The 144179-nt window shown below is 36.3% G+C and overlaps 7 protein-coding genes across 7 annotated transcripts; 1 reads left to right on the top strand and 6 right to left on the bottom strand.

Moving 5' to 3' along the window:
• Positions 1-22244: 22244 nt before the first annotated feature.
• LOC306637768 (olfactory receptor 5H17-like) lies at positions 22245-23174 on the top strand (the record flags this gene model as incomplete). Its single annotated transcript, XM_079100559.1, has 1 exon — positions 22245-23174. The coding sequence occupies one exon, from the start codon at positions 22245-22247 to the stop codon at positions 23172-23174; it is 930 nt and encodes a 309-aa protein (XP_078956685.1).
• A 32897-nt stretch (positions 23175-56071) lies between these two features.
• Positions 56072-57001, bottom strand: LOC306637764 (olfactory receptor 5H17-like; the record flags this gene model as incomplete). Its single annotated transcript, XM_079100555.1, has 1 exon — positions 56072-57001. The coding sequence occupies one exon, from the start codon at positions 56999-57001 to the stop codon at positions 56072-56074; it is 930 nt and encodes a 309-aa protein (XP_078956681.1).
• An 11334-nt stretch (positions 57002-68335) lies between these two features.
• Positions 68336-69265, bottom strand: LOC306637765 (olfactory receptor 5H8-like; the record flags this gene model as incomplete). Its single annotated transcript, XM_079100556.1, has 1 exon — positions 68336-69265. The coding sequence occupies one exon, from the start codon at positions 69263-69265 to the stop codon at positions 68336-68338; it is 930 nt and encodes a 309-aa protein (XP_078956682.1).
• Positions 69266-99134: 29869 nt separating this feature from the next.
• Positions 99135-100067, bottom strand: LOC306637614 (olfactory receptor 5H8-like; the record flags this gene model as incomplete). The annotated part of the gene is made up of 1 exon (XM_079100416.1): positions 99135-100067. One exon carries the CDS (start codon positions 100065-100067, stop codon positions 99135-99137), a length of 933 nt encoding a protein of 310 aa, XP_078956542.1.
• A 7657-nt stretch (positions 100068-107724) lies between these two features.
• On the bottom strand, positions 107725-108654 carry LOC306637766 (olfactory receptor 5H17-like; the record flags this gene model as incomplete). Its single annotated transcript, XM_079100557.1, has 1 exon — positions 107725-108654. The coding sequence occupies one exon, from the start codon at positions 108652-108654 to the stop codon at positions 107725-107727; it is 930 nt and encodes a 309-aa protein (XP_078956683.1).
• An 8031-nt stretch (positions 108655-116685) lies between these two features.
• Positions 116686-117612, bottom strand: LOC306637774 (olfactory receptor 5H18; the record flags this gene model as incomplete). Its single annotated transcript, XM_079100565.1, has 1 exon — positions 116686-117612. The coding sequence occupies one exon, from the start codon at positions 117610-117612 to the stop codon at positions 116686-116688; it is 927 nt and encodes a 308-aa protein (XP_078956691.1).
• A 12832-nt stretch (positions 117613-130444) lies between these two features.
• On the bottom strand, positions 130445-131374 carry LOC306637767 (olfactory receptor 5H19; the record flags this gene model as incomplete). Its single annotated transcript, XM_079100558.1, has 1 exon — positions 130445-131374. The coding sequence occupies one exon, from the start codon at positions 131372-131374 to the stop codon at positions 130445-130447; it is 930 nt and encodes a 309-aa protein (XP_078956684.1).
• Between the last annotated feature and the right edge of the window lie 12805 nt (positions 131375-144179).

Here is a 144179-nt window from a genome sequence, read left to right as displayed (position 1 = left end):
GAGAGAGAGAGAGAGAGAGAGAGATTTCACTCCCCAGATACAAAATGAATACCCCAAAGCCATGCCCCAATTCCAATCTCCTCTAGCCATACCCTACCACTTCAATTAATCCCATGAGGGATTAATTCACTGATTGGGTTAAGACTCTTACAACCCAATCACTTTTCCTTTGAAACTTCCTGCATTGTGTCTCACATGTGAGATCTGGGGGACATCTCATATCCAAATCGTAACAGACATGTTTCTTTGTTTTCCTCTCTCCCTGCTCCTCCCTGCCCCTAATCTCAGGGGAAATAGGATTACCTTTCTTCCCCATTGTAGGTAGATTTATCTGTCCTTGAGTCCATATTCACCATAGGAACAAATAATCCAGACTTTGGGGATGATACCAGAAGATCTCAGAAATGACTATTTCCAAAATTAACAAGTGAATTACAACTCCAACAGAGAACAGGTAGAATGTAGCCTTTGAATCGACTCTATTAAAGCCCCTGTTCTTGCAGGAAAACACTGGGTAGGACCAAAGACCACATCGATGCAGACTGTGTATTACCGAGGTAAACTCAGTGTCCATGGCTACTGCAACCAATGTCAGGTGATGTTAGCCAGAATAAATCTGATATTCTAGAGCTGCATATATTCTCTGGCACCAGGGCTATTCTCAGGATTCTATCTTCCTGATGGAGGTCTGGAGGTAGGTCATTAGGATTCACCCAGTGTTATTCACTGTTTTCTAAGGCCACACATGATGACTACTAAACTGTCCTACCCCCAGCAAATGTATTCTTGCACTATGTACTGCTCAAGTCTTGCACAATGTAAGCCCAAGAAGTAGGAAGGATTGAAGGATGAAAGAATTTCCTAATGCTACTTAAATGCTAAGCTGGGTCAAAACTGAATCTCAAAGCCACAAACACCTGCACAGACTTAGGGGTATACTACATCCCATACGGCAATTATCAGTGATGTAGGTCAAGATCGGTCAGTCACAGGGGTCCCACTCATTGCATGGTGCTATGGAAGTACTAAAGTCCCATCTGTGAACACTGGTGATAAATGTGCTGCCTAGATTGGAGAATATGCACTAGGAATAGTTCCTTGGTCACCAAGGCTGATGCTAAGTCACAAGTAAATCTTTCAATTGCAGGAAACTGTACAGTCTAAGGGTGTGCGTGAGTATGCGCCAGGCCAACTCCAAGGCTGTTGATGATGCAGACAAAACTCAAGTTTGTTCCCCCAGTGTATAGGTCTCTGCCTGATGCTGGGAACAGTTCTAAAATCTTCATTTATCATCTCTATCCTGAATATGCGTTCTTTGACTTCTCTCTGGTTCTGGGTCTCATCTCATTGGACCTGACAATGAGTTCCTAAATAGAGTCTTGTGCTATATTTAATGGTCTGCTATCTTTTGAGTGGAATCTTTCTCTTTCCTCTGGTGCCAATTTTGTGGCTGGGGAAATGGAGACACTCCTTTTTGCCTCCTGTCTAGAGCAGTTTCAGCAGCTCTGTCTGTGGATATTGGTCTAGAAGTTAGGGTCATCAGGCCCTGCCTATCACAGGACAGTGGACTGCTGAAGCTCTAAACCTCAGTTCCAAAATCTCAATGAAAGAAAATCCAAAATCAGACCTGAGAAGTAAAGCAGGATAATTTTATTATGAGTGAAAGTAAAGTAAGGCTCAAGCAAACAACATCCTTAAGAGAGAGTGTGAGTCATCTCTAAGCAGAGAATGACAAATGAAATAAAATTTCTTCCAAATTTATTACTGTTTGATATTAGCCATGATAATTGGGTTACATCTTCTGCAGTCTTTGCCAGTCAGATATTTAACTCCTCCTTCATATCAAGAAAGGTAATTTTTACCTTAGTTAGTCCTCTCTGGAATTGTGACAATCATCCTATCCAGGGGGCTTCATCTGCAATGTTAATGCAGGTGCTGGGGTCAATGACCAGCTTTATCTTAGTGTACCTGTGCAATAAAGTTTCCCTTCTGAAATACATAAGAAACCTATGGCCATAAGTCATAACTTTAAAATGACCTTAGTAGACCTTTTTAGGATTTAGCCCTATTGATCTTTCCTTTTTGACATATTTTTAATTGATTGCCTCATTTGATTCCATGTGTTTATTCTCAGGGTTAGTATGCCTGTTGTTAGAGAAGTTACTTGATTGTTTATCAAAGGAAACTTGAAGAAACCCTGTGACCCTGCTATGTTTTTTTGGTTCACATTTCACTGATCATTTCTAACCACTACCTATCAGTGACCAGTACCAGGTTTCATGAGAGAAGGGTTTTGAGTTTTGAGTCTAATTTATGAACTTATTTCCCTTTCTTTTTTTTCAGGCAGGATGCATTTCTTTCCAGAAAGCACTTCTGGATTTGGTAGATGGTTAATGTAGGTAACTCTTTCTTTCTTCTCTCCTTCAGTGCATTCTTTTCTCTTAACTATATTAAAAGAAGGGACTATAATCTCTTGCCTGGTTTTCTCAGCTTCTGTGAAGGTAGTTTGGTACATGAATAGCAGTTCAACTTGTTTTATTTGTGGGTAGAATATTTTCTGAGGATCTTCCTTAGTTGCCACCTTGCTCTATCTCAGAAATCAGAAATAATGGTATAATGTCAAAACTATAATGTTTATTGTTAAAGTTAATCTGAATAAAAATCTTTCATGAATTAAGGTATAAAGATCACCCACAGATAGCAACACTAATAGGCGTGTGGTCTATCTGTCATAATCACAAGAAGTAATAGTTTGCTTATGGCTATATGTCAGGGTCTTAAGCCCCCCTGCTCTTCTCCACCAGTGACAAGGGAAGGGAGCACTCCCCAACAAGGCCAGACCAGGATAGGTAGGGCCGACTGACCATCCGCACCCAGTCCTCTGGACGGATGGAGGACAATCAGGCGCGTCAGGGAGACCAGTCACAGCGGGAACTCATTTATTGAGGAATCACACAGCTTTTATGTAGAGTGGAGGGTGGAGGCTAGGTGGGAACCAATCAGCTTAAAGGTCAGCAAAGGGGGGGGGGCAGGTAAGAGTCCCATAGGACTATATAGCAAGCACGAGCTGATCACGTTTGTGGAACTGTTGTTAACCAATTCCTGACCGTGGTCTGATTTATTGTCATTAACCTTTGAAACTGCCTTTGAGGCCTTGATCTTGCTCACCCACCAGGGAGTAAGGAATCAGCCTGAGTTAGTTAATGTGTCATTAGTCCCCACAGCTATATACTCATCATACATCATTGTTACTGAGAAAATGTTCTTGGATTACACCAATTGCAAAGGAAAACCTTATAAAATGTTTTCAAGGAGAGATAACTTATTCTTGGATCCAAAATTGACCTACATGTTTGGGAAGATTTTATGGTTTGTATATGAGCTGTCCTATAAAAGCTCATGTGTGAAACAATGCAAGAAGGTTTGGAGGAGAAATGATTGGGTTACAGTCTTAACCTAATCAGTGAATTAATCCCTAATGGGATTAACTGAATGGTAACTGGAGGCAGGTGGGGTGTGGTTGGAGGAAGTGCCTCATTGTGTGCATGGCTATGGGGTATATATTTTGTACCTGGAGAGTGAAGTCTCTCTCTCTTGCTTCCCAATCATCATGTGAGCTGTTTCCCTCTGTCACACTCTTCCACCATGATGTTCTGCTTCACGACAAGGCCCAAGGAATACAGCCTGCTGTTTGTGGACTAAGACCTCTGAAACCATGAGCCCTAAAATAAACTTTTCCTCCTCTGCAATTGTTCTGGTTGGGTCTTTTTAGTTAAAGCAGTGAGAAAATTGACAAAAACAGGGCCCTGTGTATGATAACATCCACAAAAGACAAACTCCCAAGGAGAAAGAAATTGGAGATGTGAAGGTGAGGGACATTATAGATAATAGTAATCAGAAGAACTTTTCCATGATGATGATAATTTATATCATCAAAAACAACAGAAAATGGGCTATTTGACACCCTGGCTAATTTATAAATCGTATGAGACCAGAAATTTTCAGAAATGTGGCGTTTTCCTTTTTTAATTCCTAAGTTGGTGTTTTCTGAGATAAAATGAGGTAAATGTAAACATGGCGTAAATGTAAAGAGGACACCCACACAAAATTTATAAAGTGAACATTATGGGAGATAGTTTAATATAACTGTTCATTTCAGGTTAATCACTTGATTTTATGTTACTTTTACAGTAGATAGTACATATTTTGAAAAATTGAATAGAAAAAAGGAATTATTTCAGTCCAAAAAATTAAATAATTAATAGATTTGTGTCAAAGGTGAAGCATTGTAAGCCTGTGCCAAATTTGTAGGTTCACTATTGAGTGTAGGGAATTTCTCTGTATAAAATAGGATTTAGTATGAAGGAAAAATATGTTTTACTGGCCAGAATTATAAAAGTAATTGAATGTTATGACAGTACACTTGAACTTTACTCCTCTGAAAAACATTTTCAATGAAAATGAAAGACAAAGGTGGCATTATATTTTAAAATTCCATATTTTGAGGTGTAAAAAATAACCTGCTATTGGAAGAAACTGAGGTCAGGGATAGTAATTGAGAAGTTTTTACTACTGCTAAATCAGTTTATATATCTAATTGTATAAAAAAAATTTTTTGAAAGTGTGGATTGTGAGGACTGACTGTGGCATGATTCAGTAGTTTAAATCTATTGTTTTAGATTTAAGATTCTCTCCAGTTGATTTAAATGCATGTGAAAGGCCTTGTTCCTATGAAATATAACACTGGGGAACAGAAGAAAACAAAGAAATTCAGAAGAATTCATATCACAGAATCACTAAAACTTCATGATATATTAAATGCAAATTAAGTGGTCATTGAAGGAGAAAGGAGTGACTTGATGATATTGTAAATGGACATCTAAAATTGAGATTGAATGTACAGGTACCTGGATATGTTTGTTGAGTGAACACACTCTGAGTATCCAGGAGAGGTACACCTTGTTAAACTAAGTTCTACTAGAGCTAATAAAAACAATGACTTGTAGGCATAAAGGTAGTAGAAGTCATAGTTATGGATGACTTACCCTTTGGAGAGAATTCTCAAAGTAATGAGAGGAAAAGGAAAGAGTTTTGAAGAAGTTACAGTAAGGAGGTCAAAAGATGACAAACTTTATTTATTAGAGAGCGAACATCTGACTATATTTTCTATAACAGTAGTCTTTGTAGAGTGTATTGTTTACTACCCATTCTATTAGCCAAAAAAAAAAAAAAAAAGGAAGAAATTCACTTTCCCACTTTCCCATCTTCCCATCTACCTTGTTTGTACAAATAGTAATTGGAAATGATAGAGTTTGGCCAATGGAACCTACCCACACTGGATTTGGAATATGGGAAAGTAGAGAAAATTATATGAAAAAAAGAATTTTGTTTACAAGGCAGACAAAGCAGCAATATCAAGACTCCAGAAAATCTATTCAACATTAAACAAAACAAAACAATGGCCTTTGAGAGTGACAGCTGTGACACTCAGTGTTCACCAACAGTAAAAGCAGTCTTAACTGTATAATTTTGGTATGTACATTTAACTATTGAATGGCTACCATGAGTGCTTCTGCTATAGCACACTGTTTATTCCTGCAGTCTACCTAGCTTTATATTTTATAACCTATATCCTTTCAATAAATTTTTTTTTCTGTTGCAACCAAGAGTTCTGGCTCTAACAAAAGAGAGACAAGAAAGATATCATAAAAAGATGCTGAGCAGAGTGATCAGCTTAACTGCTGTTTCTGGGAAATTGTTTGTGATTACCTTTTGTGGAAAATAAAGGTGTATGAGGTAATGTAAAATTATGACTTTGTTGTTTTTTGTATTAGTAAATTAGCAATGGATTAATACAATTGTATAGGTACCATCTTGACAAATTTTCATAGATATTAGAAGGATATTTTTATGTGACTGCTTGACAGGTCACAGGATGCCTAGCATCTGACTGAACAATATTTCTGAATGTATCTGCAATGGAGATTCCAAACATACTACCATTTGCAATGGTGTACTTTGTAAAGTATATGGCTTTCTGCAATTTTTTGGGTATTATGCTATCCATCGAAAGACTGAATTGAACCCCCATTCCCCAGTCTCCCAACACTTTCCTAGCCTGGTCTCTTTGACATGTGGATGCTAACACACAAGAATAGAAGTCCAATGGATTGACAAAGGGGAATAAATGGAAGGGATGGGGGTTAGGGGCACAGGTAGGAAAGACAGTGGAATAAATCTGACTTAACTTTCCTACATACATATTTGAATAAATCACAGTGTGTTGGGGTCTTAAGCCCCCTTGCTCTTCTCGACCAGCAGCAAGGGAAGGGAACACTCCCCAACAAGGTCAGACAGGGATAGGTAAGGCTGACTGACCGCCTGCTCCCAGCCCTCCAGGCGGAGGACAATCAGACGCGTCAGGGAGACCCGTCACAGCAGAACTCATTTATTGAGGAAATCACACAGCTTTTATGTAGGGTGGGGGCTAGGCGGGAAACAATCAGCTTAAGGGTCAGCAAGGCATGGGCTGTTCACGCAGGCAAGAGTCCCATAAGACTATATGGCAAGCACGAGCTGATCACGTTCGTGGAACTATTGTTAACCAATCCCTGATGGTGGTCCGATTCATCGTCATTAACTATTGAAACCACCTTTGAGGCCTTGATCTTGCTCACTCGCCAGGGAGTAAGGAGTCAGCCTGAGTTAGTTAACGTGTCATGAGTCCCAACAACAGTGAATCTCAACATTCTGTATATCCACAAGATAGGGATTCTAAATGGAAAAGGATATACTCCATGTTTGTGTAAATATGTCAAAAGAGACTCAACTGTCATCTATAACTAAAAAGAACAGCAAAAAAGAAGTTTTCCAAGTCTATTAAACAAACAGAGAATGTGGATAAATCAGGTTCTGACACAGCATGCACTCTGAAAACAGTAAAAATCACCAAAGAAGTAACAGGGAAATTGTACTATGAAATCCACTTGGAAATATAGTCACCATTTCACAATTACCCAATAAAGCAGAACACATTATCAACACAAGGGTGTGTCCTATGTAGGCCTTTAAATAAAAGTAGAGGAGAAGCACAGATTTCAACACAGAATGCCAACAAATATGATAAACCAAGGCAACTTGATACCTTCTGAGGTTTATAATTTGTTAGCAATGTACTTCAAATAAGTTGCAGAGCATAAAATATTGGAGGAGGCATTAAAGGAATAATTATAAAAATATTCATGAATTCCAAGAGAACAAACAGAAAACAACTGAACAAATTAAGGAAGACAATACATGGTGTGAATGAGAATACTATAATGGAGAGATTTTGAAAAGAAACCAAAAGGAAGCCTGGGAAATAAAAACCTCTTTAAGTTAAATAAAAACCTAAGTGGAAAACTTAAGAAACAGGTTGAATTAAACAGAAGACAGAACTTCAGGGCTTGAAGACAACATGGATGTGCTAGAATATTTAGACAATAATAAAGAAAAAAAACCATAAGAATACAATATACAAGATCACTCAGACTGTTGAGGGCCGTCTTGGACAAGATGGCGCCTGGCAGTGAGCCAAAGGGAACTGGCTGCAAAATAAGGAAGTACCTAAAAAGGCTATATGCTGGTACTGGTTCCTTGGATACTTATGACATGTTAACGCCAGGCTCAAGAATTGGCTATCTAATATCATGCCGCGTGTGGACAACTCGTGATTTAGATAGTTTTATGCTGGCATTCCTCTGCATGCTCTCCTGCATGAGAGAAAGCTTTGCTATAATTGGCTGATAAGCTAGGAGCCTGGGGAAGGAGAGAGGGAGAGAAAAGAAGAAGGAAGATGATAAGAAGGCAGGAGACAGAGAAACAGGGAGGACACAATAAATCTCGTCAAACTAAAGATTAGTGGTGTCTCCTTTCTCCAGGCTGGTTCCGCTGGATGGAACAAGTGGTGGCCCATATGGGAAACTTCTTTCTCCTTCTGCATCCTCCCAGGTAAGTTACTTAAGGTAAGCTATAGGAAAACTAAGTAACTTAAGGTAAGCTACAGGAAAACTGTAGGCTAGCCTCCCAGAAATCGCTGGCCAGAGTGTATAAAGGGGAGGCCACATAGCTCCAGTAAAGGAGGCCACATAGCCCCAGTGAAGGAGGCCACATAACTCCAGAATGGGATCACAAGTGTCAAAAAATCAAATGATAAGAATCATACAAGATGTGCTTAAGACTAATGGGACTGCTGTAAAACAATCTACTGTAACAGCATATGTAACCACACTGGCCAAGGTTAGTCCTTGGTTTTTGGAAGAGGGAGTCCTAAATATTCCACAATGGGAACATCATAAAGAGGATCTTATCAAAGCAGAAAAACAATCCCCGTTACCTAGAGGTACTTTTCCCATGTGGCAGCTCATTAAGGGATGTCTAACATCTGAGAAAGGCAGAATAAAAACTTTAGCAGAAGAAGGAAATATGTGTCTGGAAGAGATAAAGGAACAACTAAGTGTAACTTCTCATAAACAGGAAGAAGAGGAGGAGGGGCTTATCGGGGAGGAATTAGAAAGAGCATCAGGGACACGGTCACCCCCATCAGTTATGTCAGGAAGGAACACTAATCCCTTCCTGGAGGCAGCAGCTCCCCCCCAAGCAGCCTGCCCCCTACATCCCCCAAAGTACCCTTGGGAGGAGTTAGCTCATGCTATAAATCAGATGGGTTTTTCACCGTGGGGAAAAGAAACCCCCATTAAGGAAACCTCAGCAGTCCCACAATTTTTCCCTGTGCTAGAGGACCAAAGTAGACAAAGATTCCACCAACCTCTAGATTCCAAAACAGTAAAAAATTATAAGAAAGCAGTGGCTACATACGGTCCACAGGCCCCATTTACAATTAGTATGTTGAAATCAGTAGCGGGGCTAAATCTAGTGCCAGAAGATTGGAAAAGGACTAGGCAAAAATTTACAAGGTGTTACCTGCCCCATTCAAGCTGAAGGACAAACAGGGACTAAGGGGCTGGGTTTTTCAGAGGGGCCACAGTATCATTAAAGATAACATGGAAATCCAATAATCCTATCTAGGTCCCCCAGTGGCCCCTTTCAAAAGAAAAAATAGAGGCTACCCAGGAAATAGTTAGTCAACAATTAAAGGAAAACCATGTCATTCCTTCCACTTCCCCTTGGAATACACCCATTTTTGTCATAAAAAAGAAGTCTGGGAAATGGCAACTCTTACAAGATCTGAGAGCCATAAATTCCAGTATGCAGATTATGGGCCCGGTGAAACTGGGTCTCCCCTCATTAGCCACTATTCCAAAACATTATCATATCATCTCTATAGTCATAAAAGATTGTTTCTTTTCCATTCCTGTGCATCCTGAGGATAGCCCTCAATTTGCCTTTTCCATTCCTTCTTTGAATAATGAAGGGCCTAATACTAGATACCAATGGGTGGTCCTTCCCCAGGGAATGGCAAATAGTCCCACTGTGCGTCAAATATATGTTGGCCAGGCTATATCACAGATTAGACAGAATTATAAAGAACTTTATTGTCTCCATTATATGGATGATATTCTTTTGGCTCATAGGGAACAGGAGACTTTATTAAGGGTATTTGACAATATTATTGAAACCCTAGAAAAATGGGGATTACGTGTGGCCCCAGAAAAGGTGCAAACCTGCAGTCCTATTACCTTTCTAGGACATCAAATATTACATACCTGTGTTAGGCCACAAAAAAATTCAATTAGCCACGGAAAAGCTTAAGACTCTAAATGATTTCCAAAAATTATTAGGTGATATAAATTGGATGAGGCCAAATTTAGGAATCACCACTGGTCAACTTAAGCCTTTGTTTGACATTCTCCAAGGAGATTCAGACCCTACTTCCCCCAGAAATTTAACTCCTGAAGGTAGAAAAGCCTTAAAGTTAGTAGAACAAGCTTTAGAAAATGCTCATAGTGATAGAGTTGATCTATCCTTGCCTTTTAATCTTATAGCATTAGATTTTCAATATACTCCTACAGGTCTATTATGGCAGACTGGACCCCTGATATGGATCCATTTGCCAGTGTCCCCCAAAAATGTTGTTTCCCCGTATCCTGTAATGGTGGCAAATCTAGTTACATTAGGACTTAAGACAGCCCTTTGAGTTTTTGGAGTTCATCCTCAGAAAGTTATTGTCCCATACATGGCAAAACAGATTGAAATACTAGTTAACAATAATGAAGATTGGGCAATTGTCTATTGTTCCACCATGGCCACATTTGATAATCACTTGCCAAGTTCACCTATTATCAGCTTCCTCAAAAGACATCCTGTTATTTTCCCTCAGGTTGTTAAGGCTCAACCTATCCCAGCAGCAAAAACAATCTTTACAGATGGCTCCTCCTCTGGTACAGCTACAGTAGTTTCTGATAAAGTACAGACTATTATTACTTCTCAGAAGTCTGCTCAAAAAACTGAACTAGAAGCAATAATAACTGCCTTACAAACATTTCCTGAGGAACCTTTAAATATTTATACTGACGTCTCCATATTGCCCAGCTTGTGCCACGGCTTGAGACAGCTGGACCCATTAGTCCTCAATCTACCTTACAACAATGCTTTTATCAAGTACAAACTCTTCTGTGGGCTCTCAAAGAACCTTTATATATAGGCCATATCAGAGCACATTCAGGCTTACCTGGGCCTTTAGCTCAAGGAAATTCTACTGCAGACTCAGCTACTCGAGATCCTCATGTATTTAATATTGTAGAAGAAGCAATTAATTTCCATAAATATTTTCATGTCAATGCTACTACTCTCAAAATAAAATATAACATTACAAAAGAACAAGCCAGAAATATGGTAAAACAGTGTCCTGCCTGTGCGCCTCATTTATCTGTTCCTCATTTTGGAGTCAATCCTAGAGGACTCCTTCCAAATCATATTTGGCAGATGGATGTCACCCATATCCCTGAATTTGGTACTTTAAGATTTGTACATGTAACAGTAGATACCTACTCAGGATATATATTTGCTACTGCCCATACAGGCAAAAAGACAAAAGATGTAATCAGTCATTGCCTTCAAACCTTTGCTACTATGGGAAGGCCAAAATCATTTAAACAGATAATGGGCCTGTGTATACTTCTTCTTCATTTCAACAGTATTGCTCAAAGTTTAATATCTGTCATTCTATAGGATTGCCCTACAATCCACAAGGACAAGCTATCGTGGAAAGGGCTAATAAAACATTAAAAGTCTGCTTAACTAAACAAAAAGGGGGAATAGGGGCATTAGCCCCTCCCAAGAAGACTTAACCTTGCTTTATTCACCCTCAATTTTTTAAATTTTGATGCTATGGGCTGTACTGTGGCTGATAGACATTTTAGTGGAAAGTCTGGTGGCCATCCACAAGCAATGTGGAAAGACATCTTGACTGGGTCCTGGAAAGGACCCGACCCAGTATTAATTTGGGGGAGAGGATCTGTTTGTGTTTTTCCTCAGGACCAACAACAACCTATCTGGGTCCCAGAGTGCTCAGTAAGAACTATCCATAAGAAAGAAAATGGCACCAAAACACAAAATGATGGTGGTGGTGGTAAGCCTGCTGTTGTTAACCCTTCCTAAAACTTTTGGGGATATATTCTGGGGACTGCTATCCATATGGCCTATTCCCTTGCCTATCACTCATGACGCACAAGTTTTCCCTCAATTATTTCCTAGTACAGAACTTCTAGGTATCCCTTACCTACCAGCTGATTCCACTGTAAAGTCACTTAATACTAGTCTAAACTTCAAGTTAAGGGGTAGTCTTTGCTTCCTCTGGTTAGCCACCTTAAAAACCACCAATGGTATCTTGCCCTGTGTGCAGCTTGCTTACAATTGGAATCTTTCTTATGGGTATTATCAAGGAAAGGAATACTATGGCCTTGCTTTAAATATAACCAAGGCCATTGGTAGTGTAAATTATACACAACAACCTAGATGGGGTCCCACTCGTACACCAATTTCTTATGGCAATGTTGGATCTGTTAAATGGGATAGGTGTCAAGGAGATGTTACGACTTATAAGGTGACTCCTTACTTTTCCTTTGGGCCATTTGCCATAGATTGGGAAACTGTTAATGAAATATTGGAAAATGCAAATGCATCATATAGATATGCCACTATAGATACTGATTTTGCTACCAATGACTATTTTCCTCTTTCCATGTGGTCTCTTTGTAGTGCGTCTGCTTGTATGGACATTAGCCCAATTAGTATGATACAGGGAGGCAGCCTTTCTATCTCTTCACAAAGGTGCAGAATAATGCAAGCCTATATAAAGGGAGTTGATACCCCTGCTTATAGTTATACAGGGTGCATGGCCAATTACTCTTCCCTTTATCAATCTTCCCCCCCCCCACTCCCATATGTGTCACGTCTCCATTTCTGTTCATTCTAACAGTTCTAAGTTTAATATTAACATTACTAATAACAATGATAATGATACTAAGGTCCTTAACTGCGCTAACCAAGAGTGTTATGTATCTAGTTGTTGGGATGCTTCATTATTTCCTCTGGCTGTGATTGCCAGGATTCCTAAATTTATTCCAGTCCCAGTGACCTTAAATCATAGTGAGTGGAATTTCCTACCCGTGACAGCCAAAAGAGATTTTGGTATCTCAGCTATTATAGCCATTGCTGTTGCTGCGGCGGCTGCTGCGGCTGCTGCCACTGCTGCTGGACTTGCCTAGGAACTGCTATTCCTACTGCTCACGCACTCAACAATCTGTCAGGAGCCACTGCCGAAGCATTGACAGCCCAGGAAAACATCAATACACATCTCACCATGGGAATCCTGGTTCTAAACTAAAGAGTGGACTTACTACAAGAACAAGTGGACATGTTGACTGTTACCGCACAGACGGGCAGTCTAGTACATGCCCAGGCATTATGTGTTACCCCTATATTTTATTCTAATATTACTGCTGCTTCAAATCTGTCCAAACAGCTTAGAACATGGACTAAAGAGTTTACTAACTTGAATACCTTATTAAGAATTTCTATATTTGTAATAAGTAGTACTCAGGTCAAGTTCCCGGGTATGCCAGAAGCCATTAGTTTCTTACAGTCAGCATTACAATTTGGTAAAAAATGGATGGGAAGTTTTGCTATGATGGGATTGTTGTTCTTGCTTTTATTATTGCTACTCAGATATATGTTGTCTCTAAGGAGCCATCAAAGACAGCAAGCCTTAGTGATACAGCAAGCCCTTATGGCCATGGATCGGGGCTCTGATCCACAGATTTGGCTCTCCCAATTACAGGGCTGGTAGTCAAAGATGGGTAAACACAGGGTGGACTTTATACCAACCTAAGACAGGGATCAAAGCATGCCAACAGCTCTTTGACTCCCAATGACCGGTAAGGATAAAGTCTGACTCTGGTACCTAAGACAGGCACAATCGCTGTCCTTTTCTTTTAATAAAATAAAGGGGGAGCTGTTGAGGGCCGTCTTGGACAAGATGGCGCCTGGCAGTGAGCCAAGGGGCACTGGCTGCAAAATAAGGAAGTACCTAAAAAGGCTGTATGCTGGTACTGGTTCCTTTGATACTTATGACATGTTAACGCCAGGCTCAAGAATTGGCTATCTAATATCATGCCGCGTTGGACAACTCGTGATTTAGATAGTTTTATGCTGGCATTCCTCTGCATGCTCTCCTGCATGAGAGAAAGCTTTGCTATAATTGGCTGATAAACTAGGAGCCTGAGGGAGGAGAGAGGGAGAGAGAAGAAGGAAGATGATAAGAAGAAGGCAGGGGACAGAGAAACAGGGAGGATGCAATAAATCTCGTCAAACTAAAGATTAGTGGTGTTTCCTTTTTCCGCGCTGGTTCCACTGGACAGAACATCAGACAACATTGAAAGACCATACTTAAGACTCCTAAGTCTTGAACAAGGAGTAGAGATAAAGGCAAATGTCATAAAACAAATCTATTGACTGAAAGAAAAGCAGAAAATTTCCCAAATCTGCAAATAGAACCAGAAAAGAACCCCTAAATGGCATAATATAATCAAAATGTCAACATTCAGAACAAAGAAAGGATACTAAAAGCAGCAAGAGAGAAACGTGAAGTTATTTAAAATGATAATCTCAACAAAATGACAACATATTTTTTTAGCAGAAACCCTAAAGCTCAGGAGGACATGGAATGCTCTGAAAGAAAATACCTGCCAATCTAGTTTACTATGTACAGCAAAGCTGTCCTTCAGGATTGAAGGATAAATAGAGTTCTCCAAGATAAACATAAATTAAGGGAAATCATGAGAACTAAGCTAGCATTGCAGAAGGTAAATGAATACTACACACAAAAAGAAAGATAAACACAATCACAAGAACCTGGGGAAAAAATAAATCTCCTTGTAAGGGTAGATAAGCCAATGAGAAATAAGAAAGTTTCAAACATCAGAAAAACCAACAGAAAGACAGAAATTAGTATATGATTTCCAATATTAACCAGAGATCATGGCCTTATGTTTTCAATTATAAAACATAGATGGAGAAATTTTATCAATACATAAGATCTGATCATTTGTTGAGTACAAGAAACATATCTCACCGACAAAGGTTTACACAGAAAGAGAGAGGATGAAAAATATGATCTTCTATGCAAATGAAATTCAAAAGCAAGAAGATTAGCTACACATATATATGAAAAAGCAGCCTTCTAAAAATAGTCACAAAAGACAAAGAAGATCATTGCACATTGGTAAATAGAATAATTCACAAAGTAAGTATAAAGATTTTAAATGTGTAGTCAGCAAATGTCAGTGCATTCACCTTCATAAAGCAAACACTACTAGGCAGAAATGGACAGGCCCCAATACAATAATACTGGAAGATTTCAATATGCCATTTTCACATAAAAGTCATTCAGACCACAAACAAAAGCAATAATAATCCCAAGAATCCCCCAAGTTAAATTGCACTATAAATTAAATGGATTTAATACACACTTACCAAATATTCTATATAACAATGGTAGAATACAATACACTCTACTTAAGAGCCAATGCAATCTGTTTCAAAATTGATTATATTTTACAACATAAACAAGTCTTAAGAAATACAACAAATTTAAATGATTTGAGAACACTAAAAGATACAAGACACAAATTAATAACATTTGAGGTAAAAAAAAGGGAAACTATGGCAAATATCACCGAGAGTATCATTAAGAGAATTGCTAGATATCATTTTGAAAACTGATATAGCAATCAATTGGAAAATCTGGAAATAAATAGAAAACTTGTAGAAACATATGATCTACCAACTTGAATCAAGAATTTATAAAATCCCCAAACAGGTCAATCATAGGAAATAAGACTGAGGAGTCATAAAAACTCTCCCAACAAAGAAAAACTCAGGACTGGATGCAACCATTGCTGAGTTTCCAAAACCTTTAAAGAAGAACAGCAGTGCTTCTCAAACTATCCCATAGGTAGAAAGGGAACAATTGCTTTCCAACTCATTCTATGAATCAGAGCTAACTCTGACACTATCATCAGATAAGAATACCTCACAGTAACAAAATTATAGACCAATACCTCAATGAATGTAGATGTAAGTGTCCTCAATAAGATATTTTCAAACTGAATTCAACTGGAAATTAAAAAGATCATACATCACGATCAAATTCATTTCATTCCTGAGATGCAAGGACAATTTACCAAATTCATACAATCAACATAATATACCACATAGAGTCACGGATAAAAATCACATGATCATCTCAGCCAATGACGAAAAAGGGTTCAACAGAATTCAACATCCATTGTTGAAAAAAATCCCTGAAGAAACTAGGCATAGAGGAATTTCAACTCAAATAATGAATGCTATATATGACTAGTTCATAGCTAACATATTGAATGAAAGAAAAAAAAAAAAAACAAAAATCATTTCCTGTAGCATTGGGAGTAAGGAAATAATGCCCATTCTCACTTAAAAGTGGGCAAACTTATTCGGGGAGTGGTGTGTGTCAAAAACTTCTACAATGAAAATTACTTAATATGCAAGAAAGAAATTGAAAAAGACACAAAGATGGGAGATGCTCCCATATTCATGCATCTACAGAATTATTATTTTAAATGTATATCCAAAAGTGAGCAGATTCTGTCCGGAGCTGGCAGGTCACGCGCCTTGGCTCATGGTCACGCGCCTTGGCTCATGGTCAGGCGCTTTGACTCATGGTCACGCCCCCTGCCTCGCCTCATGCTGAGCTAAGATGGCCCCTGCCAAATGCTGGCGGGGCGTGCCATTACCTGTTTACACACCTGTCAGACTATACCAGGTGCATCACACTAGATTGCGTGGTGCTTCATGATTGGACAATTACACTTCCTTATTGGAGTTCTGGCGCAAGACTAGTCTTGCCTTCGCGCGCTTTACTCTGATTGGTTTCTGTACTTTATATTAACTGTGTTAATTCCTCTAATAAACAAGACTTGATCAGGCTTTTGTCTTGTCTCCACTTCTCGTGTCTCTTGTCTCTTTCAATCCCAGCACCCCCCTCCAGGTATCCGTTGATATCCTGCAGGCCGGGGCAAGATTCAATTCAATTTCCATCAAATACCTATTATATCCTTCAGAGAACTAGAAAGAAACAAGCCTAAATTTCATGTGGAAGTCAAAGGATCCTGAGTATCCAGACCAATGCTCAGGTAAAAGAACAAAACTAGAGGCATCATAATACCTAATTTAAAATTCACTACAGAGCTGTCATAAATAAAATAGCCTGGTAATAATATAGTAACAGACATGTAGACAAATGGAATAGAATAGGTGACCCAGAGACAAACCCTCACAGCAATAGACTTTTGATTTTTGACAAAGGTACCAAAAACCTACAAAGGAGATAAGACAGCCTCTTTAAAAGGTGGTGTTTGGAAAACTACATACACATAGGTAGAAGACTGAAACTAGTTCACTGTCAATCTATACAAAAATAAAACAAGAATGAGTCAAATGCCTACATATGAGAGACCTGAAACTTTGAAACTACTAGAAAAAATACCGAAGAAATACTTCAAAATACAGTCACAGGCAATAACTTCTTGAATAGAATTCCTAAAGCTCAGGAATAATATAAAAAATTCAACAAATGCAACTTCATCAAACTAAAAATTTTCAGCACAGCAATGAAATAATAAAAAGAATAAAGAGACAACTTATAGAATCCTGCAAGTTACTCTTCTAGCAGAAGTTTAATACACAGAATATATAAAGAACTCAAAAATCTGGGCAAGAAAAGAAGGGAAGGAAGGAAGGAAGGAAGGAAGGAAGGAAGGAAGGAAGGAAGGAAGGGAGGGAGGGAGGGAGGGAGGGAGGGAGGGAGGGAGGGAGGGAGGGAGGGAGGGAGGGAGGGAGGGAGGGACAACCCAACCAATAGGTAAATGAACTGACTTTTCAAAAGAAGAATACAAGTTCAATGATTGTATAAAACGTGCTCCTCTGTAGCCATCAGGTAGATGAAAATGAGAGCTACATTAGGATTCCATCTCCTCTCAGTCAGAACAGTGATCATGAAGAATACAGAAACAATGCTTTTAAGGATGCAAGGAAAGGAAATTGCTGTTGGTAGATCTTAAATTAATACAGTCACTATAGAAATCAGTGCAGAGTTTCCTCAAAACCTAAAAATAGAACTACCATATGACCTAGGATTACCATTCCATAATATATACCTGAAGGAATTAAAGTCAGAAAACTATAGAGTTACCTGCTCACCCATGTTTATTATAGCACAATTCACAATAGTCAAGATATGGAATCTGCCTAAGGGTCCATCAACAAATGAGGGATAGAGAAAATATGGTATATGTTCAAAAGGGAGTATTATTCAACCACAAAGAATGAAAAAGTATATAATTTTCAGGTAAATGGATGAAACTGTGGCATACTGTGTTATGAAAAATAATCTAGACTCAAGTACACACTTTCGTCCTCATATGTGAAATATTTGGGAAAAACATGGCACTTGAAAACAGACTATTAGAGAAGAAGAAGAAAAGGGGAGGGAGCAGGGAAGATGAGGGACAATAATGGTGGGATGCATATGATGCAAATATGTTTTAACGTATATGGATATGCCAGAATATTACCCATTGCACTCTTGAGCTACAATAAACTAATAATAATAAAACTTTGTTACTAGATCAGACAAATTGAAGCACTCAGATCAACACATTTTATTTATAAATGAATGTCTGCTCAATCATGTCAGAAATGTCACCTGTGGTACAAAAGAGTGGCATATATTATAACTTTAACTGCCAAAGTAAATTGATATTTATGAGTCCAAAGTTTGTAACATCCAGTGGGACACCTTCAGCTTCTCTGTAGTGTCCAAATAGGAAATGCCCAGTAGAACATTCTCATTTTGTCCTAAAGGGAATCTACTGGCTTGCTTGAGGGACTTAGTTCACCACTCCTCCTTTTGGCAAAAGCACATAGTCCTACAATTGGCTGATTCTATTTGAAGGCAATTTTATATACCTGTTACTCCTCAGTTTTGGAAATTAAACCTCTAAAATGAATCTGCGTGAGCAATTTCTCCCTCTATTTTTTGGTCATTCCTGTGTTATAATTGCAGGTTTGTTATCTTATAAAGCTTAAAATGTTTAAGTGATCTCTACAACGTCTTTCAAGTCATGGGTAAGAGAGAAATGATTTCTATACTACTCATTGTTTTTTATGTGGAAAGTTAAAAATTTTGTTCAATTTATAATAATTTAAGATTGGACTTTCAAGATGCTCAAATAGACAAGAGAAACTAGAAAAATGTAAGTGAATTATCTGTATATGACATTTTGTCCACTAAAGCCTGGATAGGCAAAATAGCTAGCTTATACCTTAATACCCTTACTATAGTGACTTTATAAGATACATAAACCAGGACTTTAATTTACAACTGGGCTTAAAGATACAATCACAATATCTCTTATATAAAATACCTCTCTAGATACTTATCAAAAGAACCACTCTATAATTAAATATATATTCTCATTCAAACATTGAGTTATCAAGTATTAGCTTCTCTATTCTTTCACTGATTTTCAAAATAATTTTATTTAATATGCATCTACATACACATATACATATATTTCATCATTATGTGCATTGTATATATATGTATCTAATACACACACATACAGGAAAAAATACAAAAAATATCCCTCAGTGCTCTTCCCAGCATGTATTACTTCAACAATATGCACACCCAAACAAAACTTGAGAATTTTCAGCTGTTTTGTGTTTTGAGATTATATTAAAGCCAACATCAGATTAAAATACATTTGGCCAAATATTGGTGTTGGTTACTTATACAGCTTACTTCTGCTTAATTTCTTGGCCCAATATTATTTGCTAAAAGAAAACTAATTCATTTATTGGGAAGGAAAACATATTCAAGTAAAGCCGCTAACCAAAAACATTAAAAAGAAGGCTTAAGTGGAAGTAGAGACCATTTAATTTAGTACAGATTACCAAATCAGGAGTTGCAGGATAGTCAAAAAACCAAGCCAGTGTTCCACTTGGAGGCAAAGTAGCAAGATTTTTAAAAACTTTATAATGGGATAGGGTATACATGCAGCTGCAACACTATTTGCAGGTAAGCAAGATGAAATGAGTACAGCTGTTTGGAAACTGGTATAGGTTAGGGTGGTTATAAATTTTGCAAATCCTTTGACATGTCCGTGTCAAGGACAAACTGACGACTGTGATACCTCTTAAGCTCGGCAGGTTATTGGAAAATTGTTCCACCTGGCCACTTCAGTTGACAGTGTGATGTCTGTGAGGCAGCCCACCCTTTCCACAAATCTCCACAACTTGAGAACAATGTTTTTCTCCTTTGACTACTCTACACCCGTTTTGACATTGTGTTCACAAAACCAACATTTCCAGCTAAGTCAGTTCTAATCACTAGAACAACAAAGGCAAAACAAATTTAAATGCAGAAAGAACTTTTAGACAGTATTACTATATTTATGTATAAGAGAAATTTTTATATATAATATTTAAAGTTGAATCTCTCTGTCATACACAAATTCCAAAGGAAATTAAGCTTTGAATTTTGATTAGCAGTAAAGAATTCACATCTTCGAAGTGCAAGGCTAAGACACATACAGAGTCTAAACGCTCTGAGCCTCTGAGCCTTTCCTCTTCATTCTGTGCCTTATCTTCTTGACCCTTGTCTACGTAGGTTCTCTGAATTCTCTTCCTGATTTTTTTCCTTCTTGTTTTTCTTTTCAAAACTCAGGTTTTTCTTCTACTGTTCATGTTCCTTCTCTCCTCTCGCTGCCTTCCTCTTTGCTCCTTACTCTGGAATACTTTCATTAATTTTTTACAAAAATACTTTACAGTTGATCATGGCAGTAGACAAATGCATCCAGGTGTGAGTGCTCGCAAAGTGCTACCTGCTTCCCAAACACTTCTGGCTATTCTCTGACTTGAATCTAAACCTAAATGGAAAATCATCTCATGGAAGCCACCACAGGTCTCTCATTTTCAATCAGCAGTCTCTCTTCCCTCCGTGTCCCACTAGAACTTTTGTTTTGACACTTGCTCCACACTAAGCATCTTCTTTCTCTTTACATCCAGGTCAGATCACTCACCTTTTCAGTTTTGCTACTGCTTCTCTGATCTCTCTGCTCAGTACTTTTTACATGTATCTCCCTAGTCTCTTTCTTGTTTGAGCTAGGACTTGTGGGTACAACACAAAATGAGTTTATTGAATAGATATTGACTCTAACAGAGAAACACTAGGTAGATTGGAGGAATGAGCTGTAAAAGTGGGTAGAAAAAGAATGGAGGAATGCAGCCAGACAATAGCCCAAATCAGTGCCCTACACAAGCTCACTGAAACCTTCTGTTGCTGCTGTTGATCATGAACATCATGGCTCATGTTTGTAATTTCATTGTTGAGTGTGGAACACGTTTGTTGGAGTCTTAATCTCTTTTCCTGCAGTTCCAGAGTGTTCTTTGGTCCCTGTTCCTTTGTTTCTCATGCTCCAAACTCCAAATGAATGGTGGGTTGATTTGACAGGCCAAACCTACAAAAAGTCCTTCATCCTAAGAGCAACAGGGCTGGGAATGTAAATTACTTCATTTAGAGGAGCAGTAGTACCGTCCCTCATCAAGATTTATGGGACAGAAAAGTGTATCATCCCTGGTCAATCTCATAAATGACACATGCCTATTTCACCACCCAATTAATTTGACTTTTTCAAGTTTCTTTCCTCTCTATTCCACTTTCACATTTGGCATAACCCTCAAGGCATAAGACGCCTTTAAGTACACCTTCAATTATACCAATTACACCTATAACTATTTGTTAACAATTGCAGTACTAGTAGTTACATGTCACCTGGATTTTCAGAAACTGTTTCTTCCAAAGAATCTGAAACCTCAAACCCTCACTTCTTCATATCTAATATGTCTTGGAGTCCTACTGACTGCATATGTAGGATTCTTGTGAATTAATTCACCTTGCCTTTCATCCCCAAGTGTTACCACACGGGGATGAAGCATTCCTCATGCAAAATTAACTACTTGAATAGTACTTGACACACATGATTTAGTAGACCTCAGTTTGAGCTAAATTTTCCAAATCTGCAGTAATTGCTCATAGTCCATGTTTTCATATTTAATCTCACCAGATAATTCTAAGAATTAATCTGGTTGGCATCTCTGAAAAATAGAAACAACTTCCTGATCAATATCTCATACTCCAATTTTTTTCTCTCTGTAGCCTATTTTCTTTCAAAACAATTATTTTAAATACAACTTATCTGACACTCAGTAATTTAAAAATTTGTAGTGCATGAGTATAGCCTGGTGAAAAATTGAATGTTTTCCTCATGGTTTTGAAGGCATTTTACAGCCCTAAACTTTCAATGATCATCTTTACTAGACCCTGCATACATGTGTGAGACTCATAATTTTTCCAGCATGCTCCATAGTGTATACCTAAATTTAGCACACACTTAGAATAAGATTCCTTTTCCCTAAATCTCTTTATTTCTGAATAGTAAGTGAACTGAGATCATTTTTTCCCCTTTCCTTCAATTCTACGTAGTTTCTGTAAATTATTGTATAATGAACAAATCAAAGGGCAGGCTTATAAATGTAAGGCACTATTTCAAGTCACATCAAGTATTTTCACTTTATAAATATTTCAAGTATGTTGGTTTTACATCTACTGCTTTTCATTTCAGGTGACACCCAGTGAGGACATGGGAATGGAAAATGCAACAGAGCTGACAGCATTTGTTCTCACAGGATTCCCACATCCTCAAGAGTGGCAAATCCCGCTGCTCCTTCTGTTCCTGGTGATCTACCTCATCACCACAGTGGGGAATCTTGGTCTGATTGTCCTCATCTGGAATGACCCTCACCTTCACATCCCCATGTACTTTTTCCTGGGTAATTTAGCCTTTGTGGATGCTTGGATATCATCCACAGTGACCCCGAATATGCTGGTCAATATGGTAGTCAAGAACAAAGTGATATCTCTCCTTGAATGTAAGATTCAACTTTTTTCCTTTGCATTCAGTGTAACCACAGAATGTTTTATCCTAGCAGCAATGGCTTATGATCGCTATGCAGCCATATGCCACCCCTTACTGTATCCAATGATTATGACCAATAGACTATGCGTCCGGCTACTAGTTTTGTCATATATAGGTGGCTTTCTTCATTCCACACTTCATGAGAGCTTTTTACTCAGATTATCTTTCTGTAATTCCAAGATAATACGCCACTTTTACTGTGACATTGTAGCTATATTAAAGATTTCCTGTACTGACACATCCATTAATTTTCTAATGCTTTTTATTTTCTCTGGTTCAATTCAGGTTTTCAGCATTTCGACTATTCTTGTCTCTTATACATTTGTTCTTTTTACAATTTTAAGAAAGAAGTCTGAAAAGGGTCTAAGAAAAGCCTTCTCCACCTGTGGAGCCCATCTCTTTTCTGTGTGTTTATACTACATCCCCCTTCTCATCATGTACGTGCATCCTGCATCTTCCCAAGAAAGTAATCAAGATATGATCTTCTCTCTAATTTACATGGTTGTCATCCCTCTTTTAAATCCCATTATCTACAGCCTCAGAAACAAGCAAGTCATCAATTCATTGACAAAAATTTTAAAGGGAAATTCTTAGATCTCATATTAGAATACATTTTTCTTTTCATGGAAACAGTGAAAAATTCATGTATGTTGGATTGAGGTATTTTTTTATGTCTATTGAAAGTTTTGTGATTGTTATTTACCTCTGTCTATAATAGTCTTTACAAAACTCCTTGAAATATTCGTATATTTTATTCACAACGTGTAAGGAATTTTAGTTAAGTGATCAGGGCATAATATGACAATTAAAGAAAAAAAATGAAAATATTTTCCAGACTTGTATGTTTTTAGTGTTGCTTGATGAATGGAAAAGATCATGTGGATCCTCTGATGAGGACTCAATTAGTTTGATACTAATTCAGGTGTATGAAGCAGAGACTCATCATATTTCCTCAGGAGTCTTTTAGCAGGCTTGTGTTTGGTTGAAAAGAGACACGTTTCGTGAATTCAGATATTGCATGTGCCTGAGGTTTAACCTTTTATTACCATATAAATTTTCCATTTTTCTTGGGTTTTCCTTGCAATTTTATGGAGTTTTGCTGATTTTTTTTTTTTTTTCATTCTTCTGACCAAAGATGATATTGGCATTTTAAAGGACTGTTTCCCTAACTGGACTTTTCCTTCATGATAAGGTAGACATCAAAATATGAATACACAGGCATGGTAGGAAACATGTCCACTTTTAGTTTTGTTTGGATGAGAATGTAACAGGAATTTGGAGGTCCCAGTAACTCTGACTTCTTCTGCAGCCTTGTCTTATACCTTCCTGGTCTATGGTATTCCCATGTAGTTCATTCTTCAAAATAGTCCCAGTACTGTCTTTTGGAAACTTTTTTCCGGGAGTTTACTCACAAAATAATCCCTGGACTTAAGGTGATATAATTAGGGGGTAGGCAGAAACAAGGAATCATCAGAAATACCAGAACAAGATCTCTTAAAGTTTGGTTTGTGGGTTAGGAAGGGTAGAATTTTTTCTAACATGTGTACTAGACAGATCAAAACCTCTCTGGTTCAGGCGTCTTTTGAAAAATATGTTTCTCAATTTATTTTCCTCAGAGTCACCTGGAGAGCTGGTCAAAATGCAGAATATTTTGATTCAAAGTTAGTCTGAGTCAGAGTTAGTAATGCTTTGGTATGAGAGCAGATTCATACCAACAGAAGGTTGCTGTTTACAAATAATAAAACAAAAATTTTATAATTCAGCATATTTAGAAACCAGTATGAATGGAGTTGTTACATATCATATGCTCCTAATTCAAACAGCATGCTGCAGATATTCTGAAGGTTTTCATATTTCCTTGTGGATTCACCTCCCTGTCTCAGGAAGGTGGAATTCAGTGACATATCTGTTTTTCAAACTTTACCTAGAAGCCCTTAATGACTATTATGACGGCAAAAAGAACTCATTTTTTTTTTTTATTTCAGTAACATAACTGAAACAACCTATACTTATTTGGAAGAATTTTATTTCAAGTTTGATATTCTAACATTTCAAATATTATTTTTAAGAAATTCAGTGAGTTACTTGATGTGATATTAAGTTCACCTCTTATGAGAAGATAGCTTCTAAGTGAGATGTATTTAGAGAAATAGATAAGCATGACATCATATCTCTCCATATTTTTCATGTGAAAGCAATCAGTGTACTAAATGTACAGTGAGTGTTTGCATTGGTGAATATTTTCAGTGAATATAAATGATAGACCATAACTATAGACATATGTACTCCCTACCTATCTTTCCATTCCTCAATCCTTCCTTCTATCCATCAATCCATTCATTCATCCAACTACCTCCCTACACATCTATCTACTTTCAGTAGACCTGTTGATCTAGAATGAGATCATTATTATATGTTGGCTTACATGATTATGAAAACAGAAGTTTTACCATCCACCCTCTATATTCTGCTGACCTGGGTTAACTTTTCTGTATTTCAGTGTGTAACACCTGCAGAGTTAATAGTATAGTTTGCAGTCTGAATTTGAAGGCTACTCAAGCAAATGCGCTTAGTGAAACACATATTTTTGGTTCAGCTCAACAAACAGAGAAAATTCAACCTGCTTTCACCTTTTTTATCTTCTTCTGGCTCTCAATAGATGGAATTCCTACTGGCACTGGGAATATCCCACTTCTTTTTCTACTTCACCAATTTCAATGCTGCTATGGCCTACTGAATCTGGTACCTAAAATCAGCCACCATTGTCTACCCTTTTTCAAGTTGGCACCCATACACATAACCTTGTATCAAACTTAATCTCCACATAAAGTTAATGACAAGGAGTCTTAGTCTCTTCAGGTTGTTATAACAAAAATACCACAAAAGAAGCCATGCTACACCTGTAAGCTGATGTCTTAGACACAACAACCATTTACTTCTCATAGTTCTGGGTTGTGGAGAGTTCAAGATCAAATCTCTATCAGATTCAGTTTGTGATAAATGTCTCCATCATAGATGGGCTTCTTGGATAATGGGTAAAAAGCAAAAGATGTTAAAAAATGCTGATGGGGCCCAAAACTAAAAAGTCCCTTGACCTATTATATAAGACCAGTAATCACAATAAAGATGGTTCTTCTTTTACGATCTAATCATCTCTCACAAGCCTTACTTCTTATCTCATCTTCTATGGTGTTAGGATTTCAACATATAAAGTTTGATTGGATGCACCTTCTGACCACAGACATCTTCTCATGGTTCACTAAAATTTGTACACTTTTCCCAAGCAAAGTGTATTAGTTTCATTCATATCCCACTGAAGTCTTGATTCCTTCCAGGCTCATTTTGTAAGTCTAACTCCAAAGTCTTATTTAAATGTGGTCCAAGTCAGATATGGGTGAGAATCAAACAGATATATGTTCGCAGATAAAATGCTTTCCAACCATGAACGTGTGAAATCTACCATGTCTTCAAAAATAGAATGTTGGAATATATATAAGATAGACATCCTCATAAATGGAAGACATAAGAAATGAGGTTAGAGTAACCTATCCCATGTAAGTCTGAGACTCAAGAGGGCAAACAAAATTAAATAAAAATAGTCATCCTCGGGGCTGGGGAGATAGCTCAGTCGGTAGAGTGCTTGCCTTGCAAGCACAAAGCCCTGGGTTCGATCCCCAGCACCGCAAAAAAAAAAAAAAAAAAAAATATATATATATATATATATAGTCTTCTTTGACTCCATATTCTACCTTCAAGACACACTCATAAAGAGGGTGGGCAACCCAGAATGGTGGTACTGCTTCCATAGCTCTGCTTATGAGAGCTCTTTGTGCTTGTATGCTAGTGCCCTTTGTTCTCCTAGGCTGGGGTCCCATGTGAGTGGCTCCACTAGGTCAGGGTGGCAATAATGACTCCCCACTATGACTCCTCATAGGGCTGCTCTCTAGTGACCTTCTCCTATGTTGGCTTTCTGTCTTAGCACCATGTATATTGGAGGGGTTAGGATTGTCTGCACTTAATCTCACCCCACCATGTTAGAGTTTCAGCCAGGAAACTATGTGTCTGGGTGCTTACCTTGAAATCTAGGAAGAGGTAGTCAACTCTCCTGGTCTCCCCAGTGTTCACATACTGTGTGCTGAAAATGGGGATAAACTTGAAACTGTTCTGCCCTCAGTGCCATTACACCTTGGGTTTATAAAGGGAAATACATCCTTGACAAGTTCCAAAGTGCCTTTGTCCTGTAAAATAAGTTCTGTGTTCTGTTTAAATGACTACGTAATCACTCTATCAGATTGTCTTTTGGCCACATCTTTGATGTTCTCTCCTGAACACATTTTCTCATGCTTTTCAATAGTGAGAATGAAAGTTCGTCAAATTAAGTTCTGCTTTCCCTTTGATAAAAAATACTTCCTTAAAATTATTTATTTCTTCTTGTGTTTACTATGCACATTCATAAGAAACTGTGTTGAATTTTCAAAACTTGGTTGGAAATACATTACACCAGATCTGTCAATTAAAAGCTCACAATATATATTTTAAAACAAAAGGAAGACATGAGGGTAGAGAAGATAGATGAGTGGGACTAGGCAGCAAATCTTGACTTCTCTGTAGTCTGGATTTAAGTTAATGAGAGAATAGTCGATCAAATTTGTGGGAAAGATTTACTAATTCACTAAGATACAGGAAAAGACAGTAGAGACTTGGAGGGACTTGGAAATTCTGGTTATTGGATTAGAAAACAAAGAACTGATTAATTCCAAACCAGTAAAATCACCAGCCATGGGATAGTTGTAACAATGGGAGGAATAAGAAGAGGCAAATATGATAAGCTTACCTCAGAAACAATAGTAGCAAAGAATGTCAGAGTGAGTTAAGACTGGATAGGTGCTGCAAAGTCACATAGAGAGTAGGAAACAAGAACACAGTTCATCTCAAATTTCTGATGAGAACTGTAGAGGGCAGTCATTTCGTAGAGACCATGACTAAGACCCTTTCAAGAGAAGGAATTAAAACCCATATCGCTTCATCACACTTACAGATAACAGTAATAATATGGAAGGCAATTCCTCTGAAATGATGTGCTCAAGAATATAAAGTGAGTTCCCAGGAAAAATAAAACTATTAGCTTTAAATATTTGTTCTTGACATAGAAACATTCAGATTTATAGTTCCTGCTTCCCAAATATTATTAAAATTTCTCGGCAGTGTGTAGTTTTTCAACAAATTTTAGGTTCCTTAATTTCAGAAAGGTGTTGGCACATCAATTTAGAATTATTATTTTCAGATCTATGTAACTTTGAGTCAAAATTCAGTTTCATTAAGTCACCTCATAATTACATAAATTATGAATTTTTACAAGGAATACAATTAATGTGTTGCTCAACCTCATTTTATGTTCACAGTGATGGGGCTTTTTATTCATCTTCTGGCCATTAATGAGCCTTGAATATTTATGAGTTCTAAGTTGGCTATTTCCTGTTCATAGTAACCTGAAATTAACAGGCACTCAATCAAACTCTGCTCCCATTATCTAAACCTAAGAAACAAAGTTTACATAAGAGCGTATCAATAACCTGAATATTTTGCTCTACCCTAAGAATAAAGTGGTTAGCAAAACTAGGAATGAAGGGGAGAAGAAAGATGGCATAATTGTGTGAGGCAGCATTTCTCTTAGCTCGGGTACCCAGAACTCAATTGGAGGGAATACTATGCCTCCCTGAGGCTTAGAATAAAAAATCCTGAGACTGGAGGGCAGTCTGCCTTAGCTGAACCATAGACTGTTGACTCATTAATCAGATATGAAAAAAATAAAAATTAAAATCTCTGCACAAGAGTGCATCACTTGTCTGTGGTTCAGGAGCCATCTTGTGATTGCAGTGTGTAGAGCCTTTGGAAGAAGTTAAAACCCAGATCCGTAGTTTGCAGTTAGGCTTGTCTGAGCCTTTCTGAGCCTACCAATGCTGTGAAAAGTCAGAAAATGGGAGCATTTTGCCTGGAACACACATAGAGAGGCTGGAAAGAGCTGGGTTCTCCCCAGCTCTGTGAGTCTTAAAGGATGTGGGAACAGATGTGGCAGGCTACAGAAGGTCAGAAAGTTGGAAGAGGGTGTGAGGACATCTTGCTCTCATCTTGCCCAACTAGCTGGTCCAACACCCACTAGGTTTCCAGGGTGCATTGAGGCCAATACTGGCTGGGTCTCAGCACCTGCCTAGTTCCCGAATACTTTCCCAGCCTGGCATCCATTGGGCCCCTGGTCCTGCCAAGTCTGGCACCCAACAGTGCCCTCTGGCTCCCCAATGCCCAGTCTAACCCCCTACCTGGCTCATCACTGGCAGCTATACAGAGAACCTGCAGTTCTAAGTGCCTGGTATTGATCCACCAAATACAGAACAGTTCTCCATGACAGGCACACAGGTCCCAGTGCCCATCCCTGAAGAGAAAAGTGCCTTACTAGGAATTTGATATGGTGGGGACAGGAGAGATCAAGTTTGGAGACTAAATCAGAGACTGGGAATTGTGGTGTTCTTGGGTGATGTAAGGGGCTACAAACAGACTCCTGTATCACGGGAGTAGAACCCAAAATAGATTCCTGGGATGCAGTCTTCCAATGTGGACCTGCTGGGTCCACGTGGGTGTGTTGAAGTAAAATCTCCAGACTTACTGGCACATGGTGAAGAGATTGGTGCATCTCTATCCCACAACCCACCTCCAGGAGTTTGACTTTCAGAACTAACCTGTCCACCCTAGCAACCCTAACCAAAGTGAGGGTGGGGCTACCATCAAACTCCAGACAACCCCACCTATCAGCTAAGAAGGGAAGCTGAGAATTTTTTTTTTTTTTTTTTTAGCAATGGACCTTTATTTTATTTATTTATATGTGGTGCTGAGAATCAAACCCAGTGCCTCGCACCTGCTAGGCAAGCACTCTGCCACTGAGCCACAACCCCGGCCCCAAACTGAGAAAATTTTGAACTCCAAAGGAAACAATGGTTCAATTTTCCATCAAAAGCACTTATTTTCTCTCTCTCTCACATGTCTACCAATTTTGAAATCAAGCTTTTTATGCATGAGTTTATTGAGAAACAGGATAACTGAATAGCATATTATATTTTTGTTGTGTATTCTTTTATTTTTACTTTTTCCATTTTCTTTTAATTTTTTATGTTTTACATTATACATATATTTTCTCTCACTTGTCTATGTCTAAGGATTCTCTTTCTCTCTTTTCTCATTTTAACAGCCAAGCTCTAATAATTCATCTTTCATTCTTCCTGTGATTTTTTTACATCTTCTGTCCTCCTTCCTTATAAACATCACATTCTACACCACATATGTTGTCTTTGTCCACCGTTTGAAATTGTAAACCCCTTTGCAAAGTTACTGTTGATATTGTAGACAATAATTGAACACATCATTTCTGTTTATCATGACAAAACAGATGTCTTTTTAAAATTGTTTTTATTTTTACAGACTGCATTTTGATTCTTTGTACACAAATAGGGTACATCTTTTTGTTTCTATGGTTGTGCACAATGTAGATTCATACCATTAATGTAATTATACATGTACATAGAGTATGATGTCTGTCTCATTCCACCATTTTAATGGGAGCTATTTGGTTTAAGTCTGCATATTGTTTGCATTGGGTGTTATTAATAACTGTCTCCCCTTTAAAGGTAAGGTACTGGAAAACTTCAGACATAGTATAAGTCTACAGGATAGAAACTGTACTGCCTCAGATTCATACTGCTAGATGAGAAGACACACAAACAATATAAAAAGAGGGGGGGGAGCACTCCAAACAAGCCAAGATGCTCCAATAATAGACCATTGACAACACACTAGAGGAATGTCAGAGAAAGTGTTTAGAATGTACATAGTAAAACTGTGACATAAAGGACAATGTATGGAGTAAAATCAGAAATAAAATTCAGGAGATTAAAAGTCATTTTAATAAAGAGATAGAGATTCTGAAAAGAAATCAAGAAAAAAATCCTTGAAATGAAGGAATCAATAAATCAAATTAAAAATTCAATGGAAAGTATCACCAGTAGACTAGACCACGAAGAAGACAGAACATCAGGCAGTAAAAACACAATATATATTCTTGAAAATAAAGTTGACAATGTAGAGATAATGGTAAGTAACCATGAAAAGAACTTCCAATAATTATGGGATAACATGAAATGACCAAATTTAAGATTCATTGGGATAGATGAAGGTGCAGAGATATAATACACAATCTCTTCAATGAAACAATACCAGAAAACTTTCCAAACCTAAGAATGACATGGAAAATCAAATATAAGAGGCTTACAGGACCCCAAATGTAAGAAATGACAACAGACCCATGACGCTGTCCAGCGGGGTCAATTTGGCGTGGGGGACAAAAGAATAGCAAGGCTCTTGAATTCGGAATGGTTTATTGATGAATCAGGAAACCTGGGAACTGGAACCTCGAACCTGGGGCCTAGAACCTCCAACCCCGGTGCTCGAGGAGAGCCGGCTTATATCCCCTCCAGGAGGTAAAGGGTAGGGCTGGCACCAATTATGCAAAGATTAGGTGAGGAGCTAGCTGCCCAATCATGGTAAAGGTCAAAATGAGCAGGCACCATCAGGAGCACTCGGGAACACCTGTGTACGTGTTGTGTGCGTGGACTTAATTGGATATGGCCTATGACAAATCACCTGGGTGTGCTTATGTTAGTCAACCTCCTCACCACCAATGTGATCAAAGCAACCTCTGGCTGGCTGCCAGGCGCCATCCCACAGTACGCACGTCATAGCCCCCAACATCTCCCCTTTCCTTATATGAAATGAAAAGGAAGCTGGCAGGGATTGTGTCTGTCTTAGGTCCCAGGAATCAACATCCTGTCCTTACCCATCATCAAAGGATACCAAAGTGGGGTTGGCCCTTCTGTCTTAGGTTGGTACAGCGTTTTCCCATGGTTACCCGTCTTTGACTACCAATCCGCATACTAAGCCATATACTGGGAGATTGTCCCGCTTCAAGGGCGGCCATGGCCTATTTTATGATCACATTATGAGCCTGTTGACTGGCTTTGAGGTGTTTGTAGATGTAGAATAGAATTAACACAAGCATACCCAAGCTTATTAGTGTGGGACTTAAGAGTCCCCCAAATTTGGTGCCAAATTGTGTTAGTTTATCTAATGCTCCCGTGATAAGCCCTCCCGGTTTGACCTCCACCTTCCTGGCGTTCATGGCGAGGATCTGCTGTGGAAGCCTTGTCACCAGCTGGTCGAATCCATTCATCCATTGTTGTGCGATCTGCGAAAATAACTGTCTAGAGAAGTTCTCATTAGAAGTCACAAAAAGGAAAGGGAGAGCTAGGCACACAGGAGTATATGAAAAAGTAATTGTTTCACTCTCTCTACATATTTCAGTATTAACTCCATTAACCTTTTGATCAGTGCACTTTCCTTATAGACCCTCCTTTTACAAAAGCCAGGGAGCTTATATCCATACATGCCTTAGGCCCGCATAAGGACCAAATGGATATTATTAATAGCTTTGGGCATGTAACCGGTGACATTTGTATTGGAGTTGTTTTCTTTATTTAAGGTAATATCTGCCAAAGTACGATTGATCAACTGCACACAAGGTGTGCCACTGCCAAAGCCGAGGCCTAATGCATTCTCTAGTGATAAATTCAGGGTAAATTTGGAGTCCAATGGTGGTGTGTACCTAAGGGTAACTTGCCCAGTAGATTCATTAGTGGAAAAGATCTGAGGAAAGACTGCACCACCTTGAGAGACTGGAACCAGTCAAGGCAATACCCTGACTATTGTCCAGAACTGTTCACCCTGGATGAAACTCACCACCATCATCAGTAGCGGCAGGATACCCAGAGGGCTCGGCTGCATCTTGACGAACCGTCTTAACTGCTCGGACTAGCCTTTCTGGAATCCAAATTGGCGTCTTTTCTTCCTGTGGAAATACACACACCATGCCCTCTTCCCCAAATCAAGACCGAGGAAGGTCCTTTCCATTCTCCTGTTACAACATCTTTCCATAAAGCTTGTGGCTTTACGTCAGTGTCAACTGCAGCATGTTGATCCACTGCTGATTTTCCTGATTTATCAAAATTCAAAAAATTGAAGGTAAAAAGGGCTATTGATAATCTGTTCTTAGGTGAATATGACTCCCCTATTCCCCCTTTTTGTTTTATTAATAAGATCTTAATAGTTAGATGAGCTCTTTCTATAATTCCTTGTCCCTGGGGGTTATAAGGAATACCTGTGACATGATATATACCAAATGTAGAACAAAACTGTTTAAAGGTTAAGGATGTATAGCCTGGACCATTGTCTGTATTTATTGTTTGTGGAACGCCCAGAATAGAAAAGGTATATAGGCAGTGATTTATAATATCTTTTGTTTTTTCACCTGACTATAAGGAGGCCATAATAAATCCTGAATAAGTATCTATGGACACATGCATGTATCTAATCTTTTCAAATTCTGGGATATGAGTAACATCCATTTGCCATATATGGTTGGCTTGTAATCCTCTAGGGTTAACACCATTCTGAGGTACTGAGAGATAAGTGACACAATGTTGACAATTTTTGACAATAGTTCTAGCTTGTTCCTTAGTTAATCTAAAACATTTTTGAAGAGTGTTAGCGTTAACATGGAAGTTTTTATGAAAATTTTCTGCTTCTAAGAACGTGGAAAAAATATGTACGTCTCTAGTAGCTAAGTCTGCTAAAGTGTTACCCATACTAAGACGTCCTGGTAACCTGGTATAAGCCCTAATACATCCAACAAAAAATGGTTCCTTACGGTCCCAAATTAACTTTTGAATTGTAGATAGTGAGGAATGAATGGTAGATGCTGAGGATATTTTTGGTACAATTTCTATGATATTTAGAGCATTGACTATATATTTGCTGTCAGAGAATAGATTAAATGGCTGATTTGGGAACATTTGGAAAATTTGACAAATGGCTGGAAGCTCTATCTTCTGGGCAGACTGTGAAGGATAAAGAAAAGTAAATGTCTGTGTTGGTGTGACTACAGCAGCTGTTCCATTACTGGACCCATCAGAAAAGCAAGTTATAACATTTGGTATGGGATCTTTTCTGGTGACCTTAGGAAATATGAATGGGTGTCTGACGAACATTTGAATCATCAGGTCCCTGGGTAGTGGTTATTAAAATTTGGATTATAATTACATATAATGGTAGCCCATACTTCTGATTCTTGTGCGAACTCAATTATAGTTTCTGGTTTATAAGGAGTGATAATGTTTTTTGGAACAATGCCAAGAATTCCTATAGCATTAGTTATTGCCTTTTTATTAACTTTCCCTCTAATTCTGGATAACTCGCTAGAGTTATCTTTTGGCTATAGTGAAGATGGACCCAGTAAATAGGTCCTTGTTGCCAGAACACTCCTGTAGGACTTCCTATGGTGGCTATGATTATCAGTAATATAGGCTTAGTTATATCTACCCAATCTAAATGTGCCTTAGTAATGGCATCTTCTACCTTACACAATGCTTTTCTAGCTTCTGTGGTAATTTCCCGGGTTGAGGCAGGATCACCACTTCTCTTAAGAATATCAAATAATGGTCCAAGGCCTTCAGTTGTTAATTTTAAATATGGTCTTACCCAGTTTATATCTCCCAAAAGTTTCTGGAAATCGTTTATAGTTTTTAATCTATCCATCCTAAAGTTAACCTTTTGAGGTCGTATTAAGATTTTGTCAATAATGGCACCAAGATAGGTAATGGGGCAAGAACTCTATAATTTATCCTCTGCTATGTCTAGTCCGAATCAAAGAAGATTTTTGATCATATACTCTAAAAAGTTTGTCTTGATCAGGATAAGCTAATAAGACATCATCCATATAATGATAGATCATTAGGTCTTTATCAGATTTTCTAATAGGTTGTAAAGCTTTGTCTACATAGACCTGACACATAGTGGGGCTATTGGCCAAACCTTGTGGCAATACTGTCCATTCATATCTTTGATCAGGTCCTTCGTGGTTAGTAGCTGGTACAGTAAAAGCAAATCTGCAGGTATCTTCCTTATGAAGTGGTATAGAAAAGAAGCAATCTTTTATGTCTAAAACTATAATTCTCCAATCCTTTGGAATAGCAGACAATTGAGGGAGGCCGGATTGAGCTGCTCCCATTATTACCATTTGATTATTAATTGCTCTAAGATCTTGGAGGAGTTGCCACTTTCCTGATTTCTTTTTAATTATAAAGATAGGTGTATTGAATGGAGACATAGAAGGTTGTAGATGGCCTAAGGCCAGTTGTTGTTTACTAACTCCCTGGCTGCTTATAACTTTTGAACATTGAGGGGCCACTGAGGTATCCAAACAGTCTTTTGTGATTTTCATGTAATTTTTATTGGCTCAGTGGCCCCCTCTGAAAACCCAGTCCCTCTTTATTACTCCTCCTCATGGCTTGGATGAGTCCAGTTATTCCCTATGAATGTGCTCCCAGTCCTTTTCCAGGTATAGATCCCTGGTTCACCAAGATATTACAAGCTATCAGGTTAATATGCGTATGTTCATTAGTCAACTTGATCTGTAATTGTCTTAATATGTCTCTCCCCCATAAATTAATGTGTAAATCTCTTAAGACATAGGGTTCTATGTCTTAATTTCCTTCTGTATCTGTCCATTTCAATAACTGTGCACTCCAGGGTGGGTTTGAGGCAACCCCCAAACCTCATAAGGTCTGGTCAGCCTTTTGAAGAGGCCAATCTTTTGGCCATTGGGTCAATGTTATGATACTAAGATAAGCTCCAGTGTCTAATAACCCACTTAATTCCTTGTCATTTATTCTTATAGTATACATGGGGCGAGTGTTTAGATCTAAGGCAAGCATGGTCATAGGTTCCCCCGTGGATTCAAACCCTGATTTATTTCTTTTATTCTTTTTTGCTAAATATTTGTCATGTTCACTGGGTATCACCAGTATTTGTGCTATTTTATCCCCCTGATTTATAAGAGAAATACCTTTTGGGGAACTGACCATTATTTTTATCTCTCCCTCATAATCTGGATCAATTACTCCCAGTGTTATATGGAGTCCTCTTAGGGCAGCAGAACTGCACCCTAATAGTAAACCTTCTGTCCCCGATTTAAGAGGTCCATAGATACCTGTAGGTATTAATTGAACCCCATTTCTGGAGTTAATACTATTCTGGCGGCAGCACAGAGGTCCAATCCTGCGCTTCCTGTTGTATGTCTGATGAGGGAATTAATGGATAATGGGTTCAAGGGATCATTCTGATGGGATCCGCTGCTGGCTATCTTTCCTTCAGGGCTCCAAATATTTGTGGGGCCCAAGCCTGAGGCCCCCTCATCTCATTTTTTGGAAGTGGTTTTCCTTTAATGTCAACTACAAATTTATACTCATTTGCCCAATGTTTTCCTTTTTTACATTTTGGACATACTCCGGGTATTTTTTTGTATAATACTATGACTTGGGTTTGGACAATCCCTTTTAAAATGCCCTGGTTGTTCACATGAAAAACAGCTTTTGGGTTTGGCCCTCATAGCTTGAGCTACTCCTTGACTGACAGCAGCTGCTAGTACTTGACCCTGTATAGCTGACTCATAAATATCTCTGCATATTTTTAAATAGGTATTGAGATCCTTATTTTTCCATACCCTAATTGCTTCCCTGCACCATTTATTAGCTTGTTCACATGCTAACTGTTTTATTAAAGGCATTGCTTGCTCTGAATCCCCAAACACTCTGCCTGCTGTTTGTAACAGACAGTCTACAAAGTCTGCATATGGTTCATTTGAGCCCCGTATGACCTTGGATAATTGCCCTTGCAAGTCCCCACAACCTTGTAATGTTTCCACGCTTTAACAGCGGCGGTAGCTACCTGAAGAGTGACCACTGGATCATATGTAATTTGTTGCTGTTGTTCAGCCTATGGTCCTTGTCCCAGCAACATATCTAGGTTTCGTTGATGGAAACCTGCAGCTGCACTTCTACGAGCCATCTCTGCACAGAGCTCTTGATTGGTTACTTTCCACATTAAATATTGTCCACCATGCAAAACTGCTCAACACATACTCGCCCAATCACTAGGAGTCAGATTAAGTGTTGCAATGGATTCCACCATACTCACAGTAAACGGAGCTTGGGGCCCATAGGTAGCAACTGCCTCTTTAAGATTTTTTACTGTTTTAAATTCTAGGGCCTGATGAAGTCACTGCCCCTAACCATCCGCCAAGACCGGGCAGGACAGTCTTAATGGGCCTTCCACAGGGTCCCAGCGATCCCTGGTATCACTTGGGACTCCACCACAACAAGGCTGACAAGAGTGCCCACAAAATGTTGGGTCCTCCCACCTTTTATCATAAGGGGGAACTGAGGGGGTAATTATCTCATGATCTTTCCTGCCTTTTAGCAACTCTGCAGTGTTAACTTGCCTATTTTCTAGTTCCTCCCCAGTATCTCCTTCCTCCTCAGAGCCTCCCTCTTGTAATATATTTTTTATGCCTCCTTTTTGAATCATCTCTTCAGACTGATTTCATGATATTTCCAAACCCATCTTTTACTACTAAATAAGTTTGATACAGGACAAACAAAAACCACACTAACAGTAGTACAAATACACAAACAACACTAAATACATGCACTCTGGAGCTCCTTTATCATCCTCTTTGTATTTCATCACTTGGCCAGCTATCCTGAGTGCCTAACTGCCTTAGAGAGAGACAGGGCCTCAGCTTACCTCCCTGCTTAGAGCAAGACTCTTGAATTTGACAAACACACAAACAACACAAAATACATGCACTTTCACACTTCACTACCTGGCCAGCTATCTTGAGCATCTAACTGCCTTAGAGATAGGGGCTGCAGCTTACCTCGCTACTCACCGTTTGAGTTCTCGGGGGGGGGGTGGGGGGGGGGAGACGAACTCAAAATTCCCGTATGGGCCACCATTTGATGCCATCCAGCGGAGTCAATTTGGCGCGGGCAACCAAAGAGTAGCGAGGCTCTTGAATTTGGAATGGTTTATTGATGAATCAGGAAACCCGGGAACTGGAACCTCCAACCTCGAACCTGGGGCCTAGAACCTCCAACCCCGGTGCTCGAGGAGAGCCGGCTTATATCCCCTCCAGGAGGTGAAGGGTAGGGTTGACACCAATTATGCAAAGATTAGGCGAGGCGCTAGCTGCCCAATCATGGTAAAGGTCAAAATGAGCAGGCACCATCAGGAGCACTCGGGAACACCTGTGCACGTGCTGTGTGTGTGGATTTAATTGGATATGGCCAATGACAAATCACCTGGGTGTGCTTATATTAGTCAACCTCCTCACCGCCAATGTGATCAAAGCAACCTCTGGCTGGCTGCCAGGCACCATCCCGGCACAGTCCGCATGGCATAGCCCCAAAAAGACCCACACCAACACACATTATAATGAGGATGACTCACATACTGAATAAGGATATAATTTTAAAGACTGTGAGAGAAAAATATCAAATTGCATATAGGGGGAAACGGATTCAGATCTCAGCAGATTTCTCAACCCAGACCCTGAAAGCTAGGATGTCCTGGAACAGCATATACCAAGCTCTGAAAGAAAATGGATGCCAACCAAGAATTATATATCCAGAAAAATTAAGATTCAGATAAGAAGATGAAATAAAATCCTTCCAGGATAAACAAAAACTAAAAAATTCATAACTAGAAAACCTGAACTACAGAACAATGTCAACTAAATACTCCATTAAGATATAATGGGAAAAAAAGTAAAAACCAGAAAAAGGAGGAACTACACTAAAGCAATAGTCAATCAAAGGAGAAACTATGTCAAATTAAAAACCAGAAATAAACCAAAAAGACTGGAAATACAAATTATATCTCAATAATGATGTTAATGGCCTAAACTCATCAGTCAAAAAAGACAGACAAGTAGACTGGATTAAAAAACAAGACACAAAAATATGGTGTTTCCAAGACACTCACCTCAAAAACAAAGACATCCATAGACCTGAAAGTGAAAGGATACAAAAAATATATCACTTATATGGATTGCATATACAAGCAGGGGTGTCCACTATCATATCAGATAAAGTAGTCTTCAAGCCAAAGCAATCAGAAGGGACAAAGAAGTTTACTTCATACTGCTTAAGGGAATGACACATCATCCAGACATAAGAATCATAAATATTTATGATTCAAACAATGGAGCATTATGTATATCAAAGAAACCATTTTCAATTTTAAGAATCATACAGACCACAATGCTATAATACTAGGTGACTTTACCACACCTTCTCACTACTGGATGGATCTTCCAAACAAAAATAAACAAAGAAACTATAGAACTAAATAATATAATTAATGTAGACTTAATAAACATATATAGAATATTTCAACCATCAATAAGTGAATATACTTTCTTCTCAGCACATTAATATGTTCTAAAATAGATCATATCTTATGCCACAGAGCAACTCTTCACTAATACAAAAAAATAGAAATAATACCCTTCGTTCATTGGATCATAATGAAATGAAATTAAAAATTAATGATGAAATAAAAATAGAACCTACTCTAACACATGGAGATTAAATTATATGTTTTGAGTAATGAATGGATAGTAGAAGAAATCACTGATGAAATAAAAAATTACTTAGATGTAAATAAGAATAGTGACACCACATATCAAAAATCTCTGGGATGATATGAAGGCAGTGCTAAGAGGAAAGTTCATTGCACTGACCTCATTCATTAAAAGAATAGAAAGTCAATGAATAAACAACCTAACATTACATCTCAAAGTCCTAGAAAAAGAAAAACATATTAATACCAAAAGAAGGCTGAAAATAATTAAATTCAGAGCTGAAATCAATGAAATTGAAATGAAAGAAACATTTCAAAAATAGACAAAACCAAAAGTTTGTTCTTTGAAAAAATAAATAAAATTGATAAACCCTGAGCCATGCTAACAAAAGGGAAAAGAGAAAACTCAGATTACTAAAATTTGTGTCAAAAAAGGAAATATTGGGATCCAAGATGGTGGACTAGAGGGAGGCTGTGTTCCTTGTCGCTCCATAACTCTGGTATCAAGCAGAGGATATCTATTTCTTGGTAAGGCAGTTTTTGCTGCTTATCGATCCCCAGGTGTTTACCCCCATTTGTCTGCTGTGATCACCTGCAGGTCTGCCAGCATATTGAAGCCTTTTTTGAGTGCAGATTGCTCACCGTCAGGCACCTATCATCCACGATTTGCCTGCCTCTCGCCTGTCCATCGCCTGCCTTACACCTATCCATCACCCAAAGCACAAGGTTCAGCTCCTGATCATCCGACAACAGTCAGCAAACTGATTGCCGACCACCAGTGGAGCACCAGCTGCCTGTTATTGCCTGGAAGTTTACTGTTACAGTACCTGCAGGTTTGATTACATGTGGCTGTCACCATTTTGAGACAAAAGCCAGGCCCTGTAGGATCCCTGGCTGGACTGACTGAGTCCCGTCTCCAGGATCCCTCAACCCGAACGATCACTCCCTGCCTCTGGGGCCCTCACATCAACTGACTGCTCCCTGCCGCTGCCAGGACCCCCAGACCAACTGACTGCGCCCTATCACCGGGACCCCAGACCAACTGATTGCACCCGGCCTCCAGGATTCCACAACCACACCAAACACACTTGACCTCTAGGACCCGTGCCTGACCAACCACATCCCGCCTCCAGGAACTCCTGCTGACCACGGACACATCCTGAGCTGCAGCTCCCCATTTGCCAACACATTTCAAAGCCAGAGCAGCCATATTGGATATCCTGGAAGCCATCGCTCCAATCTTCAGGTGGGGAAAAACCCATCCTGAGATGCCTGCTAGAGGCTTGAAGCTCATTGTCAGGTACTTCTCATGCATCAGGCTTACTGAACTCTGGGAGGTTTCATTACTATATGACTGTTATGCTGTAGATTTTCTTTTATCTCCTTATTGAAAAAATTTAAGTTTTTATTTCTTTACTTTTCTTGCTCTCTTTTCCTTTTGTTTATCTGTTCCCAAGCAGTCTCTTTCTCCCTTTTTTGCATGCTAACATCCAATTTCTTTTAATTACACTCTCACCTTTTCTATTATCTAGAACTTCTGTATATTCTTGTCTTATCCTATTAGCCACATTCTACATCCCTCTGCATCCTCTTTGTCCTCCATTTGAAACTGCAGACCTTATTGCAAATCTGTTTGTTTTACTGAAGATAATATTTGAACTCATTCTGTTTGTTATGACAATTTTATTATTGTCGTCATAGGGGCTATTTGGTCTAGGATTGCATAGTGTCTGAATTGGGGACTGCTAATATTGATCTCCCCTTAAAGAAAGGGTTTTGGAAAACTATACGGCCACTATAAGCCTATAGGGGGAAATCTGCAATACCCCAGATTTGCACTGCTAGAGGGTAAGATACATGAATAACATGGAAAAACAAGGGAAGAAAATGATCCAAACAAATCTAGATACTATATTAATATTATCCAATGACAGTATGTTAGAAGAAATGTCAGAAAAGAACTTCAGATTATACATGATTAAGATGATTCACGAAGCAAAGGATGAGATAAGAGAACAAATGCAGGCAATGAATGATAATACCAATAAGCTGAAAGAGCAAGTGCAGAAAGTAAAAGATCATTTCAACAAAGAGATAGAGATTCTCAAAAAAAAAAAAAAAATGGAAATCCTTGAAATGAAGGAAACAATAAACCAAATAAAAAACTCAATGGAAAGCATCACCAAAAGATTAGACCACTTGAAAGACAGAACCTCAGACAATGAAGACAAAATATTTAATCTTGATAATAAAGTTTCCCAGAGAAGATGGTAAGAAATCATGAACAGAATCTCCAAGAACTATGGGACATCATAAAAAGACCAAATTTAAGAATTATTGGGATTGGGGAAGGCACAGAGATCCAAACCAAAGGAATGAACAACCTATTCAATGAAATAATATCAGAAAATTTCCCAAACCTGAAGAGTGAAATGGAAAATCAAATACAAGACGCTGACAGAACACCAAATGCACAAAATCACAACAGATCCACACCAAGGCACATTATAATGAAAATGCCTAACATTCAAAATAAAGATAGGATTTTGAAGGCCGTGAGAGAAAAGCATCAGATTACATATAGGGGGAGACCAATAAGGATAGCAGCAGACTTCTCAACCCAGACTCTAAAAGCTAGAAAGTCCTGGACCAACATATTTCAAGCTCTGAAAGAACATGGTTGCCAACCAAGAATCCTATACCCAGCTAAACTAACCTTCAGATTTGAAGATGAAATAAAATCCTTCCATGATAAACAAAAGTTAAAAGAATTTACAAATAGAAAGCCTGCGCTACCGAATGTTCTCAACAAAATATTCCATGAGGAGGAAATGAAAAACAACAATGGAGGTCAGCAAAGGGAGGAACTACCTTAGAGAAAAACCACTCAAAGGGGAAACAAAGCCAACTTAAAAACCAAAAATAAGCCAAATGACTGGGAATACAAATCATATCTCAATATAACCCTGAATGTTAATGGCCCAAACTCATCAATCAAAAGACATAGATTGGCATAATGGATTAAAAAGAAAGACCCAACAATATGCTGCCTGCAAGAGTCTCATCTCATAGAAAAAGACATCCACAGACTAAATGTGAAAGGATGGGAAAAAACCTACCACACACATGGACTCAGTAAAAAAGTGGGTATTTCCATCTTTATATCAGATAAAGTGGACTTCAAGCCAAAGTTAGTCAGAAGGAATAAAGAAGGACATTTCATATTGCTTAAGGGAACCATAAATCAGGAAGACATAATGATAGTAAATATTTATGCCCCAAACAATGGTGCATCCCTGTACATCAAACAAATCCTTCTCAATTTCAAGAATCACATAGACAACAACTCAATAATTCTGGGTGATTCTAATGCACTGCTGTCACCACTAGATAGATCTTCCAAACAAAAACCAAACAAAGAAACCATAGAACTCAATAACACGATCAATAATGAAGACTTAATAGACATATATTGAACATTCCATCCATCAATGAGCGGATTACTTTCTTCTCAGCAGCACATGGAACCTTCTCAAAAATAGACCATATGTTATGCCACAAAGCAGCCCTTAGGAAAGGCAAAAAATAGAGATACTGCCTCGTGTTCTATCAGATCATAATAGACTGAAAATAGAAATCAATGAAAAAATATAAAACAGAAATTACTCCAACACCTGGAGACTAAATAATATGCTATTGAATGAAACATGGATAACAAGAAAACATGGGGGAGGAGATAAAAAATTTCTTAGAGGTCAATGAGAATGACGGTACAACATATCAAAATCTCTGGGACACTATGAAAGCGGTACTAAGAGGAAAATTCATTGCATGGAGTGCATTCCTGAAAAGAATGAAAAGTCAACAACTAAATGAACTAACATTACAGGTCAAAGGCCTAGAAAAAGAAGAACAGAATAACAGCAAAAGTAGTTGAAGACAGGAAATAATTAAAATCAGAGCTGAAATCAATGAAATTGAAACAAAAGAAACTATTCAAAAAATTGACAAAACAAAAAGTTGGTTCTTTGAGAAAGTAAACAAAATAGACAAACCCTTAGTCACACTAACAAAGAGAAGGAGAGAGAAGACTCAAATTACTAAAATTCGTGATGAAAAAGGAAATATCATGACAGACACTACTGAGATACAGAACATAATGAGAAGCTACTTTGAAAATCTGTATTCCAAGAAAACAGAATCTACCGAAGACATTGACAAATTTCTGGAGACATATGCTTCTCTGAAACTGAACCAGGAGGACATACACAATTGAAACAGATCAATATCAAGCAATGAAATAGAAAAAGCCACTAAAAATCTACCATCCAAGAAAAGCCCAGGACCAGACAGATTCTCAGCCAAGTTCTACAAGAACGTCAAGGAACAACTCATGCCAATAGTTCTCAAAGGTTTCCAGGAAATAGAAAAGGAGGGTACCCTACCAAACTCATTCTATGAAGTTAATATCACCCTCATAACCAAACCAGGAAAAGACACATCAAGGAAAGAAAATTTTAGACCAATATCTTTGATGAATATAGATGCAAAGATCCTTAACAAAATATTGGCAATCCATATCCAAAAACATATTAAGAAAATTGTGTACCACAATCAAGTGGGGTTCATACCTGGAATGCAAGGATGGTTTAACATTTGTAAATCAATAAACATAATCCATCATGTCAATAGACTTAAGGATAAGAATCATATGGTTATTTCAACTGACGCAGAAAAAGCGTTCGACAAAATAAAACACCCCTTCATGCTCAAAACACTAGAAAAATAGGGATAGCAGGAACATACCTGAACATTGTAAAGGCTATTTATGCTAAGCCCATGGCCAACATCATTCTTAATGGAGAAAAACTGAAACCATTCCCTTTAAAAATGGGAACAAGACAGGGATGTCCTCTTTCACCACTTCTATTCAACATTGTCCTCGAAACTCTAGCCAGAGCAATTAGGCAGATCAAAGAAATTAAAGGGATATGAATAGAAAAAGAGGAACTTAAGCTGTCACTGTCACTATTTGCTGATGACATAATTCTATATGTAGAGGATCCAAAAACCTCCTCCAGAAAACTTTTAGACCTCATCAATGAATTCAGCAGAATAGCAGGCTATAAAATCACGCATAAATCTAAAGCATTTTTATATGCAAGCAAGGGAACATCTGAAAGGGAAATGAGGGAAACAACTCCATTTGCAATAGCCTCAAAAAAATATAATACTTGGGACTCAATCTAACCAAAGAGGTAAAAGATCTCTATAATGAAAACTACAAAACATTGAAGAAAGAAATTGAAGAAGACCTTCGATGATGGAAAGATCTACCATGTTCTTGGATAGGCAGAATTAATATTGTCAAAATGGCCATAGTACCTAAAGTGCTATACAAATTCAATGCAATTCCAATTAAAATCCCAATGATGTACCTTACAGAAATAGAGCAAGCAATCGTGAAATTCATCTGAAAGAATAAGAAACCCAGAATAGCTAAAGCAATCCTTAGCAGGAAAAATGAAACAGGGGATATCGCAATACCAGATCTTCAACTCTACTACAAAGCAATAGTAACAAAAACAGCATGGTATTGGCACCAAAATAGACAGGTAGATCAATGGTACAGAATAGAGGATACAGACACAAACCCAAACAAATACAATTTTCTCATTCTAGACAAAGGTGCCAAAAATATGCAATGGAGAAAAGATAGCCTCTTCAACAAACGGTGCTGGGAGAACTGGAAATCCATATGCAACAGAATGAAACTAAATCCCTATCTCTCACCCTGCACAAAACTCAACTCAAAATGGATCAAGGACCTTGAAATCAGGCCAGAGACCCTGCATCTTATAGAAGAAAAAGTAGGTCCAAATCTTCACCTTGTTGGCTTAGTTTCAGACTTCCTTACAGGACTCCCATAGCACAAGAAATAAAAGCAAGAATCAAAAACTGGGATAGATTCAAACTAAATTGCTTCCTCTCAGCAAAGAAAACTATCAGTAATGTGAAGAGAGAGCCTACAGAGTGGGAGAAAATCTTTGCCACTCATACTTCAGATAGAGCACTACTTTCCAGAATATGTAATGAACTCAAAAAACTCTACACGAAGAATACAAGTAACCCAATCAACAAATGGGCTAAGGATATGAACAGATGCTTCACAGAAGATCTACAAGCAATCAACAAACATATGAAAAAATGTTCACCATATTTAGTAATAAGAGAAATGCAAATCAAAATTACACTAAGATTCCATCTAACCCCAATTAGAATGGCAATTATCAAGAATACAAGCAACAATAGTTATTGGAGAGGATGTGGGGAAAAAGGTACACTCATACATTGCTCTTGGGGTTGCAAATTAGTGCAGCCACTCTGGAAAGCAATTTGGGGATTCCTTAGAAAACTTGGAATGGACCCACCATTTGACCCAGCTATCCCACTCCTCAGTCTATACTCAAAGGACTTAAAATCAGCATACTACAGAGATACAGCCACATCAATGTTCATAGCTGCCCAATTCACAATAGCCAAACTGTTGAACCAACCTAGATATCCTTCAATTGATGAATGGATAAAGAAACTGTGGTATATATATACAATGGAATATTACTCAGCTATAAAGAATAATAAAATTATGGCATTTGCAGGCAAATGGATGAAATTGGAGAATATCATGCTAAGTGAGATAAGCCAATCTCAAAAATCCAAAGGATGAATGATCTCACTGATAAGCGGATGATGACACATAAGGGGGGGTGGGAGGGGGACAGGAATGGAGGAAGGAGGGACTGTATAGAGGAAAAAGAGGGGTGGGAGGGATGGGGAGGAAGGAAAAAATAACAGAATGCATCAAACATCATTACCCTATGTAAATGTATGATTATACAAATGGTATGCTGTTACTCCATGTACAAACAGAGAAACAACATGTATCCCATTTGTTTACAATAAAAATGTTTACAAAAAAAAAGGAAATATTATGATGGACACTACTGAAATTTAGATAATCAGAAACTATTTTGAAAATTTATAACCCAATAAAATAGGAATTCTTGACGATATGAACAAATATCTAGAGACATATGACCTGCCCTGACTAAATCAGGAGGACATATGTGATTTAAACAGATTAATTTCAAGCAATGAAACAGAAGATGCCATCAAAAAACTACCAATAAGAAAAGTATAGAACCAGACAGATTCTCAGCCAATTTCTACAAGACCTTAAAAAAATTAGCAGCAATACTCTTCATTTTATTCCAATATCTCTGATAAACATAGATGCAACATTTCTCAATAAAATTCTGGCAAATCACATACAAAACATATTAAAGAGATACTGCACCATGATCAAGTGGGTTTTATCCCAGTGATGCAAGTTTGAGTCAATATACAGAAATCAGTAAATGTAATTTATCACATTAAAGACAAGAATCATATCACAATCTCAGTAGATGCAGAAAAAGCATTTGACAAAATACAGTACCCCTTCATGTTCCAAACACCAGAAAAAATAGGGTTAGTAGGAACATACCTCATCATTGGAAAAGCTATATATGTTAAGCCCAAGACCAACATGATTCTAAATGGAGAAAAATTAAAGCATATCCTTTAAAAACTGGAATAAAACAAGGATGCTCCCTTTCCCCATTTCTATTCAACATCATCCTTGAAAATTTAGCAGAGCAATTAGAAGAAATAAACTAAAGGGATATAAATAGGGAAAGAAGAACTGAAACTCTCACTATTTGCTATTGACATGATTATGTAGGAGACTGAAAACACTTCACCAGAAAACTTCTAGAACTAATAAAAGAATTCAGCAAAGTAGCAGGATATAAAATCAACACCTATAAATCAAATGCATTCCTATACGTCAATGATGAATCCACTGAAAGAGAAATTAGGAAAACTAGCCCATTCGCAATAGTCTCAAAAAAATATTTGGGAATCATTCTAACAAAAGAGGTGAAGACTTGCACAATGGAAACCACATAACACTGAAGAAAGGAAATGAAGAAGACCTCAAGATGGAACGGTCTCCTATGCTCTTGTATATACAGAGTTAATATTGTCAAATGATCATACTACCAAAAGCAGAATGGATTTAATGCAATTCCTATTAAAATCCCTATGATATTCTTTATAGAACTATAAAAAGCAGTTATAAAATACATTTGTAAAAATGAGAGACACAAAATATCCAAAGCAAGCAGGAGATATCACAAAGCCAGACCTCAAACTATACTACGGAGTCATATTAACAAAAACAGCATGGTATTGGCACAAAAACAGACACATAGACCAATGTTACAGAAGAGAAGACAAAGAGACTAACCCACATAAATACAATTATTTCATACTAGATAAAGGCATCAAAAATATTCATTGGAGAAAAGATAGCCTCTGGAACAAATGGTGCTGGGAAAACTGGAAATCCATATGTAGCAAAATGAAATTAAATCCCTATCTCTTACCCTGCACAAAATCCAACCCAAAGTGGATCAAAGTCTTAGACAGTAGAACAGAGATCCTGTGCCTAATAGAAGGAAAAGTAGTCCCAAATCTTCACCATATTGATTTAGGAACTGACTTCCTTAACAAGACTCTTAAAATACAAGAAGTAAAATGAAGAATCAATAAATAGGATGGATTCAAACCAAAAGGCTTCTTCTCAGTAAAGGAAACAATCAGTAACATGAAGAGAGAGCCTACAGAGTGGGAGAAAATCTTTACCACAGGTACCTCAGATATAGCATTAATCTCCAGGATATATAAAGAGTTCAAAAGATTGACACACATACACACACACACACACACACACATGCACACAAACACGCACAAAAAGCCTACAAATAACTCAATCAATTAAATGGGCTAAATAACTGAACAGACACTTCACAGAAGAAGAAATACAATTGATCAACAGATATATGGAAAAATGATCAATATCTCTAACAATTAGAGAAATGCAAATCAAAATTTACTCTAAGAATTCATCTCACTCCAGTCAGAATGACAATTATCAAGAATACAAGCAATAATAAATGTTGGAGAGGATGTGGGGAAAAGGTACACTCATATATTGCTGGTGGGACTGCAAATTGGTACAACCACTATGGAAAGCAATACAAGCAGTACAGAGATTCCTCAGAAAATTTGGAATGGAATTATGGTTTAACCCAGCTATCCCACTCTTTGGATACCCGAAGGACTTAAAATAGCATACTACAGTGATGCAGCCACATCAATGTTTATAGCAGCTCTACTTACAATAGCTATACTATGGATGAAACCTTTTTGCCCTTCAAAAGGTAAATGAATAAGGAAAATTTGGTATGTACACATGATGGAATATTACTCAGCCTATAAGAAGAATTAAATTATGGCATTTGTTGGGAAATGGATGGAGTCAGAGAATACCATGCTAAGTGAAATAAGCCAATCCCCCAAACCAAATACCAAATGTTTCCTCTGATATGCAGATGCTAATTCACAATAAGGTGCGGGGACTACGGAAGAAAAGAGGTAATTTGGATTAGGCAGAAGGGAATGGAGGGAGTGGTGGGTGTATGGGGGTAGGAAGGATTGTAGAATGAATTGAGCGTTAATGCCCTATGTGCATATGTGATTACAGGACTGGTGTAATCCCACCTCATGTACAACCAGAAGAATGAGAAGCTATACTCCATTCATGTATGATGTGTCAAAATGCCTTATACTGTTATGTATAATTAATTAGAAAAAATTTAAAAAAGAAACAAAACCCAGGAATCTTCGGTGTGGTTAAACTGAAGTCAAAAAGAAAAGAAAAAGTCTCTTATGTAATTTTCATGAGATGAGTTTAATGTAACATGCACAGTTTTACAAACGATTGGGTGAAGTTAACTAAATTATATCATCCTCTAAATCTAAACATTCATTAAAATATGTAAACATATTCACAATTTATTAAAAAGGAAAAAGCCAAACATTGAATATCTTGTTAAAAATAATGGCTTGGCAAAAGTTTTGATTTTACCTGATTTCAGCCTCCCTCTATGATAAGAGGAATGATGTACTTGAAGGAATAAATTTATAATGGAATTGAGAATGGTATGACATCAACATGCTACTGTGGTGAATTTCTTGAACAATGAAGTAGTGGAATTGTACTAAAGAGGAGAGGAAATGTAAACCTGTCAAGAGCATGAGAAATCTGCAGAGGAAATCTGATTTTATCAAGACAGTCTTGATATCAATTAATTGTCGGTAGAGGTAGTATGAGTCCTGAAGGTAGGATATAGTCATGAAAATGAGAGAACTAAAAGTTTAAACACATTGATTTTTTTGTAGACTTTTCTGATTGCTTTCATTTCTCTTAGTGAAACAACATTTTCTAGGGTCAACATGGCTGATATTTTATGTCATGATTTGTTATGGATTCTTGTAGTTCATATGCAAAAATGTGGTCTGGACACCTTTATTTTCATCATTATCATTTATTGTGTTCTCTTTCCTATGTTGCTATGATAGTCTTAAAAATGTATTTTAAACCAGTTAAAATCCTTCAAGATGTTTTGTCTCCCTTTCTCCTGCTATTTTCCCTTCTAATGAATAAAACCATAGCATTTCTCCAAAGAGAAGTACAGTGATATTAAACACCGACAATTCATTTTTTAAAGGGCATTCAATTTTCGGAATAAATGAGTTGTTCAGAAGATGAGAGTACAGTTCAAGTTATGTGGTAAATATAACTGGGGAAAGCAAAAAAAAAAACACTCATGGGAGAGAATAAACAAAAAGAAAAAAGTGAAACATGAATAACTTGTGCTCTGTACACAATACAACAGAGAATAAATACTAATCGCATTTCTGGTGATTTTCTGTTTCAAGGAACATCAACACAAATACAGTTTGCGTTGTCCCTCATACCACACTCTTGGAAGGGATGTATTTCTAAGAAGATATTGGTAATTAGACAAATATTAGAATTCAATAAATAGTACTCGGTTTGTATTAATGACAAAGCTTTACACCGGAATTGAAGCTTGGTAGTAGATGATACACTAGTATTATATCTGAATGCTAACTTTAAAAAGTCTTCATTAAATTTGTTGTCAGTCTGCAATAATTAAAAAAAAGTTGAATCAAGAAAAAAAAATCTGATTTTCTGAGAGGCTCCCAATTGCTTATTCCATACTTACCAAAGCTAAAGATTCCACAGGTTGCATAACTTGCCCATGTATTCACACCTTAATTTCACATTCTCATCCAAGGAAAAGCAAATTATTACAATACAGATTCATGAGAGCAGAAGAAATATCTGCTTATGTTTATCAGTTTTGTTTTTATGTTATACTAATGAATAAACAACCAAATATCTAGGTGACAACTTGAATGTGGTTCTTTTTTTTCTATTTTCTGGGGTTTGGTGATATCCCTCAAGGAAACAAAAACTGTTAAAATGATATCTTTTAATCTTGTGATAGGGACCTCTGGAAATAAAAGTAAGACACTTGGTTAAAATATCTATTGTTTGTGTCCTTTAACACAAGCATATAGCTAAATATTTTCTTCCTGGAATTTTGTCACACTCTATCCCAGGACTCAATCCTAGCAAAAAAAAATAAAAATAAAAGAACAAAAAATACAGAGTACTTTTTGTTAAAGAAACTTAAGGTAGAGCTACATGCAACAGTTATTCTCAGGCTAGAAATTTACCTAGAATTATTTCAAAATTGGAAAAAGTGGTACATCCTTCCCGAATTCATGCATTCGTGCATTAGGTTCATTTTTATTTAAAAACTATTTCAAAAAAACTTATGTAGTGCTTCATGTGTGTAAACCACTGTGTTATGCATGCAATAATGTAAAGAGTAGTCAGAATTATTAATTTTAATCTATGAAAAAATTTAGAGCCCAAATAATTATTATCCAGGGATGATTCTACTTAAGAAGAATAAATAAACTGCTATATGTTTCAAGTGTGTAAATAATCTTATCCTCTTTTCAATTATTTGAAAATACATCATGAAAATTTCTCATGGCAAATAGTCCTTGAGGAAGGCATATCATCACCATTGTAAATTAGAAATGGGAGCTGGTGGAGGAGGGGCTCTGTGCTGACAGTCCCGTAGGAACAAGGCATTACTTCAGACAGAAGTGTGCACAGAAAGTTTTCAGTAACTCATTTCAGCTATAATACAGGTTTCATTTGGAGAATTGTGCAGGAAGACATTGCAGAAGTAAACCAAAGTTATAGTGACAAGAAACCTAAATAGTGCTAGTTACCATAAACAAAACTAGGATAAGGAGTAAATTTATGTATATTTGTACTTATATATGCATATCTACATGCCTATCATATAATCTGTACATACTCATGAAGAAACTCATGCAGATCTAAGTACTGATAACATACATGCATACAATCTGGTAGCAATGACAATCCACTAAAAGTTATTAAAGAGGGATATGATTTAATCTGAGACTCATGTATAAGAATCATCTGGCAGCAATGTTGGGGAGGGAAGAGAGTAACAGCAGGATGAAAGAGATGAGTAGCTATAATTTGTGGAAACACAGGGGGGGATTTTGAAGGAAGAGGGACTCAGTGGTATCAACAGAAATATGCAAGGAATTTCAGTATGGGGAGGTAAATGACAAGGATAAACCTGTAAATGAACCACCCCTTATATTTAAATAATATGCAGAGTGAGGACAGACAATATCCGAGGACTTTTTATTTCCCAGCCACAAACTGGGTACTATTCGTGACGTGTAACTTTACCGTTACTTGAACTTTTGCAAAATGCATTTAAAGTTCCTTAATGTGAATAACACATTTCAAAAACACTACAGCTCAAAGCCCTAGAAAAAGAAGAACAGACCAGCACCAAAAGTAGTAGAAGACAGGAAATAGTTAAACTCAGAGCTGAAATCAATGAAATTGAAACAAAAGAAACAATACAAAAATTGACAAAATAAATAGTTGGTTCTTCGAAAAAATAAACAAAATTGATAAACCTTTAGCCACACTAACAAAGAGAAGACGAGAGAAAACCCAAATCACTAAAATTCGGAATGAACAAGGAAATATCACAACAGACAGGATTGAAATACAAAACATAATTAGAAGCTATTTTGAAAATCTATACTCCAACAAAATAGAAAATTTCAAAGACATCAACAGGTTTCTAGAGACATATGAATTACCTAAACAGAACGAGGAGGACATACACAATTTAAATAAACCAATTTCAAGTACTGAAATAGAAGAAGTCATCGAAAGCCTACCAACAAAAAAAAGTCTGGGACCAAATGGGTTCTCAGTCGAGTTCTACAAAACCTTTAAAGAAGAGCTCATTCCAATACTTCTCAAAGTATTCCATAAAATAGAAGAGGAGGGAACCCTCCCAAACTCATTCTATGAAGCCAATATCACACTGATACCTAAACCAGACAGAGAATCATCAAGGAAAGAAAATTTCAGACCAATATCATTAATGAACATCAACACAAAAATTCTCAACAAAATTTTAGCAAATCGCATACAAAAACATATTAAAAAGATAGTGCACCATGATCAAGTGGGTTTCATCCCAGGGATGCAAGGTTGGTTCAACATCAGGAAATCAATAAACGTAATTCACCATATCAACAGACTTAAAGTCAAGAATCACATAATTATTTCAATAGATGCAGAAAAAGCATTTGATAAAATACAGCACCCCTTCATGCTCAAAACACTAGAAAAAAATAGGGATAGTGGGAACATTCCTTAACATTGTAAAGGCCATTTATGCTAAGCCCATGGCCAACATCATTCTAAATGGTGAAAAACTGAAAGCATTCCCCCTAAAAACTGGAACAAGACAGGGATGCCCTCTTTCACCACTTCTATTCAACATCATTCTTGAGACTCTAGCCAGAGCAATTAGACAAATCAAAGAAATTAAAGGGATACGAATTGGAAAAGAAGAACTCAAACTATCCCTGTTCGCTGATGACATGATTATATATTTAGAGGAACCTGGAAATTCCACCAGAAAACTCTTAGAACTCATAAGTGAATTCAGTAAAGTAGCAGCTTACAAGATCAATGCCCATAAATCCAACGCATTTTTATACATAAGTGATGAATCTTCAGAAAGAGAAATTAGGAAAACTACCCCATTCACAATAGCCTCAAAAAAAATAAAATACTTGGGAATCAATCTCACAAAAGAGGTGAAAGACCTCTGCAATGAGAACTATACAACACTAAAGAAAGAAATTAAAGAACACCTTAGAAGATGGAAAGATCTTCCATGTTCTTGGATAGGAAGAATTAATATTGTCAAAATGGCCATAGTACCTAAAGTGCTATACAAATTCAATACAATTCCAATTAAAATCCCAATGACGTACCTTATAGAAATAGAGCAAGCAATTATGAAATTCATCTGGAAGAATAAGAAACCCAGAATAGCTAAAGAAATCCTTAACAGGAAGAGTGAAACAGGGGGTATCGCAATACCAGATCTTCAACTCTACTACAAAGCAATAGTAACAAAAACGGCATGGTATTGGTACCAAAATAGAAAGGTAGATCAATGGTACAGAATAGAGGACACGGACACAAACCCAAATAAATACAATTTTCTCATACTAGACAAAGGTGCCAAAAATATGCAATGGAGAAAAGATAGCTTCTTCAACAAATGGTGCTGGGAGAATTGGAAATCCATATGCAACAGAATGAAACTAAACCCATATCTCTCACCATGCACGAAACTAAACTCAAAATGGATTAAGGACCTCGGAATCAGACCAGAGACCCTGCAGATTATAGAAGAAAAAGTAGGTCCAGATCTTCAACATGTCGGCTTAGGACCAGACTTCCTTAACAGGACTCCCATAGCACAAGAAATAAAAGCAAGAATCAATAACTGGGATAGATTCAAACTAAAAAGCTTTCTCTCAGCAAAGGAAACTATCAGCAATGCGAAGAAAGAGCCTACAGAGTGGGAGAATATCTTTGCCAATCATACTTCAGATAGAGCACTAATCTCCAGAATCTATAAAGAACTCAAAAAACTCTACTCCAAGAATTCAAATAATCCAGTCGACAAATGGGCTAAGGAAATGAATAGACACTTCACAGAAGAAGATCTACAAGCAATCAACAAACATATGGAAAAATGTTCAACATCTCTAGTAATAAGAGAAATGCAAATCAAAACCACCCTAAGATTCCATCTCACCCCAATTAGAATGGCGATTATCAAGAATACTAGCAACTATAGGTGTTGGAGAGGATGTGGGGAAAAAGCTACACTCATACATTGCTGGTGGGACTGCAAATTAGTGCAGCCACTCTGGAAAGCAGTGTGGAGATTCCTTAGAAAACTTTGAATGGACCCTCCATTTGACCCAGCTATCCCACTCCTTGGCCTATACCCAAAGGACTTAAAATCAGCATACTACAGAGATACAGCCACATCAATGTTCATAGCTGCTCAATTCACAATAACCAGACTATGGAACCAACCTAGATGCCCTTCAGTTGATGAGTGGATAAAGAAACTGTGGTATATATATATACAATGGAATATTACTCAGCCATAAAGAATGATAAAATTATGGCATTTGCAGGAAATGGATGAAATTGGAGTATATCATGCTAAGTGAGATAAGTCAGTCTCAAAAAGCCAAAGGACGAATGATATCACTAATAAGTGGATGATGACGCATAATGGGGGGGAGGGAAGGGTTAGTGTTAGGGTTAGAGTTAGGGTTAGGGAGGGGGGCAAGTATGGAGGAAGGAAGCACTGTATAGAGGGAAAAGAGGGGTGGGAGGAGTGGGGGGAAGGGAAAAAATAACAGAATGAATCAAACAACATTACCCTATGTAAATTTATGATTACACAAATGGTATGTCTTTACGCCATGTACAGAGAAACAACATGTATCCCATTTGTTTACAATAAAATTAAAAAAAAGATGCAAATTTAAAAAAAGAATGGAAAAAAATAATAATAATCTTTAAATGCTGTTATTTTTCTTTTATTCCTCTTTTGACTTTTTTTCTTTAGGAAGTTTGAAAACTTTTCCCTTCTTTTCTGTCATTTTTTTTTTCCTATGGCCACCCATACTTAGTTATTTAAATTACAAACTTTCTGTATTGCTAAGGCTCTTTAGATTGTCCAAAAGAAACAAACACAGTTGTAAAGGTACTTGGAAAGAAGAAAGATAAAAAGAGGCAACCCACCTCTTCTTTTTACTCAGAGAAGCACGTTGAGATAAGAACATTATTTTACGTTTATCGCTACACTTACTACTTTAATTTCTTTCTGATTATATTCCAATATTTGTTTATTTCTCTGTGTGATTTGTGAGTTCATTTGCTCCAAGAAATCTAGGTCATTAGTACTCAAAAATAAGGAAGCCCTTTTCATGATTGGTAGATTTCCTGGGATTTTTCTTCTGCTCACTCAAACACAAACCTGCAGTGTCTATAGAGTAAATGTAGTGTGGGTCCCTACCTATGCAGCCCTATTATCTTTAAAAAATCATACTAGGGTTCTTTTGAGAGGACCTATACTATATTAATATAATTGTAAATATAAGTATATGAATCTAAATAAATAATAATAATATAAGTATCAGTATATTATAAAAGAACATAAAACTAAGATCTTTTCACTTTTTTTTGCTTTAGTTACTCTAGTATGAATACTTCATTGATCTATATTGCTTGTTTTTGAATGATATATACAAACGTTTAAGATGTTAATAATGTCCCCAAAATTAACTCATTAGTATTTTGGAAAAATAATAATTGCAAAACTATTCAATACTATTGAAAACATCTACAATTTGACTCCAAAATTTGGTGACTTTTAATAAAAGGAGAATAAGTATTAATAAAACATCTAAGTATTTCTTTTCAGCATTTTTTTCAGTGAATCTATGACCTGCTTATTTCTCAGACTATATATCATGGGGTTTAACACAGGAATTATGACAGTATAAAATAGAGAAAAAATCATATCTTGATCGTCTGCTTGCGAAGATGCAGGATGCACATACATGAAGAGAAGGGGGACATAGTATAAAGTCACAGAAAAGAGATGGGCTCCACAGGTGGAGAAGGCTTTTCTCATGCCCTTTTCAGACTTCTTTCTTAAAATTGTAAAGAGAACTAGTGAATAAGAAACAAGAATAGTCACAATGCTGAATACTTGTATTGAACCAGAGAAAATAAAAATTATTAGATAATTAAGAGAAGGATCAGTACAAGAAATCTTTAACAATGGTATAACATCACAGTAAAAGTGATGTACTATGTTGGAATTGCAGAAGGTTAATCTGAATAAAAAGCTTTCATGAATTATAGCATGAAGTAATCCACCTACAAATGATAAAACCAGAAGCCGGGTGCATAGTCTATTGGTCATAATCACAGGATACAGTAAAGGTTGACATATGGCTACATAGCGATCATAAGCCATCGCTGCCAGGAGAAAACATTCTGTGGTTACGCTAATTGCAAAGGAAAAAAATTGTATCATGCATTCGGCGAGAGATATCATCCTGCTCTTGCCTAAGAAATTGATCAGCATCTTTGGGGTCACTGTGGATGACAACCAAGCATCCACAAATGCTAAATTCCCAAGGAAAAAGTACATAGGGATGTGAAGCTGAAGGTCATTCCCGATAAGAGAAATCAGACCAAGGTTTCCCACAAGGGTCATCAGGTATATTGCCAAGAAGAGCAGGAAGAGGGGGAGTTTCCACTGCGGTTGTTGTGTAAGTCCTGTGAGAACAAACTCCGTCAGCAATGTTGCATTGTCCTTTTCCATGTCCTCACTGAATGTTGCCTGAAATGAAATGAAGTGAATGTACAAAGGTACATGGGAAAAAGAGAATTTGAATTGCAAAAGCAACCCATGGCAACAATATCAGCTTTCCAGCAAATGCATCCTACATCTGCCACAATGGCATAATCAGTGGAAATTTTGGGTCTACGGTACCAAAAGTAGCATATTATTATCTTTGCTGCTAACTGGATGCTTTGCATTTGTCTGTCCCTATTCAGCTTATTCCTCCAACTTCTCTAGCATTTCTAGCTTTGAGCCAATTTTGATTTAGTTAAAAATTATTTCTTATCACAAACTTAGAGCCCCAAATAGAAGAGATAAAAAAGAGACCAGAAAGAAAAGAATACTGATCAGAGTGATCCCAAAGGAATGGTGAAAATGGAAAGTGAAGTTTGTGGACATAAACAGAAAAAAAAAAAAGGAAAGTGAAGAATGGTGTTAAATACAATAATGGATAATCCAACTGGGCAAGAATTAACAGAGATAATTGAGAGCAGAAATTAAGAAAGTTTCAGTAGGTTTAGACAGAGCAGTTTCTGTTAGGTGATCGTTCAGAGAATTATTGGAAGTGCATGGGAAACAAGCATCACAGTGGTGAAGAGAATGTCAGAGTTCAGCCTCGGCTGTGTGGAGAACAGAAGGGGTTTTCACGTGGCGTGTCATCGAAGATAAGATTTATTTACTATATAGCATTTCCATAAAGTTCTCAAATGAGAGAAGCACAGAAGAAGTAAAGCAGAGGAGAATTATAACAAGTGGAAAAACTATTTGGGGTGGGTGAAAAGAAAACAAGGAGGAGGAAGAAAAAGAAGATAACGGGGACACGCGTGGATGAGCAGAGTGTGAGATAAAGAGAAAGGTTCAGATATTTATCTGGATACAGATATTTGTCTTAAACCTGAATTATTCACTAAGAGTTGTCAACCAAGGGAAACTTATCCTTTCTTTCTATTCAAACTTCAATTTTTTCTTTTAAGGAATTTGAGTACAAAGGAGAGAGAAATGATTTAAAATTTTACTTTAAAATTGTTTTTCTATTTTTTGCTAGTATTACCAAATTTAAAAGTTGCTTTATACTGAAGTATAAGCATAATTTTAAAAATTAATATTTTAATATATATACTGATAATATGACCAGAGAGTAGGATTTAGGTACTCCCACCACCAATAGCAACAAAAAAAGTAATTCTATGACTTGATGGGATGTCCATCGGCTTGACTATAGCAATCACTTCCCTAAGTACAGGAATATAAAAACGTCATGTGGTAAACTATACACAATAAAACTTTCTAAGTTTCCTTATCTTTGTTAGTATAGAAACTTAAATGAACTTCCTTTAGAGAGCATTTTCCTCACCAAACAGCCCTTTTAGCAGAATAACATGTAGCCAGCTAATGGAATTTGAGAAAATCAATATAAATAAACAGTGGTGATGATGATGTGTACTTTTATTTGGAGTGGGATATGTTCCATGCAATTCCTAATCATTAGATAACTGAAAATAATCACCTTCAATTTGTTTGTGAGTACTTCATAAATCATAAATGCTGTAAAGAACAGTGCAAGAACATTTTTATGCTTTTCCTACGATATACATATAAATTATCCAAAATATACTTCAGAAGGTGTGACTGTAGAAAACTAATATTTGTGTGACATCTTAAAAGTTTAATCAGAAAGCCAAAGGAAGAATGTTTTCTCTGATATGTGGAAGTTAACGCACCATAAGGAGGGGAAGATGAGAGGAAGAATAGAAGTTCAGTAGACTAGGTAAAGGGGATTGAAGGGAAGGAAGGGGGGTAGGAAAAGGACAGACAGTGGAATGAATTTGACATGATTTTCCCATGTATATCTATATATATGAAAATAACACAGTGACTCCCATTATCATGTATATCCATAAGAATGGGATCCTAAATGGAATAAGATATATCCCATGCTTGTACGATTAAATCAAAATGCATTCTGCTATTGTGTATAACCAAAAAGAACCAATAAACAAAAAAATTAACCAGAATGTATGGCTCACTAAGCACAATGGGTCTTCTTATCAGAATCATCAGAAATATTTCTCATGTAAAAATAAGTGCAAATTGAATATTTGAGCCTATTTTAAATTGTTTAACATCCTAGATCACCAAATAAAGTTATTATAGTTAGATTAACAAGATAACAGGCACATCCCTAAAGGGAACAAATCTGTCTTACAGCATTTTTGCTTATCCAAATTTTAGCACAAAATTAAATATGAAGATAGTGCACTGTTTTCTATTTTTCCACCTGGCTCTTCCAAACCCAACCTAAATTGTTACAAGTTAAATGACATATTCTTTCTCATAAAGAATTTAAAAAGCCGAAGTCATTTCTCTCTTACCAATAAATTGAAAGAGATTGTGGAGATCCTTTAAAATTATTAGGCTTTATAAAAGAGAAAGAAAAGACAATAGTACAGGATTGAAAATAACGAAGGTAACAGTTCTTTGCAAACTCATTCATTTCAGATGTTTAATTTACCAGTCTCAAGAAAATGTTTATATAAGGTTTACTTTGTACAAAAGTCAACTAGTTGTATAACTGTGTGCCTTCTCAGAGGTGGTAGGAATAAAGTTCCTCAATTCCCCTGAGAGTGCCCATGGATTCCCTGTAGGACAAGTAAAGTTGTTCTACTGTGCACTGTGGATTTGGACACTATGAAAACTCTAGTTTGTCCCACAAGCATCACCAACTCTGGAATCATAAACATCAATTCACTGTCAACAGTTCTAGTTTTAACAACAAAAACTGATGGCCTGGCATGTGCAGGAACCTTGGTTTGACCCCCAGAACAGCGAAAGAAAAATATTATACTTTATTTCAGTGTTGCTATTCCTCACAAAGGACACTAGTGACATGTTTATGACAACTTCAGTTTACATACAAAATGTACTGTTCTGAGTGTGTTGATTAGTATGCTTCTCAGCTCATCCAAACATGAGTTTAAGTGGGTTATTACCTTTTATTAATTCAGGATTCAATCCCAAATAATTTGTCCTCAGGCAAAATGCAACTTAAATTCCAAACATGGTCCTAGCCACCCTACGTTATGCTGAAACTTGAGGAGAAATCTTACTGGGCAGTTGTTAGCAGTAGCAGCTAAAGAAGACTTTATTCAGATATATAATTTGCAGATATTTTCTCAGAGATATTAATCACCTTTTCATTCCACCAAGACATCAAACTGGTCCTTTCCACTGGTAATATTGTGCTGACTAACCTAGTGGGAAAGAAACAAACAATCCTAAACTTACTGCTAAGACATTATTATGACAAATAATGGGAAATAAATCGGATAAAAATCCAGAGTCCTTCTACCTCAATTAAATTTCTAATGATTTAGTGATGTGAGATATATCAATATATCCCTACTCAGGTAAAGCATAAGTTACTGGATCTGGCCCCTAAAACAACCAAGAAAGATTCAAAAATTCTAAAGAGCAATTTGGATTTGGAGTTCTAATTCCTTTTGGGTGTATTACTCTGATCCTCTTACCAAGTAACCTGAAGAGCTGCTACCTTTAAGAGGAACTCAAATGGGAGAAGGCTGTGTTCTATCACTTGGGCCATATGATTTGGGGTTTCAATTGACAATGGCATTTAAGAAAGCTTGTTGGAGACTGTGACAGGCCTATGTAGGTGAATTACAGAGTAGACCCTTAGGATTTTGAGGCAAAACCGTTTTAGCAAATATTCACTCTCCTTATGAGAAACAGCCCTCAGCATGTGATTGGGCATTGGTAGAGGAAATGTTTAATCACGAGCCATCAAGTTACCTGTGATCTGAGCTTTTCATCATGAAATGGATGTTATGCTACCCACCAAGTCATATGGTGAGACTCCATTATCAAATAGAAGTGGCACATATATGTTTGGGACTAAGTAGAAACTGAAGGGACAATGAAGCTACTTGGGGATCCTTAATTCCCCCAACGCCACTCTTATAATATCGCCTTCTCTCTGCCAGCTTGCATGTATGGATGAAAGTTTGTATGATCAGTTGACAGAAAGAGAAGACTAAGACCTGGATGACAGAAGTTTCTGTCTGATATACACACACCACCTCAAAATGGAAAGCTATAGCACTGTCACCCTTTTATGGCACATTCATGAAAGACACTATTGAAAGGAAATCCTTTTCACAAGCATAACCTCAAGCAGTGTTCTTAATTGTTCACTTGGTTTATGAGGACATATGACCACCACTCAATAGTCCATGTCCAAACTCAGATGACACTCAAGGTAAATTCCTGTCAGCTGTGAGCCCCTGTAAAAATCAACCTCAAGTTGTATACTAATATGATATAATGGAAACACTGAGTTAAAGCAAACACTCCTTTTCAAAAAGAGAGAAATAAGCAAGTTAAAATGAAGAATCATCTAAGCCACACTGAAAACCAACAGAACAAACATTATATTGTCAAGCTCCAAATATGGTACCTTATGAACATTGCAGTAAGTGATGAAGAGTCTATCTCTATGGCTTTGCTGGTCTTGTGATGGTCTTGTGACTCATGAATGTTCTGTACCTGATCCTTTCAACAGACTAGTATAACACAATCCCAAGGGTGCTACCTTTCTGAATTCCTACTGTAGTTCCTATTCCATGGTTCCACTGGACATGAACCCATCTGAAGCCTTCTGTTCATGCTTCAACTCTATAGAAAGTTGATGCATAATTTTCCTATACTTTCATCTGAAATCTTGGAATAATTCACCATGTCCCAGTATCTCTGATATTCGGCACACCTGATGAATGTGTTCCACATGGATGTGACCAAGACCTGCCACTAATACGAGCAATGCCTTGGTCTGCTTGAACCATATTTGTTATGGTTGTGGAGTATTTCATTGGAAAACCAGAATCCCAAAGTTGTCCTGGGAAGTAGGATCACTCAGAGTATCCAGGACCCTTTCCGCAAAGCATTCTGCTTTGGAAGACTTATGGACCTGTGATTGGAGAGGAGCCCCTTAGACTTCTGAACTGTCCTCAAGGCATCTTTCCAATTGACCCAATGAAAATCAAATGGGCACTTATCCATTTTGCTCAGAAATTTCCTCCACCAGACAAGAAGTCAGCATTTTTAAGTTTGGCCTTCCACAAAATCTTAAGGCATAGACATCATTCTGCCAAGTTCTTTGCAATTGGATACATGTTCTCAGGGGTAATTTTTTTGTTCTCCAGTGTTAACAGTAGTGGTTGTGAAGAGAAGGCTGTACCCTGTTCTGAGTTATTTCATGACATATGGAACAATAGTTTTCACACTTTTCCTAACTCACAGTTACCAGTTACTCTATTTTATAAAGCAGTTGTTTGCCATAAGTGACTTCATTTTGAGTATAAGTATTAAGGTAGAATGACTTTATGTTTTTTTTTATTGTAAATTTATTAATATTTATTTTTTATATATATGCCAATTTTGGCACCATATACATAATATATAGAAAAAAGCATATATGTAGATACAACATAGAATAAACAGGTATGCACACATATGCATAAAACTGATATAAAGAATTTATACTGATAGATTGTCACTTATGAAACAAAATATCTTTAGATGTTTATTGCAAAAAAAGTCATATTTAACCACTGAGAAATTAAAATAAAACCTGTCACAAATTTTTATAAAACATACATAAGACCTGTGCAGTTGGAGACTTAAGGTGTATACTCTACACCAGTAATGGGGAAGACTAAAATCAAAGGTTCATGTGGGCTACTCATTCTCCAAGGTGAAAGATTTACTCTCATTTTCACCCTCGTATATTCTCCATCTGTAGGTCTTTTCAAAAGGAATCTCTTTCTTTCCAATGTATTTATCAGTTAATTTTTGAATAATTGAACTCTGAGTAAAGGCAGTAGAAGAAAACATTAGGCAAGAAACTCAAGGAACACAAAACAAGACCGACAGATGCAGGACAAAAGCTGAATTCAGAAAAATACCCTGGAGCTCAGAAGAAGACAGAGACTTTGAAACATGACATAGTATGAAATATTACACAACTGGATCAGATTAGAGTCAGCTCAGCTATAAAAAAATAATGAGAGAACATGAAGTCCTCATGAGACATTTGAAAGGACAATATGCACATATGTGATCCTTTTAATTTTTCCTTACTGTGAATATCTGGAAAGAATAAAAAATGCATGGAAATTAGTGAATTCCATGACATTCTCAGGCCTGGTGCACCTGGCCAATCCAGATTCATTCTTTCTTTCTTTCTTTCTTTCTTTCTTTCTTTCTTTCTTTCTTTCTTTCTTTCTTTCTTTCTTTCTTCCTTCCTTCCTTCCTTCCTTCCATCCTTCCTTCCTTCATTTCTCCTTTCTTTATCATTCTTTTCTTTAGCCCTTAATGTGGGAGTAACTCAAAGAACAGAATTGTAGAGTATATAAAAAGAGAAATCAATCTTTTAAGACCTACTGCAACTTAGGTTTAAAGGTGACATAATATTTTATCTGCTTTTGAATAAGTTTTGGCATTAGTTAATGGAAATTTCTTTGCATATGCTTATCAGACAGGCAGCAAAAAATAAGGAGATATACCATTTTGAACATGATAGAAGACTTATACATAACACAGTTTGTCCCTATTCTTCTATTTTTTTAAAAATAATTTTTTCTATAAGAAAGGGTAATAATTTATGTGTTTCTTCAGAGACCATTTTTTTTCCATTACCTGGCTGGTAATCAAGCCAGGTTCAGGTGCAGAATAAACCTAGGATTTGTTCCTCAAAGTTTGGTGAGGTATTTCCAGAGAAGTTTAACCTTGCATCCAATCTATGAGGCAGAGGGAAGACTAGGGGTGTCTCCTGATATTCCCTGTCTCCTGTGAACCAGAGTGTGGAGAGTGGTGACAGAGGATGGAAGAGCAGTGTTTGAGATTGAGGGTCTCTGATGACCCCATGGCTGTGGCATTCCTGGTGCTATGAAAGGGCAGAGAATGCTTAGCTGCTGTGGCAATGCCCGTTATGAGCAGGCTCTCTTCAAGAGTTTTATCAGCCTGGACCTTCATTTCATGCGCACAGCTCCTGGGAAGAAAGGGATTCTTATGCTAGGCAACCACAATATTTCACCAGCTGCACTTCTCCAGTTTCTGCTTGGCTTTTAGTAATTTTTAAAATGGACTTTCTTGAGAGCTAAACAAATCTCCTAACATTGCACTTTTCAACTCTGTCTTGTTTCTACAGAAAAGCAACATAAGATGTCCTAGTTTCTGTAACTTATTTAATACAAAGAATAATGGTTGCATAGTCTTTAACCTGAAAATGAGACATATTTAAAGAAAGATTGCTGGCATATCTTTTTATATCTGCATCTCCATCAGAGAGCAAGGTCCACCTGATCCCAGCTTAATCTTCAAGGTCTGTGTCTGTGAATATTTTCCAATCCCCCTTCACCTCTGATGGGACCTGGGAGTTTGGTTGCACTGGTTAAGATAGTTGGTGGCCCATGTGGATCTAGAAACAAGGTAACTTTCTTCAGCCATTGGAATAGGGGACACTTCTTGTGTTGCACCTTGTCCTTGTTTCCACTCTGCCCCACTGGAAGTTTGTCATGACTGATTTTCAGAGATAGGCTCCCTGTGCCATAGACCTTCCAATGTTTCCTGCATATGCAGGCCAGAAAAACTGTGGAAACTTTTAAAGATGTAGATATTTCCTCTTTGGAACAACCTCAATATGACTTTGCTGCGGCCACGCAGAGAGGTTCCTCATCAATGCCCCATGATTTCTTCACAGGCTGAGGGATGAAGGAATTTTCCAGATATTTCCTCTTTTGCTTCCTCATCATGATGATACTCTTCATAAGGTTACTCATATCAGGCAAGATTCTCTCAGAATCTCAACTCTCCAAAAATTAGTTGATGAGTAAGAATGAAATCCATACCTGACCTCCAGGACTCCTGCCGGACCAACTGCATTCTGTCTCCAGGACTCCAGCTGACCATGTCCACCCCTGAGCTGCAGCTCCCCATTTGCCAACACATTTGGAAGCCAGAGCCTGACTTTATGTTTTGTTTATTCAAGTAAACAATAACCATCTGCCTAGCCTAGCAATAAGATCAAACTGGTAAATAAATTAATCATACTAACAGAAGTGACCATCAGTGAACCTATCAAATTAAATCAGAAGCACACAGATACATAGACACATCAAATTAATCTCAGAAAAACCAGGTCCATGACCTTATTGCACACATCAGATAACTAAATGAATTGAATGTCACACCCAAGACCTATAAAAGGAGAAGGACCTCAAGACTGGACGGGCCAGAACACTGACCCTATCTCCTGATCAATCATTAGGAGTCTTCCCTCCAAAAATCACCACAGTGATGAACCTCAGGTCCTCTGACCTCATGTTTCAGTTCATTATGATTTCTCTGGCCCATCATGACTACATGAGGCCCACTTCAAGCTGATAGCTCAAGCTGACACTCTGAAACTGCCATCTTTCTGGATGCTGGTCCAGAATTAGCTCTCATTCTTTGAGAACTCTGAGCCCCAAACAAGCTCTTGGAAGGGTTCTTAATTTTGCCTGACCACCTACAGTGAGAGTTTTCCTTGCATTTGCTCTCTGCCATTGCTCTCAGTTCAGCCTCCTGAGCACCTAGGACTTCCTTAACCCTTTCTTTGTTTTGCTGCATATCTATATTCATATGTGTGTGTATGTAAGTGTGATGCATCATTTCAGTGTTGTAAATGATAATAGTTAAGAGTGGAATAAAAGAATCTGTGATTGCCCAGCTTACAACTATTAAGAGATACATGGGTATTCAGTGAAATGCCACTACTGAAAGTGGTCTAGCTTATAAATTTATTGATATTCAGTAAGTTCTCACTTTGTCTAAAGACATAAGATGTTTGGTCTATGTTAATGAAATGGCTCTTGCACAATACACAAAATGAAAGAAAACTATTCATGTGCCTTAAGATTTTTATGCAAATCTGCAGATGGATGTGTTGGGTAGGTGGGTAGATGAATGGATGAACAGAGAGATAGAGATACATAGCTATGTGCTTACATTCTATCATTTCTATGCTATGAAAAACCTTCACAAACAGAAACAATCACTGCACATTTAGTGACCTTACTTCTAGAAAAATAAAGGGAGATATGATATCATTGTTATCTCTTGCTCTTAAGTCTCAGAAGCTACCGTCTCAAAAGAGGTAAACTTCATTTGATTGCAGCAGATAAATATCTCCTATGAAATAATGTTTGAAATGTTGGAGTATGCAACTTGACAAGGGATTTTTTTTAAGGAATCTGAGCTTCCTCCACTTAAGCTTACTGAAATGGCGACACGCGTCTACTGGTTGTTGTCACAGTCAATAATGGCTCTCAGGAAAAGTTTGAAAAACACCAAATTCCCCATCATTTTAAACACTTTATTGAATTCAGTTATGGACTTGCACCAAACAGGGAAGCAAATCCAAAAGGGAGGGTGGAGACCTTTAGAATATTTGCATAGTACTATATAAATAAGGAATATATATGTACTAACTCTATTTGGACTGGTCTCTAAATATGTTGAATTTTTTATAGATCATTTTTAAACTGTGATCTTCTAAGTGTGCCCTCAAACCAATGGCATTAACATCCCTGAATTGGAAACTAGTGAGGAAGCCACCTAATCTGTAGTTTCATAAGCTCTACAGGTGATTCAGATGTCCAATAAATTGAGAACCACAGTTTTAAAAGAAACCTCAAAATGCCTATGCCAGAAAGGTTTTGACATATGATTACTATAAATACCTTTGCTAATCCTCAATCTAAAAGTTGAGAGATAATGTACTAGTGTTTTCAGATACTCTCTTGTTTTTTCTTAAATGCTAATGATGCTGCTTTGAGCGCAGGAAAAATTTTGTCAGCAATCTCGTGAAGAAAGGTAGCATTAAAAATGTATGTAGGGCTGGAAATGTATCTCAGTGGTAAAGCACTTGCCTAGCATGCATGAGGCACTGGGTTTGATTTTCAGCACCACATACAAATAAACAAAATAAAGGAATCATGTCCATCTACAACTAAAAAAAATTTTAAAGTATGTATATGCATATAAGGATAGCAGAACTGTGAATTAATTTAAATTTTCACAATGAGAAATAAATTCATAATAAAATTTCTACTATGTTATTATTATTACTAGTATGTTACTAGTGGTTACAATTCAACATGAGCAGTGTTCCAGACAACTGCTTGAACTTCTTATGCAATATCATTCTTTACAACTAAATATCCATTAAATAATGTATTTGGATTTTATAGTTACCTTTAAAAAATATCAATATATAATGTCCAGAATGTGGTCTTGGCAAAGAATATATTTTATCTGTTTCTCAATATCTCATAGAATAACAAAAATGATGGGTATGAAAATATATAGGAATAAATTTATAACAGAAGTAAGAATGGGATCACATAACTGTTGTTGCAATTTGGTAAGTTTCAAGAAAGTTTAAAATGTTGGGTTTGTTCTGAAGAATAAACCAGAGTAGAGAATTCATAGATCATGAATGTATAAGAGAATGCTCAGAGGAAGTCAGACTTACTGAGAGGCCCCCAAATGCCTCTTCTATACTCACTCAAACAAAAGTGAAACTTGGTGGGTTGGATACCCTGCTTATGTACTCATAGCTTGATGTGTACCTTCTTATTCAAGCAAAGTTCAGTTACGAAAATAGCCCTTTAAAATGTAGAAGTAGAAACCACGTGTTCTACTACTAATATAATCTTTGGGTCTTAAGAATGGGAAAAAAAAACAGTAAAACGTTATATAATTGACAGGAAACCCCAATACAAGGGGAAAATTACTCAGTGGCAAAAAATTAAAATTAAAAAAAATCTCAAACATTTGCAATAATTGAATTCATGAGACTTGCCTGTGTTTAACTAAAAACAAGCCTGCTAACCACTCTGGAGGAACTATGATATGAGTCTCCAGCTTATAACCTGTATTGGTATCAAAGATATACTCAAGTCCTTATCAGAGGGTCCACATGAATGTAGCACTTAATCTATTTGTGAATCTGCATTAAAGGATGTGCAGGTCTTAAAAATATTTTTATTTGTTTTCCTCTTTAATTATCATAGAATGCCTTGAACACAACTAAACTTCCTTATATGATGTTGACTGATATACAAATATTTAAAAGAGTTTGCCAGGTACTAATGACTAAGCTGTTAAAAAAATTCAGCATGCACCAAAAAAATCCAAACATAACTTTCATGAATTTGTCATTGTTTTGGAAACAAGAAAATTCACTCTATGAAAAAACTAAATATTTCTTTTCAACATTTTCATTAATGAATCTAGGACTTGCTTGTTTCTCAGGCTATAGATAATGGGATTTAACACAGGAATTATAACCATGTAAAATAGAGAGAATATCATATCTTGATCATTTGCTTGTGAAGATGCAGGATGCACATACATGAAGAGAAGGGGGACATAATATAAAGTCACTGTAAAGAGATGGGCTCCACAGGTGGAGAAGGCTTTTCGTAAGCCCTTTTCAGACTTCTTTTTAAGAATTGTATAGAGAACAAATGTATATGAGACAAAAATAGTAATAATGCTGAATACCTGAATTGAACCAGAGAAAATAAAAATTAAAAGGTAGTTAATAGAAGGATCAGTACAGGAAATCTTTAACAATGCTACAATGTCACAGTAAAAGTGATGTATTATGTTGGCATTACAGAAGGTTAATCTGAATAAAAAACATTCATGAATTAAAGCATGAAGAAAGCCACCTGCAAATGACAAAACTATTAGCCAGATGCATAATCTATTGGTCATAATCACTGGATAATGTAAAGGGTGGCATATGGCTACATAGCGATCATAAGCCATTGCTGCCAGGAGAAAACATTCTGTGGTCACACTGACTCCAAAGGAAAAAAATTGAATCTTGCATTCAGTGAGAGATATCATCTTGCTCATGATTAACAAATTCACCAGCATGTTCGGTGTCACTGTTGATGTTATCCAAGCATCCAGAAAAGCTAAATTTCCAAGGAAAATGTACATGGGGATATGAAGGTGAGGATCCCTCCAGATGAGGACAATCAGGCCAAGGTTGCCCATCATAGTGATGAGGTAGATCACCAAGAACACTAAGAAGAAGGGGAGTCTCCACTGTGCTTGCTGTATAAGTCCTGTGAGAATAAATTCTGTCAGCAAGGTTGCATTTTCCATTTCCATGTCCTACCTGAAATGAAATGAAGTGAATGTAAAAAGAACAGATCTTAACTGTTAATGACATGAAAATATTAGATAAAATTGAAACAAAACATACACTTGGAAGTGTGTCCTTTACGTTTCTTTATTATATTATGACTTATAGAAATTGGAGGAATGGTAAAATTCAATGGTCTCAATTCATAAAACATTCAGAAATAAATAGGTTTAGGAAAGAGGAAAGACATTCTAAGCATGTGCTGAATTTATGTGGACACTATTGAGTGTGCTAGAAAAATCCTGAGTCTGATATATGGTGCAAGATCAACAGAAAAGAGCTTTTCAAGTCCAGGACTATGAAATGACTTTGTAGCCTGTGAAAGACCTTAAACTTAGTTTATCAGGCAAAAATTATATACTGGAAACTTTTAAGACAAATTACAGCATGTAAATTGGCACTTAAATAGTCTTTCTGAATGAAAATAGGCTACAGTGAGAAGAAACTGAAGTCTGAGTTGTTAATAATGAAGTTATTTCTAACACTGAAGGATTCCAAGACAGATTGCTTATCAGAATTGTCTGGGCGACTTTACCACCAAAATACAGACAGTAAGAAATTACTGTAGCAAGAGACTTAATAGTTCAAGAAAGAGATTTGGAATGTATATTTTTAATGGCTATTGAGATGCTTCACATGCATGAAAAGTGTTTCTCTGTTGTGAAAAGACTTTAAATAAGAGTGATGAAGCAAAATGTACATTAATTCAAAACATTAAGATTGTTGAGTCAATGGGAATCCATGAATCTTAAATGAGAGGTAGGTAGTCAGTGAAAGAGTGTAGGCACAAAGTGACTTAAAATGAGATTGAGAACTTGTATTCTTTGGCAATAAGTGCAGGAATGTCCTCTGAAAATCCAGGTGGCATGCAATTAGTACTATTACAACTCCATCTTTAAAGAACTATATAGAAGTCACTGGGAGTAATTTAAGGTATAGCTATGGATGTGCTACACATTTAAGCATGTCAAATGTAAAAGGGAAATGGAAAAGAAATTTGAGAAAGTTATATTACACAAGTTATAAAGTGCACATTTGTCATTCATTAGAAAACCCACAGTTGACCCCTTTTTCTACCACATAAATTTTGTTGATGGAGAGACTCTTAACCCTCCACAGCTAGAAACTCACATTTCTAACCCTATTGCAGTAGAATGAGGGTACTTAATTAAGGTTTGGACAGTTAAAGTAGCACACCAGACATTTGGAATTTGGAGAGTGGGAGATGAAGAGAGATCAAAGAGAACTTTGAAAGCACAGGCAAGGTATATGAAGACTCCAGAAAAATGTGTCCCAAACTCAAGAATGAAATTGATAATGTGAGATGTGACATCCAAATGATCAGTAGCAGCAATAGCAGGCTGCATTGAGATAGTATAGGGGAATGATTTTGGCTAGTGACTGACTGCTCTACTTCATTCTATTTCTGACCAATTTACAGGTGATTCCTCCAATCTCACCAGCCTTTCTCTGTTAAAACCAACATTCATTCAATAAAAAAATCCCTTTATGTTGTACCCAAGAGTCCTGGCCCAAACAAAAAAGAAACGGGAGAGAGATCAGAAGGAAGATATTGAGCAGAGTGATGAAAGAAGCAGCAGAAAAACTGGAAAGCTGAGTGAGATAATGTGGACATAAAGAGAGGGAAGATGCTCAGGCAGCAAAGTGAAGTACAGTGAAGTACAAACACCAAAACCAATAATCTACAAGGATAGTGAGTGAACAGAAATCACTGACTATGAAAATAAGAGACTTGTGGTGGCTTTAATGAAAGCCCTTTCCATCTGGGTATAAATTAAGGTCAGAGAATAAGTAGGGAGTGGGAAGCACATCAAGTGACGTGGAGAAGAGTTAGCATTTGTCTACTGCTGTAGATAAATGAGAAATAAATTTCCCTAAAGAATTTTAGAAAAAAATATTCCAGTCAAGAGAAAAGAGGAAAATGGAGAAAGCAAAAGGGGAGCAGAAGAAGTGGAATGAAAAAATTGAGTTTAGAAAAGGGAAAAAAAGGAAAAGATAGGAAGAAAATGAAAGGGACATAAATGGGGAAGTGTAGGAAAGACAAGCCAAAGAAGACAGGAAGAATAAGAAAGGCTGGAAAAGACTGAACAAGACTCAGAGGCTTGATGGTAAACAAAGGTCTTAACTGGGCAGTTCATCAAGAGGTGTGAATTCTTCACCATCCATCAGAATCCAAAATTTAGTTTCCTGTGGAATTTGTGTATGAATGAGAGATATGATTTAAAATTTTATATACAAAATTTCTGTAGTTCTATTACTTACACACACACACACACACACACACACACACACACACATGCACACACATATTTAGATCATAAACATGATCTAGAATGCTTTCCATATTTAGAAATGGTTTGTCTTCATTATTCTAGTGATTAGAACTGACTCACATGAGAATTTATGTTCAGTTGATCAAAGAAAGGCAAACATGGCTCTCCAGCCTTAGAGATTTGCTGACAGGTTGGGTTATCTCACAGACATGAACTGGGAACTGAAACTGCTAGGTGGAAAAATTCTCCTCCCATACTCTGTGAAGCCTATAAGATATCACTGTGGCCAGCTTGCCTCTGACCTGGACCTTTCAAAGGATTTACAAAATTTTCAGTTACTTAATCTGTGTAATTTTCCAAAGAGCTGGGCTCAGGCTTGCTTATCTCTAAGGAATGCTGCAGTTACATGTTCCCTTTTCCATTTAAATTTTACAAAAATATCTGTCCCTTTGTCTCAAGTGGAAAACTGGTTTGGTTTTGGAATTGATCCTGTATTTCCCAGTTTGAAAATCTACTATGCCTCAACAGAAACATCTCTACCTGTCTTTTACAGTGTGTAATTTACTTGACTGAAATTTCATCTCCATTGAATTTCTTTTAGCACATAGTGTTGAGTCAAACATTTAAACTGAAACTATCTGCATAAAAAAATCACACCAATAATTTCACTGGTTATATGTGTTTTAATTGGGGGTGGAGTTCATTCCATAAATCTCAAATCAAAAACTAATTTTGAATTTTGAAATTTTGTTTGTGTGTGAATACTTTTTAAGGCATAAATGCTGGAGAGAGAAGTAGAGGGATATTTTAAGCATGTCTCCTGATTTTATATATGCATATAAAATATATCATTATATATCTGAGTGTCTATATGCATATTCAATAAAATTATGTTTAGAAGTGAGTAAAAGAAGAGAAGCTAATATTTGACACCTTGAAGGTTTTGAGCTCTATATGTATTTAATGAAACAATTAATCTCATCAGAACCACAAAGTGATATCTTTAAGAAAGCAATATCTTTAAGAAACAATTGAATTTTCAAACCCAGTTTTAAATTATTGCTTTGGTTCACCAAAATGTATCTCATAATTCATTATAGTTTGGTTAACAACATAATAAAAGATCTTCAAAAGAAACAAATCAATTTTCCAACTAGCTCTTTTTCTTATCCAGACTTTAGTCATGAAAATAATATACAGAAAATTCATGAATAGTTTTCCATTTCTATCAGTTTTTCTTGACATCTTGTAAACCCAGTAGTAAATTGTTATAAATTAATAAAATTTTAAACTTTTATATAGACAATAATGAATATTATAGAAATCATTTCTCTCACCTTTCCTTTGAAATAAATTGTGGAGATCCTTAAATGCTTTTAGGATTTATAATACAGAAAAAATACAATTATAGTACAGAAGAACAAAAATATAGAAAGAAATTCTGGGCACATCAATTAATTTTATAATTTTATTTTCCAAACTGAGGAATGTTGTGTATATAAATTTGCTTTCAGAAAAAAGTGTCAACCAATTGTACATTATATGATTTTGACAAAAGAGAAAGGAGGAGGGACTAAATTCCCCAAGAAAGCCAGAGAATTCCCTTTAGGACCCAGTGAAATTATTCTACAGAGTATTGTATATTTGGACGCTCTACAGAGTAGTTCAAATTGTTCCACAAGGTATTACAAACTTTGAGGTCAAGAACATTATAGATGGTTCCAGATTTAACAACTGATATCATTATTTATGCCACCACTTTGCACCACAGGTGGCAATTCTGACATATTGAGGTATATTTTAGTTTGGATATAAAGTATAGTGTTCTCAATTCTTTGATTGTATGGCTTTGTCTGTGCTTCCTTTAGTCTACTTTTTCATCACTGTAACCAAAAGACCTGACAAGAACTATTAGAGAATGCAAAGTTTATTTGGGGGCTCACATTTTCAGAGGTCTCAGTCCATGGATGGTCAACTCCATAGCTCTGGGCCAGAGGTGAGGCAGAACATCATGGCAGAAGTGTATGGCAGAGGAAAGCAGCTCAGGACATGGTGCCAGGAAGAAGAGAAAGGGTTCTACTCAGCAAGGACAAAATATATACCCCAAATGCACACCCAACTCCAACTACATTCTACCTGCCTACAGTTACCACCCAGTTAATCCCTGTCATGGGACTAATGCATTGATTATGTTAAAAATCTCATAACTCAATCATTTCATCTCTAAGTCTCTGCTTTGTCTCACACATGAGTTTCAGTGGACACCTAATATTTAAATCATAACAATGCTCAGGTAAGATTACAGAGGGTTTAGAAGGCTAGGTCAGGGTTTTTGTTTAATCTAACTTAGAAGAAAATTTCTGATGAATTTTTAACATGATATTCACATTCCTAGATGTTCCCTTTGGGTATTAATAGTAGTCTTTAATAAACATTCATTATGTAAAAAAAAATTACTTGTTTTAGTATTCAGATCGGAATAGTACTATATAAATATGCAGTAAAAATTTGAAATTTGTTGTTATTGTTTTGACATTGCTTCCACTGTCAAAAAATAGGGAAAAAGGAAAGACCATATAATTTGGAAGACTCATTAATCAACTAACTGACTTAGAATATTGCTATTGAAAAAAAATGTGGGGAAAAACAGGGTATATGAAAGCATAGTCACTATGAATACTTTGAAAAATGAACTAAACTACATGATATGCAGACATAGCTATTAACTTATAATTTGACTTAACTTGACTCCCCTTTAAAAACTATTTAATTATGTCTTAACAAAACAGTTTCCTATTTTTGACTACAAAAATTCTACACTACTAATTCTAGTACAAATAATCTTTTCAATTGTATTTATTTTTAATAGGTAAATTATGATCTGTGCTTGAGGCTTTAATTTACATTTACCAAATGACTAATGATGTCCAGCATATTTTTGTGTCCTTATTTGAGATGCATATATATCTTTAGTGAGTTGTTTTTTCAAGTTTTTGTCCATTTATAATTGGGTTATTAAATTTATTTTTATATATTTTGAGAGTTCATCATGGATCCTATATATACACAAGTCCTTTATCAAATATTTAATTTGCAAATATCTGGAAACTTGATTGCCTTTTCCTTGTACAACATATTACACTAGACCATTATACCAAAGCATTTTGATTAACCCAGCAAGTATTCCTCCGGGTAGATGGAAAAATTTCATTGAAAGCACTGTCAGCTTTACTATATATTCTTCCTAGACCATTTTAAAAAGAACTATTTCATGGAAGGGGTATATTTGAGGTGGACTTTTGGAAAAAAAAAATACCTTTTTCAATTATAAATGAATTAGTGTTGTTATAGTAGTTTCTGGAAAGAGCTGTATGAACAAAAGCATATGATGAAGAGAGTAGTGTGTATCCAGAAGACATTTGGTAACAAATTTTGGCTATTATAGAGCTTCCCTTAGAATTCCCTTAGGAATTTTGAATTATATGAAATGCCTTTTCTGAATCTATTGTGATGGAAATTTTTGTTCTTCATTCTGTAGATGTGATATATGACACTTGTCATGCATGTGTTGAGCCATCCTGACATCTCTGGGATGAATCCAACTTGTTAATGTGGAGTGATGTTATTATGTGCTCTTTCACTTAGTTTACTCTATTTTGTTAAGGATTATTGTGTCTGTGTTTGTAAAGTGTATTGGTCTGCATGTTCTTTTTGGTTTATCTGTTTTGGGTATCAGTTTATTCTGGTCTCAAGAGGATGAGTTTGCAAGAATTCTTTCTCTTCCATATAGAGGCCAACTAAGGAGATTGGTATTAGAATGTCGTGAAATGTTTGAGGTACTCAGAGGAAAAGTCATTACATAGGGGCATTTCTTTTGATGGGATCTTTAGTGACTTATTCAATCTTATTATTTGTTATTATTCTGTTCAGGTTTTCCATTTCTTCATGATTCAATCTTCTTCATAATGTGTATTATTTCAGGAATTTGTCCATTTCTTCAAGGTTTTCAAATTTGTTGTCATATGGTAATTCATAAAAGTCTCAGATGGTTCTTGGTATGTCTGTGGTTTCAGTTTTATGTCTCCCTTTTCATCACTGATTTGAGTGCTGTTTCTATTTTTCTTAGTTCATCAAGTGTTTTACAATTTTATTTATCTTTTCAAAGAGCCACCTCTTTGTTTCATTGATCCTATGCATTTTTTGCTAGTTTTGATTTTTAAAATTTCTTTCTGATGTGATCCTTATTGTTTCTTATCTTCTGTTAATTTTGGTTTTGGTTCATTCTTTCTTCTAGTTCCTTGAGATACAGCAAGGGGGTGTATATTTGAAATTTTCTGTTTTATTTTTTTTTTCCTGTTTCTTCATTTGATGTAGGCTTTGATTTTTATAAACTTTTCTCTTAGTTATAATTTTTGTATCTCCTGAGATTTATATATTCTCTCTCTCTCTTTAAAGACATTTTAAAATTTTGTCCTTGAGTTCTTCTTGGATCCATTGGTTGTTCAAAAGGAAGTTATTTACAACAGGTTCAGGGCAGGAGGGTGCACATCTTTAATCTCAGCCATTCAGGAGGCTAAGGGAGGAGAATAACAAGTTCAACACCAGCCTCAGCAACTTAGAGAGAACCTGTCTCAAAATAAAAACTTATAAAAAAGGACTGGGGATTCTTCTCAGTAGTAAATTGTCCCTGGTTTCAATCTCTCCCCCACCCCTCAAAAATTAAATTAATTTCCATGTGTTTTATAATTTCCAAATTTTCTCTTGTTATTAATTCTAGTTTCATTGTGTTTTGTTTGGAAAGATTTGATAATATTCTAAATAGTTTGCATATGAGTGAGATATTTTGTGGCCTATCATAGGTTCTATCTTGGATAACACTCTATGTGCTGATGAGAAGAATGTGTATTTACCAGTTCTTGAATGGAATATACTATAGCTAACTGTAAGGAAATTTGGTCCTAAATAACTCTGTTGCTTCTTGTAGATTTTCTGTGTAGATAATCTATCCATTGCTAAAAGTCGGTGTTAAACTATACAGCTGTTATTGTTTTAGAGTCTATTTCTCACTTCTGATCTATCAATATTTGATATTTGGTGTTGGGTGCACATATATTTAGAATTGATATTTTCTCTTCCTGAATTGGCTCCTTTATTTTTGCATAATGACCTTCCTTTTGTTTTGTTTTTCCTTTCACTGCTTTTGAATCAAAGTCTATTTTTCTGATAGATAGTACTCTTATTTTCCTCTGGAGTTCACTTGCATAGAATATATTACACCATCTCTTCACCTTTCATCCTCATGTATCTGTATAATTTAAGTAGATTACTTGAAAGCACTATATAAAGGATATCTTTTTTAATCCACTCGGTCTCTATATTTCTTTTAATTGAAGAATTTAATTACATACCTGACCCTGGATATGTGTATCCTTATCTAAGTTTGTGTGGTTTCCTGTTATGATTTTTTAAAAATAAACTTTCTATAGATTTGGCTTTCTCTAGTCTCTCCTGACCCAAATCTTTCATATCCTCTGTGTTAGTCATCTTTTCATCAATGTGACAAAACATTTAGGATAAACTACTGAAGGGGGAATATTTATCTCATGGCTTCAGAGCTTTTAGTCTGTTGTTTCTTGTTTCACAATTGTTGTCTGCAATGCCAGAGGGTCTCCCACTGTGTTGGACAAACCCTGTAAGCAACACTGGAAGGTCACCTTGTGTTGGACAAACCTTGTCAGCAACACCAGCAAAGCATGGGAACAAAGGCTCGGTCTTTGCACAAAGATCTGAGGAGAAGAGCTTTATTCAGGAGAGATGGAGTACTTGTCACAAAGAAAGCTGCTTCGATCTGTACTGCATATAACGCTGTCTTTTATATGCTTGCAGTTAAGCTACACATACATCTTAAAGGTCAAGTCTTGCATAAGCAGTTACTAGCCAGTCTAGCCTATTTGGCAGAGTGTAGATGGGTAACAGAAAATAAAAAATGACCATATGAACACAGAAGGTGACAGTTTCTCAGATCACAAAAGAAAAGTCTTAGAGTCCATAGAAGAACATCCTGTTCACAGAGCACAGGAAAGGGGTATGGGGCCCTAGTCCCCGACGATCCTGTTTGGCTCCTCCATCTTTGGACAGAATGCCATGTAGGCCTCCTTCTAGGGGGCAGTCCCCACAGTTGTCTAGCCCTATCACTTTGGGACTGTGGTGGCATGGTACATTGTGCAGAGGAGTGCACGGTGGAGCAAAGTTACTCACCTCACAGAGGTTAGGAGGCAAAATGAGAGAAAGCGGGAAGGCAGACTGCGGTCTCACTATCATTATCAGGGACCTGCTTTCCAGTGACATAAATCTCTCCTTCTACGCTTCACTTCATAAAGGTTCAAGCTCCTCCCAACACTGCCATCAGTTGGGTCCTAAACCTTTAACACACATGTCTTTGAGGAACATTCAGAATTCAAGCCATAACATTCTCTGTGTATTTCCAAATAGTCTTTTTTTTTTTTATTGTAAACAAATGGGATACATGTTGTTTCTCTGTTTGTACATGGCGTAAAGGCATACCATTTGTGTAATCATAAATTTACATAGGGTAATGTTGTTTGATTCATTCTGTTATTTTTTCCCTTCCCCCCTCCCCTCACACCCCTCTTTACCCTCTATACAGTACTTCCTTCCTCCATACTTGCCCCCCTCCCTAACCCTAACACTAACACTTCCCTCCCCCCATTACGGGTCATCCTCCACTTATTAGCGATATCATTCCTCCTTTGGCTTTTTGAGATTGGCTTATCTCACTTAGCATGATATTCTCCAATTTCATCCATTTGCCTGCAAATGCCATAATTTTATCATTCTTTATGGCTGAGTAATATTCCATTGTATATATACACCACAGTTTCTTTATCCACTCCTCAATTGAAGGGCATCTAGGTTGGTTCCGCAGTCTGGCTATTGTGAACTGAGCAGCTATGAACATTGATGTGGCTGTATCTCTGTAGTATGCTGATTTTAAGTCCTTTGGGTATAGGCCAAGGAGAGGGATAGCTGGGTCAAATGGAGGGTCCATTCCAAGTTTTCTGAGGAATCTCCACACTGCTTTCCAGAGTGGCTGCACTAATTTGCAGCCCCACCAGCAATGTATGAGTGTACCTTTCTCCCCACATCCTCGCCAACACCTGTTGTTGCTCGTATTCTTGATAATCGCCATTCTAATTGGGGTGAGATGGAATCTTAGGGTGGTTTTGATTTGCATTTCTCTTATTACTAGAGATGTTGAACATTTTTCCATATGTTTGTTGATTGCTTGTAGATCTTCTTCTGTGAAGTGTCTATTCATTTCCTTAGCCCATTTGTCGACTGGATTATTTGAATTCTTGGAGTAGACTTTTTTTGAGTTTTTTATAGATTCTGGAGATTAGTGCTCTATCTGAAGTATGATTGGAAAAGATATTCTCCCACTCTGTAGGCTCTTTCTTCACATTGCTGATAGTTTCCTTTGCTGAGAGAAAGCTTTTTAGTTTTAATCTATCCCAGTGGTTGATTCTAGCTTTTATTTCTTGTGCTATGGGAGTCCTGTTAAGGAAGTCTGATCCTAGACCAACAAGGTGAAGATTTGGACCTACTTTTTCTTCTATAATCTGCAGGGTCTCTGGTCTGATTCTGAGGTCCTTAATCCATTTTGAGTTTAGTTTCGTGCATGGTGAGAGATATGGGTTTAGTTTCATTCTGTTGCATATGGATTTCCAATTCTCCCAGCACCATTTGTTGAAGAAGCTATCTTTTCTCCATTGCATATTTTTGGCACCTTTGTCTAGTATGAGAAAATTGTATTTATTTGGGTTTGTGTCCGTGTCCTCTATTCTGTACCATTGATCTACCTTTCTATTTTGGTACCAATACCATGCCGTTTTTGTTACTATTGCTTTGTAGTAGAGTTGAAGATCTGGTATTGCAATACCCCCTGTTTCACTCTTCCTGCTAAGGATTGCTTTAGCTATTCTGGGTTTCTTATTCTTCCAGATGAATTTCATAATTGCTTGCTCTATTTCTGTAAGGTACACAATTGGGATTTTAATTGGAATTGCATTGAATTTGTATAGCACTTTAGGTAGTATGGCCATTTTGACAATATTAATTCTTCCTATCCAAGAACATGGAAGATCTTTCCATCTTCTAAGGTGTTCTTTAATTTCTTTCTTTAGTGTTGTATAGTTCTCATTGTAGAGGTCTTTCACCTCTTTTGTGAGATTGATTCCCAAGTATTTTATTTTTTTTGAGGCTATTGTGAATGGGGTAGTTTTCCTAATTTCTCTTTCTGAAGATTCATCACTTATGTATAAAAATGCGTTGGATTTATGGGCATTGATCTTGTAAGCTGCTACATTACTGAATTCACTTATGAGTTCTAAGAGTTTTCTGGTGGAATTTCCAGGTTCCTCTAATATATAATCATGTCATCAGCGAACAGGGATAGTTTGAGTTCTTCTTTTCCAATTCGTATCCTTTAATTTCTTTGGTTTGTCTAATTGCTCTGGCCAGAATCTCAAGAACGATGTTGAATAGAAGTGGTGAAAGAGGGCATCCCTGCATTGTTCCAGTTTTTAGGGGGAATGCTTTCAGTTTTTCACCATTTAGAATGATATTAGCCATGGGCTTAGCATAAATGGCCTTTACAATGTTAAGGAATGTTCCCACTATCCCTATTTTTTCTAGAGTTTTGAGCATGAGGGTTGCTGTATTTTATCAAATGCTTTTTCTGCTCTATTGAAATAATCATGTGATTCTTGACTTTAATCTTATTAATATGGTGAATTACGTTTATTGATTTCCTGATGTTGAAACCAACCTTGCATCCCTGGATGAAACCCACTTGATCATGGTACACTATCTTTTTAATATGTTTTTGTATGCGATTTGCTAACATTTTGTTGAGAATTTTTGCAATCGATGTTCATTAAGGATATTGGTCTGAAATTTTCTTTCCTTGATGAGTCTCTGTCTGGTTTAGGTATCAGGGTGATATTGGCTTCATAGATGAGTTTGGGAGGGTTCCCTCCTCTTCTATTTTATGGAATACTTTGAGAAGTATTGGAATGAGCTCTTCTTAAAGGTTTTGTAGAACTCGACTGAGAACCCATCTGGTCCTGGACTTTTCTTTGTTGGTAGGCTTTTGATGACTTCTTCTATTCAGTACTTGAAATAGGTCTATTTAAATTGTTCATGTCCTCCTCGTTCAGTTTCGGCAATTCGTATGTCTCTAGAACCTGTTGATGTCTTTGAAATTTTCTATTTTGTTGGAGTATAGAGTTTCAAATAGCTTCTAATGATGTTTTGTATTTCAATCCCTGTCTGTTGTGATATTTCCTTGTTCATTCCGAATTTTAGTGATTTGGGTTTTCTCTCTCGTCTTCTCTTTGTTAGTGTGGCTAAAGGTTATCAATTTTGTTTATTTTTTCGAAGAACCAACTATTTATTTTGTCAATTTTTGTATTGTTTCTTTGTTTCAATTTCATTGATTTCAGCTCTGAGTTTAACTATTTCCTGTCTTCTACTACTTTTGGTGCTGTTCTGTTCTTCTTTTTCTAGGGCTTTGAGCTGTAGTGTTAGGTCGTTTATTTGTTGAGTTTTACTTCTTTTATTAATGTGCTCCATGAAATAAATTTCCCTCTAAGTACTGCTTTCATAGTGTCCCAGAGATTGTGATATGATAGTTTCTTTGTTCTCATTTACCTCTAAGAATTTTTTAATTTCCTTCCTAATATCTTCTGTTATCCATTCATCATATAATAGCATATTGTTTAATCTCCAGATGTTGGAATAGTTTTCTGTGTTTTACTCTTTCATTTATTCTAACTTCAATCCATATGATCCAATAGAATAAAATGGTAGTGTCTCTATCTTCTTGTATTTTGCTAACATTAGCTTGTGGCATAATATATGGTCTATTTTAGAGAAGGATCCATGTGCTGCTGAGAAGAAAGTGTATTCACTCTTGGTTGGATGATATATTCTATAAATGTCCGTTAAGTCTAGATTATTGATTGTGTACTGAGATCTATGGTTTCTTTGTTCAATTTTTGTCTGGAAGATCTGTCCAGTGGTGAGAGAGGCGTGTTAAAATCACCTAATATTATTGTGTTATGGTCTATTTGGTTTCTGAAATTGAGAAGGATTTGTTTTGACATACATGGATGAGCCACTATTGGGGCATAGATGTTTATGATTGTTATATCTTGCTGATTTATGCTTCCCTTAAGCAGTATGAAGTGACCTTCTTTATTCCTTCTGACTAACTTGGCTTGAAGTCCACATTATCGGAAATGAGGATGGATACTCCAGCTTTTTTGCTGAGTCCATGTGCATGGTATGTTTTTCCCCATCCTTTCACCTTTAGTCTATGGGTATCTTTTTCTATGAGGTGAGTCTCTTGCAGGCAACATATTGTTGGATCTTTCTTTTAATCCAATCTGCCAGTCTATGTCTTTTGACTGATGAATCAGGCCATTAACATTCAGTGTTATTATAGAGATATGATTTGGTTTCCTGGTCATTTGGTTCATTTTTTAAATTATATTTATTTATTTGTTTGACACAACTTGTTTCCTCCTTTATTTGACAGTTCCTTTAGGATAATTCCTCCCTTTGCTGATTTGCTTCTTTGTTTTTCATCTCTTCCTCATGGAATATTTTGCTGAGAATGTTCTGTAATGCTGACTTTCTTTTTGTAAATTCTTTTTAGCTTTGTTTATCATGGAAGGATTTTATTTCATCGTCAAATTTGAAGGTAAGTTTTGCTGGGTATAAGATTCTTGGTTGGCATCCATTTTCTTTCAGGGCTTGAAAAATGTTGTTCCAGGCCCTTCTAGCTTTTAGGGTCTGGATTGAAAAATCTGCTGATATCCGTATTGGTTTCCCCCTGAATGTAATTTGGTTTCTTTTCTCTCACAGCCTTTAAAATTCTGTCTTTATTTTGTATGTTAGGTATTTTCATTATAATGTGCCTTGGTGTGGGTCTGTTGTAATTTTGTGTATTTGGAGTCCTGTAAGCCTCTTGAACTTGATTTTCCATTTCATTCTTCAGATTTGGGAATTTTTCTGATATTATTTCATTGAATAAATTGTTCATTCCTTTGGCTTGTTTCTCTAGGCCTTCCTCAACCCCAATAATTCTTAAATTGGCCTTTCATGATATCCCATAGTTCTTGTAGATTCTGTTCATGATTTCTTACCATCTTCTCTGTTTGTTCAATTTTGTTTTCAAGGTTAAATATTTTGTCTTCAATGTCTGAGGTTCTGTCTTCCAGGTGTTCTATCCTATTGGATATGCTTTCTATGGAGTTCTTAATTGGTTTATTGTTTCCTTCATGTTGAGGATTTCTGTTTGTTTTGTTTTCAATATCTCTAACTCTTTATTGAAATGATCTTTTGCTTCCTGTATTTGCTCTTTTAAACTGTCGATTGGTGCGACTCATTCAATGCCTGCATTTGCTCTTTCATCGCATCATTTGCTTCTCTGATCATTTAATTATGTACATTCTGAACTCCATTTTCTGTCATTTCTTCTGCCATGCTGTCATTGGGTTTTATTGATGTAACATCTAGATTTGTTTGCAGCATTTTCTTTCCTTGTTTTCTCATATTGTTCAGGTATCAGTGGACCGCTGAGATATTGCAGATTTCCTCTATTGACTTACAATGTCCCTGAAGATTTCTATATATATCCCCCCTTAGCCTTCAGTAGGCTGAAATCTTGGAGGAAGTTGATAATGCGTTGCTCCACAAGGAAGCTGCCTCTCTTGGAGTGGTGGCCTTCAGGTGGGGTATAATCCTGCTAGTGGGCAGAGGTGCCTCCACTTGTTGATCAATGGTCATCAAAGGGGACCTAGGCTGCGGGCTGAGGCAAGTGCCTGTTTGGTCCTGAGTCTCTGGTTTTACCGTTCTTGTGGGGAAACCTTACCCGGCAGGGAAGACTCACCCGGTGGGGAGGTCTCGCTGGTCAGTTCCCTCCTAGAGGTTCCCCTCAATTTACAGCTACCCGCCGGGCTGGGCTGCCTTCTCTGCAAAGTTCCCAGGGGCCCGGCCCTACCTCCTGGGCCTGGGAGCCTCACCCTTCGCAGATGAATCTCCTTAGGCTGCCCCTCCTCAGAGAATCTGCCCACAGGCCTGGAACCTTCGCTCCGCCCTAAGCCTGTCTCTGTGCGGCTCTTCCACCAAGAAGCCTCCTAGATCCTGGGACTCTGCTCTGCACCTAATCGCCTGGCTATGCGGCCCCTCCTCTGAGCAGTCACATGGGGCCCCATAAAATCGCTCTGAGTCCCAGAGACCCGCCACAGGCCTCTTCCTCCAGACAGCCGCCCAGTATTCTGGTGCGGTCACTAGGAGTCCAAGAAACTCACTGCGTGCCTCCTCCTCCCACCAACCACCCGTAGCCCGGGGCAATCAATCACTCCGAGTCGAAGTGACCCTCCCCGTTCCTCCTCCTTCTCCAGATAACCCCCCAGGTATTCAGGAGCGGTCGCTCTGAGTGGCTCTGAATCCACGTGACCCGCTGCACGGGTCCTCTGGGCAACCGCCCGGAGCTCTGGTGCGGCCACTCAAGACCAAGCGTCCCACCATGCTTATCCTCCAGGCAGCCCCCCTGTGTTCAGGAGCTGTCACTTTAAGTCCAAACAACTCACCACTCGCCTTCTCCTCTGAGCAGCCGCCTGGAGCGCTAATGCAGTCACTGCGAGTCCAAACGACCCGCCGCGCTCCTCCTCCTCCTCCTCCTCCTCCTCCGGGCAGGCCCCGGGGTTCAGAAGTGGTCTGAGTCCAAACAGCTTGCCACGCAGCCCCTCCTCTGGCAACTGCCTGTAGCTCTAGTGTAGTCACTCCGAATCCAAGCGGCCGCGCTCCTCTTCCTCCTCCTCGTCCTCAGGGCAGGCCCCGGTGTTCAGAAGCAGTCGTTCTGAGTCCAAACAGCTCGCCGCGCAGCTTCTCCTCTGGCAACCACCTGTAGCTCTGGTGCAGTCACTCCGAATCCAAGCGGCCACGCTCCTCCTCCTCCTCCTCAGCGCAGGCCCCAGTGTTCTTAGTCCACACAGCTCTCCTCGCCACTCCTCCCCTGGGCAGCTGCTGGAGCCCCAGTGGTTGCTCTGAGTCCCAGCGCTGTGCCGAGCGGCCTCCTTTACGGCGCTCCCAGCTGTCCGCGTTCACTGCTCCAGCGGGGGGAGGGGTGTCTCGCCGGCAGCTCTACTTCACAAAATTCCCTGCATTCCGGGACCACTGTCCCATCCGGGACGCCTTCCCAACAGGTGAGAGTCACCCGGCTGCTTTGAGTTGGTCCCAAGTGTCTCAATATCTCCTCTTTTGAATCCTGAGTCCTGGAGCAACATGAAATGCAGCCACCCTCTAGGCCGCCATCTTGAAACTCCAAATAGTCTTTTATTTCATTAATTTTTTTTTTCTGCTGTTTGGTCTATGCTAGTATAGATGCTTTCTTTTGCTTTTTTAATTTTTTTGTAGGTTTATTTTAGCTGAAAGTGTTTTTCTAAACTGCTTCCATTTGTGAGTTGTTTCTATGTTAGCACAATTGAATGACTTTTTCATGTTTCCTACAAGTTATTGAGTTACTTAAAATAGCTGTTTTAAATTCTCTTGAGAGTTTTCCCAAACTGATGACTCTCTGGCGGAGTTTCTGGCCCTTATTTTGACTAATAGTTAAGTTACGGTTATCTGAAAACAATTGATGTTTGCTGGTGTGCAATGTCAATTTGGTATTGTGTAATATTATTTCTGACCTTCCCGTTCTGGCTTTCTAGAAACTCTAAGCAGTTGTTTATTTTCTTTGAGCTTTCAGTCACTTCTACAATTTCAGCACTAGATTAGAGCCAAAGCAGACAGGAGTCTGCTATTGCTGTCTTGTCCACTTTTCATCACTAAGGGCAGTCCCAAGCCCAACTGCATCCCAAATGCAGTGGGGATGTTACTCAGTTTGAACTAGGGGGAGCACTTAGAAAAGGTGGCCTTTTCCCTCAAGCATCTCCTGGGACCAGGATAGGCCCCAAAATATTTAATCAGCAGTCATCATCCTGTGGTCAGGCAATGTAGGACTCTACACCACTGTGATGGCAAAACCTCAGGCTCTTATGATATGCCCTGTGGCCATTGATGCTGCCAAGTAGTGTCAGACCCTAAGCCCATAGCTTGCTAATACCAGGAAAACACCTCGTAGAACCAAGGCCCACAGTGCTATGGGCTATCTATTACTGAAGTTGACTCGACCAACACCACAACAACCAACAACAGATGATGTTGGCCAGAACAAGTATGATATATTAGAGCCCAAGGTCTTCCCCTGGCACCATGTATGTTCCCTGGACTACACTTCACGCAGCAGTGAGCTCCAAGGCAAAGTATCATGCTTAGAACGCTGCCCTATCCCAGCCAATGGGGTCTTGGGCTATAATCTTTTGACCGTAATTGCAGTAAGTATTTGTGATGCAGTCCCTGATGCTACTTAGGCTGATGATAACCTGAGGAAAAAACTGAATCTCAAAAACCACATGGACCTGCACAAGCTTAAGGGTACACCAAGACCCAGGCTGCAGCTGCCAATGATGCAGGTCAAAACATAAGTTGTTCCCATGGGGGCATAGGTCACTGTCTGCTGCTGTACTAGAGTTAGAACCCAACCTGTGAACATGGGTGGGTCATAACTGTGCTGCCTGAGATTGGAGAGCGTGTGCTAGGAAGAGTCCCTTAACCCAAGGATGATGTGAAGCTATTCTTCTTTGAAGGTCTGGTAGAACTTGGTTGAGAACCTTCTGATTCCGGCTTTTCTTGATTGGTAAGATCTTGATGGAGTCTTCTATTTCATAGTTGAAATTGATCTGTTTAAATCATGTATGTCCTGATTCAGTCTGGAAAAGTCATATGTCTTCTAGAAATTTGTTGATGTCTTCAAGAATTTCTATATCTATTGGAGTGTAAATCCTCAGAACAGTTTCTGAGTATCTTCTGTATTTCAGCAGTGTCCTTTGTAATATTTTCTTTATCATCACAAATTTTAGTAATTTGAGTTTTCTCTCTTTCTCTTTGTTAACTTGGTTAAGGGAGGGTTTGTCAATTTTATTTATTTTTTCAAAGAACAAATTTTTGTTTTGTACATTTTTTGAATTATTTTTTAACTTCAATTTCATTGACTTCAGCTCTGATTTTAAAAATTTCCTGTCTTTTCTGCTTTTCTGCTTTTGGTATTGATTTGTTTTTCTTTTCCTAGGGCTTTGATATGTAATGTTAGGTCATTTATTCATTAGTTCTTTACTCTTTTAATGAATGGGCTCAATGCAATGAGCACATCCTGTTAGCACTGCCTTCATAGTGTCCCAGAGATTTTGATATGTTGTATCAATGTTCTCATTACCTTTAAGTATTTTTTTTTTATTTCCACACTGATTTCTTCTTCTGTCCATTCTTCATTCGATAGTGTATTATTTAGTCTCCAGGTGTTAGGGTAGTTTCAATTTTTTATTTTATCCTTGATTTCTAATTTCATTACATTGTGATCTGATAGAATGTGGGTATTAACTCTATTTTTTATTTTGTATTTGCTAAGAGTTGCCTTGTGGCATAGGTATGGTCTATTTTAGAGAAAGATCTGTGTGCTGCTGAGAAGAAAGTATATTCACTCATTGGTGGATGAAATATTCTATATATGTCTGTTAAGTCTAAGTGATTGATTGTATTATTTAGTGCTATAGTTTCTTTGTTTATTATTTCTTTGGAAGATCTAGCCTGTAGTGAGAGAGGTATATTAAAGTCACCCAGTTTTATTGTGTTTTGGTCTGAGTTTTGAAACTGATAGGGTTTCTTTGATTTATTATATTCCATTGTCTTACTGAAGTACAATCTCTTAAGGATATGAAATGTACTTTTTTGTCCCTTCTGATTACTTTAGCTTGAAGTCCACTTTCTCAGATATGCGGATGGAAACTCCTGGTTATTTATGCAATCCATGTGAGTGATGTGATTTATCTATCCTTTCACTGTCAGTCTGCATGGTCAACTTTATTTTCAAGATTATATATTTTGTTTTTATTGCCTGATGTTCTGTCTTCCAAGTAGTCTAGTCTGTTGGTGATACTTACATTGAATTTTTAACTTAGTTTATTGATTCCTTAATTTTAAGGATTTCTGCCTGATTTCTTTTCAGAATCTGTCTTTATTGAAGTGTTTTTTCAGCTCCTGAAGTTATCTCTGATTTCACTCCTACATTGTCCCTTTACATCATGGATCAGTTTAACTATGCACATCTAAATTCCTTTTCTGACATTTCTCCTCCTGTGTTGTCCAGGGATTTTATTATGGAGCATCTTGGTTTGTTTGGTGCACTTTGTTCCCTTGTTTCTTCATGTCATTTGTGTGCCTTCTCATCTAGCAGTGTGGATCTTATAGGTAGTACACTCCTACCAAGTTAGACTTACAGTGTCCCTGAAGGTTTCTAGCACCTTGCCTTTAAAGGGTAGACCAATATTAACAGCACTGAATGCAAACAATATACAACTTCAAACCAAATAACCCTATTAAGATGTCTACAGTTTTGTCCCAATAAACGAAAATGTATGTTCAATTATTGTCCACAATATAAAACTTAAGTTTGCAAAAGTGTTTACAAATCACATGGTGGACAACGAGAGAATATAAGTGGTATAGAATGTGATGTTTATGAGGAAGGAGGAGAGAAGACAAAAGTAAAAAAATTACAGGAAGTGTGAAAGAGGAATTAATACAGCTTGACTGTTAGCAGGAGAAAAGAGAAAGAGAATCCTCAGAAACAGATAAGTGAGAGAAAAAACATGTATAATGTAAAAAATAAAAAAAAAAGAATCAGGAAAAAGTAAATATAAAAGAATATACTACAAAACTGTAATATACTATTCAGATATCCCATTCCTCAATAAATTTATACATGAAAAATACTTGTTTCCAAAAATACTAGGGATATGTGTAAGAGAGAAAAAAGTGATCTCAATGAAAAATTGAACAATTGTTTGAAGTTCAAATTTTCTTATATTATTACCTCATGTACATTTATGTCTGTAGACTGATGTGATCCTATAGTATGTACAATCAGAAAATGAGAAATTATACTCCATTTATGTATGATTTATCAACAATGTTTTAAATGCATTCTACCATCATGTACAAATAATTAGAACAAATAAAAATTATTAATTTTTTTTTTTCTCAACTTCCTTTCTTAGTTGATAGGTGGGAATGTCTGCGGTTGATGGTAGCTCCACAGTCAAGACGGTGAGGGTTGCTAGGTGGACGGTTAGTCCTGGAGGCCAAACCCCGGTAGGCAGAGTGTAGGATAGGTATGCACCAGTCTCTCACTGTGTGCCCAATAAATCTGAATATTTGTACTTCAGAGCAGCCCTAGGGCCCAGGAATTGCTGGTCTATGTGGAAGACTGCACCCCAGGAACTCCTTGTGTATCTACTCATGTGGTGTAGGAGCCTATTCTTAGTCCCTTTCATCACCTGACGACCCCACAATTCCTGGTCTTTGCTTTAGTCTCCCAACTGATTTTTCCTGTACCCACCATTTCCAATTCCCAATCAGGCACTTCTTTCCCAAACCGTCCTCAGGGATGGAGACTGGGACCTGTATACCTATCATGGAGACATGATCCATATTGGGTGGATCAACATCAGGCACTTAGAGCTGCAATCTGGCTGTGTAGCTGCCAGTGATGATCCAGGATGGGGGCAAGACTTGGAATTGGGACTTGGGATGATCCTGTTGGGTGCCAGACCTGGAAGAACCAGGGGATTAGTGGATGTCAAGAGTGAGGACCGTAATCAGAAACCAGGTTGGTGCTGGGACCCGCCAGTGCTGGTTTCAAGTGGGCCCTAAGAACCTGGTGGGTTGTTGGACCAGCTGGCTGAGAAAGCTGAGAGCAAGATGCCTTCACACCCTCTTTCCAACCTTCCCAACCTGCTATAGCCAGCCACATCAGTCCCCACATACTTTAAGGCTCACAAAGCCCAGCTCTCTCCAGCCTCTCTAATGTATGTTCCTTGGGCAACATGCTCCCATTCTCTGACTTTCCACAACATTGGTAGGCTCAAAAAAAGCCCACATAAACCTAACTGCAAAACTCATGGATCTGGGTTTCAATTTCCAAAGACTCTACCACAATGCAGTCAAAAGATGGCTCCCAGACCATGGATGATTGATAAACTCTTGTGCAGAGTTTTTTAATTTTTATTTTTAATGAGTCAACAGTCTATGGTTCAGCTAAGGCAGACTGTCCCTCCAGTCTCAGGATTTTTCATTCTAAGCTTCAGGAGGCATGATATTCCCTCTGAGTTCTGGGTAGCCAAGCTAAGAGAAATGCTGCCTTTATGCCATCTTTCTTCTCCCCCTCATTCCTAGTTTTGCTAACCACTTTATTTTAGGGTAGAGCAAAATATCCAGGTTATTGACATACACTTCCTATGTGATCTTTGCTCCTTAGATTTAGATAATGGGTGCAGAGTTGTGTACTTATTATTTTCAGGTTATCATGAATAGGAAATAGTAAGTTAGACCTCATACATATTCAAGGCTTATCAATGGCCAGAAGATGAATAAAAAGCCACATCATTGTGAACATAAATTGAGGTTGAGCAACACATTAATTGTATTCCTTGTAAAAATTCATAATTTAGATAATTATGAGGTGACATAGTCAAACTGAATTTTAACTCAAATTTGCATAGATCTGAAAATGATAATTCTAAATTGATGTGTCAACACCTTTCCAAAATTAAGGAACTTAAAATCTGTTGAAAAACTAGACATTGCAGAGAGAAAGTTTAATAATATTTGAGAAGCATGGACTATAAATCCAAATGCTTCTATGTTGAGAACATATATTAGAAGCTATTATTTCTCTTTTCCTGGAAAGTCATGTTATATCCTTGAACACACCATTTCAGAGGAATTTCCTACCATATTATTGCTGCTATCTATAGGAGTGATGAAGCTATATGGATTTAACTCCTTCTCTTGAAAGGGTCTTTCTTAGTCATGGTCTCTACAAAAATGGCTGCCCTCTACAGTTTCCCATAAGGAATTTGATATGAACTGTGTTCTTGTTTCCTACTTTCTGACTTTGCAGCACCTATCCAGACTTAACTCACTCTGACATTCTTTGCTCCTGTTGTTTCTGAGGTAAGCTTATCATGTTTGCCTCTTCCTATTTCTCCCTTTGTCACAACTATCCCCTGGCTGGTGCTGTTCATAGTTTGGAATTAATCAGTTCTTTGTTTTCTATTCCAATAACCAGAATATCTAAGTCCCTCCAAGTTTCTGACTGTCCTTTTCTGTATCTTAGTGAATTAATAAATCTTGCCCACAAAATTGATCAACTATTCTCTTCATTAACTTAAGTCCAGACTACAAAGTCAAGATTTGCTACCTAGTCCCACTCATCTATCTTCTCTACTCTCATGTCTTCCTTTTGTTTTTAACACACATATTGTGAGCAATTAATTGACAGACCTAGTAGAATATATTTCTAACCAAGTTTTGAAAATACAATACAGTTTCTTATGAATGTGCAGAGTAAACACAAGAAGAAAGAAATAATTTGAAGGCAGTATTTTTAATCAAAGGGGAAGAGAACTTAATTTGATGAACTCCCAGCCTTTGCTATTGCAAATTATGAGAAAGTGTGTTCAGGAGAGAATATCAAAAATGTGGCCAAAAGACAATCTGGTAGAGTGATTATGTAGTAATGATATAATTATACCAATACAAATGACATAATTATAGACATATATACTCCTTACCTATCTTTGCATTCATCCATTCTTCCTTCCTTCCATTTATCCATCCATCCATTCATCCAACTACCTCCCCACATATCTATCTACTTTTAGAATGCCTATCAATCTAGAATGAGATTACTATTATACACTGGCTTATGTGGGATTCACTGGAAAATCTTCACAAATGCAAACACTAACTTTACACTTAGTAAACTGATTTCTTTCACATGAAAAATATGTAGAGATATGAAATCACGCTTATCTATTTCTCTAAATACATCTCACTTAGAAGCTATCTTCTCATAAGAGGTGAACTTAATATCACATCAAGAACTCTGTCATTGAACTTCTTAAACATAATTTTTCAAATGTTGGAATATCACACTTGAAAAAAAATCTTCCAAAAGAGTAGAGGTTGTTTCAATTAAGTTATTGAAATGAAAACATGAGTTTTTGACTGTGATCATAGTCATTAAGGGCTTCCAGGTAAAGTTTGAAAAAGAGACATGTTACTGAGTTATGCATTCACCAAGGTAGCATTCACAGGTATGACCTCAAGCAGATGGAAACCTGGCACTGTACCCTACTTGTAAATTGAGAAATGTGAAACATTTCTTAAGTACCAGTCTGCTATACAACTCCTATTCTTTGCTGCTTTAATTCCAAATCATATAGAAGCTAGAAAGTTCTGATTATAATTTACTGAACCATTTTTTCCCTTAAAACATTATTTTAATAAGGCCAATGTCTACATTACATTCAGCAACTGACCCCAAGTAAAGATATTTACATGAAACTACCTCAAACTCCAGTCATAAACTTAGCTCCACCAGTTTTAGCAGAAATCCAATAAGAAATTATAATAGGCTAAGCTTAGAATGAGGACCAAAGAAGAAGAAAGACAATGAACTCCTATGGGAGGGAGCACATAACACTGCTTCAAAAACTACACTGCCTATAAAACTCCTGGAGATCTTGTTAAAATGCAGATTGTTTCAGTAGTGGTGACCTAGGGCTGAGGAGTCTTTACTTCTAATACTGTGATGCCTGTGCACACCTGACACAGGCAAGTGATTTTCTAGTCTGATTGGTGGAGAAATAAAACGTTTTAAACATGATTGACCTAAAAAGAGTGAGGCAGGGAGGGGGTAGAAGTGACCAGGGAGGCAGTAAGATTACACAGGGCTTAAAAAGCTAGGTTGGGGACTTCATTGTTAACACTTACAGTAAAATTGTGAGTGATTTTTAACATGATATTCACATGCTCAGATGTTCTATTTGAATATGAGCAGTATAATATAATAAATAATCATTAAGGAAAGAAAAAAGTTTACTTGTTGTGACATTTAGATTTGATTTCTGAACAGTGGTATATAAGTACCTGCCCAGTAAAATTGGAGAATTTTACTGGGAATGGAGCACATATTTTCTTTTGTAAGATTCATTAATCAATTATCTGATTAGAACTTTGCTGGTGAAAAAGAAATAAGCAGTGAAAACCAGCATATTTAAAAGCATGAATGATGTGAATATTTTGCAGAAAGGTAGAGGTAACAACATGAGGCAAAGAAGTAAATATTGACCTAATCAAAATTTGACTGGAATCGACTGTCCCTTTAAAAACCATGTAATCATTCCTTAAATCACTTTGTTGCCTGTTTTTGACTACAAAAGTTCTACAGTACTATTTCCAGAAAGGATAATCACTTAGAGTATATTCATTTTCATAAATAAAATGTGAGATCTCACTGAGTCTTTAATTTGCATTTAACACATTTTATTTGACATGCATATATATCTTCAAGTCTTTGTTCCTTTTTAATAGGTTTATTAAATTTGTGTCATATCCATTGAGAGGTCGTCTGCATCCATCATATGCATGAATCTCTTATCAGATGTAAATTTGCAAATACATTGATTTCTGTTTCTTGTAGAAGAAATTACAAGAGACAATTAAAACAACCCATCTGTGCTGATTGGCCCAGTAAAGAAGAAGTAGCTACTGCTATTCCTGGCAATCTGAAAAATTCTATGAAAAACATTGTTAGTTGTATCATGTATATTTCTGAGGGTCTTTTGAGTGGGACAACAGTATTTTTGTGGAAGGGATAATGTTTGATTTTAAGCTTGGGAAAGAATACCATTTCAATTTCAAATTAATTAGGGGTTGCCGAAGTGGCAGGGAATTTTCTTTGGAGAGAACTGTATGAACAAAATTGTTTTAGAAATTTATGATTTAATTAGAGTTATGTACAAGAAAAATCATCTGACAGCAATGTTTGAGAAGTAAAGTTGTATAAGCAGGATAAAGGAGATAAGTCACTACAGTTTGGCAAAACAGAGGAGAGTATGTTTTAGAGTGAGTCTGTGATTGGAATCGCTAGGAATGTATGAAATTTCAGTATAGAAGGAAATGGAAGGTGGACATGAAAATGGCTCACTCTTTATATTTACAAAGCATGGAGTATGAGGAAAGCTAGCACTTCAGGGATTTTTCCAGCCCCAATGTCCTATCTTCCTCATTTTCGTGTCTTTCACACACGGCCATTGGACATTACAACATCCTACCTTCTTAACACTATTAGACCTTTGTTATAATCACTTAAACCCATTTGTCTTCAGTAATATTCCAATTAATTTTGAGATAATAATTATTTGCTTTTCTGACTTGCTTATTGTTTTGTTTTCTAAATACTCTAGACCATTTTCCTCCTATTCTGCCATTTTCCTTTTCTTCTGTATATCCATGCTAACTTAATTCTTCAATCTATTTTTGTTAGTTCACTGAATTAGTGAAACTTTCAAATTGCATAATATCATACCACTCAAGCCACAAAGTCCTCAAAACAGGAAACTTACCTATACTCATTGTTCGTAGAAGGAGACTGACCTCTCAGAGTTTAGGCCTGCTTTCACCATCTAGTTTTATTTACATTTACATTCCTATTTCAGTATTTCTCCATGTGATATGTCAGTTGAAGTTCTACAAGGGATAAAATTCAAAACTTCTTAATAAACTGGAGGCAATTCACAGACAAGTGTATTTCTGTGATTATCATCATCTCAACAACACACAAACCTGCTAACACAATGGAGAAAATACCATATGAGTCACGGGACTAGGTAAAATGGTCAGCCGTAATATTATTCCACTTAAGTAACTTAGGAAGGAATTACACTGTTTTAACCCTTAGTACATTAACAAATTTACATTGAAGAACACAAAATCCAATGAAATGATATTTTTCTATAATTATTTAGCATGGTGGGAACATGATTAAATTTTTTTAATATTTCCAAATAAACATACCAATATTTTTAGGATTTTATGGATCATATAACCTTATGCTGTGATTTGAATATGAGGTGTCCCCCAAAAGACTAAGACAATGCAAAAGTAGTCAGAGGCGAACTTATTAGATTATGAGAGCTATAACTCTGACTGGGGACTCTATCTTATCCTGCTGGCACCTCCTTCTATCTCTTTATACAAGCTGCCATGAGTTGAGCAGCTTTCCTCTGCAATGCCCTTTCACCATGATGTTTTGACTGACTTTTGACCCAAAGAATGCACAAATTACCAGGGACTGAACCTCTGAAACCATGAGCTTAAAATCAACATTTTCAACTAGTTATTACCACATGACAGCTTATGAAAAGAAGAATTATAATTTTCATGAAAATATTCTTCTTAGTTTGTTATGAGTATATATTTTATGTGCATAAAATACATGTTTCATGTATGCATATGTATAATAACTTTATTTTCTTTCATCTTTTATTTCCTTTTCACATAATATAAGATGTATTGATTTTATATCATAGATAGTTTTAAGTAATGTTAAGTTTCCTCAGGTATTTTGCTTGTGAGATATCCAAAGAGAAGCATAAACACAAGCTCATGTTTTAACTGCAATTCTTGGGAAAGTTTTTTATGACTTTTCTTTCTGGGAAGTATAATTGTATCATGGTATGTATAATGATGCCTTTATTATTCTTTTTATTTGGAGATAATCTATGGTTTAAGAAAATTTGTGTGGGTATCAAATTGACAAATTTTGTAGATGTCAGATGGATATTTTTATGTGTCACCTTGACCAGGCCATAGGATGCCCAGATACCTAGTTGAACATTAATTCATAATGTGTTTATAATGGTGATTTCCAAAGATATAACCATTTAAACTGATGAACTGTTAAAATATGTGGCTGTCTCCAATGTATGTCAGCATCATGTTATCTCTTTAGGGTCTGAATTGAACCTAAATGCATGAGAATGTTTAATTCATTCTTTCTGGCACATTAAGGTAGAACATTTTAATTCTTCTGACCTCTGTCTTCATACTTATTCTGAAATCTATATTTTCAGATCTCCAGCTCTCAACCATTTGATTTTCTGAGTCTTTCGTTTGTAAATTGCACAAAACTGAAATTTCAAACTTAACAATCATGTGAGACAATATCTTAGAATAATTTATTCTCTTTCATGCTCTGACACTCCCATCATCCCTCTAAATAGATAGCATGTTATACAAAACACAGCTATAAAGGTAGAAAGATAGATAGAGGTACATATGTATAGACATGCATACATACATATATACACACACAATATCTATTTCTCTGGAATGTATATTGCAATGTTCCCTATAATTTAGTGCATTTGTTTTTTTCCTCCTCCATAGTAGAGGGAAATACCATGATGTAATTCTTAGCTATTGCCCTCAAATAACTCTCACGTATAGATGCCCTCTCAAAATTATTAAACACTGTATTATTTTGGCAATTGGAACATATTCTATACAAAGTTTGAGAATGATGGTCCAAATAGTGATCTACAATGATAATATTTTTTAAATTGATAAAAATACCTCCATTTATATTACTGAAATGTGGTCATAGAGTTTTGATTGTTTATCTCTGTTGTCAATCTTCATATGAAAGAAAAAATTATAAAATAGCTGACAGTACTTCCTCCCTGAAACCGGACATGTCCTTTTGAATCCCTCATTCACCCACCCAAAACATAGAAGAAAACACAAAACAAAGGGTAGAATGTGCACAGTGCTTATGAATCAGACAATGTATGATGTTAGAAAGTACATTTGGACAGGTCCTTAATACACTTTGACATTATAAAAGTTTTCTTAGCTGCATATTTAAAACAATGATTCTCTAAGTTTGGTCTCACATCAACATCATAAACATTGGTGAATCAGACACTAAAGTGATGGAATCAACCATTCTGTGTTTGCACAATTTTCTGTGTGACTCTAATGTACAAAATATTGAGACACATAGTTTTAAAGGTATCCCACACAAACTTTCCCCCAAATCATAAAGCAAATAGTTTTGTATGCTTGCCTGATACACATATGAAAAAAGTCATGAATATAATTCTGCCATAGCTGGACCACAATTCTGGGGAGAAGTCTATTTTGAGTGATGTTTGCTTGAGTTTGCTTAAATCTTAAAAATGATTTTGTACTCTGTAGCATAATTTTGTCAAACAGTCTCCTGAACATTATTAGATTTTATATGATGATAAGAAAATCAGTGATGTGACAAGAGGAACTATACATTATTTTAAACTTCCAAGGTAAGAAATGAATAGACCATCACAATAAAATGTGTTTTTTTGTTGTTTTCAGAATATCTATAATATGATTTTAATCCAACATCAATAATATTCCAGACAACTAGGGGAATTTTGCTGAATGATACCATCCTTTACATTTGAATATTTATAGTTGTATGCATGTATTTTCATAAGGCAAAATGTATTTTCATGTAATTTCATAAGGCAAAATTCAAATGTTGAATATCTTTTCAAAAACCAGGAGTTGGTATAGTGTGGGTTTTAATTCACTCTCATCTTTTCACTGAGATGGCAAAAATAGTGATCATAAAGGAATAAATAAATATACAACAGAATTGAGAGTGGAATCAGATCCAGGGACTAGTGATTTTGGTGAATTTCTGAAGGCATAAAGTGGCGGGATGACATTGAAAAAGAGAGGAATCAGGAGACCCGACATGTGCAAGGGAATATTGCAGAAGAATTCTGAGTTGGTGACAGGTACTTAACCATTTGTCCTTTACTCACTGAAAACAAATGACTTGACAGGTCACATACCCTGCCCATATATTCATTCTTTAATATCAACCTTCTCCTCAGAGGAAAAGCAAATTATTGTAATAGCCCCTACTGATAGCAGAAGAAATAGAGAGTTGACAATATTCTCAGTTTTGTTTTTCTGGTATAACTGTGACTTTACAAGTAAAAACCTAGATAATTCATAGTAAACAGAATACCATAGAGCATTAAAAATAAACAAACTACACATGTGCAATGACATGGGTACTCTGGGAAGGAAAGGAACAATAGCTTAAAGGTGATCTGTTCTCTCATTTCTTGGGTTTTGGTGGTATCCCCCAAGGAAACAAAAACACCCAATTGATGTACTCTCATCTTGTGATGTGGACCTCCAGAAATACAGAACAAGTAAACTAAGTTTATAAACTTCTATGGGTTGTGTCATTTTGACGAAACATATAACTAAATAACTTCTCCTGGAATTTTATCAGAGTCTATTCCAGGATTCAATCCTAGTGATAAAAACATATATATTTCATTTCCAGGGCACAATGCTTCATTTGTAAAGAAACGTGAATTGACATACAGTAGTCACTCCAGGCCCAGGATTTCCCACGAAATCATTTCAAGACTGGAAAAGAGTGATACATAGTCTTGAATTCTATATATTTGTGATATAGATTCATTTTTATTTTTTAAAAATTACAAATACTTACTTAGGGTTGCTTATGTGTAAGCCACTGTGCTATGCATGCAATAATGTAAAAAGTTGTAGAACTTCTCAATTGTAATCTACAAAGGGCTTTTGGATGCCCCGGAAGTTTATCTAGTTTGAGTCTAAGAAGAATAAATAAACTGCTATATGTTTCAAGTGAGTGAACAAATATCCTCATTTAGGTAATCTGGAAATACGACATGGAATTTTTAGATTAGAGATAGACCTACGCACTATGGTATATCATATCTTACCTTTAAGAGATATTTGCTAATATACATTTAGAGCCTGTTATGTGAAAAACAAATTAAAGTAACATAAATGCTGTTGAATTTTCTTTTTTTCACATTTTGTCATATTTAGGCAGATTGAAAATATTTCCTTCCTATGCTGCCACTTTTCTTTTTTATCTATGAATAAATTAATTCCTGAAGCTATGTATTTTCTGAATAGGGAAGAATCTTCAGATTGTTCAGAAAAAATCAAACACAGCAAGAAAGTTCCTTGGAAGGCAGAAGAGACACAGAGGCAACTCACCTATTCCTTTTACCCAGAGAAGCACACTGAACTAAGAACATCTTCTTACTGTTCATCCCTGCTTTATGTGTTCTAATTCTCTTCTCATTTTTTCAGATTATATTCATTTTTCTCTATGTAATATGTGAGTTGAATAGTTCTAAGAAATAAAAGCTACTTTATTTAACATAAAAACTTGAATGAAGGACATTTTGATGGCTGGTGGATTTATGGAGATTTTCTACTACTCTTCAAACACTAATCTGCTACCGTTGTGGAATAACCAAGAGAAGAATTCATTAACATTCTAGAAAAACTATAATGACAAAAATCTTTCAACACTCCTGAAAACATCCACAATTTGACTCCATGAGTTTGTAGCTGTTATAATAAAAAAGAACAGTTATTAACATCAGATCTGAACCTTGTTTTTCAAGATTTTTGTTATTGAATCTATGACCTGCTTGTTTCTCAGGCTGTATATGACGGGGTTTAACACAGGAATTACGACAGTGTAAACTATAGAGAAGAACATATCTTGATCATTTGCTTGTGAAGATGCAGGATGCACATACATGAAGAGAAGGGGGACATAGTATAAAGTCACAGAAAAGAGATGGGCTCCACAGGTGGAGAAAGCTTTTCTCATGCCCTTTTCTGACTTCTTTCTTAAAATTGTAAAGAGAACTAGTGTATAAGAAACAAAAATAGTCACAATGCTGAATACTTGAACTGAACCAGAGAAAATAAAAAGCATTAGATAATTGATAGAAGGATCAGTACAAGAAATCTTCAACAATTGTATAACCTCACAGAAAAAGTGATGGACTATATTGGAATTGCAGAAGGTTAATCTGAATAAGAAGCTTTCATGAAGTAGTGAATGTAAAAAGCCACCTACAAATGACAAAACTAGTAGCCAAATGCACAGTCTATTGGTCATAATCACAGGATACAGTAAAGGTTGACATATAGCTACATAGCGATCATAAGCCATTGCTGCTAAGAGGAAACACTCTGTGGTTGCACTGCTTGCAAATGAGAAAAATTGTACCATGCATTCAGTGAGAGATATGTTGCTCTTTTCTAAGAAGTCGAGCAGCATCTTTGGGGTCACTGTGGATGATATCCAAGCATCCACAAAGGCTAAATGCCCGAGCAGAAAGTACATGGGGATGTGAAGGTGAGGATCCTTCCAGATAAGGGAAATCAGACCAAGGTTCCCCACCATGGTGATGAGGTAGATCACAAAGAATACCAGGAACAGGACGATTTTCCACTCTTCTTGGTGTGGAAGTCCTGTGAGAACAAACTCTGACAGCAAAGTTACATTTTCTTTTTCCATGTCCTCAGTGGATCTTGCCTGAAATGAAATGCAGTGAATATAAAAAACAAGCAAAACATTCACAAAGGATTGTAAACAGAAAATTGAAGTAGAAGTCTGTAGGAAATTATAGCCCCAACACTCTAACATTTGCCTCAGACATCGACTTTCTTAAGACTCCTAAAATGCAAGAAGTAAAATTAAAAATAAATAAATGGGATGGCATCAAATTAAAATGTATCCTCACAGCAAAAGAAACAATCAGGGTATGAACCTCCAGAATGGGAGAAAATCTTTTCCACCTGCTTCTCAGGGTATTAATATCCAGGACATACAAGAAACACAAAAAACTTAATACCAAGAATTCAAATCACCCAGTCAGTAAATGGACAAGGGAATGGAATAGACCCTTCTCAAAAGAATAAATATAAAGGGTCAACAAATGCATGAAAAAATGTTCAACATCTCAAGCAATTAGAGAAATGCAAATTAAAACTACACTGAGATTACATCTGACTCCAATCAGTATGGCAATTATCAAGAATACAAGCAGCAATGAATGTTGGTGTGGATGTGGGGGGAAAGGTACACTCATACATTGTTGATGGGGCTGCAAATTGGTGCAACCACTATGGAAAGCAGTATGGAGTTGCCTCAAAAAAATAGGAATAGAACCAAACATACGACCCACCTCTCCCATTCCTTAGTATACCTCCAAAGGATTTAAAATCAACATAATATGTGTTGCAGACACAGAAATATTTATAGCAGCACAATTCACAATAGCTAAGCTATGGAACTTAAGTTAGGTGCCACTTGAGAGATGAATGGATTTTAAAAAATGTGCTCTATGTACACAATGGAGTATTACCTAGCTAAAAAGAAGAATGACATTATGGTATTTTCTGGTAAGTGGATAGAACTGGAGACTATCATGCTAAGTGAAATAAACCAGTCTCAAAAAACCAAAGGTGAAATATTTTCTCTGACATGTAGTTGCTAATCTAAATTAAGGTGTCTGAGAGGATGAGGGGATAAAAGGAAGAATAGAAGTAAGATCAGAGGAATAAACAAAGGGGAATGAAAGGAATAGAGGGCAGGATGGGATAGGGAAATTCAGGTGAATGAATCTGACCTTACTTTCCTATGTGCATATAAGAATATGCCACAGTGAGTCTCACCATCATGTACATCCACAAGATGTTAACTAAAAGTAAAAACTATAGGTAAATTGCAAAAATATCAATAAGGTAGAGGGAAGGGAATATGGGAAGGAAGGGAGGGAGGGGAAGGGGAAGGACTGGGGCCTAAATTAGCACAAATTGTATTCCATGCTTTTATAGTTATGTCATTGTATATTCTATTGCTATATATAACTAAAAAGAACCAATGAAAAAAATGAAAACAATTATAAACTTTTAAGAATACCCTTTTCTTTCTGTGTAGAAGAAAATCATTATTGATATTGAAAAATAGAAAAAAAATTATAATTAGTTCATTTCAATAAATGTACATGAAGTAACAGTTTAAGAGATTATCAAAAGCCTTCTAAGTTTTTAAAAACATTTATTGGGCACATTGAATGTGGTTGGATATTCTGTGTCCTGGACATGGTTCAGGATCTAGGAAAAAAATCTGTATCAATGGCCTTGATTACTAACAGAATTGAATGCCATCTGAAGCAATTTGAGCTTTGTTCCTCAGCAATGCGTTTGTACTAGAATATTTTAAGATGTAGAATGAGGTCATAAAATATTTTCTAAATTCAATGTTTTGTTGTATACTAAGTGACCATACAAAAGAGACCCTGGAGTCAGGAATACTAATTTGGAAGCTATTATTACTATCCAGGGAAAATCAAAGCAATAACTCATCTCATTGAACTAGATAGGTATCTTTTCAGAATATAGGTTATGAGTCAATACTGCAGACTGAGTTAGTGGTTCAAGAATCAGTTAAGAATCTATGCTTTAAAAGTGCTACTCCGATGATGCAAACATGGAAGTTATTGCCTAGTCCACATGTGATATGGCCTACATAGTGATTAGAAGAATGAGAACAGATTCAAAAGTATTCAGGATGTAGACTCACAAGGACTCCATTGCATATTAAAGTGTAGTCAGTGAAGGAGAGAGCAGTGAGTTGGTATCTAAGCAGACAATCATAAAAAAAATGATAACTTAAGTTCTTGACAAATTCATGGAAAAAGCATCCTCTCAACTACCAGGTGAGATATACCTAGTGATACGGGTCCAATGTATATTACTTGAAGTAACATCTTGGTAGTTGGAGTCATAGTTATGGGTAAACTACTCATCAGAAAATGTACACAAATAAAAGGCAAAGAAGGAGAAAATGTATAGAGGAAGTTATATTAAAGAGGTTATAATGTGAATAGATGTCATGTATTAGATGGCACATCCAAACCCCTTTCTACTACATGAATCTTTCTGGTGGGCAGAGTCTATTTTACATCCAAGAAGCCCAAATGACCAGAAACCCACTTTACCATAACCTTTACCCCTAGCGTGAGATGACTCAGAATAGGTTTACCCAGTGATCCACATATGTATGATTTGGAATATGGAAAGAAGAAGGTACAGGGCAAAAGAGAATTTGGGCTGCAAAGGTAACAGTATCAAGACTCCAGCAAAAGCATCCTGCATCTACAGCAATGGCAATCTAAGTGCAAGTTTTGTCATCTGCAGTCTACACTGGCAAAAGTGAGATGTTCAATTCAGTAACATGAATTGAAGGAGAGACAAAAGAGTGAACAGGAAAAAAATAATGAGCAGATTGATCTGAGAAGTAAGGGAAAACTCTAAAGCTGGGAGTTATGGACATAAGGTATTGAAAGATAATAATAAAAAAAAAGAATTGAGATAAAAACCACAATAAATAATCCAGTAGGAAAAAGAATTAATTGAGAAAATTAAGTGTGGGAATTAAGAAATTTTTAGCAAATTTAGTCAGAACACCTGTTGTTATGTGATAGAATTAAGTTCAGAGAATTATTTAAAGTGCATAGGAAGCAAGTAGAACAACAGTGAAGAAAATGAAGGAGCTCATTCTAAGTGATGGGAGAACAGTTGACATTTTCTTTCTGCATGCAGATATATTTTCCTGTAGACCATTTCTGTAAAAGTTTTAAAAGAGAGAAGAGAGGAAGGAAAGAAGAGATTTTTTTGACAGATCAAGAAGAATGAGAATTTTGGGTGAGTGAAAAGAAAGAAGAGGAAGGAAGAAACCAGCAGAAACTGAGATATATGTGCATAAGTATAAAATCCCACAATTGTGTATACTCATAATGTGCCAATTAAAAAGAAAAAATTTTAAAATATCAATTTTATAAAGTCAAGGAGGGTAGAGGAAGTATCCAACAAAGGCTGAACATGAAATAAAGGGAAATGCTCAGAGATTTGTGTAAGAGCATTTGTTTTTTCTCTGGAATTTATTAAAAGTTGTCGACTGAGGGAAACTTGTCTTTTTAGTCTATTCAGAATGCAGTCTTTTTCCCATAGAATATGAGTACAAAAGAGAGATCTGATCTTAAGTGTTGCCAGAAAATTGGGTTTTTCATAAATATACTAGTATTATCAAATGTAAAAATTGCTTTATCTTTAAATATGAGCACAACATGAGAGTTATAACTTAATGATTAAAAATATTTAGTTAAATATTAGTAATATGCCCAGAGAGTAGGTTTTCAGTATTCTCACCACCAATAGTTACAAACAAGTAACTCTATATGATTGAATGTGAACTTGCTTCACTTGGTCAATCACTTCACTAGGTCAATCACTTCACTGCATACATGTGTATCAAAGCATCATGTGGTAAAAATAAAAAATACACAATAAAATTTTTAAAATTTCTTAATCTTTGTTGTTACAGTGACTAAAATAAAATTTCTCTAGAAATCCTGCTTCTTTAAATTGAGAGAATCTTGGTCCCTCACGATCATTTTTAGTAGAATATCTAGTAATCAACTATAGGATCCGGGAAAAGGGAGTATAAATAAAAAGTACTATTATCATATAAATGTGGTTTAATTTAGAGTGAAATACTCTCCATGTAATTCCTTTTCACTTGATAATTGAAAATGATCAAATTCAATTTTGAGGTGGGTATTTCTTAAATCACACATGCTAGAAAGAACCTTTCATCATATTTCCTGCTAAATAAAGTATTCAAAAAGATATTGTCACATGCTGGTGACAGCATAGAACTAATATTTAAGTGATACCCTGAACATTTTAATCAGAACACCTGATGAACTAAACCCTAAGGGTCATTTTATTAGAATTTTTAAAAATATTTCTTATAGAAGAATCAATATGAATTGAATCTTTAAACCCACATGTAAATTATTTGAAGTTATAGATCATGAAATAGTCATTATTTTTAGATTAGATAATAAACATATCACTAGAGAAGAAATCAGTCTTACAGCATTTTTCCTTCTCCAAAAGTCATCATAAATTTAAATGTGAGAGTTCACTGTTTTCCATTTTTGACCAGCATTTTGTTATCTTTCAACTACAATCCAAATTGTTACAAGTTACCCAGATTTTTACCTTCCAATAAAGAATTTTAAAACTACAGAAAACATTTCAGTCTTACCAATAAATTCACAGACTGTGAAGGTCCTTTAAAAGTATTAAGTTTTGTAAAGCAGGAAAAAATAGATGATTGCAGAAAATAGAAAATAATGAGCTTAACAATTCTTTGCCTAATTATCCATTTCAGAGGTTTAATTTCGCAGCCTCAATAAAATTCCACTTATATAGGTTTACTTGCACACAAGAGTCAACTAGTTATACAACTCTGTGATTTTTTTTTCACAAGTGAAAGGAGTGATAATTTTTAAGTCCCTTAAGACTACCAAAGAGTTCCCTGTAGGACCAGTGAAGTTCTACTGAGCACTGTGGATTTGAGTATGTATGAGAAGTTCAGTTAGCTCCACAGGCATAAGAATGCTGTAACCATAAACAGCAGTCATTGTAAAGAGTTCTAATTTTAATTTAAAAACTGCACTTTAATTTTATATTTTACCTGACAGAGGACACTTAAAACATGTGTATGGAAACTACAGTTTATTTATTCAAAAAGAAAGTACCATTCTGAGTGTTTTGATTACTTAGTTTCAGTCTGAACTCACCAGAACATCATTTTAACAAGAGCAAGAATTGGATTCCCTTAGGAGCCAACTTCAAATAAAGTGATCCTACTCATGCAAATTGGAGCTTAAATTCCAGACACATGCTTAGCTTCCCCCGCTTTAATCTGAAATTTATTAGGCAATTGTTAGAATGAGCAACTAAGGAAAACAAAAGATAAGTATCTCAATTAGATTTGACCCACCTCTTGCTTTCCAAACAGCAATGACAATGAATTTCATGTAAATATTTTTAAGATGTGCATTTGTTTCAGAAGATCTGGGTTGGTGCTCTGGAGACTTTATTTCTAATAAACTGATGGCAGTGGATGCTTTTTAATTATATGACCGTCATCATTTTAGGGCCTAGATTATGAGAGGGACTTGATCATTAGACAAACCCAAAACTGTAAATTGGTTGATCTGCAAAGGGAGAAGTCAGAAAGAGGCAGATCTTCAATGACCTGGAAAGCTAGACCATGTTCTTGGTTCTTTCCCCAATTTTAAAGGAAAGCAATTCATGGATTATAAACATGGAAGTCCCTAAATGTACTGAATTATAAAAATTTTGCTTCATTAATTATTTTAAAACAATAATCTTCTAAATGTGATCTCAAACTTTCAGTATTGGCATCACTGAATTGGATAATAGATTAAGCTAGTTTATCTGTTTTCACAAGTTTTCCAGGTGATTCTAATGTCCAATGATTTGTGCAAACCATATTTTTAAAAGAATCCTAAAAATGCCTGTACTAGAGAGACTTTGACAGATAGCTAGTACACATACTAAATAAAATTGTCTTTGCTAATCTAAAATCCAAACTTTGAAAGACCCTGTTCTAGTTGTTCCTTCCTAAATTCTGACAAATCATTGTTCCTACCTAAATTATGTTGTTTCCTAGAACTAAGGATAATTTTGTCAGTGGTATCCTGAACACAAAAAGGCATTAAAATGTATGAATAAGCATATAAAGAGAGCATAACTATGAATTATTTAATTACCCCAATAAGGAAATAATTTACTTTCATAATAAAATTTCTATTTCCTTACTAGTATTTCCATGGAGTTGTTTCAATGCAACATGAGCAGTGCTCTAGACAACTGGGTGCACTAAATAGGCATATCATCCTTTACAACTAAATATTCATTAAAAAAATGCACATGGGTTTCATAGTTTCCTTTTGAAGCAATCAAAAATGCCATATTCAAAATTTGGGCTTTGCAAAGTACACATTTTATCCCTTTCCCAAAAACTCTAGAATGACAAAAATGATGTGTATGAAAAATGTATAGGGATAAATTAATAACACAAGTGAGAAAGGGATCATCAAATGGTGTTAACATTTTTATAAGTTTCCAAATTTAAAGTACTGATATTAATTATAAAGGATAAACTAGAGCATAAGAACCCATAGACCATGGAAGTATAAGAGAAAGCTGCAGAGGAAGTCAGAATTACTGGGGGACCCAAATGCCTATGGTATACTTACGTAAACTAAGGTGAGACTTGACGACAGGTTGCATAACCTGCCTATGCATTCATAGCTTGTTGTTTACCTCTCATTCAAGGAAAAGTCCAATTAGAGAAACAGATCTTTAAAATAAAAGAGGCACAAACCAGCTATTCTTTGGCTCATAAAAATGAAAAATCCATTTGGTCTTTGGTTTTTTGGGATTGGTTTATTTCACTTAGCATATTTGCAAATGCCATAATATTATTCTTCTTTATGACTGAATGATATTCCATTGTGTATATATACCACAGTTTCTTTATCCATTCATCTGTTGAAGGGCATCTAGGTTGGTTCCACATCTAGCTATTGTGAGTACGGGGGTTGGGAGTGAGAGAAGAATGGAGGAACTTTATGTAGAAGGAAATGGGAAGGAGGGAGGTATGAAAAATCATGGAATGAGACAGACATCATTATCCTATATACATGAAAGATTACACAAATGGTATAAATCTACATCATGTACAACCATAGAAACGAAATGATGTACCCCATTTGTGCACAATGAATCAAAATGCAGTCTGTAAAAAATTTTTAAAAATAAATAAATAATTTTTTAAAAGTTAAAAAATGAGCCAAAACCCATGTAATTGTGAGAATGTGTTCAACCAAACACAAAAGTGCCAACCACCCTGAAGGAAATGTGATATGAGTCTCCAGTTTATACCCCTGTATTAGTATCAAAGACATCATAATCACATCCTCCTTAGACAATGTGATCTTTTCCATTTATAAAGCAACATTAAAGAACACACAAGCCTATAAAATGTTTTCATTTGTTTTATTCTTTATCATAGTTTGACTTGAGCACTTAACTAAATACCTTATATATTGTTAAAGGACATAAACAAATATTTAAGAGTTTGCTAGATACTAAAGATTAAGTCATTTAAAAAAGAAGACATTTGTAACTGCAAAAACTATGTAACATGAACCTAATAATAACCAAATATCTTTCAAGAGTTTGCCACTGTTTTGGTACAAGGAAAATGCACTCTAGTATACGATCTAAACATTTCCCTTTAATGTTTTTGTCAGTGAATCTATGACTTGCTTGTTTCTCAGGCTATAGATAATGGGATTTAACACAGGAATTATAACCATGTAAAATAGAGAGAATATCATATCTTGATCATTTGCTTGCGAAGATGCAGGATGCACGTACATGAAGAGAAGGGGGACATAGTATAAAGTCACCGAAAAGAGATGGGCTCCACAGGTGGAGAAGGCTTTTCTTACACCCTTCTCAGACTTATTTTTTAAAATTGTAAAGAGAACTACTGTATAAGAGACAAAAATAGTCACAATGCTGAAAACCTGAATTGAACCAGAGAAAATAAAAATTAAAAGGTAGTTAATAGAAGGATCAGTACAGGAAATCTTTAACAATGCTACAATGTCACAGTAAAAGTGATGTATTATGTTAGAATTACAGAAGGTCAATTTGAATAAAAAACTTTCATGAAGTATGGCATGAAGAAAGCCACCTGCAAATGATAAAACTACTAGATGTTTACACAGGCTATTGGTCATAATCACTGGATAATGTAAAGGGTGGCATATGGCTGCATAACGATCATAAGCCATTGCTGCCAGGAGAAAACATTCTGTGGTTACACTGACTGCAAAGGAAAAAAAATGAATCTTGCATTCAGTGAGAGATATCATCTTGCTCTTGACTAATAAATTCACCAGCATATTCGGGGTCACTGTGGATGATATCCAAGCATCCACAAAGGCTAAATTACCAAGGAAAAAGTACATAGGGATGTGAAGGTGAGGGTCATTCCGGATCAGAGAAATCAGACCAAGATTTCCCACCATGGTGATGAGGTAGATCACAAAGAAAACCAGGAACAGTGGGATTTGCCACTCTCGGTGATGAGGGAGTCCAGTGAGAACAAACTCTGTCAGCAAAGTTGCATTTTGCTTTTCCATGTCCTCATTGGATGACTCCTGAAATGAAATGCAATCAATGCAAAGGAATATACAGTAAGCATTTAGAAAGTAAAAGAATTAGAGGAAAACTAAAAACAAAACCATATACTTATAAGCATCTCTTTATATGCGCTTTTTACATGCTCACCTATGGAAATTGTGTGGAGGGAATTTTAGGAATAAGAATATGCAATAATTTCAGTTCATTAAATATCCAGAAATAAACAGATTTAGAAAAAAAAGTCATTCCAAGCATATGCTATATTTATGTACATAATAATGAGTGTGTTGGATAAATCCTGAGTCTGACACATGTGTGAAGGTTTGAGGAAACTGATGTTTCCAAATGCAGTACTATAAAATGACCTCAAAGACATGAAGAAAAACATAAACTTTATTTAGCCAATGATAGGCATGCATTGAAAACTTTTAAGATACATAGAGGTCTATAAATTCTCTTTTAAATAGTTATTCTGATAGAAAATAGCCTGCAACAGAGGTAGCAGGATTCAGTTATACCAATCAGGAAGTTTCTTCTATTGTTCAGTGATCCAAAACCAGATTACTTATCTAAAGTAAGAAGCTTTACCACAAAAATATGGAATATGAGAGAGAGATTACTGTGGAAATGGACTCCATAGTTCAAGAATGAGATCTAGGACTGCTTATTTTGTAAAATGCTATTCAGGTGCTCCACATACTTTGAAAGTGATTTGCCCATAGACTTTAAGAGTGATGAGGGGGAAGAGAAATTTAAGAGTTCAGAATATACAATTAATAGGACTGCGAGACATTAGATGGGAGGACAATCATCAGTGAAAGATAGCATAGTCACATGGTGGCTTAAAATGAGACTGAGAACTCAGATTCTTAGATATTTGGAAGTAATATACTCTAAAAATACAAGTGATATGTAATTAGTAGTAGTACATCTCTCTTATTAGGAAAAAATGGCATAGGAATCATTGAAAGTCCTATGCTTTGAAGAGTATGTCATATGTAAAAGAGGAATAGAGAGGAAATAAACATATATTTAACAGGTTAAAAGTGTGCATGTACCATTTATAGATATTCAATAGCTGATCTTTTCTACCACATAAATCTTGATGATGAACAAAGACTTCTAGCCCTCTATAGCTAGAAACTCACAATCTATCCTTATTGCACCTAGAGTGAGTGCACTAAACCTAGGTTTGGTCAGTAAAACCAACCCACCATACATTTGGAATTTGGAGAATAGTAAAAGGAAGAAGGATTAGAGAGAAGAGTGGAACTGCAGCCAAGGCAGAAATATTAAGACTTCAGTAAATGTGTCCCACACTCAACAAAGGAATTAATAGCATTAGCTAAAACAATAGAAAGTTATACAGAAGTAACAGCAGACTTCATTGAACCAGTGTTGGGAAATGATTTTCATGCCCATTTTTACAGATTATTTCTCCAATCTCTCTAGCCTTTCTATGATGGAGAGTAAATATCCATTCAATAAACTCATTTCCTGTTATAAGCAAGAGTCTGATTCAAACAAAAAGATGTAAGGGAGAGACTAGAAAGAAATGTTCTGAGCAGAATGATCAGAAAAACAGGAGGAAAACTGGAAAGCTGAGTGACATGGCTTGCACATAAAAAGAGAGAAGATGAGCAAATGTCCTAGTAGGACAGTGAATCAACAGAGATCCCCGACCATGGAAATAAGAGATTTGTGGTGGATTTAGTGAGGGCATTGTCCAGTTGGGTATAGATTAAGGTCAGAGAATAACAAAAACTAGATGCAAAACAATTGGCACTAGAGTGAGGACTCCAAGTGACATGAGGAACAGTTGTCACATGTCTACTGCCATGGACAAATGCAAAACATTTATATTGTAGAATTTTCAGTGAAAGTATTTCATAATAAGGAGAAGAAAAGGCAGGAAGAGGAGAAAAGGGAAAAGACATATTTTAAAAATTGAGTTTTATAAAGAAAAATGAAAATAAAAAGTACATGCATGGGTAAGTGTGTGAAATATGAGCCAAAGAAGAGGAATAGAGAAAGTATAAGAGAAAGGCTGAGTAAGAATTAAAGGGAAAGGCTCAGAGCCTTGAGGGAAATAAACATCTTAACTTTAACTTCATTAAAAGTTGCAAATTCTATACTGTTACAATTCAGTTTAATTTCCTATGAAATTTGTGTATGAAAGAAAGATCTGATATTTAAATTTACATACAAAATTTGTGTTGCTTATAAATATACTAACACTGCCTAAGAGTTCTTTTCTTACTTAAAAGATGCTTTATCTTTGTTATTATAGTGCTTAGAAGTGATTTACACTAGAAGTTTTGTTGGTTTTGATAACACAAAAATCAAAATGACTGCCAGGTCAGGCATAGTCGCCCATGCCTTTAATGCCCAAGGATCAGGATGTTGAGGCAATCCCAGCAACTCAGCATTCTGAAGCAGAAGGATCACAAGTTCAAAGTCAACTTCAGCAACTTAGCGAGGCCCTAAGTAACTCAGCAAGACCCTGTCTCAAAATAAAAAAGCGCTAGGGATGCGGCTCAATGATTAAGCACATTCCTAGGTTTAATCCCTGTTACAAAATTTAAAAACAAAATTTAAAAAGACTATTGGGTGGTCAAAGACAGTCAAATGTTGTTTTCCAGCTTTAGAAATTTCTGGACAGAAGGTGGGTTGCATCACAGAAACCATGATGAGAACTGAATGTATCAAGGGGAAAATTTTCCCAATACCCTGTAAAGCTTTAAAAATATTAGAGTGGCCATGTTGTCTCTAACCTGCACATTTCCAAGGACCTACCAAATTTATGATGATCCTAATTTGTGTCAGTTACCAAATAGCTGAACTTACTTAATCTTTATATTTTGAGGAATGTTTCAGCTACATGTACCCTATCACATTTTAATGTTATGTAAGACCGCGTCTATCTCCAGTGGAACACTGGCTTGGGTTTTTTTACTGATCCTGCATCATGCAATTAGGAAATCCACTGTGTCTGAATAAAATGGTGTTTACTTATATTTTAACCTAGTTTGTAATTTTCTTGGCTATCAGCTTTACTTGAGAGCACTTTCATCTCTAACAATCATCTTTCAATAGATAATTTAGAGTCAAGGTTTTAAGCTGAAACAGGTTGTATGAAAAACCAACACTAATAATTCAGAGGTCAATGTATTCTGATTTGGGATGGACATCATTCCATGGAATCTCAAATCACAATAATTGGAAATTCTCAAATTCTGCTTGTGTGTGGATATACTTTTTAAGTCATAAATACTGGAGAGAGCACATTTTATGCATATTTTCTGATTTTATAAATGTACATATATAAGATACATAATTTATGTATGTATGTGCATATGTATATTCAATAAAAATATTTTGGAAATGAGTGAAAGAACAGAGGAGCTAATGCTTGACATCTTGAATTTTTTAATCAGACTATGTATTTCCTTAAGGAATGAATCTTTTTGTCAAAATCAACCAAAACTTGTAAAGAAAAATTATGATTGAATCTTTAAACCCAGTTTCAAATTATTGCTCTGATCCACCAAATATCTTTTAAAGTCTTTACAGTTAGGTTAACAAGCATTAAAAGCATTAAAAGGAACAAATCAGTCATTCAGCTGGCTCTTTTGCTTATCCAGACTTAAGTCATGAAAATAGAGTCCACAGATAATTCACTAATAGTTCTCCATTTTCACTTATCTTTCGGGTATTTTGTAAACTCAAACATATATTATTATAAATTAACAAAACTTTTAACTTTTCATGTAAAGAATAATGACTGTTACAGAAATCATTTCTGTCTTACCCATGCCTTGAATGAAATTGTGGAGATCCATTAAAGTTTAGGCTCTGTAAAGTAAGAAAAACAGAAAAAATACAATTGCAATACAAAAACAACAAAAATACAGGTAGCAATTCTTGGCACACCAATTCATCTTCAAGGTTTAATTTCCCAATTGAGCAACACTGTGTATATAAATTTATATTTTAAGAAAGAATCAACCAATTGCACAACTATGTGCTTTTGGCTAAAGAGGATGGAGTGGGAACTAAATTCCCAAGAAAACCTGAGGATTCCCATTAGGACACAGTGAATCTTTTCTATTGGGCATTGTGTATTTGGACATTCTACAGAGAAGCTAAACTGTTCCTCAGGGTATTGCAGATTGGGATCATAAACATTAAGGCACTATAGAGAGTTTTAGCTCTAACCATGGGTGTAATACTGTTTGCCACCACAGTGCACTTCAGACATGTTAAAATAAAGTTTAGTTTATATAAAAATGTACCATTCTGAGTGCCTTGATTTGTGTGGTTTTATATGACCTAATGAAAATGTGATTTTATTATGGCCAAAGAACTAGATTCTGCTCAGGATTCGGCAAATAATAAAGTTGTCATGAAAACTAGCTCATTTTCACATGTACTTTACCCCACTAGTATAAGCCTGAATCTAATGAGACATATCACTAGGCTAAGGTCAGAGATAGGAGCAAATGAAGGGAAAAAACAAAGAGGCCTCTATGGGAGGTAGTATACAACTCCTCTTCCCAAACTTTAATGCCTGTAAATTTCATGGAGACCTTGCTAAAATGCAGATTCTTTTCAGTAGTTAGGGACTGGGATTCAGGAGTCTTTATTTCTTACACAGTGATGCCTGTGGACACTTGGAACAGGCAGGTGATTAACTGAGGTTTTTTATCATTGGAGAAATCAAAAATTGTAAATGTGATTGTCCTGTAAAATATGAAGCAGGGAGGAGTCAGACATGGCCCCGGGAGGCAGTACAATAAGACTACACAGAACTTAGACTATGATAGGGGTTTTGCTGTTTATACTAATTTAGAGAAAAACTTTTGAGGAATTTTTACGGAGTCACATGCCCAGATTTTCCCTTTGAATATTCACAGAACTTAACAAACATTAATTCAGGAAAGTAACCATAATGGAATTGCAGATTTTAGATTTTATATCTGAATAGTGCATGTAAATAGCTACACAGTAAATTCATATTGTTGTTTTAACCTAACCTTCATGCATAAGTGAAAGAAGAAAGGGTATATTTTGGGAAAGACTCATTAATTATTTGAATTTAATTCATTAGAACTTTGCCAGTGAAAAGGAAAAAACATAGAAAAAGAAATTATATGTATATATGTTATTATATATATTATCATATATATATATATACATATATAAATGGATTCACTGACTATCCTGCGGACAGGTGGAGTAAACAATTTGATGTGCTTGGTTAGGTAGTGATTATCCTAACCATACTTAACATGACTTGCCCAGTAGGTGGATGCTGATACATAACAGGGGCAAGGAGTGAGGGAAGAATGGAGGAACTTTGGATTGGGCAGAGGGCAATGAGGGGAGGGAAGAGGATAGGGGGTGGGAAAGACAGTAGAATGAGACAGAAATCATTACCCTATGTACATGTATGATTACATGAATGGTGTAACTGCATATCATGTACAACCAGACAAATGAAAAGTTGTACTCCATTTGTGTACAATGAATCAAAATGCATTCCACTGTCATGCATAATTAAATAGAATGAATTTTTAAAAAGCATGTAATTATTTCTTAACTCTGTTGCCTATTTTTCACTAAAACATTCAGGGATAATCTTTTGAACTGCATTCAATTTAATAAATAACTAGATAAATTGTGATATCACATTAGTTTTAATTTGCATGTTCCAGATGTGTAATGATGTCAAGCAGGTTTTCATGTCCTTATTTCACATGAATACATACTTCAGGGAGTTTTCCCTTTGCAACTTTGTCCATTTTTAATTGGTTTGATTTGTTTTTATATGTTGAGAGCTTGTCATGTATGAAATACATACAAATCTTTTATCAGATATGTGATTGGCAAATACTTGGTACATTGATTATCTTTTCCTTGTATAAGATATTACCCAAGACCATTGTACCAATGCCTTTGTGCAGATTGACCCAGGGAACAAGAAGTAAAATCTATTCTTCTTCAAGGTAAGTTGGAAATTTTTTTTATGGACAGCACTGTCAGCTGTATTATATGTGCTTCTTCAATCATTTTGTGTGGAACAACACTATTTTCATAGAAAGAATAACATTTGAGGTAGACCCTAGGAAAGAATACCATTTCAATTGTAAATCAGTTAGGGAGGTATTGAAATAACAAGGAATCCTCTCAGGAGATAATTGTATGAACAAAGCATATAGTAGAGAAAGTAAAGTTTGTCCAGAGGCTTTCAGTAACACATTTTGGCTATAACATAGATTGCCTTAGAATTTTAGGGAAAGTGATTCTAGAGTTATGACAAGGTTGTTTTAGAGAAGACATCACATAATTCAGGGTGAGCAAACAAGTTTAAAAAATACATGCATACATGTAATCTGTACATTCACAAGAGGAAATATACATACCTATATATTTATAATCATATATATTCATTGAGATCTAGATTTATATACCACATATGTATATAATCTAGTAGCAAGGCATTTATTAAAAGTTGTTGAAGAAGTATATAATCTTATGTATAGTAGGAATCATCTGGCTGCAACGTTTGGAAATAGGTATAGGATGAAACATTTGGGAAATAAGGTATAAGTTGAATGGAGGAGGTAAGTAAATGGAATTTTGCAAAACACACAGATGAGTAGTTTTTAAAGTGAGATCCTGATTGGTATCAGTAGGAACGCATATGGAATTTCAATATTAAGAGGAAAGACAGGGTGGCTCAAGAGGCTGAGGCAGGAGGATCACAAGTTCAAAGCCAGCCTCAGCAATTTAGTAAGACCCTGTCTAAAAACAAAACAAAAAGGCTTGGGATGTGGCTCGGTGGTTAAGTCCTGCTGGTTTTAATTCCTGGTTCAACAAAAAGAGAACAGACAGGGGCGGAAATGCAGATGGCTCACTCACACTCATTGTAAAGAGTATAGATTATGAGGAAAGCTAACAATTAAGGACTTTTCAGGCCCTTAAATATTCAAGCTAACTCATTTTCATGTCTTTTCCAGGTACACACTAGGCACTATGACATTATATCTTCTTAACACTATTTGGTCTTTGGTAATACACATTTAAAGTCACTGGTTTTTGGTAATGCATGTTAATAATTTTGAGATGTTTCTGAGTTCCTTTTCTTGTTCCTTTTCTTGTTTACATTAATTTTTTGTTTTTAATTTCCTGAAGACTGAGACAATTTCCTTCACGTTCTAACACTTTTCATCTCTACTCCACACTAACTTTATTCTCACGTTAGCTTTCTGAATTAGCGAAGCTTTTCACATTGCCTGGTGTCATACAAATAATGCTGCAAAATGCCTTTAGAGACATCACAAACTAAGATGGACAACTCACCTCTTCTTATTACCCATAAAACAGACTGAGGTAAGAGCACCATTTTAGAATTTCGTTCTGTCTTCACTGTCAAACTTTTTTAATAATTACAATCCAATTTCTGTTTATTTATCCATGAGATATGTTTGTTGACTTTCTCCAAGTTTAAGATCAATTAATTCTCAATAAACCAAAGAAAAGGAATTTTCTTGGACTAGTAGATTTTCTGGGATTTTTCATCTGCTTAACACAAAGCTGACAACAAAATAGAGTAGTTGTGATATGAATCACCAACCTATACAACACTGCTGATTGTATTATATATCCTACTTAAGTTATTTGGAAATAAATTATAGTATTTAGTACTTAATGAATTAATAAAGTCACATTAAAGAACACATAAGTAAGTAAAATATTTTCATTTATTTTATGATTTAATTATTTTATGGCATGAATATATGATAAAATTCTTTTAATATTTTCAAATTAAAATATCACTATTTTAAGGATTTTATTAGGTATATCACCTTGTCACTAAAATACTTAAGGCATTGATTTAATCTGAGTAAAATAAAAGCTAGACAATTTTAATTACAAAAAACTTGAAACATTTTCCCAAACAAAGACACATCTAACTGGAAAAATTCTATGAGTTTCATTCTAAAAGAGATATATTGCTATAAGTTCTAAATCTTTTTCTTCAGTATTTTTGTCAGTGAATCTATGACTTGCTTATTTCTCAGGCTGTAGATAATTGGATTTAACACCGGAATTATAACTGTGTAAAATAAAGAGTCCATCATACCATCATCTGCTTGTTGAGATGCAGGGAGAACATACATGAAGAGAAGAGGACCATAGTATAAAGACACAGATAAAAGGTGGGCTCCACAGGTGGAGAAGGCTTTCCTTATGCCTTTGACAGACTTCTTTTTTAAAATTGTAAAGAGAATTAGTGTATAAGAAACCAGAACAGTCACAATGGTGAATACTTGAATTGAACCAGACAAAATAAATACCATTAGAAAATTAATAGAAGGGTCAGTACAGGAAATCTTAAACAATGGTATAATATCACAATAAAAGTGATGTATTATGTTGGAATTACAAAAGGTTAATCTGAATAAAAAACCTTCATGAATTAAGGAATGAAGAAAGCCACCTACAAATGATAACACTAATAGTCGGATGCATAGTCTGTTGGTCATAATTACTGGATAAAGTAATGGTTTGCATATTGCTACATAGCGATCATAAGCCATTGTTCCTAACAGAAAGCATTCTGTAGTTCCACCAAATGCAAAGGCAAAAAATTGTATCATGCATTCAGAAAGCGATATTGATTTGCTCTTAGATAACAAGTTGACCAACATATTGGGGGTCACAGTGGATGATATCCAAGCATCTACAAAGGCTAAACTCCCAAGGAACAAGTACATGGGGATGTGAAGGTGAGAGTCATTCCAGATGAGAGCAATCAGACCAAGATTTCCCACAATGGTGACAAGGTAGATCATCAAGAACAGCAAAAACAAGGGGACCTGCAGTCCTTGCCGATCTGTAAGTCCTGTGAGAACAAACTCTCTCAGCAATGTTCCATTTTCCTTTTCCATGTCCTCCCTAGATGTTCCCTGAAATGAAATGAAATAAATGTAAAGAAGAAAATCACTAGGATTTTTAAGTGTATATTGGCAAGAGAGAGTTGATAAAACTGTAACTGTACTTTTATCAAAACAATCTTTTTAATTTTCTTTCATATTATTCTAACTGATGGAAACTATTTGGAGGAATTAAAAATAGAAATAAATACCTTTAATTATAAAAATGTGATGAAATAATCTACTCTTTGAAAATGTTCCCCAAATGATTAAAATGCACATAAAATGATCAGTCTGTGTGTGATCTGACACTGGGAGTGTTGTATAGAATAAATAGATTCTAAAGATTTCAGAAAGTAGTCACTAGGACTTGGTCACATATTCAGTGTGAAAATAATAGTATTTGTGAAGGAGAGGGAAGTCACTTAATGACTATGCAATGATTATGCAAGATTGACATTGAGAGCTCAGATCCATTGACAAGTTTTAAGTGTGAACATTCTCTCAATACCCAGGTAAGAGATACTTCATAACATGATTTTACTAGTGTAATATAAATAATGACTTTGTAGTCATTAAGTCATTGAGATAGGTGAGGAAATAGTTATAGATTATCTGTCCGTCAAAGAATACACGAACAGTAAGAAAAGAAGAGCAAGTAAAAAGCTTGAGAAAAAAAAAGTTCATAAAGGTCATGGATGACATTTATTAGACAGTCAACACTTAATCCCCTTTTCTATTATATTATTCCTAGAGATAGTACATTTGACCTAGGTTTGTTCAATCAAATCCACCCAACCCAGATTTGGCTATGGAGAATTGTAGACATACATGAACAAAAGCCAATTTTAGAGGTAAAGGCGTCTCAGACAAAAAAAAAAAAAAAAAAATTCCAAGACTCAAAACGATGCATCCCACATTCATATCAACCACATTGATAATGTGAACTGTGATGTAAGAAGTTCAATAGCAATAAGAGCCACCCTGTGAGAAAATGATTTTGACTACTGACTGGCTGTCTTGCTTCCTTCTGTCCTTATCATTGGAGGAATCCATCTGATTCCTTCAATTTTTTAGATTAGATCCAATTTCTATTCAATAAACTAATTTCTTATTTCAAATCAAAGCCCTTGATATTCAAAAGGGTGATGCAGGGCAGAGAAACCAACACTGAGTAGGGTGATAAAAGAAAGAAGCTAGAGGGAAACTAGAAAACTGTGCTGTAGACATGAATAAAGGAAAGTTATTAAAAATTACAAAATAAAGTACAATGCAAAAATGTCAAAGTAAGTGCTTCAGGAAGAGAAAAATTGAAGAGAGATTACTGAGTACAGAAATTAAGACAATTTTAGTTGCTATGGTGGGAACACTTTCTTTTATGTAATAGAATTAAGGTTAATAAAGTAAATTAAGTAAATAACAGGAAGAAAATGGGAAGCAAATGGCAAAGGAGTGAGTAAACAGGGCACTCCATGAAATGCAGAGAGCAGGTGGCATTTGTCTGCCACTCACACTACGATTTTTTCTCCTTTAACATATTTAAACAGAATTTTCAAAAGAAAGGAGAACCAAGGGAGAGGACAATGGGAGGGGAGGAGAAGAGAGTAATACAACCAGAGAAGAAAAGAAACAGAAAGGGAAAGAGAAATTTGGGTGGGTGAAAAGAAAATAAGAGGGGGTAAGAGAACATGACAAGGAAAAATGAAGTTAGCCATGGAAAAATGCAGGAAAGACAAACCAAAGAAAAGGGAAAGAAGGAATATCAGAAGATGCGTGAAAAAATCAATGGGAAAAGTTCACATTTGGATTGAAAATATGTATTAACCCTAGTGTGTTCATTAACAGCTGTCGGAGAATCTTTCTGCTTTTTTTTTTTTAATTTCAGTTTATTTTCTGTGACATTCATTTATAAGTAAGAGACTGACTTTAAATTTTATCTTGCTCATAAATATATTGACACTGCCTGAAATTTCATTCTATAAGTGTTGTTTGAACTTTTATTACAGCAACTAGATTTCTCTAGAAATATTGCTAGTTTTATTTGAGAGCACTTTCTTCTCCACCAGGTTTATTTTGGAGCAATAAAATTAACCAAAGAACAGATTCAGGCATAGAAAATATAAAGAACACATGTCAAGAATTCTACTTACTTTTACTTCTTTTACTTTTTTTTTCTTTTACTATAAAGTAAAATTTTATATGGAACAAATTTCCTTCCATGAAATCTCAAATACAAAACAAATGAAAATATTCAAATTGAGTTTTATGTGGGTACTTTTCAAATCATAAATGCTTGACACGTACGGGATGAACATGTTCTGCATATTTCCTGATATACATGCACATCTATGCAATTAGTATTGCTATACATAAGAAATATTTAAAGAAAGATACGTGTACTTCTATAAATGTTCAATTCTACATATATTTCAATATTTCCATCTCTCAATATTATATTATTATAATATGGATATTTTATATATTAGCTATATATTATATATTGACTATATTTATGACCTGTATTTAATACATTGATATAATATACATTGAATATTATGTCTTACTCAATTTATAGATAAATATACATTATATATATATTATTGAATGGAATATATTCAATTTATATATCCATATACACTAGATATTATACCTATATGTTTATTCAAAAGAGGAGAAGGTAGAGAAGAGTTAATATTTACTAATAGTACTTAAAAGTTTTAATCAGAAATGTAATTACTCAAAGTGGTTTATTGTATTAGAATCTTCACAAATATTTCTTATATAAGAATCATTATGCCTTGAATCTTTAAAAATAGTTCTGAGTCCTTCAACATTCTAGTTCACCAGAACTTATAAAGTCACTATTGCTGGATTAACAAGATAAAGTCATTGTTACAATGTTTTGATTCATATGGTCACATGCTTTTAATAAAAGCAATGATGCAGATTCCTTTCAAGAGTCAAATCACAATTAATTTATCTTACAGTTACTTTTTCCTTATCCAGATATGTCATGAAAATAAAATATGATTACTAATTCTTTATTTTTTATTCACCCATGGCAATTTCTTAGTTCTGGAAACTAAATCTAAACTTATTAAGTTCATAAACCTTAAGCTTATAAATCTCAAACCTTCTTTACAAAGAATAATTAATATTATAAAACAATTTATCTTTTACCAGTGTCTTGTAAGAAATTATGGAGATCCTTTAAAAGGGTTAGACTTTCAAAAGTAGAATTAATTCATAATAGCAAAAAAGTGACAATAACACAGGTAACAATTCTTCCCACATGAATTCATTTTCAAAGTTCCATCTTCCAAGCGAAGGAAATTATTGCTTATATAATTATGCTTTGAACACAAGAGTCAACAAGTTGTACAGCTCTGTGGTTTTGCCAAGAGAAAGAGACATGGAGAACTACAATTCCCAGGAGTGCCTGAAGAGTCTCTGTAGGACAAAGTAAAGATTTTCAACTGGGCATTGTTGATTTGGGTGTATGTAAGAAACCCAGGTCACCCCACAGGGAATTGCAGACTTCAGAATTATAACCATTCAGTCACTATAGACAACTCTAGTTTGAACAATTGAAATTTTACTTTATGCCACTGTTTTCCACCATAGGGGATACTTTTGACAGGTTTATGAAAACTTCAGCTTACATTCTAAATTTGATGCTCCTTATGATCTTATGATCTTGACTGAGCTAATAAAAATGTGATTTTAATAAGGTCAGTGATCTATATTCCCTTTAGGAACCCATCCAAAGTAAAGTTGTCATGAACCTGCAGCTTAAGTTTCAAACATATATCTAGCCCCCACCACTTTAAACTGAAATCTGATGAGAAGTTTTACTAGAGAAAGTTCAGGGGAAAGAACAAAGGATAAGAAGGTGTGGTGGTGCACACCTGTAATCCCAGCAGCTCTGGAGGCTGAGGCAGGAGGCTTGTGAGTTCAAAGCCAGCCTCAGCAACTTAGCAAGGCCATAAGAAACTTATAGAGACCCTGTCTCTAAATAAAATTTTAAAAGGGGGGCTGGGAATGTGACTCAGTGGCCAAGCACCCCTGGGTTCAATCCCCAGTACCAAAAAAATAAATAAAAACTGAAAAAGGATAAATAAAAACAAAGGTCTTATTTTGGAAGAGAGGCTACATCTCTACTGCCTAAACTTCAATGTCTACGAATTTCCTGAAATATTTTTTAAATAAAGCTTCTGTTCATTGGTTCTAGTTCAGGACTCAGGAGTCATCAGTTCTAATACCATGAGCAGATGAATAAAGAAAACGTGATATATATATATATATATATATGATATATATGGATATGTACGTATTTATATATGGATATATTTATATATATTTATGAATATATATTGGTATATGTACATGTTTATAAGTGGATATGTTTATATCCATATATAATCTATACATATCTACATGATATCTATACATCTGTACATGATATATATAGAAATATATACAATTAAAGAAAAATCATAAAAAAGCATGATGTCCTGTCATTTGTGACAATATGGATGGACCTGGAAAACATTATGCAAAATTAAATAAGTTGGGCACAAAGACAAACACTTATTGGTCTCACTTATAAGTGATCTAAAAAAGTTGATCGTAGAAATAGAGAACAGAATCACGTTGACCATAAACTGGGAAATACAGAGGGAAGGTGGAGGGGGAGAAGTCAATCAACAGGTACAATGTTGTTGCTTAATAGGGAAGACTAGGCTCTATATTCTATAGCACAGCAGGATGAATACAATTTATACCAATGCATTATGTATCTCAAAATAGAAGAGAAGGAACTCAAATCTACTACTCAGAAAGAGATGATAAAAGTTTAGGGTGGCTGATATGCAAATTAATGAGATACTCACTACTCAATGTATACATCAATCAAAATATTGCATTGTGCCTCACAAGTATATATAAATACCATGTATCCATCAAAAAAATTTTAAAAATCAACAATGATGTTCTAATGAGTCATGACTGGCAAGGTAGGGTGAAAGCAACAGAATTATTTTAAGGTAGAGTCATTAATAAATTAACTACTTTCATAAAATTTTCTAATAGAAAAAGAATTAAGTAAAGAAAAATAACACTGTGAAAACTGCATTCCTGTGGTGTAAGCAGTATGATGTGCAGAGGAAGGTATAAACATGACCAAATCTTGATTTGAGTTTTCCTTTAAATTTTGTGTAATTATTTCCTAACTTTGTGTAAGGATACACACACAAAAAAGAAATACAATAGTATTTCCTACTTTTGAGTTATTTCCTAACTCATTTTGAAGTTTGCCTTTCAGTAGAAAAGGTCTGTGCTGCTGCTTCCAGCGTAGGCACTCTTTTCAATTCAGGAGCCTCCTACCTAAGTGAAATTTCTTAGGGCCCATTGGTATGTAGCATACTGAATTCTCTCTCCTGAGGTGAAGGATAACTTTTTGCATCCAGCCCCTTCTATAAGGAAGAAGCAAATTCCTTGACAGTACTCTGGATTACAAAAACAACATTTTCCTTATTTGTGTTACTCTGGTCTATTTACTACGTGTTAGTAAAGCTGTTGTTTTTTAGTGAAGCTTAAAACAGGAGAAGGCTCTTCAAGCAGGTCTGCCTGCTTGGAACATGTGATTTACTGGTAGTTGAATTAGCAGTGGCTGAAAGGGATGCTGTCTGGGATCTCTGGCAGGCTTCTATAAGGTAATCACAGCCTAGTCCCTTAGAATATTGGGACAAAGCCCTGAAATCCTCTGCAGAAATCTCTTCTGCTACTTGGCCTTACTTGAGGCTAAATGCATAACTTCCAGGTTTCCATGCTACCATGTGACCTGAGCTGCTCATATCCAGATTGCTGATAAAGCATTATTTATGGGTACATCTGTATGGGTAATTCCAGAAAAGATTGGCATTTGCACAGTGTATGATTGAAGTCCAAGATTTATCCTCAGCCAATATAGGTGGGCACCATTCAGTGGATTGAGGGCCTGGTTAAAACAAACAAAACAAACAAAAAAAAATATGCAAATTAACTCTCTTCTCTGGATTTGGGATACCTATCCTTTCCTGACCTTGGCCATGAGAACTGTAGGTTCCCTGGACTTGGGACTCTGGAATTTGTTCCCCAGGATCACAGATCTTTAACTGTGGACAGAGTTAAACAAGAAGTGTAAATTCCATGAATATTTTTATATTTCCCAGCCTCTGATACAAACACATCTTTCTAATAAGTCTACATTATTGCCACTTCTTATTCACTGGTTCCAATTAGCATAAAGTCTTCCATGTAATTAGGTAATCAAAGCCTATGAGAGAACATTTGCAATCATATCTGATCCAAGACATCCAGAATATATAAAGAATATTCAAATCTTAAGAAGAAAACTCATTACCTATTAAAAAAAATAGGTCAAATATTTGAACAATTTACTTATGAAAATGAATAAATATTAAATAAAGAAAAGAAAATTGGTTTGCCATCATTTGGTCATCAGGAAAACGGGAATTAAGAGCACTGAGATACCAAGACATACCCATTAAAAGGACTAAACTTGAAAAGATTACCCTTACTGGATGCAGCAATGGAGATCTTTCACACTTGAATAAAGGAAAGAAAGTGGTAATGTAAAATTACATAAGAATTTAAAGGGTGGTCAATTTAAGTTTTAGTTATGTTAAAACCTACTTCAACACATCACATGACTCACTCCATCCTTTGAATAAATTTTAGTGATTCCCCTCTTTATCTGTCATTTTCTCACCTATTTTTTTCTTTTTTTCTTTTGTTCACTAGCACAATTCTGAAGAAGTTATATAATTGAGTAATGAATCTTCAAAATGGGACCTTTGCTTTCCCCTTATTGTGCAAGCCATGACTCAAGTTAAATTTTGATTGGATAGAACTCTTTTACTCTTGAAACAGTTACATGTAAATAGTCATATATGAAACTTAATCTAAATGATATATTAGTTGATATGTTATTGATCAAAATGAAAATATGAACTTATTACCACCATGTTCAAAGTCCCTCTATAGTTTGTTTTAAAGTTGGATAAAGAACAAAGTTCTTGATTCATTCAAAGGCAAAAAATAATCTCACCATGCTACCTCACTAGGAACATCTGACTCCTCCCTGCTTCTCTCTTTGCAGGCCAACCGTTTTATAAATATTTTTGCTTCTTCGATAATCAGGGCTCTCTGATAATCTAAGCTCTCCAATGACAAAGCCCTATGGATGACAAGTGCCCATAGGCATCGTCTTGCTAGAAAAGAAGAATCCTGTGTGTCACCCAAAACTAATTAAAGAGAGTCTCCATTTTAACAAAATATTTAAGTAATTCATACTATTGATTTTCTTTGGGTTCTCTTTCTGATCTTTGCCTAGCAAGGTCTCTCAGAATTTTCCTACTTAAAGAGTAGGACCTAAGTGTATGTCTGTTCTTTGAGCTACAGTGTACATGAGGACAACTTTTGGGTTGGCTCCTAAGTAAAACCTAAATCTTACTTATTATTTTTTTTTAAAAAAAAGCATGTTTTGATTTAATCAGACAAGACCGTAGTATTCAAAGCACTGAGAGCAACATGTTTTTATAAATAAATTGAAGTTTTCCCAAACATTTCAGAAGTGTCACCTGTGATGTAAAAGAGAGGCACAAAGAGCCATTCAAAGGTTAAGACTAGAACTGCCTACAGTGAATGAATGCTTGTGTGATTTTTAACATCTGTTATAACCTGCAGGACAAACTAGGCTTCTTATGCATCTCTAAATGCAAACAACCCAGTAAAAGAGCTTGATTTTGTCAAAAAGAAAACCCATTACTGGGCCCACGGCTCTCTACTCACCAATTAAAACACAATACTCAGGAGATGAGACTCTAGCTCCCAGAGAAGATGGCTGTGGGGAGATTTCATATCCAAATAAGATTGTCAGGGAACTCAGATCCATGAAAGGGCTTTTATAGGGAGAAAAAAGGTGCAGGGCAATGGGCAGGAGGACAAAGTGCAGGGCAGAGCCTCCAGCATCCAGGGCATGTGTACTTTTGTTGTTTTGTTCTGGCCAGAACATGGTCATTGACTTCAATCTCCTGGGTCTAGTTCTTTAATTTTTTTAGACAAACATATTACTTACTTATCTACAAGTTGGATCTCATATCAATTTATATATTTTGTGTTAAGTTTTAACATTCTTATGTTGTCTGAAGATCTCAAGATTTCTAGGCTTTATAAATCTAAAGAAAGATTATTTAGCAGCTTAATTGCCCAGGCAATGCTTTCCTTTTAGAATTCAGAATGCCAGGGAAAGATAGGGGAAGTGTCTCATCCGAGGACAACTCCCAGATGAGTAGCCACTGTTAACAAATCCTTGGTACTCTTAGAGGAATTTCAGCTTTCCACTTCTTCCTCTTCTGGCAAAATCACAAGGTTGGATAACTAGGTAACTCTTGTGTGCAAAGCAAGAATAGAGAACATTTTCCTGAACCTTGGGAAATTCAGTCTTCAAAATGATTAAGTGTGCAAAGGATTATGACTGTGTTAGTTCGGTTTTATTCACTGGGACCAAATACCTGATGAAAGCAGCTTAGAGACAAAAAAATTTCAGTTTTGCTCATGATTTCAAAGGTTTATAGTTGGCCAATACTATTGCTTTGGGTTGAAGTTGAGGCAAAGAATCATGGTGGAAGGGCATGCTGTAGGAGCACAGCTCTGCTCATCAGCCAGGTTGCAGGGCAGGGATGTGGGGCACAAGGAAGATGAACCCACTTGCCTACAGTTACTGCCCATTTAGTAGGATTAAAACTAGGACAGATCGATTAGATTAAAATTCTCACAATCCATTCATTTTATCTCCAAGCATTACTGCATTAACAGGAGGTTTTGGGTTGCAGCTCTTATCCAAACAGTAACATTCTTCATCTGACCCCCCAAAATTTATGTCCATTTCACAGTGAAACCCAATTGTGCAAACAAGTCCTATAACTCTGTGTACAGCTTTCAGGACACATGGAGGCAAGGTGTCCTCTCCAAAGGACTTTGGCAGTCCCACCCCTTTAGCAGGTTGAAGTACACATGGGTTGTCTTTTATCCTGGTTCTCTCTAGAGTCAGAAGTGTTTCTTAGCAGATAGTCCCCACTGCTGACATCTCTTAATCTCAGGGGTTTCCACTGCAGCTTCAGCTTCCTTCTCCCAACTTCATGCATCATCCTTTCAAGAGCAGCCCTTCTTTTCCGCTACACTTTGCCTGTCTTCCTAATACTTCCATTGAAATCTCAGTGGAAGCTTCAATCACCCCCTAACTTCAGCATCCCACATACCTACAGAACCAGCATCACATTGATGATGACAGGTCTGTTGCCAGCTCAAACAGCAGCTGGGACCCTAGGACCACAGATGCAGCCTATAGTTGACCAACTCTGTTGCTGCCCAAGGTAAGGCAGAATATTACGGCAAAAAGGGGAATGATAGAGGAGTACTACATTCCATGACAGCCAGGAAGCTGGGACAGAGGGGTTGCAGGGAAGATGAACGTCCAGGCTAAGGCTCAAGTGACCTACATCCTTCTGCCATGCCTCACTTGCACACAGTTACCATTTAATTAGTCCATCCAAACTAAGATGAACTCCCTAATTTGGGAACAACATGTAAATTTGTTTTTTCAATGTTATTTGTTCTTTTTGTGTGTATATATATATATATATATATATATATATATATGACAATAGAGTATATTTTGACATATTTTACATATTTGGGGTATAGCTTATTTTTATTTTATTTAGGATCCCATTCTTGTGATCATACATGATGTGGAGATTCACTGTGGTATATTCATGTATGTATGTAGGAAAGTTATGTTGGGGTTGGGGGGATCCAAGATGGCAGACTAAAGGGAGGCTGCATTCCTTGTCACTCCATAACTCGAGTTTCAAGCAGAGGAAAATCTGTTTCTCTGTCAGTCAGTCTTTGCTCTTCATGGATCCCCTGCTGTTTACCCCATTTGGCCACCGTGATCGCCCAGTGTCTGCCAGCATATTGCCTACTTTTTGAGTGCAGATTGCTCACTAACTGTCAACTATCATTTACCATTTGACCATTTGCCTGCCTCTTGCCTGCCCCATCACCTGTTTTTCATCTACCCATCACCCACTACCCAAGGTTCACCTGCCAATCATTCACAGGTAGCCTGCAGACCACCCGCAGACCATCAACTGATCACCTGCTGCCCACTGTTGCCTGGAAGTCCATTGTCTCAGTACCCGTGGGTTTGTTTACATGAGGCTGCTACCATTTTGGGACAACAACCAGGATCTGCAGGACTCCTGACCTGACTGACTGTGCCCCACTTCCAGGACACCTGACCTGATCAGCTGTGCCCTACTCGAACTCAGCACCTGCACCCTATGCTGCACTGCCCCATTTGCCAACATGTTTGAAAGCCAGTGCAGCTGTCTTGAATTATCCTGATAGCAGAAGCTCCCATCTTTAGGTTGGGCAAATCCCATCCTAAGATGCTTGCTGGAGACTGGAAGCTCATTGTCAGGTACCTCACATGCATCGGGTTACTAAAGATTGGGAGTTTTGAACAGCATATGACTGTAACTGTGTAGATTTTTTTCTTTTTTTCCATTTTGAAAATTTTTAAGTTTTTATTCTTTTATTTTTCTTGTTCTATTTTCCTGTTGTTTCCCTGTTTCCTCAGAGTCTCTTTCTCCCTTTTCTCATGCTAACAACTAACTTCTTTTGATTCCACTTTCACTCTTCCTACAATCTAGTACTTCTATACACTCTTTTCTTATCCCATTAACTATTATATCCCATGCCCCTCCCCATCCTCTTTGTCCACTATTAGAAACTGTAGACTTCATTGCAAATCTATTGGTTATACTGTAGATAATAATTGAACTCATCCTGTTTATTATGACAATACTGTTAACATATTCATAAGGGCTGTTTGGTTGAGGGATGCATATTGTCTGTACATGGTGTTGTTAATATTGATCTTCCCTTTAATGAAGAGGTTTTGGAAACCTGAAGGGTCACTTATAAGCCTATATGAGTGAAACTGCAATACCCCAGATCTGAACTACTAGAGGGAAAGATACATGAACAACATGAAAAAACAAGGGAAAAAAGTGTTCCAAACAAACCAAGATTCCATATTAGTAGAATCTAATGACAGCATGGTAGAAGAAATGCCAGAAAAGGAGTTCAGAATATACATCAATAAAATGATTCACGAAGCAAAGGATGAGAAAAGTGAGCAAATGCAGGCAATGTACGATGTCTCCAATAAACAGTTAAAAGAGCAACTGCAGGAAGCAAAGGATCATTTCAACAAAGATGGTACTTGAGAGAGTAAGGCAGGTCCAAAAGCATCTCAACAACTCATTTTGAACACAACATGAGTTCCATTTGGAGAATTGTAAAGGAAGAGACTTAAAAGTTAAACCAGTTTTTATTAGAAAAGATCTCAAATCATGACAAGACAAGCAAATGCAAGGTGAGAAATATACACACAGAATACAGGCTATACATCCACATAAACATAAACATAGGTATATACACAGATCCAGATACATATACCATGTATGCATATAATCTGATAGTAATGATAATAAATTAAAGTTAATGCAGAGGTATGATGCAATCAGAGTTTCCTTTATAAAGAATCATCCAGCAACAATGTTTGGCCAGCAGGATGGAGGAGATACATAACTAGAGTTTTGCAAACACACTAGTAAGCAGTGTTTTAGGGTGAAGGAACTCAGTAATATCAGTAGAAATGTGTATGGAATTTCAGTGCTGAGGGGAAAGGTAGGGGTGGGCTCATTATGCACAAACTATGGTGTGTGTGGGAAGTTAATGATCAAGCATTTTTCAAGTATAAAACATACAAATGCTAGTTCATTTTCACATCTTTCCCAGAAATCCACCAGGAAATCTGATGGATCATGTTTTTATTATTTGATCTTTGGAAATATATACTTAAAGCTCCTCTTTTCCCACTATATATTTCAATAATCTTAGATATTACTACTTTATCTTAATAGCTGCATTTTTTAAAATTCTAGGATAATTGAAACTTTCCCTTCCTATTTTCTACTGATTTCTTCTCTTCATATTCTTCTTAATCTAATTCTTCAATCTAATCTTGTTTTCTGAATTAGTAAGGCTTTTTAGATTGTCAAACAACACAGGAACACAGCTAGAAATGACCTCAGAGTGCATCACAGATTGTGAGAGGTAACTGGCCTCTTCCCCCAGCTCAGGCAAATACACCAAGCCATGCCTCTGCTGTCACAATTTTGTCATTCCACTTCCCATTTTTGTTTATTTTTTCTGTATTGTGTGTAAGTTAAGTTGCTCCAAGAATGGAATTCACTGTTTACCAAAAGAATTGACTGAAAGAACATTTGATAGACACTCATATTCCAGTGATTTGTTCACTGAAATACTAACCTGCCTTCTCCACAGAGTTAAATGTGATATGTCTCCAAGTGACGCACTGTATCAGTATCGAAGACATTGTATTAAATTCTTTTCATAGGAATTATACTATTTTAACAGTTAATGCATTTGAAGCCACAGTGGAAAAATAATCAAATGTATAAAGTGTTCTCATCTGTAATTATCTTAGTAAGCTATTACATTTGATAAAAATTCCTTACATGTTTTTAAAAACATAAGCAAATGTTTTATGGAGTATATTAGTTACTTAATACTTTATTAAAAGGCTAACTCAATTATAATTGCAAAAATGTTTGAACACTCACCAAAATACAGCCACATTAAACTTGTACTATTTTGCCACTGTTCAACAAAAACAGTAATATGAGCTCTAAACATTCCTTTTTAAAAATTTTGTCAATGAATCTATGACTTGCTTATTCCTCAGACTATAGATTATTGGATTTAACACAGGAATTATGATAGTATAAAATAGAGAGTCCATCATATCTCGATCCTCTACTTGCGGAGAGGCAGGGTGCACATACATGAAGAGCAGAGGACCATAGTACAAAGACACTGATAAGAGATGGGCTCCACAGGTGGAGAAAGCCTTTCTTATGCCTTTGACAGATTTCTTTTTTAAGATTGTAAAGAGAACAAGTGTGTAGGAGACCAGAATTGTCAAAATAGTGAAGACCTGAATTGAACCAGAGAAAATGAAAACAATCAGATAATTAATTGAAGGATCAGTGCAGGAAATCTTGAACAATGATATAATATCACAATAAAAGTGATGTATTATGTTGGAATTACAGAAGGTTAACCTGAATAAAAATCCTTCGTGAATGAATGCATGAAGAAGCCCACCTACAAAAGACAAGACTAACAGACTTATGCATAGTCTGTTGGTCATTATTACTGGATAGAGTAAAGGTTTGCATATGGCTGCATAGCGATCATAAGCCATTGCTGCCAGAAGAAAACATTCTGTGGTTGCACTGATATTAAAGAAAAAAAATTGCACCATACATTCAGACAGAGAGATTAATTTACTCTTAGCTAAGAAGTTGACCAGCATCTTTGGAATCACTGTGGATGAGATAGATGCATCCACAAAGGCTAAACTCCCAAGAAATAAGTACATGGGAATGTGAAGCTTGGGGTCCTTCCAGATGAGAGTAATCAACCCAAGGTTCCCCACAAGGGTGATGAGAAATATCACCAAAAACAGCAGGAACAGGGGGAGTTTCCAATGTGGTTGGTGTGTAAGTCCTGTGAGAATAAACTCTGTCAGCAAAGTGGCATTGTCCTTTTCCATATTCTCATTGTCTGGCCCCTAAAATGAATTGTAGTAAGTGTGAGAGAACGTTCACAAAAATTTAGAATGTGAAAATTGGAGCAGTAGAATTAAACCCATACACTTATCAGAATGCCCTTTTAATTTTATTTAACATTAACGTTACGGAAATTATGTCAGAGATTGAAGAGCTACAATGAATTCAATTATTTCTAATAAAAATGGGAAGAAATTAACAGATTCAAAGAACAAGAGGACTTATAAGAAATGTTAAATTTGTAGAGACACTGTTGATATGATAAAAAATTCTCCTATATTTGGGTCACAGATACAAGGTCCAGGGAAAAGATAATTGAAGGACCTGGATTATAAAGTGAATTGAATGCAACAAGGATGTTATTCGACTGGGATATAAAAATATTTTAGGCACTAAAAACTTAAAACAGGAAATAGCATTAGAAAATATGTTTAAATTAATCTTTTAAATAATTGTGTGATGGTTGAGAAGATGAGTTCCTGGAAGGACAAACTGGCATAAGTTTTGCAACCCCAAACATCTATCAGAACTGCCTGGGGACATTTGTACAAAATACAGATTGTGAGATATTATTAGATGATTTAATTAAGTAGTTCAAACCTGAAATCAATTCATTTGCATTTTTTAAAACAATTCCCAGGTGACTTAAATGCATCTGACATGATCAGATCATGATATGATATTGAGAGTGATGAGCACAAAATGGTTGATTAAAAAGAATTCATAATATAGAGTCACTTATATGCAGTGGCATAGCACCTGTGAATGGGATGCTCATTGAAGGAAAGAGAAAACATTTGGTGAGATGTGTCAATGCTCATTAAAAATTGAGATTGAGAACTTTGATGCACGAGCTAAGTTATGAAAACTTCATCCTCTGAACATGCAGGTGACATGTACTCAGTAGGATGGAATCTATCAGTACTTAATAATAATAATGATATTGAAATCTTTGGAGTAATTGGAAGGCAGTGTTATGAATGGCCTATCCATTCATGTATACACAAAGAGAATAAAAACAAGGAAAAATCTCAAGGAATTTATATTATTATATATTATATTATTATAAAAGGGAATGGAATTTAGTTACTACAGGGTCCATATTCAATACCTTTTCTACTTGGTGTCAATCCGAGGCAATCAACCACTATAGAAACCAAGAAACTAGAAAGTCACCTTTCCATCCACCTTGCAGGTACAACCAAAGAGCTTGGTCTACATTTGTCCAATTAAATCCACCTTACCTGGGTTTGTCTTGTAATATGAACAGAATTAGACAAAATTTCAAATACTAAAGTAGTTTTAGTGGCATAGGTAGCCAAGGTAGTAATATTAAGGCTCCAGCAAGAGTACCCTGCATTTACTACCATGGAAGCAACAGCGTGAGCCACTGTATTAGAAGTTCAGCAGCAGTTCCAGCCCTCATTGAACTGGTGTGCTGGTACATATAATTTTGGCTATTGTTTGACTGCATTGCCTCTTCTGTTCCTGCCCATTTTTCCATCTGATTACTCCAATATCCCTATTTCTATGTTAGCATCAGTTCCCATTCAATAAAATCATTTCCTGTTGCCAATCAAGTTTCCAGGCTGGCTTCACTGTGAGGCCTAGGAGAGACAAGAAAAGGATACTCAGCAGAGTACAACTGAACATCGAAAGCTGTAATCTTAAAGAGAGAAAAATACGAGGGATGACAGAGTGATGTACAGAGCCAAATGTCAAATTAAATAGGACAGGGAATCAGTGAGGATTATTAAGTGTTGAAGTTTTTAAAAATTTTAGCAGCTTTGGTGAGACCAGATTCCTATATGTGATCTTGTTGAGGATAATAAGAAATAAGTGAGCATGTGGAAGGACAGTGAAAGGCAAGCTGGAAAGTGTTTTGAGAAATATGGAGGACAGTTGGCATTTGTCTACTGTTCACTGTGATCTTTTTTTCCTGAAGAACATCTTAATAAAAATGTTTAAATGAAAGAGTAAACAAGTGACAGAAGAGACTAGGAAGGTCCCAAAAGAGAAAAAGAACAAAAGAAGTAAATAGTAAAATTTGGGTAGCTGAAGGAAAAACGCAAAGGAGGAAAAGAAATAGGCAGAGTAGAACAAAGACCTAGAAAAACAAGTCAAAGCATAGGGAGGGAGGAAATGCCAGAGAAAGACCGAAAATAAAATGAAAGGAGGTTTCTTGGAGGCTTTCCTACAAATCAGTTAGTTTGCTATAGATATGTTTTTGAAAACAGATTTTAATTTTCAATTTTACTTCATGAATTTTGTGTTATTGATATCATGGCCTTTTCACATTTAAATGTTACTTTATTTTCATCATTATAACAATGAGAACCGATTTCTCTGGAAAACTTGCTAGTTTTATTTGAGAAAACATTTTTTCTCCCCCAGTTGTTTTTGTTTGTTTGTTTCAGTTTGGATTTTTGGCACAATAAAATTCAGACAAAGAAGAAATCCTATATAAAGGCTATATATATATATATATATATATATATAAAACACCAGTATTTCCAGTTATTAAGTGAATTTTCATGTGAAATAGTTTTCCTTCCACACAATCACAGATCACAAAATAATTGGAAATTCTCAAATAAGTTTATATGTGGGTACTTAATGAAGTCATAAATTCAGGAAAAGGTATTTTCTGCATTTTTTTTGGTTTTGTCAGAAGAGGATAGAGGCACAGAGGAGTGAAGATTTAAGTGACATATCTTAAAAGTTTTGATAAGAAAATGTGATAAGTAAAAGAATGGTCTTTTATTGGAATCATCAGAAAAAAATCATTTATATAACAATCATTATTTCATGTGTGTTAAAACTCATTTTTAAATTGCTTATCATTTTAATTCAGCACTTAAAAGTCATGATAATGATAGTAAGGTTAAAAAGATAATAAACCATCACTAAGGAGAACAATTCAGGTTAAGCTATTTTTCTTATATAAAATGACAATAGTAACATCTATAGATAATTCATTTTTTAAATTTTTCTTTTTCATCAACTATGTTGGAAACCTATAAGCCAAATGAAAAATTATTAGCTAAACAACACTTTTAACTTTCTTTACAAAGGATAATATGTACTATAGAAATCCTTTCCTTCTTACCCATATCTTCAAAGAAATTGTAGAGATCCTTAAAACACACTGGACTTTCTAAAGCAGAAAAAAAAAAATCACAGTAGTACAGGATTGATAATAACAAAAGCAGCAATTGATTGATTTTGGAGGTTTAACTTTCCAGTCTCAGTAAAATGTTGTTTATATAAATTTGCTATGGACACAAGAGTCAACCAGTTGTATAATTATGTGCTTTTTCCAGAACTAAAAAGAGTAGAGATCTAATTTCCCACAAGACTACCAGAGTGTTCCCTGTAGGACAAGTGAAGTTGTTCTGGGCACTGTGGATTTGGACATTTGTCTGTATTTATAGGAACTGTATGCTGTTTTGATATTGAAGTTCTACATTGTCTTAGAATCAGATAACTTTGTTCTCTAACATTGTTCTACTTTTTTAAAGTTGTTTCAACTACTTGGCATCCTTTGCATTTCCATGGGACTGCAAGAATCATCTTGTTAATTTCTGCAAGACAGCAAATTGGAATTTTGATTATGATTTTATTAATCTATACATACCATTGGGGAGAATTGATCTGTTTTTCAATATTAATTCTTCTGATCAAAACTCTAAGTATTTTTCTATTTATTTTGGTCTTTGATTTCTCACAGAAGTTTCTTTAAATTTATTTTTTACTATATAGGTCTTGCATAATTTTTGCCACATTTATCACTAAGTTTTCATATTCTTATTAGTATCGCATATACTGTTCTAAATTTATTTTTAAAATTTTAGACTTATATAAATTTATATTTTCATTAGTAGTATGGAAATGCTATTGATTCTTAAATATTGATCTTACATTCTGAGAATTGATAAATTTATTTATTAGTTTTAATAGTATTTTTTGGTAGATTCCATTGAATTTCTTTTTGCACAATCATATCAATCTTTTAAAACATATAATTGTTTCTACCATTCCAATCTATATAACTTCCATTCACTCTTTTATTTAAAATAATTTCAACTCTGATTTTTCAATAAGAAATGCACATATTTAAGTTATAGTATATAATGCTTAATTTACACAGAGAAATGACTACAACAGTTGAGCAAATGAACGTATCTATATTATCACATGGTTGCCTTTTTTTGATGGGCTTTGTGACAACACAAGATCTATACTCTTCACAAATTTCCAGCAAAATAGAGTATTATTAACTATAGTCAATCAGGCTATACATCAATTCACTAAATTTTTCAAATGTTTGAAAAGGGACTGATAGATTCTCTAATTTACGTAATTTTGTGTAGTTGGTGTCTCAGAAGGAAGATAATAGCCAAAAATATTATTGAAGAAATTATGGTCAAAGTTTCTCCAAATTTTATGATATACGTAAATTAATAGATCAGTAAGGTCATTAACAGGTCAGTAAGCCGGACACAAGATAAATACAAACAAAATTTTACCAAGGCACATCATATTCGAATTTCTGAAGGACAGATATGAAAAATGCAGTATCCATTTTGGCAAAAGAGAGTGAAGGGAGGGGGATAGAGTATGGAGGGGAAGAGGTATGGAGGTAGAAAGGATAGTAAAAATGAATTGGACATTATTATCCTATGTGCATATGTGATTTCATGACTGGTGAAGTAATCCAGAACTTGGGGTTGATACCAGAAGATCTCAGAAAAGCTTATCTCCCCCAAATTAACAAGTGAATTACACCTCCAACAGAGAACACCTGGAATGTAGCTTTTGAGTCACCTCTTTAAAAGCCCCCACATCATGTACAACCAGAAGTGCGGGGGCACCTGGCTCTCCTTGCAGTGCTTGACAGAGTTCCACTCAAGGATGATTGCAGAGACTCATCCTAAAAGGATTGTAGCCAGATGTATGCCTCCCTAGCTTGGATGTTATTCTGTGGAATTTTCCTAATAATATATTACTCACTTCAGTCTGAGGATCTTGCTAGAGGTGATGGGAATAATTCTACAAATTTCCAGAAAAACATCACGGAGACAAAACACATGTTGAAACCCTGTGATGTTAACCTCACTACAGGAGAATGTTTTTATCATGTTAAAAATCAAACACTGCATTTACTGGCACAGCCAGAACCTGTTGGGGCACAGAAATTTATATATAACAATGTTTCCCCAAGTTCTAAGCACAAAGCATCTCCCACAGTAGCTACTAGATATGGACTAGCTTATTTTATCTATGGCAAGCCCTGGTACCCCCCCCTAAAGGCAAGCCCTTAGAGAAGGTAGATATAGATCTCCCCCTGTCTCCTACAGGGTGGTTTAATCCAGATGATGGTTTTGTTTATGTGTGGTGGTAAGGTAAAAGAATAAGGTTTCACAACATTCCTTCCTTCCTACAAAGAATATGTCACCCCTATAATAAACGTTGGTACATAATAACCATTGGGACTGCTGCCCTCCTGTAACCCTTAACTCAGCAATTTAGATATTAACCAGATGGACCTAGTAGAGATGGTCACATGACATTATTTGTCTATCGCTTTACCGCAAAAATAATAAAAATAGTCTTAGGTCATATAGAGTTTAGATATTAAGGAAATAAACATTGTATTAGCTCATTGACATAGTTAGATATTCTTAAAATAATTGTGATTTAGTAAGGATAATCCGTATGGTTTTTGTTTTCTCATAATCTTTCTATAAAAACAATTTCTGCCTATGCTTTGGAAACTTCTTTGATTTTATTAGTCACAAGCCTGTTATCAAAGCCTGAAGAAAAATGTATATAAACCCAGCCTTCCCCAGAATAAAGTGGGATTGATTGCACCAGAACTAGTGTCTGTGTCTTTCATTATCCATCCATCGCCGACGCTGTCTCCCGCATCCCGTTTACCAGTGTGGAACCCATGGACTCCTGCTAAGGCTGGACCCTGGCACAGAAGAATGAGAAGTTACACTCTATTCATATTTGAAGTATCAAAGTGCATTCTACTGTCATGTATAACTAATTAGAACAAATTGGAAAAAAATACAGTATCTAGGACAAAAAGGAAACCCACATCCTACACTGAGGAACAAAAACAAAAATAGATAGCTTGTCAGGAATTTCCAAGTCATAAAACAATAGAAAAACGTTTAAAATGCTGAAAGAACAAACAAACTGTAGTTCTAGAAGACTATATTCAGTGAAAATGTGTTTCAAAAATGAAGGGGAAAAGTCTAAAGGAAAAGAGGTAAAGATGTTATTTTCACAGTTTTTAGGGTCTTTACAAAGAACTTACTCTTTGAAGTACAAGTAATAGCAATTTCAAATTTTGCTCAAGAGATGAAAAAAAAGAGAGAAGTATGCTATTGGAAAGTTCTTATGTAACACATAGACAAATTATTTTCAGGTAAATTGTTACAAATAGCAGCTGTATACTGTAAACTTAGATCAACTATTAAAAATAAATTTAGGATTAACTAATACACTGATAGAGGTAAAATTGATTTTTTTCATTTTTTTTTGGTACTCAGAGAATTGAACCCAGAGACACTTAGCTACCAAGCCACATCCCCAGCCTTTTTCTGTATTTTATTTTGAGATAGGATCTCTCTGAGTTGCTCAGGGCCTTGCTAAGTTGCTGAGACTGGCTTTGAACTCAGCCTCCCAAGCTGCTATGATTACATATGTGTACCCAGCCAAAATTGAATTCTTAATAAACAATACAAAAGAATGCAGCAGAAGAGTAAAATGAATCAAAGACCAGTGAGACAAAACACAACAAAATACCATAGATTGATGACTTAAACAACAGAAATTTATTTTCAGTCTCAAGGCCAGAAGTTCAATGGTAAAGATCTAAGGAGGGTTTTTTTCTGGTTTGCTGATATTGCCTACTGTGTCTTCGTATGGCAAACAAACAAACCAAAAAAAGGGGGGGCAAGTTCTCTTCTTATGAGAACCCTTAATCTATAATGAGGTCCCATGCTCATGAACTCATCTCCTTGCCAAAAGCTCGGCCCTTGTCCCCAATTCCAATCCAATAATGAGGACATGGTTTTGAGAAAAAAGAAAAAAAAAGTTTATTGCTTTGTTAGCAAAGGAGAAACATAGAGGACTCCTATCCCAAAGACTGTGATTCTGCCCATCAGCAGGAACAGGGGGCTTTTAAAGAGGTGACTCAAAAGCTACATTCCAGGTGTTCTCTGTTGGAGGTGTAATTCACTTGTTAATTTGGGGAGATAGTCTTTTCTGATATCTTCTGGTATCAACCCCCAGTTCTGGATTACTTCATTCTATGGTGGGTTTATACTCAAGGACAGATAAATCTGCCTAAAATGGGGAAGACAGTTAATCCTGTTTCCCCTGAGATTAGGGAGGGGGAAAGATTAGGAGCAGAGGGAGAGGAAGAGAGAAACATGTCTATTTAAAAAATAAGTTGCAGTGGCACAGCAGCAAAGGCTGTATGCAAAGCATAAAGGGGACCACTGTTGCATTTCCCTACTGTCAATTTCTATATTACAATTCTATAGAAAAATGAGTGATGACATCTCTAAACTGCTTCCTGCTTAAAGGGGAAAGTTGAGGGAAGTAAAGCAATGTCCTTGTTCTCTCTCAGGTGGGGCATGAACAGTTAAGGGCAGGCGGCATCAGAGCAATCCAGAGTCCACAGTGGCAGATGGCAGATGACTGGACAAGGCATATATCAGCAGGGATCATGGGAAGACAATGATAAACAAAACAACAAAGCATTACTTTTTCATAAACCATTCGCACAAAAGCAACTAGTATTTCAGTCAGTCTCTGAAAACCATGAGGATAGTATCTCATAAACTTATCAGCAAAAAACAGATCAAGTTTATCAAAATATAGAAAGTTAGGAAGATTTGTAAGTGTATGAGATCAGACTCAAATTAACTCAGGACAAACTTATGACTCACCATTATTAGGCACTCAAACAAGAATCCTTCCTTTATATCCTCCAACTTTACTTACTTTTGGAAGGGCTGACACAACTGTACAGCTTAAGCTTCATTTAAATAAACCATTGTTTTTCCTTTTAAATGTCCATACAGGACTGTGCTCAGGCTATACTCTCCTGCCAGATGTTTAAGAGCAAGTTGGTCAAAACTGACCTCTTTCTCTCTATTCTTAAGGGTCAGCTGAGATTCCTCAGAGATCACTCTTGGGAATGTGTGAAAAGCTTTCTGGCTCCTTTAGCCTTCCTCAACCATTGGTGCCACTTGCCAGGATGGGTCAGGGTCTGGCAGACCCTATGTGACTTTTCTTGGAAGTATCAGGAACATTTCCATCTCCAAGACCCTCCTCTTTGCAGAATGTGCCCTGTTTGGCATCCTGTTCTCTATGATTCTATTTCCCTGATCAGCAGATTGGGTGAATCACCAGAGTTGCAGGGTCCAGAGAGAGGTCCTGTGGTTCTCTGGGTCTTGGATTTCCTTCAAGGGAAAGGACCAAAGGGTTACTGCTTTTTTTTTGGCCCTTCTACTTCTATGACTTTGTGCTCCAAGTTTTTCTTTATAAACGGCCAGCAAGCCAGTTTCATTAGTCTTCAAGAGGGAGTAACAGTTTATAACTTTTGTAATGTACAAAACTGCTCTCCCCACCCTTTCTGTTGCAGCCATTTCCCCACCTCCCAACTACTGTCAGTCTGTGAACATCTTAGCTAGCTATTGGTTCATCAGTCAGCTTGCAAGTATCCTTCCCCATTATTGGTCCCCTGTTAGCCCAGCGGAATTCAACTGCTTCATGGTAGCTACCCCGCTATCTTTTCTCTTGCTTTTCTCTCCTGCACACTTGCTTACTTTCTCCTCCTCACTTTCCACTCTCTCTAGTGCATGCCCTTTCTCTTTCCCTTTTTTTTCCCTCTCATTTTCTCTCTTACCCTGCAGGGACACCCTCTGTTTAATTAATAAACCCTCTTATGTGATTTCCCATGTCCAGCCTGGTTTTTGTGGGATTCTTTACAACTTTAGTATCTATAATTTTACAGTTATCCTTTTCATTTAATTAGGATCAGTATTAGAAGTCAACATTTTGTGCTATCTGTCTTGTAGTTCATGGCTTATTACCTCCAACTAACCCAGGTCATTTTCTGTTTTTTGTATTGTTTTGTTTTGTTTTATTTTTTTAGACGCAGTAACTTTAAAAAACACTAACAGGCAATAGCTATAAAGTTTACAAGGAAAATGGAAAATAAAATTTTAGAGCAAAACCAAATTCAGTTTGTGTAATAGCTATGAACCAAGAAAAATGGTATTTCATTTTATTATTATTTTTTTGTTTTTACAGACTACATTTTGATTCATTATACACAAATGGAACATAACTTTTCTTTTCTATGGTTGTGCATGATGTAGATTCATACCATTTGTGTAATCATACATATACATAGGGTAATGATGTCTGTATCATTCCATGATCTTTCATACCCCTGCCCCCTCCTCCCTCTCATTTCCCTCTACGTAATCTAACTTGAACTTTTACTTAGATATATATTATATCCTCTGTTTGAGATCACAGTAATCTTTACAACAAAATTACTCTTTTGAACACAACTTTAAGAGAACTGAAGTCTTGTCTATTTTGGAGCCATTCTTACATGAAATAAGGTGAGAGACAGAGCCTTATTTCAGGTAAGATGGGCTCTTCCCAAGTAACACAATATTATATCTGAAACATAAATAAAAGAAAGACTACAAGAACTTTTAACTTTCTTTTCATGGAAAATGTGGCAGAATGCTTCCATGTTTTACAATGTCACCATTAAAGAGATCAGACTTTCCTATTATCTTCCAAAAATGCTTTTGTATTCTAATTCCAGTGTAAAGAGTAAAACAAAATTGTATATGTAGTTCATTGACAACAGTTTATATTATCCAACTACAAAACATCAAATGATATGAATAAATACCAACCATATTTGTTATTTCTATACAAATCTTAGACTATTGCTACAGATCATTTTAGTTTGGAGAACACCAAGATGGTAATGCTCTCCCCTCAACTTTACATTTAACTAAGTTTAACTTTTAAAGTACAATTTAGAATCCATGGTATATGGTAACAATAATCACAGATCTGCCTGAGTTAGTGGTACTAGCAAAAAATCAATAAATGCCTTAAATTTCCTATACATTTAGGAAACATTGTTAATCATCAGAAATTGACTTAGTCAAAGCAAAGATATAAGGCAGGTCTTCAAATGACAGTGTGTCTCTTCTATGTCTGAAACAATGTATGAAAGAGAGCACTTATTGGTTATCTTGCCAGTAAACTTACATAAAATTTTTGTTTTATAAACTTTTATATAACACTTAAACTGTACATTGACAGATGACTCTCAGATGCAAATGTATACCTAGTCATGCTTATTTTGGGTGTCAATAATAGTGTCATAACCTAAATAACATTTGTTTGTTTAACCAGTTACAAAGTAATCATTTAAGACTTTAAAACAGGTACAAACCCCAATTCCTGCCAGACTTAGTTTCCCCAAATAATAAAACCTAACAAAGATAAGAAAATTATTGATAGATAATAGCCAATCAGGGCTGGGATGTAGCTCAGTTGGTAGAGTGCTTGCCTAGCATGCACAGGCTCTGGGTTCAATTCCCAGCACCAACAAAAAGGAAAAAAAAGAGCAGATCAATGTTTCAGAGTTCAAATAACTTTGTGCTAATGATAGCCAATTTAATCACAAACAAACTTTTCGGGATTTACCTTTCTACTGAAAACCGCCACTTCCTAGCCCGGGTTGCTCCAAGCGGCTCACTGCCGCTTCTTGCTCTTTCGGCCTGACCAGTGGGACAAAAGACACGTACTCTTCAGAAGTTCATGAAGCAGCTTCCCCTTTATTCAGATAACACACCCTCAATATATAAGCAGTCTCATGCATAAGCAATTGTAACCAGATATGTCCATCCAATCCTGTTAAAGGTCAAGCGATCACTCGCTCAAGCATACATGTAAAGTATATCTGTCCACGTGCTAGGCGGCTGAACTGATTATCATACAGACAATTGCAAACGCTTTCTGCCTTTCTCCAGGCATAATCAGGACACCGTTTGCTCTCTGCCAGTCGCCATCTTTAGATGCACATGATGTAACCCTGGGCCCCGGGTTTCGCCTGCCACAACTCCCCCTTTCTGTTTATAAAAGGGACCGTGCCTGTCTTAGGTTGTCCACAGCAGAGCAACATCCTTACCTGTCATTGGACAATGAGGCTCTAGCCCTCATTTCCTGTCTTAGGTTGGTATGAGCTCCCCATGAATCTTACCCATCATTGGCTACCGGTCCAGCATATTTAACCAGACTTGGGGGGATGGGCCAGCATCAATTGCGACGAGAGCTTGGCGAATAATGGCTGTTTCTTTGCGCAGATATATATGCATTTTGTATATGCACAGGACAGCTACAACACACAAGAGACCTCCTCTGGACAAAAACCCAAACTATTCTTTTCCCCATAGAACAGAGGACTGCAGAAATGTGGCCAAATGTTGTTAAAAATAGGGGGATATAGAATAGAGGAGTTGGTAAGGGGTACAGGATAGGGCCACATCTTCACTATCCCCCATAGTTCATGTGAGTCTCCTCCATTAACTTGGCAAGAATTCGCCAGCACCATCAGTGGGAGAAGCCTCCTCATCTTCTATTAGGCTCTGAATGACAGTCAGCAGCTGATCAGCCCTCAGAATCAAGATTTTAAAAATTTAAAATGAACAAGACAACAGACAATTTGTTTTTTGGGGATCTGTATGATGCCCCTATTCCCCCTTTTTGTTTATAAAGCATGTTTTTAAGTGTTAAATGGGCACGCTCAACAATGCTTTGTCCAGTAGGATTATAGGAAATTCCTGTGACATATTGAATACCAAAGGTGGAACGGGATACTTTTAATGCCTTAAGGATTAATTCTGCCACAGATTCAGTAAACAAGGCTAAGACCTTGTTAGGGGCATAATTCATGTGAACCCATAGAATAGGACCCTTTTGCCAAAACACTCCTGTGGGTAACCTATTTGTGGCCAAGACAATGAATGATAAAGTCTTAGTTAGGTCAATATGATCAAGATGAGCCTTTTCCATAGCTGTTTCAACAAGCTTGAGAGCTGTTCGAGCCCTAGGGGTAAGCGCTCGCTTAGAAAGAGGATCAGAATCACCTTTAAGAATATCAAACAGGGGACCCAAACTTGAGGTGGGTAAGCCCCATCTTTCTAGTGACTTTAGTAAGGAATTATAGCATTGCTCTAAGACAGGTTTTTCCTTATGAGCTAGCAAAATATTATCCATATAACGATAGATTAAAAGTTGAGGGTTAATTTGTTGATACACACCAGGGTGGAAATTAATCTGATTACCTTGTCCTTCATGGTCCTTGGCCTGTCAGCATGTTTAGATTCCATTGAGGATTGCCTGGATCTGCATTACATTGGGCAGTATCAGAACATAACTCCTGGTTAGCCACCTTCCATTTTAATATGGCTACACTTTTGTTAGGATTGGAAGCCATACCCAATCCCCTTAAAGTCTGATCTGCCTGCTGAAGTGGCCAGACCTTGGGCCATTCTGTAATTTTGATAATACTTTTGTCAGCCCCAGTATCTAATAAGCCCTCAAAACTTTTGCCTTCTATCACTTACTTTGTCATAGGTCTATCTTTTAAATTCAATGTTAACATGACCATATTTTGGCCAGTAGAACCTAATCCTTTGTTTCCCCTAATAATATTTTTTGATG

The sequence above is a fragment of the Sciurus vulgaris genome, assembly GCF_902686455.1.
Source record: "Sciurus vulgaris genome assembly, chromosome: 10".
Classification (NCBI taxonomy): domain Eukaryota; kingdom Metazoa; phylum Chordata; class Mammalia; order Rodentia; family Sciuridae; genus Sciurus; species Sciurus vulgaris.
The sequence above is the reverse complement of the archived record's forward strand: the minus strand, read 5'-3'. Positions and strand labels throughout refer to the sequence as shown.